General features: G+C 35.2%; 1 protein-coding gene and 1 long non-coding RNA gene across 3 annotated transcripts; one reads left to right on the top strand and one right to left on the bottom strand.

Moving 5' to 3' along the window:
- Window positions 1–33,778: 33,778 nt before the first annotated feature.
- Window positions 33,779–101,167, bottom strand: LOC149548380 (RNA polymerase II subunit B1 CTD phosphatase RPAP2-like protein). Of its 2 annotated transcripts, none has more exons than XM_089792460.1 (6): window positions 100,427–101,167; window positions 79,904–80,398; window positions 79,614–79,810; window positions 79,238–79,495; window positions 57,644–57,802; window positions 33,779–34,155 (listed from the first exon to the last, which is right to left on the bottom strand). In XM_089792460.1, exons 1-6 carry the CDS (start codon window positions 101,034–101,036, stop codon window positions 34,051–34,053), a joined length of 1,824 nt encoding a protein of 607 aa, XP_089648586.1. In that variant the 5' UTR covers window positions 101,037–101,167; the 3' UTR covers window positions 33,779–34,050. The 2 variants fall into 2 exon arrangements, with proteins under 2 accessions (XP_089648586.1, XP_089648587.1); XM_089792461.1 differs by having other exon boundaries at window positions 79,614–79,807.
- Window positions 72,078–73,204, top strand: LOC149548381 (uncharacterized). Its single transcript, XR_016354020.1, has 2 exons — window positions 72,078–72,615; window positions 72,841–73,204. It is a non-coding gene; the product is annotated as an uncharacterized LOC149548381 (long non-coding RNA).
- Window positions 101,168–144,179: the final 43,012 nt, after the last annotated feature.

The following is a 144,179-nucleotide window of genomic DNA, read 5'->3' as shown; positions in this document are numbered from 1 at the left end:
CTTTTCAAGATAAAAAAAGGTCTTAGTTCTTCTCAACTTATTCTTTGATACTCCCTTAAATAACTCAAACACTTTGATGCAATTCAAAACAATCACATAACCTATCAACATTTTCCATAATTCATACTCGCATTATTTCTTTGATTTTCTTGACTTAGTTGTTAATTTTGTCATTTGACTCTTTCAAGCTATTTTCATACGTTGTGATTGTTTTATTATCCTTGTGTACCTCTTGCACCATTTGTGACATGTCATTTTCACTTTTTTCCTTTATTTCCTTTGCTCTCTTCTGGTTGTTTTGATGTTGACCTCTCATTCTCTAATTCCTTATTTAATTTAATGATTGTATGTCCACTAGACTCCAACTTTTTGAAAATATATAGTGAAGATGCTCTTTCATTCTAAGGTTTTTTATTTCTTTCTTTCTATGTTTAACTGAGTTCTTTGAATTTTACATATGCATCCATATTAACATGACTATCACTAAGTTTTTGGTTTCTTTCTTCCAATTGTTCCTTCAACTTCTTGAGTTTTTCTTATTTCTCTATATTTACGTCACTTAAATTTTTGTTGCTTTCTTCCAATAGTTCCTTCAGAATTTTTATTTATGCCTCCGTATTTTCTAGTTGTGCACTTTCTTCTTGAGAGGAAGCATTTTTTGTCCTTTTCTCTATTTCTTTGCACCTTTAGTATGTTCCTTTCTCCTTTTCCTTTGCATTTTTCAGGTCTTCTTGTAACTTTTTAATTGTCTTCTCCAACCGTTTTTTCCTCTCTCTCTCTCCATTTTGAACAATGAACTATAGACCACGAAGTTGGTCTTTTTTGCCACGTTGACTTTATCCACATTTTTTACATAGGATAAACCCACTGATAGGGAGCTAACATGAAAATATGGTGGATTTATCTCACTCTCTAGTTGGTTATTATCTAGCTATAAGGGCAAAACAATCATTTCTTTATTTGTGTTATATGTTAGAAATATCCTAATCGATGCAAGTTCTTGAAAATGAGCCATGTCAAGTACATCCTTCTTAAATGCCTTTTTTTTCTATTCATTTTTTGGGTTTTTTTCAAAATTTGGGTTTGCTGACACAATACGATGTTTTAAAGGAGAAAGAGAACTTGCAACATTGTACTTGTCTCCACCAATGCTTGAAGTTGTAATAATTGAATTATGATGATTACCAATGACCTCACCCCTTCCTAATCCTTCCCCATTTCCACTAACAAGTGGAGTTTTTGGACTATTTTGAGGATTTTGTACTGAGGGAATTATGTCTAGCATTGTATCAACATGAGTATCCATAACCTTTTGATTATTTGAAATATTTTTTTGGATATGTATTCAACTATGGTATTTTCATTAAAGTGGTTTTGTGATGTCCTTTTTAGAACACTATAATTGCTCATGTCACCCCCATCAATGGCAGTTGGAATTAAAGCTCTAATGGGTTCATCTTTTTATGATGAACTTGATGGGTCATCTCTAATGATTAGTTTATGACCAAGCTTTGGTGGCTCTTCTATGGGAAGTGGGTACCAAGATCCTTGATTTGTTGGGCCTAGCCCACAATCACTTGAGTAACCCATTTTTTATAAAATCATTGCCCCTTTTCCATAAGTTTCTAGCACATGGATGGATGAAAAATTAGGGTCAGAGGCTCACCTAACTATCCAAACACCTTGCTGATTAAACACAATAGAATTAAATAATAGTGAAAAACAAAAAGGAGGGATAAAACAACAACATATTTAATGATTCATCAAATTATCAGTAAACATGCCCAACTATGAGGCCTTCTGGGTTGCGACCAATACAAGATGATTAAAAATGACAACTTCAAGTTCCATGTCGATCTCTACAAATTCTAACTCTAGACTCACTCTATGATCATTTGCACTTTCTTAAACACTCTAAGCACTTCTTAACCTAAGCCTAGAAAACTCTACTTATATTTGCCAAGATTACTTACAAAAGATTTTAGATCTTTACATAATAGAAGGTCGACCTCATAATGGTTTTTACACATCTCAATGCATGATCCTTACATTTTAATGACTCAAATTAAATAAACAAGTCAAGTCATACTAGGAACCAATCACAAACAAACTCATCCAAAGAAGGAATCAAGCATCAACAAACCAAAAAGCTCACTCGATACTTACAAGAACTCAACAAAAATAGAACTTGGAAAAAATAGGAACTTAATCAATACTGCACCTAACAATCACTACGCTTGACCAATACTAAAAATTGGCAACAATTACAACTTAGCAATAATTGATAGAATGTACAAAGATGAGAAGGATAACAAGGCAACCCAAGATGCTCCTACATCAAACAACTGAGGTTGAAAGAAATGATTCTCCTAAATCATGAAAGTATCACAACTCGAGATGAATGAAACTTGAAATGAAAAATCCATGTAGCATTTTCTACTGGTCTATTCTTTCACTTTACCAACTACTTATAGTAATATTTTCCTCTTGTGCTCTTACCAACTTTTTGATCCAATGTATTTTCAATCTCTTCCATCTGCTTCTTAGGATAATCATCTAGTTTAATAAATTTATATGAGATATATGAGATATATCCATGTCATTAGGTAGCTCAACTTCATAAGCATTACTATTGCAAAAATTCCTCAAGATCTTATAAGGACCAAGCTTCTTCATCTTTAACTTACTTTACATTCCAATAGGAAATCCACGTTTCTTCAAATGAACCATCACCTTTTCACCAACTTTATAAACACAATGTCTCCTAGACTTATATGCATTCTCCTTATACTTTTGACTATTTTGCTCCAACTTTAGCTTCACTTCCTCATGAAAATATCTCATAAAATCAAACACTTCTCCTTCAACACATCTCTTCTCTTCTCTTCACCACCAACATCCCTCAAACTTGACATACCTCTAGGCTTCATCCTAGTAAAAATTTGAAAAGGTGTTTTCCCAGTACTCATATCCACAAAATTATTATATGAAAACTTAGCTTCTACCAATGCAATATCTCAGTTACTCGATTTGTCTCCAACTAAATATCTCAAAAAATTACCCAGGCTCCTATTTAGAACCTCTATCTCTCCATTTGTCTATGGATGGAATGTAGAACTAAACTTTAACTCAATATCCATCTTCTTCCACAAAGTCCTCCAGAATTTTTTTAAAAGAAATTCTATCTTTGTCAGAGATAATACTTCTTGGTAATCCATGCAATCTAACAAACTCTTTGAAGAAAATATCTACAACATCCATTGCATTAGATGTCTTCCTACATGCTATGAAATGTACCATCTTATAAAATCTATCCACAACAACAAATATAGAATCATACCCTCTTGATGTCTTAGGTAGTCCAAGAACAAAATCCATACTAATGTCACTCCAAGATTTCTCAAGAATAGGAGTAGGTGTGTACAATCTAGTATTCTAACTTACTCCTTTTTAAACTTGAAAAATTCCACAACTTCTACCAAACTTCTAAACATCCTTATACATCTGTAGCCAATAATACTTATCCTTAATAAAAATCAATGTCTTATCAATTTCATCATGTATAGCCAACCCACCACAATACTTTTCTTTAATCAAATTAGCTCTCATAGAACTTTAGTATATACACAATTGAATTCATTTGAACAACATACCTTGTTGAATTAAATACTCATCATACTTACTCAGTTGATTTGATAGATTTGGTGCTCTACACTCTTTCCACTCCTTAGAAAAATCAAGGTCAGTATCATACAACTCCTTCATCTCATCAAAACCAAGATCTTCAACCTTCATGTCTGTCAAAAAAGAATGTCTTATGCTCAATGCATCAGCAACACGGTTAGTAATTCCATTCTTATGGTTAATCACAACTATGAAACTTTGTAAGTGCTCAACCTACTTCATATCTCTCTAATTCAACTTTTGTTGACTTCAAAAAATTGTAAAGCCTTATGATCATTTTACAAAACAAATTCCTTAAGAATAAAATAATGTCTTGGCTTCTTCAAGGCTTGAGAAATAGCATAGAACTCTTGATCATACACAAAATACTTCCTTTTAGTATCATTCAACTTCTCACTAAATAAAGCAACAAATTTACCTTCTTGACTCAACACATCTCCTATTGCACTACCACTTTCGTCACATTCAACTTGAAATACCTTATTGAAATCAGGAAAAGCTAATACAAATAACTCAACAACCTTTCATTTTAAAATCTTAAAAATCTTATTAGCTAAATTTTTCCACTTGAAATCCTTTTTATCTCGTCTCATATTCTTAGTCATAGCATGAGAATCAGAGCTAAAATTCCTTATTAACTTTTTGTAGAAACTAGCTGAACTATGAAATGTTCTTACTTCACCCATATTCTTAGGTGTAGACCATTCCAAAATTTCTTTAACCTTCTCAGGATCCATTTTCAAAAAATCATCCGAAATATCAAATCCCAAATACTCAATCTCCTCTTGCATGAAGGAACATTTATTCAAATTAATCAGCAACTTCTCCTCTTTTAGCCTCTGTAGTACTTGTCTAATAAGCTCAAGATGTTCTTCCTTAGTCCTATTAAATATCAGAATATCTTCCAAATAAATAATCAAAAATTTACCCAAGAATCTCTTTAGGACTTCATTCATAAGCCTCATGAAAGTACTTGGTGCATTAGTCAAACCAAAAGTCATAACCAATCACTCATACAAACTAGCTTTTGTCTTAAAAGCAGTCTTTCACTCATCACCTTCTTTGATTCTTTTCTGATGATAACCACTCTTCAAATCAATCTTAGTGAAATGTTTTCCTTCACTCAAATAATCTATTATATCATCCATCCTCATCATAGGAAACCTATATTTCATTGTAATCTTGTTAATAGATATGGAATCTGTACACATTCTTCATTCTCCATTTTTCTTAGGTAACAATACAGCAAGTACAATGCATGGACTCAAGCATTCTCTAGTCAAACCTTTTTGTAGTAACTCTTGTGCTTGTCTATTAAGTTCTTTATTCACAGTAGGTGTCAATCTAAATGGTGTTTTATTTGGGAAACTAGCTCCAGGAATCAGATCCATACAATGACTTATACTTCATACTGGTGATAAACCATCAAGGATATCTTCTACAACAATCTTCTTGTACTCATTCAGGTACTTTTTAACTTATGTTGGCACTCAACTAATACTATCATCTTTTTCTGTTACTCATGCTCTATTGTCTTATGTGGCTTAGTCATTATTGTTTTATGGCACTCAACCATTACTATTTTTTGTCAATCAGCCTTTACTATTACAAGTCGGCCCTCTAGGGACTATATTAAAGAAAAATTGGTTCTTCTTCATCTCCTTTTCAAATTATTTCCCACTAATCATACATATTCTAATAGTAGCATGATTTATCTCATTTGGAACTTCAATCAAGGGAAAAAATGTGTTCTTCGCTCCATTTACCCAAATAGTATATTGATTCAATCAACCATCATGTACAACATGTTTATCATATTACAAAGGTCTATGCAACAAAATGTGACAAAAATCCATAGGCATAATATCACATATTACTTCATCAAAGTAGTGTCCAATTTTGAATTTCACAACACATTTTCACTTACCACTAATGTATGCTCATCCTTGATCCATGAAACATGAAGGGTTTAGGATGCCTCAATCTTTCCAACTACAAATTTGTAACTAGCTCCTTAGATACCAAATTTGTTGAACTTCTACTGGTAATGATTACTTTACAACACTTCGCTACTCTCTTGCATCTGATCTTGAAAAGACTTCTCCTAGAGATAGGTTCTTCAACAACTTTCTCACTACACAAAGTTTTGCACACCATCAATTTTTCTCCAGTGTCAAGATCACTTGGAGGATTCATAGGCTCACCTTGGCCCACAACATTTATGTTATCACTTTTGCATTCACCAAAGTATTCACACTCAAAGGATATATGCTCTTCTTTACCACTTCTAAAATAATTACCATGAAAACCAATTCTAGGATAAGAATCACCTCTTCATCGATAAGAACTAGTACCTCCTTGGTAAGAATTGCCACCTTTCCACTCGGCTTTTCCTTTTTTCTCACTCTTCCATTCAAATTTACCCTCATCTTCCACATAATTTTCAAATCTACTACTTTCTCCATAGGATCTGCCTCTGCCTCTTTGGAATATACTGCCTCTATCTATCTGTCTTTGCTTGTGCTTCTTTGTCAAGATCTCCTCATCTTTCAAGGAATTTTGATATGCTTCTTCCACACTATCCAATTTCACAAACCTTATCTTGACTCCTAGATCTCAATCCATTCAAGTATCTTGCAAATTTTTCAACCTCATCATCCACATGTCTAGATTTGATGTCCAATCTATAGAATTTCTCAGTGTACTCCTTCATAGTCATGTCCTTTTGTCTTAGATTTTGCTTTTTATCAACAAACTAAATTGGTAATCAACACGAAGGAGATTTTTTTTTACCTTGTTCATCATTTTCAACCAAGTTCTAACCTTTTCTTTTCCTCTTCTTTGTCTATCAATTTGCAAATTCTCTTACCATAGGGAGGCATGGCCTTTCAGCCCAGTGACCGCAATCTTTACCTGCCTAGTATCAGGAGTGCTTTCAAACTCAAATAAATTCTCCATATTAGAGATCCAATCCAACACAGTGTTGGTATCCAAATTTCTATCATAAGAAACAACTTCCACTTCAGACTTTGAATGTGCCCTAGACAACACTCTCAAAAATATTTCCTCATATTGATCTTCTTGAGGCTCTAGATTAGGGTTTGGTGTCAGTGTTTTATCATCACTCATATTATCAAGATGTACTCCTCTCCTCTGGGTTTTATGTGCATCACCTAATATGGCTGCAATTTGTCTCAACATATCCAATATGGTATTATTAGCATTTTCTCTACCTCAAAACATTTTGATGAACAGGTTCTTGAAAGATCATAGCCCTCTGGAAGTTATCGGTCAAATCCATAGATCTTCCACCCTATAACTAAAACCAATCAAGGGTCTACATGATCCAATCTCCTAAAGGATGAACCTCAAGCTCTAATCTACCTAGCATGGGGATGGATGGAAAATTAGGGCTAGAGGAACACCTAACTCTTCAAAAACCTTTCTAATTAAATACAATGGAAGAAAATAATAGATAAAAACACTAGGGAGGGATAAAACATCAATATCTTTATTGATTCATCAAAATACCCACAAACATGCTTGACTATGAGGCCTTCTAGGTTGTGACCAATACAAGATTATTATAAATTACAACTTCAAGATCCACGATCTTTGCAAATTCTAACTCTAGACTCACTCCTCTATGATCATCTAAATTTTCCCAAACTCTCTAAGAACTACTTAACCTAAGCCTAGACACCTCTACTTATACTTGCCAAAACAACTTACTAAAGATACTAGATCTTTACATAAGAGAAGGTCAATCTCATAATAGTCTACATGCATCCCAATGCATAATCCTTACATTAAATTTATGACTCAAATTAAATAAACATGTCAACTCAAACTAGGGACCAATCATAGAAAAACTTGGCCAAAGAAGGAACTGAGCATCAACAAACTAGTGAGCTCACTCAAGACTTGTAGGAACTTGATAGCAACATAACTCGACCAAAGTAGGAACTCGATCATCTCAAGGAACTCAACCAATACTGCACTTGGCCAATACTAGAACTTGGCAATAACTAAAAAAATGCACCAAGATGAGAAAGATAGCAAGACAACCTAGGATGGTCTTGTATCAATTTCCCTTATCTTCTAATTGAGTACAACATATGGTCTAGGTGGAGGATCTAGAAATGTATTAGTAGTAGCAGTTTGGGAAGTTAATTCAATAGAACTAGTGTCAATGGTGTTGGATGTAGGATCCTTAGAAACCTCATACTAATTGTCTTCATCCTCAACATCATGTTGTGTAGTTGTTGCATCTTGTTGGTTAACAGTGTGTTCTCCTAGTTTGGTTTATATCTTGACTCTAAAAATGCCCAATGTGTGGAGAAACAAAAGGATGTTAACGATAGGATGGGTTAGTGTAGTTTAATATCACTCTTCCCTGAATTGAAAGGTACAAATCCCTTATATTTGCAAAGATTTTCATTTAGACTTGTCTTTAGTAGATCAGTTTTGGGGGGTATGCTCTCAACTAAAGAGCAATAGAGGCCAAAACCAAGATGCTTATAACCACAAAAAATCCAAGCATATTAATGATTTGGACAAACCCGCAATACCAATGGAATGGCTTATGCAAGCTATCTTTTGTTAGAAATATAAGAGGAGTAACTAAGAGGGGAGGGGTGAATCCATTACCACAAAAATAAATCTCAGATCCCTTAGATGTCAATACAAATCAAAATCAAACTCTATTGAAACTAAAATACTAATGTAACTTGGTTAGCACTGAATCACTTGGTTAACACTAAGAATTATTGTCACTTAGCAATCATTGAAATATTTACTTCTTAAGATGTTTAGTGTTATTAACCATAGTTAAATTAGTTTTAAAAACATTAAAAAAATAACATGAACACATATGACACCTGGATTTAACATGGAAACCCAATTTGGGAAAACCAATAATTGCAACTAGTTACTATTTTTCACTCTTCTGAAGTGAGCCCTGTTAAGAGCCAACCTTGTTAAAGCTTACAAAACACACTGTTAGGTGTGACCCTGTTAAAGGATTTAAATCACCCTATTAGGAGTGGCCTTGTTAGAGGTATGTAGATACTTCAATCTAGAAATGCCACCTTGTTAGCAGATTTTGAAAATAGTTGTTAACTCTCTTAAGAGATTTAGTTCACTGCTACAATTATTAGAGAGTAACAATGATATGACTCGATCATTGATTCAATTGTATTTCTGATTTTAGATCTCTATTCTATCTCAAATACTTGATCCTCCATGATCAGATAAAACTTTGTAGCTTGGTCAACTCAGGATACTCTGCTATCCTTCCAATTCGCTTCCTTGGTTTATCTTTTCAATCTCATTCCTCTCACATTCAATCCCACAACTTGACCTTATATTTATATCTCTTACCTTGTCAAGTTAGCTTGAATAAGCTTTCAAATATTCAATATTCATCCCTTAAGGTCATATAGACTTAAAAAATTAATTCATCAAATATGTTGATTTAAGAAAATCCTTCATTAGCTAACCCAGCTCAATCAACACTATCTCAAAAAAGATTTTCTTAAGACATCCTTTGGTAACTAAGTGAACTTGGTTAACACTGCATCCTAAATTGAATTCCCTTTGGTAACCAAGTGAGCTTAGTTAACACTAGTTCCACACCAACTTCTCTTTGGTGCCCAAGTGAACTCGGTAGACATTGTCTTCCTACGAACTTCCTTTGGTGCCCGAGTGAACTTGGTAGTTATTAACTTTGAACTTGATTGACATTGGAATCCTTAGTAGACACTGGAAATTGTCTTCATCACTCGAGTGAGATCAATAGAAATTGATTAGTAAATACTTGACATTTTGTGTAACATCAAAGACAATATACAATTGTTTTCAATAATCTTCAAGATTTTCTAACTCTAAGCCTACTCCTACTATTGCTTTGACCACTATTTCTACTTCTAATGAATGCAAAGATGCAATGGAACCAAGGAGAAGAAATACAAAATGCATATGAGGGATAGAAGGAATTGCTTCTAATGTCAATACATTACCAAAATGGAATCCAAAAAGTTACTAATAGGTTCACATACACATGTCTTTCAACTCCATGAAACCTTTTGTAACATGCAATTCAACCAAGAAAAAGAGCAGAAATACACATTAAAGGAAAATAGAATTTCTTTAACTGAGAACACTTATCTAAAATGGAATTTAGTAAGAAAGTAGCATCTTCACATGTATTTTTCCTAAATTTCAAGGAAAAAACTACTTAAATTCAAGTGAGCGACAAACAACTAGATAAACTATGCAAATGGAACTACAAAGCTCTTTCACCCAAAAGTTTGTCAATCCTTTATTCAATTTTGAAAATTACATATATAGGCCCTCTTAGATTTGGCCAATTACATTGCATGATTACATTTCAGAAGATTTGAATGGTAATAGCTCAAAATAGGATTGACTAGCAGTCATCCATTACAAAATGCATTTATGCAAGGAGAATTTCTATATTTACCTACAATAAACAAAGGAAGTAGAGAAAGAGAGAGAGAAAGATAGAAAAATTAGGGTTGGAAGGTCATCGTGAGAAGCACTACAATTCTTTAGTTCTTCTTTTCTGCAATGACCTTGTGTACCCTCAATGCATCTAGCATCATCCTTATTTCCTGAACACTTGGGATGTAGATATTGTCAGCTCTCACCACCCATTAGTCATGGTCCTTTGTCAGATTCTTCACCATGGTAACCTTAGACTAGAGCTTCTCTAATGCCCTTTTTAGTGTTCCATTAATAGAAACCAACTCCAAAATCTTAAAATCTTGAGATTTTGCATGGATGGTTGTCTCATCTATGAATTCAAGGAACTTTACTTTCATCCTTTCAATATCGAGCAACTGATTATTTGTACTAACATGTGACTCAATGTGAAAGTCTTTAAGAGACATGTATACCTTCTCAATTATCTTCTTCATAGCATCATAGACCCTTTTTAACTCTTGTTTTATTTTAACCAAGCTCTCATACTTTAACTCAATTGATTGCTTCCAATGAAGCAAAGGTTATTTTCCAATTCTGAGTATGCCAAGAGTGAAGGAAACATTAGCTTTCATGTCAATCACTTCTTGGATTAGTCTCAGTTCATCTTAAAGATTCTCAAACTCTGTCAGCATTGAGACTTGACTTAAAGAAACTGCCTCCCTTAATTTATGTGCATCCAAAATCGGGTTGCCCAAGTTCTCAATCAAATGGGGACCTTGTGACTTAATATCTTCAATCCAAGCTTCAGCAATTTGCCCAAATTGTCTCTCCTTCTGCAATTTCATCAACAAGTTCTTATTTTCCTCTACATTTGGATCAAACATGCTTGGCATAGCACTGTCCACTAGTACTATGGCCAAAGGTCCCAACATAACTTTGATATAAGAAACCAATTCCTTGTTGGAAGTCTTCAATGTTTCTTTTGCTACTTTCAATTCCTCCAATCTATCTTCAATCTTGTAAGTTGTAGATTTCCATATGTTGGCCATAGATTCATGGATTGGAAGACCTATATCAACCTATTTTATTTAGAAATCACTTGTAGCTAAGCTCCCAATTCTTCCTTCTTTCTGAGGTTCAACTACCTCTACCACCACATGCCTTGTACCTAAATATATATCCTAAGTAGAAAGAGTCTTTCGTTTCTTTCCTTTAGATGTTGTTTGTGATGGTTGTGTTGCTTGTGAAATCAATTCCATTGGTGGGGAACTCTCCTCCATTCTCATTTTCTTCCTCTCAATAATCTCTTCTAGCCAAGAATTATCTTAAAGGATATTGAATGTTGACTCAAAATTTAAAAGATCAAATAACTTTCTAGCTACGGGAGGAGTCTCCTTTTTCCTGCTAGAAAATGGAAAGGACATTATTTTAGTAGCAAAATTCCAAGAATATTACCTAGATCTATGTCACCTTTTTGTTGAGGAGTGTCTAGGGTTTGTTGGTCACCACCTTGTCCACATTTTGAAGGGTTGTCACTCGGCTGGTTGTCTTATCCATCTAAATTAATGATTGGCATGGCTGCCTGTTCCCCTTCTTTACCCTTTTCTTTTTCTTTCTCTACCTCATCTTTTTCAACTTTTCCTATGTCTGGTAGAGAGCCTCCTCAACAAGTTTAATGGTTTTGGATGTTCTTCTCACTTGGCTGATCTCCACCTCCTCCACCAACAGTTTGCAAAGGACCCATAGATGTAGAGGTAGAAGTAGTTGTGGTAGAGGTGGTAGCTAATGAGGACTGGGGAGGACCTGACGATGGTTCCATGGAAGAATCATTGGCTCCATTCTATTTCCTCCTTGCTCTAGTCCACCCTACCCATTTGTTAATTATTTTCACAATTCCCTCCATCAAGATCTCCAATCTATCAATGATTGGGCCCTCAGGCGGGATGGATATAATAGACTTGTCCTTTATCTCTTTGTCATAAGTTGTGGTTGTCATATTAGATTCATCGTCATCAAATGTCATCCACATTAATGTTCACATTATATGACTATTTTTTCTACAGTGAGCATCAAGAAATATCTTTCCCGAGTCTAATATTTAGTGTAACACTCAACCCAGTAATCCTCAAGGTTAGGAATATGCTTGAACCTTCCACCCAACTGGAGATCATTCTTCACAAAGCTCACAGGATCAAACTAAGGCCTAAGAACTTCATAATATTTGAAATTGAACTTGCTCTAAAATGCCTTAACGAGGTTCTTAAAATCAGATCTTGATGCACAAGAATGAGATCCTATCTCAATTGGAAATGGGATTCCAACCATTTTGTTAGCAACACAGAGAGTGTTTGCTTTGCTCACTTGTCTAAAAAACTTAGTTAGTATGACTCTATCATCAGGATACCTGGGTAGCCTACAGGGAAAACCATAAAAATCACCAATCTGGATGTAGGAGAAGGAAGGGAATTGTATAAAACAACAACCAAACTAAGTAACCACTGAAATGGCCTCTGGAGAGAATCTTCTTTTAGGGCACCCCTGAAGCCCCCTACACAATCTCATAGTGAAAGCATAATTTATCTTCACAAACTATTCATAGCTTCTTTCTAGTTGAAGATAAGGATAAAACTCATATACTTTGGTGGACTCATCAAAATATTTATTATAGGGAAAGCATGGTCGTAAGTGATGTGTTGCTAGGGCATAAATTACATAGGAAGACATGTAAAACTACTTAAAAGCCATAGATAAGTTCATCCAACTTGTCAATTTATCACACAATATATCTACCCAATCTAGATATTGTCCTTCAGTACATACAGTGTGGACTAAAAATAAGTGATGTTCAATGAAATTTAATGCCTCCTTGTGTCCCTTTAATCTTAACAACAATGCAAACATATCCATAATTTCTCTCTTTAGATTAGTTCCAAATAGAGTCTTAGGCAACTTACTTTTTGAACTCCTTGGTGGTTGAAACCAAGTGCTCAAAATATCAACACCTCAAAGTTATCTTTTCATTGTACATGGAGGCAGATGACCCAAAATCAATATCACAAAATTCATCTCTATCTGGCAAACCAAAAGCACTTTGCATCAAGCTTCTGTCAAAAGTCAGCAACACATAATCATTCGGCATCTTTATTTGTTTTGTTGTGTGGTCATACTGAGCAATGGACTCCTAAAGTAGCTTAGGGGCTTGAATGGCCATAGGGAATCCTACAGCTTCAACTAGACCACTCCACTTGAGTCTCTCTATGATTGGGTGAATCAGTTGGAAATTCAATCTTCTATGAAGGTCAGATAGATCGTAGAAATGGAAAGAAGTGTCCATTAAATCCTTTAATTTTCTCACAAGACCAAGCAACTTTTTTTGCATCTTAGTTCTTAAGGCTATGAATTAAATTAACTTAGAAAAACTCCACACATCGAAAGGAAATGTTTCATTGCAAGATATCATAGAAAAAGTGCCCATTAGATCTTTTAATTGATACAAATATAACCGTTAAATTTTGAATCTCTCGCATCACATGAGTGGGGCACGAAAAATGAGAAAATTAGGCCAATTCTAGGATGATAATGTTTATATTTTTCATTAATACGAATTCAGCTTTAAGAGCAATATGTACCACTTAACTTCATAAATTTACCTTTTAGGCTTGAGCATGACCCAAATGGCACTTTTCTAGGAACTAACTGGGATCTGGTTAATAAGCTTTGGAGGCACCGAGGAACAACTACCCCTTAATGGGTTGAATAAATGACCAGTGTCTCACCTATCGCAACTCTCCTCTTTAATGTTCCAAGTGCGTAGCTATTTGGAGATTTTTTGATATGTCCAAAACTTAGCTTAATTACCTTTCGGTTGAGTGCAGAGAACTCTTACTTCTTTTCCAAAATTGAATGCTTCCTTTTAAATATTCATTTTTATAATCCTTTCGAGCGTAGCACATTCCAAGCATATTCGATGAATATTCTATTTTCAAAATGACCTTTCACTTTGTTACCTTTGTATTTTGGAAACATGCCCTGTCATGGACTCACTCATTGAGTGTGTAATCAAAACCACACCTTCCTAATAGGGACTTTCTTTAACTGAAGTTGGTGATTCTGAATGTATGCAAGGCCCAAGGTTGACTAGAATAGCTTCACTGAATCCTCCAAATGGTAATTCAATTGTGATCTAAATGCTTCTAAGAATCACTAGAGTTTTATGATTTGTAATATATACTTTCATTATTAGCCATATCTCTATTTTCAGAAAAAATAACTTATGCTATACACGAGCGAAGCATTGGAGGTGATTCTCCACTCTGACTATTTTTCTCACCAAATCCACTTAGTTAAATGCTCTATAGTTACATGTGCTTTCCCTTAGTGCCTTTAGGATTTCAAAACTCCACATATATATATATATATATATATATATATATATATATATATATATATATATATATGGTAGAACTTCTCCAAACTCAATTTTGGAAAACAGGAGGTGTGGCTCCGAAATGAACATTGCACACAATCAAGGGGAAACTTCTAAAATGAGACTTTCGCCCCCATATTATTTTTCAAAAATGATCTAGCATGCATAAAATTGTCTAAATTGCTTCCCAGAGTGAAATTGATGCAAAATATAACAAGAACTAATCTGATTTCTACTATTTCGTAAAAGAGGTGTGCGGCTTCTTCATGAAGAACATAGTTTCAGAAGGTCCTTAGCTTTATCAATAAAACTCCATACTTTTCCCCAACATAGTTAGAATCTACCAAATAACTCCAAGAACATAAATTAGGCACAAAGAGCTAACCATCTGAACTAATTGGTGTGTTTCAGAAAACTATTTCTGTAGGTGCACTTCCTGAAGTCATGGAGCAACAAGGGTGCTTATCTTAAATGAAAATATTTTGATAAAATTAATTCATCTAATCAAATAATGACTACAAGCTCTGGGAAAATACTTTAGGGAGGCAATCTCCTCCAGCCTAGAGACCAAACCAACATGTTCAAATATGCTTTTGGCTAATTGGAAATGTGGCTCTGCAATGGCCTTAGCGCATTGAGAAAGATGGTTTCTAAAAGAGATGGTGGACAACAATTATGCTTATTCATGGGCAATCATGTGATCAATATCATTTCTCTACTAGTTTTGTGATCGAAAACACATCCTTTCAATGTTTTGGCAAATTTACAACTTCCACTACACCTGGCCTACAACTTTTAATAGTAGGACAATGAAAACTGATTGGAAATGGGGATAAAGAGCTCTGTTGTGGAGCTGAAACATAGATTTTTTGAAATCTCCTAGTTAGGTGAAGTTGGCCTTTGGTTCCCAAGAGCATGAATTTTATTTTTTCGAAAAGCATTATGGCACATGTCTCTTGGAACATGCATTTTGGTCAAATCTCCCACATATGGATTGACTTTGATGTCAATGGTTTAAGAAAACATACTGCTATAAATAGTATTCTTCATACCAAGAAAAATGCATGGCACTCCCCTTCCAAACCCGTAGTCACCTAGCGCAACTAATATGCACTACTTGCTTAATACCCAAATTGGTAGGCTTATAGATGAAGGAGAGAAAGAATGCTCCCTAAGGGATAACTTTAATTGGATATGAACTTAGTTGCCTTGAATTATGACCAAACTAAAGGCTTGAAAAAGGGAGACTAAAATTTTGCCAACACATCCGAATGCTCATTATCCCATAATTTGCTAAATGTTTCATCCTTAGGAAAGTCTTCAAAATATACAGTGATCTTACGGTTGCCAAAATTCTTCCTCATTTTGAAAAAAGCAATAATTTATCCTTGAGGCTAATGTACAGTTGCAGTCTTTATTTATAGTGTCTAGAATAGATTATTTACTTGGATGATCTTTTTTCTAGTAGAAATTGTAGGATGTCACAGGTTGCACTTTTTCTTTCTATTTGTACATTTATTAAATTTGTATTGACAATTTCTTTATTGAAATATTGTTTTCATTGTTGCATTTCTCCATCTCTTTTTTGAACACTTTCTAAGAGTCCATGGTTTATAAAAAAACAAAAAATGGCATACTTTCATGTTGACATTTTCTTGCGGAGTTCCCTTTTTGTACAAGCTTTGTACCAATTATGTTTAGTGGATCATACTACCAGTCCCGAGAAACATCAAATTTAAAAACTGTAAAATAATCATGTGCCACATTGAATGTTTTTCTCTCAAATGTGAACCCTCCGCATTCGAAAGGCAATGAAGGAAATATGGTTTAATTTTGCTAACCATGAAAGAGTGTGTTTGTGCTTTCCATCTATCGTACATATTTCAATGCAAATACCCTATATGTTACATGTATTGGATGTTTTTAGTGCCCTAACACTGAACCGTAAAACCTTAATACAATGTACTCTTGAATAAAGTACCAATCAACCAATTAATTTTACTTTCTAGTTGAATTCATTGTTTACAAGACATGGGAAATCTAGACATTGAGGTGCCTATAATATGACACAGGGGTGCCAAAAAGAAGTCTACAAAGTGGTTGTAGTCTCCTTGGTTATCACTCATCCTTATCATGGGTGTCCATTCAATTATTGGTTTACTAAAATCAAGCTCAAGCTTATTTGTTTCAAATATTTGATGATGATTTGATAACAGAAGATCTTATGTGAACCTCTTTTAATCATTAACCATTATTCTTGCATGCAATGAACATGAACAATGTGGTCAATATAATTATATCTTACTAATTTTTGTAGACAATGATTATTAAAAATCATTTCTAGAATGCTAGCAACTAGTCTCTCGTTACTTTCCAAACCCAAACACATGGATAGCAGGGATATACTATAGTGAACTCATTGTGAAAAATATCAAATTCATAAAGTAGTTTATGATCATGAGACAGATTGATTTTTTCTTCTAATCCTCTGATATATATGAATATTTTCTATCTAGTGGTAAGTTCTTGTGTGTTTTTGCCAATTTTCCTAGGTCAATGTGGGTTGGGTCTTTATACCCTAGGGCCAATAGACTAGGAAATTAACTTATTGTTATCCATAGAGTTACCTCCTATGCAATTTTATTGATGATTGCCTTTCTATTTTCATCATAGTTTTCGGCACAAACCATTACAAATTCTAGACAAGGGAATGCTAGAGGTAACCCCAAGTGGTCTGTTCGGACAATCCATATTGCAAATTTATTTACAAAGGACCCTATCATGTTTGTTTTAATATATTTTGACTCCTTTTGTGGATCATTCCACTTATTTTCAATTGCATATCTAATTTCCTTCATGCTTCTTCCATAGATAACAGTATCACAAATATTGTAGTATTCATCAGTAAAATATAGTGTTTTAACCAGTTTGTGTAAGTCAAAAAATGGTTTCTCGATCCCCTATATTTTATTTTGGGTTGCACTTCCACTAATAGTACCACTCCTCTTGTATGTTTCTATCATCGTTGAAAATTTATAGAACTATACACAGTCAATAATTATAATTGACAGGCGTGATTAACGTTTAAACCCTAACTTGTAATTCTATTATTGTACTTTGCAAGTTACCTAGCTGCTAGAATGTAAACAATTTAGGCTTACAATGCATGATTGATTCAAAATTAAACCCTAAATTATATTGCCAATACTACACTTTTAGTTTTAAAAATATGGTAAGAAAAATGTGTTTAAAATTTTACCCAGAAATTTGAAATTCAAAATAATAATTGTACTCTATCAGTTGTCTTAAAAGATTGGGACTATGTTGCAACTTGTTAATTGTAACCTCTTTTTGATCAGTGTTGTTCCAATTTTTTTACCGAATCCTAGTAGTTTGTGTAGAGATCTAAGATTGTACAATGAAAACAAAACCTTGTGGTCTACACAAAAGAAAATTTTACAAATTGTAGAATCAGGAGACTCGAGACTATGTTTGATATTAATTGTTATGTACATTGTACAATGCACAACTAGTATTATAATTTATTGTGAGAAGTATGACGTTACAATATAATTTGGGATTAACTTTACTAATTATTACTAATTTATGAAGAGTTGGAGACTTCTTTGTGAAGACTTCTTTTTCAGGGAAATTTTGAAGAAAAGATTATGGTAGCCAAAATTGGCCCGAAATACATCTCCAATCATTGATCTTTGATAATCTAACAATGGTTAGCACATCGACTGTCGCCTCTTTAGATGTCATGTCACTGCACCATGTCATAGTTATTTCTCACTTGATACGTGTATGTCGCATTCTTCTTTTGGGGAGAATTTGAAAAACAAGTCATTTTTTGTCAAAATCGGCTTGAAATACGTTTGGAGTTGTTGATCTTTGTTGATTAAATGATGGTTGACCTGTCCCCTTTTTGGTACAATGTAAATGATGTCGAAGTTGTGTCACTGGGTGTCACTATGATATATACAACATCTAAATGAATAGTGATTAGTCACACATGATACATGTATGCCATGTGTCTTCTCTCTGGAGTCTTTTGGGAAAACAAGTCGAGTGTTGTCGAAATTGACCTAAAATAAATTTCGAGCCATTAATCTTTATTCATCCAATGGTAGTCAGAGCATCCCCTTTATAATATTAACACTTGTGACATTATAATAATTATATTATTCATTATTATAATAATAATAACATGATTGTATTTCACTAAACTATAAATAATTGAAGTTTAATTAGACCATTTCAGTGATTAGGAGTTGGATTATGGATACTAAGTTATTGTTAGTAATAATTAGATAAATAAATGGACATCTATTGTTGTAGTTAGTTGGTTACAAGTAAAAGCATAATTGGAATTATTCATAAGATAAATAATATCATAGTCTATAGATTTTTTTTGGCAATTATCATATTTTAAATCAAATTAATTAAAACAAAATATTACATTATAAATATAAGCATTTAAATTTGTAAAGATTAAATGACAATAACATGTTATCTTCTTAATTCTATATATATATATATATATATATATATATATATATATATATATATATATATTTTTTTTTAAATTTTTTTTTAAATTTTTTTTTAATATAATATATTATTAATTTTTAAAATAAAATACTTTTATGATATTGTCTCATGTCAATATTTTGATATTCACAAGGATATGCTTAACAGGGGGGAAATGGACAATCTTAACCAATTTATTAAAGATATAAGTAGTGAAGATGGAGTGAATGTTGTTAACCATGTTCCTCATGATCATGCTACAAATGGACAAACGAGCTAGCCTTGTGTTTTGGTTGTTTCCATATGTTGGAAAGGATAGTTTAAGCTAGTTGTATATCTTTTTTGTATTAATTAATCTAATTATAGGTTATATCAGTAGACATATACCCTGAATTGTAAAAGATATTATCATCTCGAGTATTTGCTTAGGTTGTATATTTGTGACTTTCTCCTGAGCCTATTTTGAAGATTAAATGTAAGATGCTTGGCAATCTATACACCTCATGATGTAACCGAGATGCTTTCACTATGTTAATACCAAAAAAAAAATTAGAATGATACTTTTAACACAAAAAATGAATTTATAAAATTTTAATGAGGATTTCAATGATTCATTTTAAACTATCTAATGGAGAAATAAATTTTTATTGCTTGAAGTTGTGATTTATTCTTGAACATGTAATTATTAATACATATAATAAGAGAGGTAATACAAGAGAATCAAACAATCATGAATTCATACTTCACACTTATATGGTAGTAGTTATATACTTTCATGCAATAATCTTATACTTCATTGTTCCCAAAAAAATACATATCAAATTTAAATTGACTTAATATATTAATAGATTGTAAAATTCAATATCATTTCTAATACACATATCCTCTCCTTCAAATTATTATACTATGAATAATTTAATAATGAAACATCATTATTAGTTATTAGAGTTGACACGTGTCTTCTTTCCCGATGACATTTATAAAAATGGTCGAGTGTTCCTCAAATTTGCCCAAAAATCATCTTGAGTCGTTGATCCAAGTTGAAACGCTGCTACTATTAGCATAGTCATTTCACACGTATACGTGTTTACCAGATGTCTTCTTTCTAGAGGAATTTAGGAAAAACAAATTGATTATTACCAAAATCAACCCAAAATACATCTAGAGTCGTTGCTCTTTGTTCATTCAACAGTACTTGGGGCATCCCCTTTATAATATCAACATTACAGTTCTTAAATATATTAGAATATTTCTAATTTAAAATAATAATAAAATATTTTTCAATGCTACTTTCAGCACAAAAAATGAATGTATAGAACTTTGATATGCATTTCAATGATTCATTTTAAACCCAACTAATGGAGAAATAAATTTGATTGTCCAATATCATACATTTACACTTGAATTGGTTACACTAAAAGAAATCTAGTATTTACACATAATTTTCATTGAAATTTGAATATTATTATTATTAATTATTAATACACATAATAAGAGAGGTTCCAACTTACATAAGAGAAAATAATGAATTCATACTTGACACTTGTATGGTAGTAATTATATATTATCATTCACTAATGTTATACTTGATAGTTCCCAAAAAATACATATCAAATTTTAATTAATTAAAATTTTAATATAGTAATAGATTATAAAAGTAAATATCATTTATGTTACACATATTTTGTTCTAGTAAATTAAATGATTTATTACTTAATTTAAATGCTAATTAAATGTTAAATGTTAAACATCAATCTGTTAATTTTAATTCAATGTCAAATGATATATTATGTTTCTTAAAAATTTACAAAAAATATTTAAAAATGCCAAAACATTGCAGAATTCAACAGAACAATAAGACACAATTTTATATGGAGCTCCAAAATTTTCATTGGTATTCCTTGAAAATTACAATATATAGGGAGATGCATGTACAGCGATTGTAATTTGATAAAACAAAATAGAAACCAAACAAACAAGTCAACAAGGGAAAATCCTAGTACTATTGTACTAGTCCATGTAGAAAGTCAAGACTCGACTAAGTCTATGAATTCTTGAAGTCACTGGTTGTCCTCTGCCACTTCATCTAGATTATACAAATTTCAGAGAAAAATTGTGCCAATTTGTGCTCATTTCTTATGGCACTTCAACTGCCCAATAGTTAGGCCCAACAAAAATGGTTGTAGGGCCACATTCTGGTCAGGTTCCAAAGGCTTGTGGATTTCACCTGCCCAAGGGATCTCCACCCCTAATATTGCATTAGTAACAATGTCAATGTCATCACCCTGGTATTCTATTTTAAATGTCTTCTTTAGGAACATCAAAATGTCAACCCTTTTGAGGCCAATAAGAGAGGCTAGAAAATGGGACGTAGTGTTCATGTTGACATGGTACCTATTCTCATTCTCCAGCAACTCACGCCCCAGAACAATTTTCACAACATGAATGATGAAATCCACAATGGACACAATCTCATTTCAAATTGTTAGGAGGTTTTTATCAGTTACGTTGCCTCAACAGGCTTTCTGGCCTCTTCCAATTTGCATGTCAAGAAAATTGGAGTGTCCATCTTGATTTTACAATTTACATAAATAGGAGAATTCATAAAATAATTAGCTTCAGAACAATGACTACCACACCAATTAACTAATTTTTTGTAAATTATATTAGCTATAGGCTAAAAAGCAATGACTGCCAATCTACCACAACAAGTAAACCAAACAAGAATTTATCAAGCACTACCACTACCAGACTAGGGACTACCAAAAATTAGATAAGCAATTACGAAGGAAGAAGCTCGAGTGCCTAGAAATTTCTTTAATCTTAATCCTGGTACCTAACCATTTGTCATTCTAGCTTCCAATTCAATTTTTTTAAATGATTAAATCTTTGGAATCTTCCTCATAAATGCAAGTTAGTGTCAAAAAATATGTAATGCATGCAGATCCGATGGAAGAGGGTAGTCACTGACAGTGGCAAGGCATCTATTTTAATGTCCACTGCAAGTGGTATGGGATGGAAGGAGATGTGTCACCATTTTGAAGACATGAACAAGGTCGAAGTTTTATTCGATACATTTGACGCAAAATAAATCTTCAACCGTTGATATATAATCATCAGACAGTAGCTTGTAGATGGATCTTACGTGCATGTTGGAGATATGACACGTCATTTGAAACAAATCCCAAAAAGCCATCACTTCATACATCAATTCAAGCTTCCATATGTATTGTGTACCAACTAATAAATACTTACTAGAAAATTAAATTACGATTCATACAAGTTTGGAAAGTAATAATTAAACATGTCATCTGATTATTATAAAATAACTAGAGCCAAAAAGAAAACACCATGCCATTGAGTATCAACAAAAAAGGGGTTTATTATACTCTATGTATCTGTTTTACATTCCATCTTCACATATATATACCAAAAACGGTTGTGGTTTCCCTCAAAAAGGGAAGCGACGGGCTTCAAACTGTTACATTTCATAAACTTTTCAATAATATGTTTTACAAATTACACCCTAACTAAACCAATGATTCTTCGTGTAACACTTCCTTTATCCTTTAAAACATCCCAAAAGTGTTGAAGTTAAAGTTTTGTTGTTTCACAGCATTTGCAATTTGTTCTTCAAAATTAGCAAGGTCGAGACCCATTTCAATGAACATTGTTCGAAGGTCTACCTTTTCCAACTCTTTGATGGCATCCCCGAGATTAGCATAGAGAACTTATGAAGTTACAGTAATCCCAATAGTAAGATCACTTTTCTCCTCATCCTCCTCCAAAATCAAATATAGGTTGACAACAGGGTTTGATTTTCATTTGACAATCCCTTTACCACAAGTAATCTCATTTTTGGCAATCAACCACATTTCTAATAATGGCAAAGCACTAAGCAAGATATTTGCAATTTAAAGAATGTTTTTTCAACTAGTTTTTCTGTCATAAATGCAACAGGACATTCTACATATGTGTCATTCTTTAGATACCTCACTTTCTTATCAATCTTGATTAATAGTTATTGTAATATTTTGACAATCTTGCAACTGATTTGATAAACATACAATTAATTTTTAGTCATTGATTCATTGAGTAATCACATCATTTGCAGAAGATACAACCTGAGCTACTTTCTCAAAGTGCACATTCACCAACACATTTTTTTCATTAGATGGGAAAAATCGCTTAATCACACACACACACACACACATTTATTCCATAAACAGGAAAAATTGCCTAATACAATATATATATATATATATATATATATATATATATATATATATATATATATATTCCAATAAATAGGAAAATCACCTCATACAAATTTTTTTTTATCACAAGGGACAAAATCCCCTCTTAATTATATATTTTTCTATCGTAAGGGAAAAAATCACCTCAATTTTATGAAATTTTACAATGGTGAGAAAAAAACTTGAGTATAAAATTAAACTTTTCTCGACATCAAAAAAAATTGCCAATAGAAATTAATTTTTTCCCCCGAAACTAATGTTGGATTCACCGTGAATTTATATATTTTTCGAGGGGGTTTCTTAAAGTTATCCATGGTCATAAGGTTATAATTTTTTTTAATTAAATGGGGGGAAGCAATGGCTTCAATCCTTTCTCACTTATTGAGGTAAAAAAAAACACATATTTTGAAAGTACAAAAAATTATATAATATGTTTATAATTTATGATACTAAATATGTTGTTCAAATGCATGTGTTGATATCAATATGTATTTCTATTTGGAAATGTGGATAACAATATTAAAAAATATAAAAGGTGGAAATTGTCGCTCGCTGCCCTAGCCGCTCATTGCCCTTGCCATGGTTCTGTCGAGCCCTAGCTATGGCCGTTGGTCGGCTTCCACAACCTTGGCCGTGGCCTCTAGCCCATCTTTGCATGCTTCTCTTTGGTCGAAGATGATATGCTGACGCTGGTCTCTGGTCGTGCATGCTCTTTGGTCGGGTTTCAACTTCGTGCCTCTCTTTGCTGGTTGTAGGTAGTTGTAGTTGGTTGCAGGGTCAGAGTGTGGGAGTGTTATGCCTCCTACCGTTGTTGCTAGTTCTGGGTCAGCTTCTTCTATGCCTTCTGAGGGTAGATCTGCCTCTTATGCCAATGTGGTTGCATTTGAGGCTAATCTTCATGGTGCTCGAGCTATTCAATCTGGGCCTTCTCATCCCCAAGAAGTTTCCCCTGTATGTGTTTCAAACCCTAGAAGGGTACTCTTGGACTCTAAAACAATTGACAATATTTTAGGTACGGCAGATGAGCTCTCTTCTTTTGCTGCTATCTTTAGATTTTGGGGTTTTTGGCCCTCTCTTTCTAATCTTCATGCTTGGATTTCTAAGCATTGGGAGCCTATTTTAGATAGTGAGGTCCACATCTTTCTGGTGGCTAAAGGCTTTTTCATAGTAAAGTTTAATTCTGTTAAAGACAGGAAGACTATTTTGTGCAATAACAGTTTTTCATGGGAGGACAGATTTCCTCTTAAGGCCAAACCATAGCATATGGATTTTGATCCACTAACTGAATCCCTTAACAGGGTTCCTATCTGGGTCCGGATACTGAATCTCCTAATGCATCTCTGGCTAGATTAAGTTTATGAAGCTATTGGGGCTACCATTGGTGTTTTTTTATATGTGGACCCAAACACTTTGGATATCCTTCATTTGACATATGCTAGATTTCTTGTAGAGATGGATATTTCTAAGGGCCTTCCTGAGATGGTTTGTTTGGATTCTTTGAGGGTCTCTTGGACCCAAACATTGGATTATGAAGGTATCCCTTTTCGCTGTAGAAAATGTCATAAGACTAGTCACATTGCTGCCCATTGTGTTGCTGTGAAGTCTAAATCTAGGCGACCACCTTCCTAGTGGTCAAGGGCCTCTACTGAACACTATACGGTGGCTAAATCCAATGATACGCCTCTAGATTCAACAATTGTATCAGCGGATGTATCCTCAACTAATGATCCTTCAGTGCCGATGTTAGAGAAGGTTCCTATTCCTTCTCCTACACCAATACTAGATGTTCCTCTTGGTCCCCAACCCCTTTTCCCCCTCTTACCCCTGCCCCTATCCTTCCTCCTGGTTCTATGGGGGGCCAGTTGGCAATGGGCTCTTCTAGGAAGATTGTTGGTTGTTCGGATTCCCCTGGGCTTCATTGTTCATTTTCTTCTGGGGATTAGATTGTTGAGGCAGCTGAGGTGGAGGATGGTTGGACTGTGGTAAAAAGAAAGATCTCAAGACCATCAGCTCCTCCTTTAGAAATGAACCTCTGATCGTGCAAGGGTGGCTCTAAATCAAAGGGAAAATTGTGATATATCTAGCTCTGCCCCTTGTTGGATCTTTACTTTTAGTTGGTGATAGGCTTTTTGTCACCTTAGTTACCTTATATTTGGGGGGTGACCAATTTTGCTTTTGCTTGCAGTATCTTTGTATCTGAACTTATTGAAAATCTTTAGACTTGTACAGGCTTTCAAGCTCCCTTCAAAATCTGTTTATCTAATCAAAAACAATATTAAAAAATATTACAATGTCATATATCATGTGTCTTCCAAGTTTTCCTCCATTATTAAAATAAAAAACACATATATTGTTAGTACACTATATTAATATGTATTTCTATCTGAAAATGTGAATAGTATTATGATATACATATAACATTTTCATACATGTGCTCTGTGCTCTGCAACTTTTTCCGCTCTTTCCATGTTTTGAATTTTGAACTGCCATGGCCTTGGAGGGCCTAGGAATGCTGGAGGCCCCAGTGTGCCTAGACCTGCTTATGGTGTTGGATCTTCACAAGGAAGATTCTCTCACTTTTTTAGGTTTGGAGTTGGGTCTGTCTAGCACTTCTGAAACCCCTTTGTCGGGTTCTGATGCTGACTCTGTGCGTGAGGTTGGGTCCACTATTCCCCCCCCACCGGTCCGCCTACCCCCCCCCCTCCCCGGTTCCCCCCAAGGGTGGGTAGAAAGATGTTCTAGTTGGCCATTAGAGGGAAGCAACAAGCTTGAGGATCCCACCGTCACCCATGATACCACAGGACCGAAATTTTCTTTCCCTGACAGTGTTGTGGACAATGTTGTTGCCTCCCTCAAACACTATGTAGTGGGTCATTTCATCTCCTTCAAGCCATCAATTGAGATGACTAGGAAGTGGGTGGCACAAAAATCATCTGTGAAGGGAAGTGTTAGTGTCTCGGCCATGCCTAGTGGCCTCTTCTACTTTCGCTTCAAGGCCACTAAGGATTTGGCAGCTATCCTCTTAGGGACCTAGTACTATGGCAAACAATGCCTAGAAATAGTATCCTCTTAGACAATGTATCCTCTCAGAAAGGATTGATTGTATCCTCATTCGGGAAACTAAGATGATTGATCAAAACTTTTCTAAGTTGGCTAATAAGATATGGCTTAAGGCAGTTTTCTTCCATTGGGAAGCAGAAGGGGCCTCAGGTGGCCTAGCTACTATGTGGAACCCCAATGTCATGAAGGGTAGTGAGATCCATAAGAAAAGAACTACATGATTATTGAGTTCAACAACGACAGAATGTTGTGGAATCTAGTAAACATGTATGCCCCGAATACTAGGGTCGGTAGAAGGGAAATCTGGGAAAAGGTTGGAAGAAAGGTGCAGAACTCGAAGAACAAAAGCTTGATGTGTATGGGGGACTTCAACTCCCCACTTTACCCTTCGAAAAAACTTAGGGGAACCAATGACTTCTTTGAGAGTATGCAAGATCTTTTGGATTTCATTAATACTTGTAACCTTGTGGATATGGACCTGCAAGGCAACCCCTTTACTTGGTCCAACAACAGGAAAGGCAATGACTTGATCCAAATAAGGTTGGACCGACTCCTGGTTTCTAGAGACTAGCCCATATCATCCCCTCGTCCCTAGTCAACCTCTCAAGGACCGTTTTCGACAACTCCCTGATTTTGTTCATTTGGGAGGATGTGATTGTGAGTGGGCCTAAACCTTTTAGATATGAAATCATGTGGCACTCCCATCCTAATTTCAAGAATAAAGTGGAAGAATGGTGGAACATTAGAGTGGATGAGACTGCTACATTCCGACTGACTCAGAAACTGGATAATGTTAGAAGGAATGTTAAGGATTGGGCCAAAAGATCCTTTGGGGATGTTTTTAAAATAAAAAAGGAGCTTGAGGATGAGCTTAAAAGGCTACAATCAGCCATGGCAACTGGAGATGTCACTGAGGCTACCACTCTTGAGGAGGAGAATTGCAGAAAGAAGTGGAAGGACACTATTAGTAGGGAGGAGATCTTTTGGAAGCAAAGGTCCCGCATTTCCTGGCTAACTGAAGGTGACAGGAATACTTCTTCTATAGATCTGCATCGAATCATAGAAAAATGAACACCATTACCTCTTTGGAGGAGGAAAAAGGGAGGACCCTGAAAGAACAAGAAGATATGGTAAGACATGGTGGAATTCTTCACAAATGCTTATAAAAGGGAAGATGAGCTAAGCAACATTTTAATGAGGAGAAGTATGCTCTAACAATATCCCAACTGTCCTAGGGGGTGAAGAAAATGATAAGCTCAAGGAGAAAGTCTCAAAAGAGGAGGTTAAAAACGTTGTTTCTCCATGAAAGCATATAAGGCTCTGGGCCGGGATGGCTTCCCGCCTGCCTTCTTCCACCACTTCTAGGAAGTGATAAAAAATAAACTTATTTGGGCCACAAGTGATATGATCAGAACTAGGAGGATCAATAAAACCTTTATTGTCCTTGTGCCTAAAATCCAGACACCAAGAACCATAAGGGATTTTAGGCCAATCAGCCTCTATAATACCATCTATAAGGTCTTCTCTAAGGTGTTAGTTAATAGGATTAAACCTTTCCTAGACATGGTTATTGGGAGCCCTCAAAAGGGGTTCGCCCTGGGATGTCAAATCCTAGATGTTGTGATCACCACACATGAAATCATCCACTCTATGGACAAACGTGAAAGATTGGGTATGGCCCTCAAACTTGACATCTCTTAGGCCTACGATAGAGTCAATTGGTCTTTCCTTTATGATGTCTTGGAACAAGTAGGGTTCAATAAGAGCATAGTGAATATCATAAAAACTATGGTGGAAACCACCCGATTTGAGGTGTTGCTTAATGGGACTCCCTGGGGTAACTTTGAAGCTACAAGACGCCTGAGACAGGGCGATCCTCTTTCCCCTTACCTTTTCATTATGGTGGTTGAAGTGTTAGGTAGGTCGGTTACCAGGTTGGCTGGTTTGGCCAGCTTGAAAGGTATAAAGTCAGCTACTACCTGACACCTGAGGTTATCCAGTAATTTGTGGATGACACTTTTCTTTTCGGAGAGTCCTCTATCTAGGAAGCCAGTGCTTGTAGGACCCTCCTCACCAATTATGAGAATTGCTCAGGTCAACAAATTAATCTCATTAAAAGTAAGATTTATTTTTATAACACACCTGAGGTTTTGCAAGTGAAAGTTAAAAACATTCTCGGTTGCCAGTTGGACAACCTCCTAGATACCTACCTTGGCCTTCCTCTGACTACCAAGGAAGTTTTTACCACCTTTTGGAACTCTATTCTAGAGAGAATGCAAAAACAATTGGCTCGATGGAAAGGAAAACCATTAAGTAATGTCGGTAAACTTCAACTCCTGGTGGCAGCTCTTCAAGGAATACCAATATACTACCTCTCAATTTCAAGATAAACCAAAATATGGCGGATAAACTTGAAAAACTGCAAAGGAACTTCCTTTGGTTTGGGATGGAGAAAAGAAACAAATGGAGCCTCGTCAATTGGGAGATTGTGTGCAAACCTAAAGATAAGGGGAGGCTGGGAATTAGAAGAATTTATGATATGAATAAGGCTCTACTCACTAAGGTTTGGTGGAGAATGGTTGAAAATTAGACTGATTGAGGAAGGATGATGAGGGCTAAATACCTGGCCAACACTCTCTTTAGGTATAACCTATTTAATAATGACCTCCCTAAGGACTCGAAGATCTGGAACAACATCCTCAATAGCAGGCCCCTCCCACAGAAGGGTGTGAAATGGTTGGTTGGGAATGGTAAAAGTATAAGATTATGGGAGGACAATTAGATAGGGGGGAAACCACTCATCTACTACAAGTTCAATGGGCTACAAAAACCCTCAAAAAGTAATATGGGAACAAAGGTGGAAGATTATATTGATAATCAAAGGAAATGGAAGCAGTTTTCCACCTTGGATATCCCTAATAGAGAGGATCCCCTTCTTAAAAAGTTGGAGGAAATAATGTGCCACCATTCTCTCCCTATACATGCCCAATGGGATGAGGCGATTTGGGATAGGAGGACTAGTGGTCAGTTCTCAGTTGGCTCTGCTTACCAGCTTATTTTTTAGAATACTTAGACCTCGATTAGCTAGAGCAAGGTTTGGAATAGATAGTTACTGCCAAAAATCATTTTTTCCTGGTGGATAGTCATGTATGGGAAGATCCTCACTACTGAAAACCACCAAAAGAGAGTTATTCAAATAACAAACGGATGCTACCTCTACAAGGAGGACAAGAAGAGTATTGTTCACCTCTTTTTGGAGTGTCCCTATTCTTTAAAAGTTTGGTCCTACATCTGGAATAAATTCCTGATGGCTTGGATCACCAATAGAGGTTTGGAACAATTTTGTGAAGAACTGGGACTGCCCCTTCATTCACCCACGCCTCAAAGTCCTCTAGAACCTCCTCCCCCAACATGTTTTTTGGGGTATTTGGAAGAAGAGAAACAACACAGTTTTCAAGGAGGAAAGTGGTGAGGAAGTGGTGGGAGAAATTTTGAGTAAACTCATCACGAAAAATGTTATGGTGGCAAATTTTAAATTGCCACAGAAACCCCCGAGCAAAGGAGGTGGATATTGCTAGGAAGTGGAATATTCTCCCCAACTTCCAGAATTTCGACAATTCAAAATTGGTTGCTAGAAAAAATACCTGTTGGTTTCCCCCCACTAGGTCCACGGTCAAACTAAATTTTGATGGTGTTGCACGGGGGGCAAGCGGCAGCTGGAGGAGTACTGAGGAATGAAAAGGGTGATGTGTTGGTTGCCTACTCAGGACATTTGGGCCAGGGAACCAATAATGTGGCGGAGGCTATTGCCTTACTTTGGGGGCTAAAATTTGTTGTGGAATTAAAAGTAGAAAGACTAACCATAGAGGGGGACTCTAAACTCATCATTGACTCTGTTCAATGGGGTACTCAGCCTAGGTGGGCCCTACATCACATATTGGGTGACGTATGGCAGTACCTCACAACCTTGGAGCAATATGACTTACAACACACCTACATGGAAGGCAATGCGATGGCAAATGCCTTGGTTTGGGGTTTGATTTAGAGAACATAAAAAGCTGGAAGAGTATTGAATCGTTGCCTAACTATATAAATTCCCTAATTAATAGGGAAAAGACTCCTCTAAATCAAGTTAGATGACTTCCCATTTTTGGAGAAGGGGCCATTCTAGCAGAATTGCTATCATCATGATAGCTAAGATCGTCTTGAGCTTGACAAGATGTTTCGCAAGGTTTGATTTTGTGGATCAATTTATGGACACGGAGAAGCTGCAATTAATAATAGCAGCTTCAAAATTTGCACCATCATTTTTCGGCATTATGTCAAGATTATGAAAAAAATCACATTATAACTAAGACTAGATCTTTAAGGTATTTCGTGTGGATTTCTTACACTCCCTATAATGATACTTTAAACTGGTTAGTACATTCTAGAATTCGCAATCTCGTGAAGCATAAGAAAGATAGTTCTTTTACCACTGGTTACTACAAATGAGAATTACTAAGATTGGGGAGGGGGATATCACTGAGGATGTTGTTCGTATGGGTGGGGATCTGAACATGTTGGAGCCCATTAATTTGAAGAACTTCTCCAAAAGACGGGCCACTTGGATTTCGTTGAATGCATGAGGGTTTGTACCCTACATGCAAGCTATGGCGGGCTACGATGAGAACTGTTCACAACAATTTGTTGCTAGCTAAAAGGATAGGCATGTGACCATTAATGGCATTATGTTTCAGGTGAATGGAGAGTCTATTGTCATAGTGATGGGACTGGACATTACTTGGTGGAAATGGCAGAAAGTTATGAAGGTGGCGGATGAGGCAAGTATGACTAGTTTCTTCAGAGGCAATGAGGCCCTAGACCATTACCGCGGTGGTTTTAGGAGGGACAAACTACTGGAACCCTGGGATGATGTTTGTTTGACGATCATGAAATACCTGACACTGGAAGGAAGGCATGGTGTGTATTACTTTTATCACTTCCCGCTTCTTAACCATTTTCGTAACCGGGAGCTTGTTTGAATTCCTTCCTTTTTAATGCACGCACTTGAATAAACTATGATGGATGTTAGAGAAAAAAGGAAGAAAGGGGCCAACTTCACCATCCTTCACCAAGGGCTCATGTTTCGCCTTTTCCAGTTTCACTTAGCCCTTTGCCCACGCCGTTTGATTGCTCTTGACAATGTTCTCCCCTTGGGGGCTCCCCTACGCTTGGAATTTGCAGGTGGCAATTATGCCCCCAACCTTCAGCCTTCCCCTAGCCAAACCCCTGTTAAGGGTAGGAAGAACAAGTTGGCCCTAGAACAAACTGCTAATAAGAGAATTAAAATGGAAAAAAGGGTGGTGAAAATTGGGGATTATGATGAGGAAGTTGGTGGAGGTAGAGGAAGGTCAGGAAGAATTGTTAAAACCCGTGGAAGATTTAAGCAACTAGCATGTTGCTCTCAGGAGGACAAAGAAGATGACACTAACTTTGAGGAGAGTGACAAGAACTCGAGGCCCGGCCAGGAGAAAGGGAAAGATGAAACGGAGAAAGAGGCAGAGAAGTGGGATGTACCCTGGATGGAACTTGGGACTTTGAGGCAGACAATCCCGTCAAGGACCCCTCCCTTGAGCCCACCCATGTCTCTACCACCATCACCCAACCTCCTACTGACAACCAGGAGAACACCAAAACTATGATGGACTCCCCTGACACCATATCCTCCCCGGCCAAAAATGTGGTTTTGATTAACCTAAAGGCCCCCACTGGCAATATTGTGATGCAGGATAGCAATAGAACTCTGGTGAACAGCAAGGCATTCAAGTTGGGAGAAGTGGAGAAAGGGGAGGTTACCTAGAAGGATCTCCAGGAGCTCAAAGACAAGTGCAATGCGGTGGAGGGGAAGCTTATCCCTGTTCTCAAAGTTTACCCTTAAGGTGACTCACGCAGCTGCTACTACTCTGCAGCTACTAGCTGATGCGTCAAAAGAGGGCAGCCTAGGGAAGGAGGACTCGAAGCTTCTCTATGGCTTCCTTGTTGAAGGCTAGGCCAAGGTGCTCCTAGTTGAAAAAGGAAAGAAAAAAGCCATGTAATGGCCTTTTGTTTTATGTTGTGTTTAGTACTCTGTTGGTTCTCAATCTCCATCCTTAGCTAATGGTTTTGTTTTTTTGGTTAAACTTTGTTCTAGGCTATAGGTGGTACAATGTGATGACCATCTATAGGCTTTTTAAACTCTTAAACTCTATTGGTCATAAGGATTGGATCCCTAGCACTTCTAATTACCATTATTCTACTACTTTTGGTTTTGATGTACATCATTAAGGGTGTTGTGTGTGGTTGCCTACTGGTTGTTGGCTGGCTTTCTGCTGGTTGTCACCACTTTTGCAATGGACCAGCCCCCTAGTTTTGGCTACTTTTATATCAAAAACAATTGCATACATGTCTTCCATGTGTTATGGTTGCTACTAGCTTTTATAAATTTATTTTGATAATATATAAATTAAATACAGCCATAGATATCATGGTCAAAGCGCCTATCTTCAATCATATTGACCTTAATAGGTACCTCAAAGAATATATATATATATATTCCACAGAATTCAACACTCAGAATCAAGAATAAAGAGGCTTGGTGATCCCAAAAACATTAAAATAAGAAGTGTCATCTATAAGGTTTACAATGTGATGTCTTGTCAATTAATCAAATTATCAACCATATCCAAATGGGTTGGATCAACAAATAAGCTTTAAAATAAAACTAGCATGTTTAACGTTCTACCAAATGTTGCAATATCCATTTATCATATATAAACTTCTACTAGCCAAAATTTGATGGCAGATAAAGATACATTTTGGTTGGATAAGATGTTAGCAATTGGATATGTCCACCAGATGTAATATACAAAACAGAACCCGCTTCTCAAAAACGGTTGCCTGCTGACTTCACCATATTTTTGGATTAATTGTGACTTGACAGCAGGTTGGAAGGTCTCATCACTGGTATTTTTTCTGGATTTTATCCTTTCCAATTGACTTGCAAATTTAATCGAACATGCCAAATATTCTGAAACCACCGATTTATCCAACATAATTATTAACCTACACGGTACAGTGAATTGAAAGTACATGCATTCCCATTATTAACCAGTTTATTAAATTCTTCCCACCTGATGTTTTACCAGAACAACGAATGTGGGGATATCATAAAATTTCAATCATGTCTGTTTAGAAACAAATATCCAATACAGGTGAGCACCAAAAATCTAATTATGATCAAATGCACATGAAAATAAAATCTCTAAGGCAGATTTGAAAAAAACAAAGAATAAACAATATTATCAGGTTGTCATTAAAGTGTAACGAAACAATGAATGCTCAAAGGCTCATATTTACTAAAACGACTGTGAAAACATGATATTCAACAATTATGAAAAAGTGCAATCATCCCAAAACACATTATTTCAACATAATGTGAATTGTAACCAATGTACAGCTATTTACAATTTTGTGTAATTATATTCTCTGATCAGAATATTTTCAATAGCCCCAGCCCCTCATATTTACCTATTTTTTCCAGCTAAAACATTTAACCATATAATTCATATGATGACATCCATTTGCTCATGAAAATGTTAAAATTATTAAGCTCAATGGACGTATCTAGCCACCACTCTGTGACAAAAATTGCGGATTGCGACCAAGTGGAAGCAGAAGCTCTTTTATGGCCTCATATTCATCAAATGACATCTCAGCAGCATTAAGAACCTGAATATTTGCCATCAGGAGAATTTTCAGTTACTTTGCTTCGTCAATTTCAAAAATAAATAGAATTCAATTTACTAAAAAAAAAATATCACGTTTTGTATTTGAAGTATGCTAATTCAAAGTATGCAAGAACTACTCAACATGGCAAAGAAAGTTTATTTGATAACATAAAGAACATTGTATAGTGGGTGAAGTAATACCATGGTAAAGAGATGTTTTGCAATACTCAACCACAGGTATGGTATCAAACTGTTATTCCATGTTTTGTCTATGAGGATTATACAAGTCATCTGTACTTAAAAATATAGAAATAATATTGCAGAGTCCAATATGAAGGGGCACTTGTCCTTACTAATGTTGAACTATTAAATTCAATATCCATAATGAGGAATAAAGAGAGTTTTTTTCTAACTTGAGCTCATTGACCAAAACTTCAGCAATATATAGAGGGTAAAAGGCAACCATGTTTTATTAAAAAGCTCTTACAGAGATTTTTGAGCTTGAGAGATGCAAATCACATCAAAAACTTGTGCAACACTTATCAAAAATTGAATGATAGGCTTGGCCATCCACATATAGTTGAAATTCAACAAATTTCTCTACGCACAGGCTCATTTTGTGTACCTATACTATAACACAGTCAACAGGGCAGCAAGCCCATAAGAAATAAAGACATGTCTACTGCAGTACCTAATTTGATTTTGAGCCCAAAAAGCCCAAGCTTAGGGAAAGGCAAAGCAACAATCAGTCTATACATGGGATAGAACAAACTTGCTACTTCTATATTCCTGAATTCTTGAAAACCCTAATAACAATTATGCTAGTTTCTAACTAGCACCCAGAACCACAGAGAACCCAATAACTTTCATTAATTAACTTCTACGGTAATTTTTCTCTATAAAACTTCTACGTCAATATTTTTCATGACGATGATGACTTCATTCTGCGATAAGCAATCCAAATTGTTTTTGACTTCATTGTGCAATTGTATAATTGGAGATGTTCATGTAATGATTTGTTCCCCATACACGGTTCACAAACAATCTTTCTCTAGACATTTTGGCAATCAGATGGAATACATACGGTGATCTGGAGGCCAATACGATTGAGTTGAGATGGTGTACGGATGTCAATTGCAAACGTATGGACAATGGGGAGGCCCTACGGTATGGTGCGGAGCAGAAGATGTGTTGTACGGTGACAAAAGGAAAGGGTTGTATGGTCTCTGATGGAATGGAGAGAAAGTGACAGGCTGGCCGTACACAACTAGTTGAAAGTCATATGATCTTTGGGAGGAAGTATGGTGGACAAGTGTGGGATGGAAGAAAAGGTCGTATGATGGGCCAAGATGGTCATATGGTAGACAAATCCAGTTGTACAGTAGCACTGGGTATCCGTACAGTGAGCTATTGGAGGGAAATGACGGAATTGGAGATGTTTCGGAACGACAATAATGGACCGTAATTGATACCAATCCAATATATTAACCAAATATTTTATACCATAGTAGAATGAGAGACTTAATGCAACTCCAGATATAGATATATGCATCAACCGTAGAGATGGTGCTCCAACTTGCCAGATCTGAGCAAAGTGTTATAGACGACGGAATAGGGTGAGGGTTGAATCCCACCAAAACCAAACAAACCAAATAGGGAAGGTCTTTCACTTCCGAAACAGAGAACTCCAACAGGAATTCGCAGTACAGAAAAAATAATCCAAATTGCATACCTAATGACTACCTACAAGCCATGCTTAAATACCCATCCGGAAAACTTTCCGAGGGTGTACAAAGATAGCCGACCACAACACAAACTACGGAAACAAAACAAAAATGGGTCCAAGATATATTAAATCAATCGGCCCATTAACAAAAGTTTGATTAATGATTTATTTTATAACAAAAACATTACAATCTTCCTGTCACAAATTTTGCTTTTCCTCAAGCAAATGCAATGATGGATGTTGAAGAATGTGCTCACCCTCCCGAGTTGCGTCGTCCAATGGAAAATGTTTCCAATGTACCAAATATTCCTTCACTGTGCAGTTCCACAAGGTCTTCTCACGTACTTCAATGATCTCGGCTAGTTCCAATATGAGCTTTCCTTCTTCATTGAGCGGCGGAAGGTCTATGGCTACCGTGACGTTCTGTCCCATAGCTTTCTTCAAGCACGAAACATGAAAAACGCTATGAATGCGGCTCCTCCAGCTCGTAGGTGACTTCACCAATGTGGCAAACTGCACAATAGGGGCCATAAAATCGTGGCTTCAGTTTTTTTTTCCCTTTTCCTTCAATGAGGATTGTTGATATGGCTGGAGCCTGAGATAGACCAAATCTCCTACTTCAAAACTCCTCTCTTTCGGTGTCTGTCAACGTACATCTTCTATTGATTTTGTGCCCGTTGTAAGTTTTCCTTCAAGCATCTTAGGATGTCTTGTCCCTCCTGAAGCCAATCCCTTGCCCTTATGCGCAACTGTCACCCAAAACTATGTCGATGATGGAAAGGGGTTCATACCCGTATAGTGCTTTGAATGGTGCCATCCCGATGGACATGTGATACGAGGTATTGTAACGATATTCCCCTAGGTGTATCCATTTGACCCATGCCCGTTATGCTGAAACATAGTTCCGAAAGTAACCTTCAAGCCACTTATTCACAATCTCCATTTGTCCAGCAGTCTGAGGGTGGTAACTAGTACTTAGTGACAATTTGGTCCTTGCCAGGCGAAACAGTTCTGTCCAGAAGATACTAATAAAGCGTCCATCCCGATCACTTACAATGTTTTGGGGTAGCCCGTGTAGACAAAAAACGTCTCTAAAATAGATCGGCTACCTGTGCGCCCTAAAAGTCTGAGGGGATGGCAAAGAAATGTGTGTACTTAGTCAGTCTATCAACCACTACGAAAATACAATCCTTTCCATTCACCTTGGGAAGTCCAGTAATGAAATCCATTGAGATACTTTCTCACTTCTATTCTGGAATTAGCAGAGGTTGCAGTAACCTAGCGGGTAGAGTATGTTCAAACTTGTTCTGTTGGCAGACCGCACATTCTCTTACATACTACAATGTCTCCTTTAAGACCTTTCTATGAAAACCTCTCCCTGAGATGTCTGTAAGTTTTGAGGAAGCCCAGGTGTCCTACCAAGGGTGAGTCGTGCACCTCTTTCAAGATTTTCTATTTCAATTTGGATTCCAGCACTAAAAATATCCGATTCTTATAGTAAATGATGTCATCCATGACTTTGTACCGATCATCCTGGGTGTTGCCATCCATTAGCTCACAAGAAAATGTGTTTTTGGAATATTCTACCAACAAATGTGCTTTCCAATCAACTGAAATCTAGGTTAGTAAGCAGATGGTGAATTTCCTGGACAAAGCATCTACAACCACATTGTTCTTTCCTTTCACATATTCAATGTCAAAATCAAAACCCTAAACCTTGCTTACCCATTTTTGCTGCCTCTCATTTAAGTCTCATTGCTCTAGAAAATATCTCAAACTATTGTGATCCGTACAAACGATAAACATGGCACCCACCAGATATTGTTGGAACTTGGTTAGTGCATGTACGATGGCCAACATCTCTTTCTCATAAATGGAATATAAGTGTTCTATTTGTGTAAGCTTCCTTCATAGGCTATGGGGTGTCTATCTGGCATCAGTATCATGCCAATGCCTTCTCCAGATGTGTCGCACTCTACAATGAACGGTCAAGTGAAATCAAGTAATGCAAGTACGAGACAAGTGCTCATTGCCTCTTTCAGCTTATCAAAAGTGAGTTGTGCCTTATCATTCCACTGGAAAGAACCCTTCCTTGTCGAATCCGTTAAGGGTGCGCTGAGCTGAGAGAATCCTTTAACGAACCTTCGGTAATAATTGCACAATCCAAAAAATCCTCACAATTCTATGAGTGATTTTGGGGGAGGTCAATCAAGGATAGCTTGAATCTTCTCCTAATGAACTTGAACTCCATATTTACTGACAACATGCCCTAGGTACAATATTTATGTCATATCGAATTCACATTTGGATCGCATGGTAAACAAGGACTGATCCTTAGGACTTCATCTAGGTGCTTCAGGTGCTCTTCCCATGTCCTACTATAAATAAGAATATCATCAAAAAAAATACCAGTACGTACTTGCACAATTGTTTGTTGAAGATGTGATTCATGCATGATTGGAATGTAGCAAGTGCATTCGTTAATCTGAACGGCATGGCCAAGAACTCATAATGCCCATAGTGACAACGAAAAGTCATCTTTTCCACGTCTTCTTCCCTCATGCGGATCTGGTGGTATCCGAAACGAAGATTTATTTTCAAAAAATAGACTGTAACATGTAATTCATCCAACAACTCATCTTTCATTGGAATGGGATATCTATTTTTTATTGTTTTTTTGTTCAATGCATGATAGTCCACACATGTGCATTGTCACGTAATTCTTTTTGACCAATACCATTGATGACACGAAAGGGCTAGAATTGGGACGGATCCATCCTTTCTCTAATAGTTCCTGAATCGTCCTTTCTATCTCATCTTTGAATTTCTCAATATGGCGGAAGGGTGTGGTTATGACCGGCTTGGCTCCTGCTTCCAACTTGATAGTGTGTTCAAACCCTCGATGAGGTAGTATGCTAGGAGGAATGTCTATAAAAACTCAGTCATGATCACTCAAGATATTTTGGAGATCATCCTAGGGAGGTATCTATTGCCCTTTTATAGGTTCTGTCAAGACAAAACAATGTGCAACCCAAGCAACATCATCATGCCGAAAAATTGCCTCGATCCTGATGGAACCTTAATTTTTGCAAAAATTAAGCCCTATTTATAATGTTGGAAATGGATATATCATCATCAATGTCAAAATGTCAAAGTCAAAGATATAACCAAAATGCATACATATCAATGGTGGTTGATCTATGGAAAGGACTGGGGAACATACATTCAATTATGATAGGCCTATTGGCTATATTTAATGTTTTAAGAAGATTCAATGAAATCTCTGCAAATGACAGATAATATATCAATCTTTTCAAAGATGTGTTTATGCTGGGTGAATATTTGAAGAAAAATCATTGTTATAGAGTTACGGATAACAATGAATGAGCAATTTCAAAAACCTTAAGGATAGTTGCAATATTTTCAAATAAAATCATGAATGATGCATAGGAGACTGATAGACATCAAAGGGATATCACAGAAACAAGGTATCAATAACATCACTTCATAGAAGATCCTATGAATAGATCCATCAGTATTGTTCACTGAGTATTCAATGAAATAGCTTTATTATGTTACCGTGGGTACAGAAGGAGCTTTCAGTGATAGGAAAAACATCATACACAGCATATAACCGCAATAGAGGCAAGAGTGAGGACAACTAAGTATAAGCAATTAGTTTGAAGTCAACTTCCAAACATGGCAAAGAAAGAGTATGAATCCGACTTCAGCAGGAATGAATAGAAAGCAAGTATAAATCGAAGACATGAACGAATCTAATGAAGTCATGCATTTGGAAAGCACCCTCATTAAATTTCAGGACAACCATGTATGGAGGTGCGCAAGGGATCAGGTTTGTATAGATAATTAATGATCAAAGGTGTTTTTGTAGGCGATATTGTTTCACATGGAGATGTAGTTCAAAATCTATAGTGATGCACGGGTATCAATCGCTCCAGATAGATGTCAGTCCACATGCCTGGCATAGATGGATATTGTTAATAAGATTCATTGCAGGAATTGAAGATGAAGAAATGCCACCGTTTTAATTATCATGGCTAGTGAAACCTTCGATTGTGATATGTAAAAACATATATGTCTGTGCGGAAGCATCCCTAGGTGCCTGCAGAAGCAAAAGATAAGGTTGCAATGTCGACTGATCACTTTCAGCTCTTCGAATGGATGCCCTTGCAAACATAATTTGATTTTTAATGATCACGGCATATAAGTTTATAACTTATGTTTTGTGATAATGTTTATGAAATAGAATGATATAAGGGAAGGCCCGATAACAACATAAGCCAAAACAACAAAGGTAATACCTACCTTAATCAATTAGTGCGATTAATATGGAAGGGGTGTAATTTATTTTTATAAGTGACTTTTGAGTTTGGAAAGTCACATTTCTTTAATTTTTAAGATATAAAATGAGAGAAATGTAAAGCAACAAGACATATCCAATATTCGGAAAAACATTCATATTCAGGGGATTATTTTATATTACTTGTACGAAGGGATAAGAAGTTCATTATGATTTTGTAATATAAATTCTATTATTTTATTTTTATAATAAAATAAATGTTCTTTGTTTATTATTAAAAGGCGTGGAGATTTAAACTGCAGATGAGTTGTCCTTTCTAATTATTTTTGGAATTTTGTATACAATTTAAATGTCAGATAAGTGGACATGATCATCTAGCATTTAAATTCGATCATCATAGATAGTGTGAAATATTTAATTGTGTCCACATTTGTGTCCAGTTTATCTCCCTTCTAGAGGAGTTAAAGTTCAATCTAGACTAATTTAAGATTGCATAAATATCTATATTTGGAGTTGTGTAAGCACAACAGGTACTGCACAAGGACTCACACTTTCTCTAATCAGACTCTTCTTGCACTTGCCTTTTCAATTCAGCCTTTTCATCAGGTGTCAATCTATGTGGTGCTTTATTAGGCAAATTAACTCCAAGTAACAAATCCTTACAATGACTTATGCTTCTCACAGGTGGTAAACCATCAAGTACATTATCAAAATAATGTCTTGAAACTTCACTAACAAGAATTCAATCTCAGGTGCATGCTCTAACTCATCTTGTTTCTTAGTCTTTCTAGGAATCAAAGCAAAACAAACATTTTGTACCTTCATATCTCTAGCAAATTGATTACCTTTAACCAAACATACTTTGACTATGGTACAGTGATTCTCCTTAGGTTTCTCTACCAAGAGCGACAATATTTGTTTCTTTACATCTACCCAAATACTATACTAATTCAATCTACCATCATGCAAAGCTTGTCTATCATACTGCCAAGGTCTTCCCAAAAGAATATGACAACAATCCATAGGCATAATATCACATAAGACTTCATCATGATAATTCCCAAATTTGAATTTAACAAGGCATTGTTCACTTACAAGTACTTTATGCTCCTTCTAGATCCAAGCAACATGATAAGGCTTAGGATGTCTCAATCTTTGCAACTGCAATTTGTTAACCAGTTCCTTAGATGCCAAATTATCAGAACTTCCACTATCAATTATTATCTTGCAGCACTTTCCAGCTATCCTACACCTGGTTTTGAACAAATTTCATCTCAAGACATGCTCTCTATCAACTTCTTCATTCCACAAGATCCTTCTTAACATTAGGTTCTCACCATTTTCAAGGTCATTAGGAGTTTCAGCAACTTCCTCACAAGCCAAAGTGCTTCTGCTATTACCTCCAACCCTCTTTCCAGAATTAGTACATTCAAAAGCTCTATGTCCTTCTCCACATTTATAGCAAGTACCTTTAAACCAAGATCTTTCTTCTCTTTTTCCACCATTATTATCCCTAGTGTAACCAGTATAGCTACGTTTAGTGTAGATACCTCTTCTACCCGCAGGTTCTTCCTTTCATTCTAATTTTCCTTTATCTTGTATTGTGATGTCAAATCTGCTACCTTCTCCATATGTTTTTCCTTTGCTTCTTTGAAATCTGCCACCTTTTCCTCTCTGTCTCTAATCATGTTTTCACCAATCTTTCTTTAGCCTTCAAAGTGTACTGGTATGCTTCTTCTACACTGTCCATCTTAACATAGCTGATCTCATCTTGAATTGATGTCCTCAAACCATTCAAGTATCTTGCCACCTTCTCAACTTCATCATCTACATGTCCAGATCTATTATCCAATCTGTAGAATTCCTCTATATATTCCTTCACACTGATGTCCTTTTGTCTCAAATTTTGCATCGGTCTCAACAAATTAACTTGGTAATCAACAGGGAGAAATTTCTTCATCTTTCCAGTCATCTTTGCCCATGTCCTGATATTTTCTTTTCCTCTTTTTTGTCTCTCATTTTTTCAAAAGATCCCACCAAAGTGAAGCATGACCCTTCAACTTTGTAACTACTACCTTAACCTTCTTATTATGAGTACCTTCATACTCGAAGTATTTATCCATCTTAGAGATCCAATTCAATACAACATTAGTCTCAAGTCTTCCATCATAGCAAGCAACTTCAACAAGTCTAGCATTCACCCTAGACAAAACTCTTAGAAGCCTTTCCTCATCTTGTTCAACCCCAGGTTCGGGGTTAGGATTTGGTGCTGCCTCTTCATCATCACTAACATCTTCAAGATGTACACCTCTTCTCTGCGCTATCTCCAAAGCTTCAAGTCTCGCTGCAATCTGCCTCAACATGTCCATAATAACATTATCAGCATTTGCTCTACCACTAAACATTTTAACAATAGTTCCTACAAGATTGTAACCTTTTGCAAGTTATAGGTCAGATTCTCAGATCTACCACCCTACAACCAAATTCACCAAAGTTCTCCACGAGCCAAGCCTCAAGAAAGAACTCGCTTTGATACCACTTGACGCAAGGAGGTACAAGGATTCTTGAACAACATGTGGAATAAACTCAACTTAAAACATTCAACACTCCCTGCTCAGAGATGTACATGGAAGCTACACATAAATTAATGAAACCATAGAGAACACAAGGACAAATGCAGCATATTTGTAGGTGTAATTATTTCACTTCACATATAAAGAAATCATAACATGCCCAGCTGTGAGGCCTTCTGGGTTGCGGCTAGCTCACATCTACCACCATCTTTTCTCTAATAATGCTTCTTGATTATTGATTACTACTTCCCTACATCTAACCAAGCTTCTTTTATGGCTAGCTAAGCCACAAGTCGGCTAATCAAGCATTTAATTACAATGTAGGTCCATACTTGGAAGAGTAAATCAAGATCCATGCAAACAACAATATGAAACGATGCACACTTAAAGGTAGGTCTACACGTGTGTCAGGAATTGGCTCCTAACTGCGCAAGACACCACATGATCAACGAGAACCGCACCAATCGGAACAACACATTTCACAAGACGAAAACAACATGAAAACAGGACTGCAAAGAATGACATAGAACTCGAGAAATGTAGAACATAGATAAGATTAATGTCCAACAGAAGACCACAAAAGGACTATGGGACTGAGAATTTACAACAAGACAGCTAACAAGAGAAGGAACACAAAACTGTGTTCGAGAAAAGTAAACAAGAAACAAGAAGAGAAGAGAAGCAAAGAAGTGCCAAAGCAAAGACTGAGTCCTTCATTGGCAAAAAGAAATCAGTCACAGAAAGATATGACTGCGGGTGAACATTAACCTTGATCTATCTATGTGAGCTCCTAAAGGAGTGTCGCTGTCGGGAGAAACTGTTGCAGGGTCTGACAAACCTAGAGTGATCGGTGGTACTGGACAGCCTTTTCACACCCCGTGACGAAGATAAGGTTGAGAAAAAAGGCAGTAATGAGTTGATCAGAGGTATGCCGGCAAGAAAGTAGTGACTGTAAAGTACTATCGCAGAGCAGGGTGGCCTCCTGAAGATAAAGTGCGAGACACCACTGGCCAATGTAACTAAAGAAAGTTGAAAGAGAAAAACAGTCACAGAACAGACAATGAAATCTCCCTCTGATCTCATAAAAGATAGGGCAACGGAAAATAAAGTGTCTCTGTCTCGACCTTGGCTAAAGTACATAGCTGACAAATCTAGTCTTCGTTGTCCATATGATGGTTGGTCTGAACCCGAAAACGGTGAGAACCAACTCTGAAGGAGCCCAGAGAGATACACAGGGCATGACACCAAAGTCGAGATAGATATCTAGGATGAACAATAATCCCATCACAAATCTCCAAAAAGTGCTCAGCATAGAAGGCCATCCTCGGACGTAAACCTCCAGGAGGGTTACTCCAGGTAGTGATAATGTATTGTCTCTAGATGTCAAGTCTAACATGCTTAATTAACTCCTGACGTGAGGGGAGGAGATGAATAGGGGCATCCAACGAGAACTAATATGGAGGGAGGTGGTCAATATCAATCCCAATCGAGCTCAACACAAAGGATGTCAAAGCATACCAACAGCGAGCTCGAGAGCTAGTATCAGAACCCACAGTCGTAGCAGAACAGTAGTAGGCCAGGTAGGAGTATCTATATCGATCTCTAGTCGAATCCACAAAACCACGAAGGAGATGAAGGAACCAAATCAAGTCAAATATGGCCGCAAAGTCTGAAGGGATGAGCATCAAACTCAACTAAAATAATACTATGAGGAGTGAACTGGTGACATCTAATGATATGTCGTAGAAGCAATGTTTGCACCCGCTCGATCAAGGCCCAATTTGAGACAAGGAGAGAAGGCCCCCAAACCACTTAGCCATAAAGAACAGTTAGTCGAACTTGGACAAGGTATCCTGAAAATGATGTCTGAAGCACTATCTCTCAAGCATAGCAAGAGATCTCATACCCTTACTGACTTTGGATTGAATCGTCGATCTCATACTAAAGCGGGGTCCAAAGAACTTCACTCCAAGATACATATATGAAGAAGTAATCTCAATCTCCTGCCCCTGTAAGAAGTGAAGATGAGAGGTCTTTAAGCAATTAAAGACCATAACCCGAGTCTTCCCCAGGTTAACCACAAGCTATTGCTAGTCACAAAAGGAAGCCAAACCATCAAGAAGCCTTTGTAAACTCTCTGGAGAAGAAGCTAGAAGAACCACATCATCCGCAAAAAGAAGAATGGAGATCAAGACTTGATTCAAGTAGCATCCATCGAGGAGCCAAGAGTTCAAAAGGAAGTCCTCAAGCTCATCAATATACAAACCAAACAAAGTGGGGGACGAGAGGGCAGCCCTGTTTAACCCCAATGATGCTATGGATCGGAACTGAGAATCCCTCAGGAGTCCTAAATCTACCCAGCACAGTTGCGTACAATCTCATAATAGCAGTTAGTAGTATCTCAGAAATCCCAATCACATGAAGCCTCTGAAATAGAGCCATCGTAGGAACGAAATCAAAAGCCTTGTAAAAATCAACAAAGCAGCAATATACTTTCGTTGATCTATGTCTAGCCGCCTCAATAATAGTCCGTAAAGTGAAAAAAATGTGATCCATGGTCTCGCAGTCAGCACGAAAACCTGTCTGACCTCTAGCTCTACAACCTCTCCTGTCAAGCTCTCTAGATAACATAGCATTAAGGGTTGTAGCACACAATTTGGCAAATGTATGTCCGATCATAATGGTCTTGTAGTTATCGCGGTCAAAGACAGGACCGATCTTGTGAATCGGATAAATCAGATGCCTTGACCAAGAATTAGGGAAACCAGTACAAACCACTCTATTAAAGAGTATAGAGAGATAGGAGCCAAGGACTGCGACACCAAACTTGAAGAGTTCGGCCTAAAACCCCTCCTCATCAGCTGCTCTGCTACATCTCATGGATCTAATGGCGTCATAAATGTTGGAGGGGGTGAACAAGTGACAGTAGGGAGCCGAAATGGGATGGATAGATGGCTGCCCAATAATGTCATAAAGAGCACTGGTGTGAGAGGTTAGGGAGCGAAAGTCAAGGGTGGAGAGTAAAGGGGGACAATGGGGGAACAGGGTGGGCCAGAAAAGCTGGGGATTGCAGATAAGCATGGAGCATAGGGATTTACACTAAGAAGCGATAAAGGACCGTTTCTTACAGCAAAGAAAACGGAGGTAAGAAGAATGCAAGAGAGCATAGTCGGAGGAATGAGCCTCAAAAGCATAACGCACAAAGCGATGGAAGGATTTGCAGTCAGCATTGAACCATTAGTTCATAGAGCATGTATTACGGCGTTTTCTTCTAAGGGAGAGCGAAGAGAGGTGAGGGATGTAAAGTATAGCGGACTTCCAAATTCCTGCAGCTAGTACATCAAACATGGAGAAGGCCTCGCAAGAGTCACTAAAACAAGTAGGGTTAAGGAGCCTCTTAAGATGAGAAGAAAAGAGCTCTGTCACCATCAAGGAAACGAAAACTAGTAAGGGGATGTGTAGCAACAGGCAAGAGGTGAGGAGACTAGAGAGGAGGCAACGAGTGAGGAGAAATGCAAAGTGCAATATTGAGGAGAGCATGGTCCGCAAGAGGAAGGCATGAGATAGTGAAGCTATGAATGAAGGGGATGAAGGAGGGAGAGGTGAGGGCATAGTCCACAATGCTTGCACCCCCACAATCAGGCCAACAGGTAAAGAGCTCAGAACCCAGGAAGCATGAAAGACCGTTCAAGATCACAAGTCCAGAGGACTCACAAAGTTGTACTAGATGATGACCATAGCAGGAAATCAGCCCAAGAGAATCATCAAAAATACGTTGAAGTCCCAAACAAGTCAAATCAATCTCTGAGGTGCAAATTAAATCAGAGCATCGGTCATAAAGAGGAGTGTGGAGTTCTCTTGTCTGCGCATTGAAATCCCCAAGAATGATGATGTCTCGCAAATCGGCAAACTGAGAGACACTCATAAAGGTTAGCAAATGGATCTCTGTCCTCGGTACCATGAATAGCATAAGGAGAAGAAGCTAGTGGGAAGTAGCAAACAGCAATGAAGATATCTCTCTAGCGGTGACTCTTACAATCATACGGACCCACATGAATCTAGCATATGTGTCAAAGTGGATCTGTAATCAAACAACCAACACATACAGACCCATGGACCCCACTGGAAGCACAAACCTCCTCTCTACAAATAGATATTCACTAATAGCCTGTAAACCCCAGAAGAGGATGCATGGGACTCTCATGGGTCTCAGCAATGACCAGTATATCAATGGACCCCACCACATCGTGGAAGAGACCGAGTAATGACCATAAGGAACCATTAGCATTCCAGCAGTTAACAAGAAGAGAGCAAGTGGGAGTCTCCCTCTTGTCTGAATGCTGGCGAGACTGTCATTTGGCCTTGGGGGCCTATCTCGCTTCCCATCCATTGGGGGGGGGAATCACGAATGACTGCTTTAAGATTTCTCGACATGAGTAAAACTGTGCATAAGATGAAAACAAAAGAAGCAACGACTACTTCACAAATAGCAAATTGGTACAAAAGACAAGAAATATTTTTGGTTGATGCAAGATTGCTCAAAGACCCAAGATGCTCCTGCATCAACAGTGTTTTTTAGATTGGAGCTGCTAAAGGAAAGTTAGCAGATAAGTTTTACATTAGGCCTTGTTTGGCTAAGGTATATGATGTCATCAACTAAATGGTTTAGAAGATAAAAATTATAATAAATGCAAATGAACAAGATCGCAAGAAAAATTCTTCAAAGAACTAAATCAAATCATGGTACAGAGATGAAGCAAAATAGAAGTCATTTACATCTTCTTGCCTTTGCATATAGTCCTAAATATTATAACTCTTAGCTCCTTTTTGTTGACACAAGAATTCTCCCATATAGAGATTCTAAAGTTGTTCAAGGGTACAAGCCAGCACTTCAACTCTTTGGTGATCATGACATGTAAGATGCAGTGAGGGCTAAGTTCGTGGGTTTTGCAAGCACAAACAATTGTGGTATGAAGAACCATACCCTTGTGAACAACATCTTGTCATCAAAGTTTATCACATTGGTTTTTTTCTTTTTTCTTAAGTTTTTTTTATTTTTTGATTTTTTGATTTCATAACCCTAAACTGACTAATTTTGTCTTGATAGGTTGCTAGTTCATCTTCATCTAACAGGAACTTCACACACACTCCTCCATCCACTCAATAAAGCATGATAGACCACACAAATAAAGACAAGGGAGTCAGTGCTTTTGCGCTCAAACCTATAGTTCCTTACAGAAATACAAAAGAAGTGGGATATTGAGCAAGAGCATATTGTGTTAGATGCTTCTATTTCTCACCTTGCTGCACTTTAAGTTGATGATACCTATGAGCCACCTAATGAGCATGAAAGTGATAGTGTCAGTGCCATTTGTGGTTCTTTTAATTTACACAATATACATAACCTAATATGGAGGATATTTTTAATGACCCATATGATATTTGATCAGTGATGGCTGATTGTCGATACTTGACATCATTAATTTTGAACTTAAATATATATCATGACAATCAAGTTTGACTAATATTTAACTATAACACGGTGGTGTATTTTGCTACTTTATTTGACTATTTGTATGCTGGTGTATTTTGAACTTAGTAATTGCTGCAGATACGTATATACTGTTTATTTTGGTGAACCCAAAACAAAACCAACCCCAAAAATATTTGCCCATACCCACAAACTGAGCTCTTAAACCCAAACGCAAACCAATAACTTAGCTTTTACAGTGAATAAATATTCAGCTCCAAAGAAGGCAAAAAGAAAGTGGTCATCAATCATCAACAATTGTCAATTGAATGATAAAACTATGGCGATCCCCTATCTAGCTCCAAAACATGCATTGCAGAAGGTTGCTAATTCAATGCTTTTCTCATAATTTGACTTTAAATGTGGTCTAGATGATATACAAGCAAATGGGGAAAATCAACCAAAGACAGTTTTTAGTTATTCTTTTGGCCAGTATGAATGACCAATCAAGCCCTTTGGCCTACTGAGTGCTCCTGCTTATTTCTTGGGGCACATGGATAAAAATTTAAAGGGACTTCTGAATTTTTCTGTATTTATATTGATGGCATTCTTTTTTTGAGTTAAATTTTAGATGAGTATTATCTCCATCCTAAAACCTTCTATGATTTGGCCATTAAACCTAGTATTATATTGTCCATAAATAAAATTCAATGGTGTAGTGATAGGTGTGTGTTTTTAAGCAATAATGTGAACAATAGTATTCTTGACATTTAGCCTCAAATCAAAGTTCTTGGGTTTGAGCTTCAATCTTTTCTTGGGATGCTAAACTATGTCAATACTTTTTACCCTTTGTCAAGATATGAGACAGACTCTCCAACAATTGTTGAAAAAAGACTAGTTTAAATGGGTTGAGCAGCATACAGCAACAATAAACAAGATTAAACATAAGACAAGTAATCTCCCTATTTTACATGTACCATCCACCTCTCATTGATTCTTTATACTAATGAATCTATTTATACCTGGGGTGGTGCCTTATATTTTGTAAAAAGATAAATAAGGAATATGTCGCAAAATATATAAATGGTGTCTTTCCAGATTATGTCTAAAAATGTGTTTCTATTAATGAAATCTATGGCGTCAAAAAGCATGTAGAAAATTTAGTCTTGCAATTAATGCATCTGCTTTGTCATAAAAAACCAGAAGTTTCCTACATTCAAAGAAAAAAATCATGGTAGGAAAGTATGCAAATGGTAGGATTATTCCAAAAAGTTCAATTATATTAACAAACAGATTCCAAATAAAGATCATGTCATTGCTAACTAGTTCAGCTGAGATTTTCCATTAAACAACAAACAATTACTTAATTCTTTGAACCCTCCTCCTCTATTTAATTGTTTGTAATGTCTCCAACTCAAGCCATGAGGCTTAACTAGCATTGGTTGTCCTTTCCTTGGATTACCTAGAGGAAAAGGACTTAGACCATCATTGGGTAAAGTGTTTGTCTTTGGCTTGTTCACTATTATATTCTTCAATTGTGGGCACATTGTTTTATGCAACTTTAGTGATTCCTGCAATAAAGGGTCAACTTGTCCATCTTTTTGAATTTAATGACTTAAGTGACATATACTTTTAAGTGATGCAAATAAGCATGTGCCCATAGGTCAACAAACTGTGGAATTTCAAAAAGTCTATTGGCTCTTTTTTGGAGATTCAATTTGCAATATAGGAATGAGTTGGTAATAGATCAAGGGTTGAGGTTAAATCAGCCATTTGGTGGTTATTATATAACATTCTAGGGATCTTTTAGAGCCCATTATATTATCAATCTTTGCTCTACTGCTGCTGCAATCTTTCGCATAAGGTTTAGAATCTTTAAGTACCCTTGGTTTCGGAGAGACATATGGGCTTCCCCTACTTAGAAGGGTGTGCTCTGGTGGAAAGGCTTTGGCCTGTAATGTCCCAGGCTCCCAGCACCTCATTTTCAAAGCTACAATTCATTATAAGGTTTGAAGGCCATTATTTGAAGGTGAAATTCAAGCATCAATTCAAATCTAGGCTATCAACAATAAAGTGTATTCATGTTACTGAGCATCATTGAAGATAGCAAAAAGTACAAGTGGAAACAACTAGAACAGACCAAGCAATGGTTTTCTAGGTATTTTTGGCAAGGACGTATAGGATTTGAGGACGTTGCTGAGGTATATGTGTCTACATCTGCATACTTGAATGATTTAATCATCTTCATCTCAGAAAAATAAAAGAAAATCAATATACATTGTAAACCATTTTTGAAATTTCTGGGCAAAATTGGAGTGGTTTTCTATAATATTTGTCCTCTCAGAAATTTATATATATTAGCAATCAGATCACTAATCTAAATTTGAATCAAAGTTTGTTGTAGAATTTATTTGCAAATAAAGTATTTGAATTTTTTGTACCCTCTTTTTGGGGATATTGTGTTCTTCTATTATCCCTATTTGGGGATATTACATTTTTTTGAAATTATCGATGTCAACTTTTATTCCATTCAAAAACCCATGTGATCTCGAAACCTCAAAATAGGGATTATTTAAGTTATTGAGAATATTTTAAACAAGTTACACGCAATTTAAAATCTATTGGTTACACTTCTTGTCCCACTTATTTCAGTAGAGTCCGAGAAGAATGCAAAATCATAAGAATGATGACCGACTTTCATTGTTGACATGTATTGATCTAAATGGAGAGTCTATCTGGATGCTAAAATAACTAATCGAATATGTAAATTTGTACAGAATGTAAGTCTGCCCATGATTAATATGATTGTTAGTTTTTTAACAAATGGTTGTACTTGTTGCCACATGTAAAGAACCCCAATTGGTTCCAACTCCACAAACATCAAATTACTTCACTTTTGGATGTTTGACATTTTGTCAAACACTTTGCATGCATCCTCTATCTCACTATCCTTTATTTTCAAATTGATAATGACTGCTTGAAATGATGTCGAATGTGATTTAAGTACTTCCAAATGGTTACTAAGATGTCTGGCGAATAACTATAGTGCAATTGCAATTCTTCTAACCTTTGGAATGCATATAAATGTCACACACAAAGTAAATATGCACCTACAGCAGCTAGACATTAATGCAAATAGTTGGCATCAAAACTAAATATCAACAAGAAAGCTTTTAACATTCAACTCCTTGTGACTCCAATGATATTAGAATTAGATGCAGCTGATTACAAACTGAAATGTCAAGCAAAGTCAATGATTTGCGACTATGGTATTTGCACATTATTATAACAGCACTCAAATAAATTGCAACTATAATTAAAGAACCTGTTAGATATGGCGCAAATTGCTTGCAGCTGGTACAATCTTGAAGCCATACTATGTATATGCAAAACTAGAATAGGAGATGCCGCTTGCAGTCTGATCTAATCACCCAAATAAGTCTGGAAACACCTACAAATTTCCCAGCGTGCCCTTTTCTTGCTGCAGCCTTTACCAAGCCTCCTAATGACGCATTTAGGTGTTATCAGTCACCGCACAATGAGCAGGGTTTAATGGCGTCAAATGGCAGATATCCACAGTGTTAAATCTATCTCCACCTAGATCCCTGTAGAGACGTAACTTGCATCCATCCATAACAAGGAAAAATGGATATCCAATATCGCCCGCTAGATCAAAACTCCCTACATGCCGTACCAATCTGCCATGAGTATGAAGTCTATCTGTGCGAGAGGAACTAGTACTCCCAAAGCATCTATAACATAACCCCAATATCTATCCTCCACAAAATTGTCATGGATATGTTGACTCTACAAGTAGTTTGCTACTAACTTGCAACTACCAACCCCATCAACTGCACATGGTGCAAACCCATCCCCTAAAGGATGGTATGAACCTGGAGCCAACCCACACCTGTGTACAGGTTAAAAGAGAAATGATCAGCACTCCTCATTGTGTAATTGCAGTAAAATGCTCCAATATCTGTCAAAGGCTCATCAGTACTAAACTAGGGAATCAAAAAATGGCTCCAATCTCTGACTCTAAATAACTAGTCAGGCAGGATCCTAGGTAAGCCTCTTAGCAAACCCAACCACAAAATCCTTGTGGGGAAGCATTATAGCTAAGGTCTCTACAATCTTTTCCACCAAATACCGAATACCGCAAGAACCCTAGATGAGAGTACCCTTAGAAGCTCCGTATGGTCCCTCTTGCAAATCCGATCTCTCAAGCAAATACTCGATAAACAACCCGTGGAGTAGAAATTATATGAAGTAGCACCAACCTGCTTCCCTGCAATCCATAGTTGATCTCTCTAAAACTGTGGCACTACCAATTGTTTATCCCCATCAGCTATATGAGATGAAGTAACAGGATTGTTTTCAGAGGGAAACATCCCAACATGAGAATGAACCTCCCAACCAGATGATACTCGGCATGTGTCTAGTGAATACAAGCGAGAGGTGTCGTGAATTGTCACACAACTCGCAACTGAATCCTCCTCTACATCACAATGGCTATCAAAAATCTGCCTTGGATCACCTCTTAATGGACTAACCTTTGGAGAACCTCATGGGACAAGAAGTTCTCTACAATCCTCCACTGAAGCACTCATCTCATATGAAGTTATTGCACTCCTCTCAAGGATGGATGTAACTGCATCCTCATCGCATCCATCATCCCTATCCGTGGAAGTCAACTTGCCACCAACCACCACTACATTTAGTTGAACTAGATCTAGAGCTACTATAGACTCTACATGCTCCAACTCCACAGTTACCTCATCCAAATGTGATTGTGACTCCTAAAGGGCTAACTGAGTACAATGCAAAGAGTCCACAGTCACATCAAGCTCATGGGTGAACTCATCAACCTCCTTTCCCCTTGAGGCATCATAAAATACCCGATCTCTCTCGAGCAAGAAATCCCAATCTACTAACAATGGTAAATAATTATGTCTCATGATCCCAATAGCCTCTCTGAGAGCGTGAAACTCCTCAAGGGAAAGACTACCATCATAGTGCTCATCTATCACATGAGCGCCTCGACTATAGGCAACCAACATTTGATGAGCAGTATCAAAATGCTTTAACGATGTGGTAATCATGTTATTGCTAACATTCAGCTACCCAATTAAATGATTAGGAACTCGTAACTACTAACTCCTTTGCATGTCCTCTAACCCAAACTTGGCATTGTGATAGGAAATTGTATCTGCACTACTCACCACATGATCACTAACACCATGTTTGCTATCATCCTCGCACACATCAACAACCGAGGTACTACTAATGGGTACCTCTACCAATACCTCCTCTGAAGTAGTGTAAGCCATTGCTATATTGAACTCCTTACGTGTCTTTGCTTCCCCCACATCAGTAAGTCCCTATAAAACACGATCCTGGGACCCATAATCATCTAATAACCCCTCTAAGTCATCACTCAATGTCTAACATGATATACCAGACTCGTTGCAACAGAAATCATCATCATGTAAATATTAGAGGTCCCCACATCACTAGTATCAACACCATTCAATTGAGGTCCCTCTACTATCGCCTGTTGCTACATACATGACTCAACATCATCATGTAGATCAACTTCACTAAAGCATAAATATACATCACCTAACTCCTCCATAACACTCAAATCATGAGTGTCATAATTGGGTAGCTCCATGCCCTCATCTATCCCATTTGGGAAGACTATTGTCTCCTGCACTGACTCAACACTATGATAGTTGTCATAAAAATCAGAAATGTCAATGCTCATATCCTCCACTCAGTCTTCAAAAACAACACCATCATCAAGAGAGTTAAACTAACAGTGGTAACAACTACATCTTCTACACTCGCACCATCATCAACGTACTCACATAAGGGACTACTATCCTAAAAATCAGATGCTACATACCCATATCCACACTGCTACCAACTAATGTAAGAGTGCCATCAGAGGTAGTGAGCATGTCCTCAGCATTTTCTGAAGCACTAACCCTAGAATCCTCAAACTGTTGGAACTCAATGCTATTGTTCTCTAATGAAACAGACACATCCACATGTCCCCGTGTAGAATCTCCAACCTTGTAACTACAGATAGGACTAGTGGTTGTCCTAGTAAGCACACGATCATCTTCACCATGATTACCAGCTACTGAAAACTCAAGGTGAAGACTTTTGGATGTCTCACCTGTAAAAAAACTCTAGTTGATCTTCCTACATTCTCAGTGAAGACCTTTTTTAAAATGGAAACCATATACCTAGCTGCCCTATCAACTGTCATCGGATCTAAAAGTCTTGCTTCCATCCTTTTCTTATGCTGCCTAAGCTTTTCCATACTTTCTATCAGGGCATTTGTTTACTTCATGTTATTCAATCGGTTTCCACATTTATTAGATTTCATGTATTTGTCCATAAATGAAGTGAAAGAATTGTTGGTCACTCAAATATCAATAGTTGGACCAAAATAATTATTTTTCCCTACCGCACAGGATGGCAAGAAACTACTCTAATACCACTATAAAAAAACCTAACTGGTTCTAACTCCACAAACATCAAATTTCTTCATTTTTGGAAGTTTGACATTTTGTCAAACACTTTGCATGCATCCTCTATCTCACTGTCCTTTGTTCTCAAACTGATAATGATTGCTTGACATAATGCCAAATGTGATTTAAATGGTTACTAAGATGTCTAGACAAAGAACTATAGTGCGATTGAAATTCATTTGACCTTTCGAATGCATATAGATGTCACACAAAGTAAATGTGCACCTACAATGGCTAGACATTAATGAAAACAGTTGGCATGAAGACTAAATATCAATGAGACAGCTCTTGACATTCAACTCCTTCCGACTCCAATGATTTTAGAATTCAATGCAGTTGATTACAAACTGAAATTTCAAGCAAAGCCAATGATTTGCAATTATGGTATTTGCAAATTATTATAACAGCTCTCAAATAAATTGCAATTATAATTAAAGATACGGCATCAAATTGCTTGCAGCTGGTACAATCTTGAAGTCATACTATCTATATGCAAACTAGAATAGGAGACATTGCTTGCAGTCTGATCTAGTCACCCAAATAAGTCTAAAAACACCTACAAATTTCCTAGCATGTCCTTTTCATGTTCAAACACTATCTATTACAGGAAGTTGCAGTCTTTACCAAGCCTCCTAATAATGCCTTTATGCATTATCAGTCACCACACAATGAGCAAGGTTTAATGACGTCAGATGGAAGAGACTTATGATGCCAAATAATGGAAGCTAATGTCATACACAAACCCCAAATACCAGCCTAAGCTGAATAATATAGAAGGCCTCTGTGCACCAAGATTCTTAGACACATGAACTTCAAATAACCACAGTCTGAAACAAATTTTGAAGGCACATAAAACGCCCAGCTATCTTGATTTATTTGCAACCAATAAATACCAATTTTGGTATACAATGACACCAAAATTGTGATCAGAATAATTAGAATAATTTACCAGATGATTAGACCACACTTCACCATGTCTTTCACTGGCTCAAAGTTTGAATCAGAAGAGGAATCAGTCCTGAAGAAACCCTTGTTAAAAACCTTCAATAACTTCACAAATAATAATAAAATAGCGAAGAGAGAATGAATTATTTTTCCTCCACAAAGTCTCTTTTATAATGCAAAATGAAGTGAGGCTTCCCCAACATACTTTTCACTTAAGATGCTTCTTGCACACACTTTTAAATTATAAGACTTAAATGATAGTCATTTATTAAGAGTGACTCAATAAACAACTTATAACATAAACTCAATAAATTGACCCCATGATATGTTGATGAAGCCAAACACCAGGTGCCTGCATTGCACTGCTAAACTGGCTTACTACAAATAGAAAGTCTACCAACAGAGACCCTCAAGTCAATCTATCACCTCATGAGGGTTGCAATAATGAACTGACCAGCCTTGCTGTAGGAACCCGCAAAAATGGGGACATTATAGAACCCCGAATCACAAAAGTCCCAATAATGAACTTAATTATCCAACAACAGTTGAAACTGAGAATCTTTTTTTTCAATTGATTGCCAACTGAATGATGCTGCTGTAGACTGGAATTCATTGCACTATTTTCAAAACCGAACTACGTATGAAGCCATAAGTCATGACAGTTGATGAAGCTGAAATGAGCTGGCCCATTTCCTCAATAACAGATCCAAGCCTTTGTCTAACCATAGTATTGATACCATATCATTTAATAAATTAATTGCTTTATGATCAAGCAAGAAAGACCAACAACATTGGCCATTTGACTCGATGGTCCTTTTTGGTTAACCATTTTACTCCATAATATAGATTAGATGTCATTTTACTAGCTCCATTGGTACAATATTTTCTATAAATGTGGCTCTCGAGTTCTTTTGAACATCAAGAGTAATCGAGTATTCGAGAATCATCTTAAAGACTTTAGTCTCCAAGCAGTCATATGTTCTTTTTGTGCACTTAGTGTGATCTCAAGAATCAAATATTGCTTTGCATATTGTAAGAGAAGCCCTGTAAGGATTTTCTTTAAGTTATACTGAGAAGCCATAACCATTTGACTATCTGTGTCTGATGTTTTGCTTACTTCCACCTAGTTGTATGACTTCTTGATACAATATGCCAAGACAATCTTATACATGCTTGAAACGTCAATGACAAATATCCTTTTTTTTAAACTTAGAAGAACCGTGACATATAATTTACCATAAATATCTCAATATCAAAACATAAATCAAAGGCCCCAAGCCACGCTCTATACAAGCTTTTGAAAAATAAAAAAATGTGATTTCTATTTGACACAATTTTCATTCAGTGTTAGTTGTACATGCGAGATTTCTCAATTTGGATCCATAAGAAAACATAAGATAGAAAGAAGATTAAGTCACAGTAAATGAAGATGCGGTTACAGGTAATAATGTAAACTATAAAATTAACATTTCAAACGTAAAATTCAGAAGAAGAAAGAGTACATAGAAGTTTGATAGATGACCATGAGTGCTCAAGATATAACCATCTAGTAATAGTCTAAATATGACAATATTGGATTCTGTAAAATAGCTGTTAACGCAAAATAAAATCATGGTAAATAAGGAAGAAACTACTTATCAGTAATAATGTGAGCTATAAAATTAGTATTTCAAATGCAAAATCTAAGAAGATTCAGTACATAGAAACTTGATAGGAGACAATAAGAGCTCAAAATGAAGCCATGGGCATGCAAAGAAATTAATGTAAAAATTCCCGGATTGCTTTTTCACAGATGCAAAGCCAAATTTATCAGATTTGACACAAAAGGAATTCTAATGTTATAATTATTTTGTGAAAAGTTTGGTAGGCATTTGTCAAAAACTCTTCAACAAAAACAATAAAATTGCTTTACCTTTTCTATCAATGGTCGTTTATTCATCATTTGTCGCCCAAGAGAGGGAATGCGATGCACAGAGAGTGCATCTAAGAAAAGAGTGACAATAACGTGCCAATGCTTCAAGCGAAAAGCAGGTATTGCATCAACAAGAGTCATTGAATTCAAGAAACGTCCCTGTAGCAAGCACAAAAAATTAGTGTGCCACAAGCATCTTCATGCAAAAACTAACATGCTATTGCCATCATTGTCAGACATAATAAAAAATGACTGTTAAAATGACACTACTATTCTATAATTAAATTTGAAAAAAATCACTTCAATAAAACCATGTTTCAGCAAAATAAAACCAAAATTATTGTAGGTACACATGTCAGGTCCGATTCTGGAAAGTCAGCAGTTAGGTTACCACATGCAATGCCATAAATATGAAAATCCACTAATACTCAAACTGCAAACTAACTGCAAAATTTTGTAAATGGTTAAGCTCAGAATCGCATGTTGGCATGCCACAGCATGACTAGCTGACAATTTAGACTTTGACAAACTGATTTTCAACAATAGATTAATGCACCTAACAGAATGGGTCACAAGCATGCAAATATAAAAAATGTTAGTTACCCTGGTTCGTCGTTTTGGCCTCCAGACCTGGTCTGGGTTCGAACTAGTTCGTATTACGGGTCCAGTTTGGCAGAAATACGGGCAGGGTTCAAATTCTGGGGACCAGCAGCAACCGAGATCGAACCCGAGCAAATTCATGTTGCCCAGAACGAACTTCCATCAAACCCGAGCAAATTTTGCCTAGCAGATGACATTTTAGTGATTTTTTTGAACATATTTTATAATTTTTTGAGTTCCACAACCCTAAAAAGTGAATGTTAACGGCTTATGTTGTCTTCTAACACTCATTTGTGGTGTTCAAATTAGGTTATTTTCTCGTCCCACCACTTGTAGGCATTGGGTCTAAAACTTTTATTGCAAATTGTTTTAGAGGAGACTTTGGATCATAAGGACCCGAAACAAATAGTGTCAATATCTAAGAGGGACAATCGATAGAAGGGATTCCTAGTGCAACATAAGTAGATTGGACTTCTAGATCAGCTCCATGGTCACTTTCTTCATGCTCGGGCTCATACTTTGATAAACATGCACCCTCAGAATGCAATTCCATGTCTTCTCCACTAGTGGCCATTTAGACATTGCATTTCACAAAATGAGAAAATCTCAGCCTTATCAGTAATTTTGAAAAAAAAAAAAAAAAAATTGTTAAATAACTAATTTGAAGTTTCAGCCTAGTTTAGAGATTGAAATACGTTGAACCTAACTTAATATCAAAAATTTAAAATAACAACACGCTCAACGTTCAAAAAAGTTTAAAAAATTAAAATACTTTCAACAAGAATTTGATACAATGCATTCAACATTTATATTTAGAAAAAAATGGAAATCAAAAAATAAAACAAAGAAAATTCTAAAAGCCCAACCTTGTGCTTGATGAATCTTCTTCCCCTTAATCTTCTTGCCCCTCTTGATCTCGCAATCACTCTTACAACTCCTTTTCATTCTCTCCTCGTAGTTGTAGCAAAAATGTGATTGCCAAATGAAGTTTGTGGGGCTTATGAAGGCTTAGAGAGCCCTATATGGGACCCAAGTCATTTTAGGGTTCACTAAGATTCAATTAGAAAATTTTAAAAATAAAAATAATTAAAAAAACACTTTTATGCCCCATCATCGGCCACACCTCGTCACATCCCAAGACAGTCAAGGGAATTCTAGAAGTCTCCCTTCTAGTCCCCAACATCTCGAAGCTTTTGAGAACCCATCAAGTGCAGGAACGGGTGCGGTCGTGCTGCTAGGATACACGGAGTACCCATCCTAAGGATGTGTTGGCACCGGGTACTCTGGAGTTTGGGTCGGGTGTGCATTCCCAGGTTTCACTGATTTAGGATGATCCCTATGCTAGTTTAAGAAAAATATCTGCTACATGTAACTTAGAAGGACATAGAAATGGGCCCTAGCAATGAGGCCATACTAGGTGATGGAGTCCTGAAGCCTTTTTTCACCCTTTTGCACTATTGATCTTCTTACACTGTTAAGAATGTTATTAAGACGAAAAACTCCTGTTACATTTGATGCACAAATCACTATTCTGTATAGACCAGTTGTAATGATTTCATCTCTCAGTGTTTTAATAATTGAAATTATTTATTCTATATTGCTACGTTGCAGAGATTCATTATCCACACTGAAATAAGTTTGTTATGCTGCAATACCAAAGAGGGATGACAATCTCAAATGCAGCACCAATCATTATATTGTTATCTACAGGCAACAAACTTGTCCATGACAGCCACTCTAGATAAATCCTGAATGATAACTACTGGATTATACTTGCCCAGAACAAGAGAATATAAGGAAACTGCATATTAACTGGATTTTACATGATTAGCAGGGGTGGATACATATTCTTCTGCAGTCTAGAAGTCAAGTATACCATGACTTTCAAAACAGATCTCAGATGTAATTTATTCATATTAAAATTAATGATGCCTAAAATGAATAGACAACTCATGCTTAATGATGTGTGTGTATAAATTACATGGCAACAAGAGGCATGGAGAAATCAAATCTGAACTCGAAGCCTCCTTGCATTTTCCTGCTGGTCATCTTCCCGATTGAGTTTCATTCTATGGAACAAAATATGCAAAGAATGATTCTATTTAAAGGCAGAGATTTATACTTTGTGGTAATAGCAGTGACAAAGGGATCATAATAAACTAAGAGAGAGCTAATATCGACACATTTTCCAGTATTTGTTAGTGCAGGTAGCGAATGAATACATCATTAGAAACCTACAGCAATATGCAGAAACAGGGACATCTAAGAGTGGAGAACACATGCGGGCTGAGAATAATGGCAATCGTATTGCATGACTTCTTGACCAATAGATATTTGGTGAGGCCCAGAAATGAATTCTATAAAACAACAGGCACGATGGAAATTCCAATGGTTGACTATCATGCCCGACAATGCAGATATGAACATTCAGATATTCATTAAATATTCTCCTTATTTTGATACAAGTTGCAGAGTGGGGACGGAGTGAATGAACCCATGGAAAGTTCTACAGCTGGAAGATGTCTTCAATTAATGGAGAAGCCTGATACAATACGTTCAATAGTGGAGACTTTTGCACCCGTGTCTCACAAAGACATCTGAAGCAAGCATATCATTCTGAACATGTCTGTGTTTTCAATTCATTGTGGCTTCCATATTGCAGTGTGACCAAACTCTTCATGAAGGAATGATATATCAAGAACAAGCGTTTTTTCTTAACCCCAAGCCTGTATATTATGCAAGCAATTATCAGTTTCGTGAAAAACTATTCGCCATCTGTTACACAGAAGCGATATGCTATCAGTTGCAGGTGAATAGTTTCCAATGAAGTTTGGATGGAGACTCACCAAGGAAAAAAAAATATCGGACACCAATATACATATGCAAGAAGTAAAATCATTTGTTCGATTAAGTGATACTTATTGCTCCTTTGTGTTCAGTGCAGGTGCTCAGGCAGAGGATGAGATCTTCACCAAAATGATACAAGTATACAAGGATGTGCAGTGCTGACAGAAGGTTATAATTTATACAATACAGCAAAGTCTGGAAATATATGAGTAGCAGCATGGGCACTCTTTGGGCATAATCACTGATTGAATGGAATTTGCTAAAGTATCGTCATTAAGGAATTGTTGAATGCGAAGAACCTTGTTATGGAGAGAACGCCAGACAAATAAAATACAATATCTATATCCCAATTTCCCTCATCCAGTTCTTATTGATTTTGGTTGAGCAGGCAGAGTTGGTAATCACCAAAATATAGTTATATGCTTTACAAATAATGAACTCAATGTTATGTGACTAATGAAATGGGATTAGTTGCATTGTCCAAAAGGTGCGATGGTCAAGGATATACCTCTCCGTCCTTTATAAATAGGAGGTGTAATACACACATTAAACATTACAAAAAATATTCTACATACTAGAACTATATGCGCTCTCTTGATATATGATTTTTTCAAATGGCAAAGATTGAATGTTGAACTAAGCTCGTGGATATTGGATCATTAAGTAAATTTTTTGTAAACGATCTTGGAATCATATTGCAGTGAATCAATCATCAGTAATCACTGTCTAGTGTAACCAGTAAGAATATTTATTTATTTGCATAAAGCAATAGAGTCTGAAATATTATATAGTTTTATCATTTATGAACATTTTTTAATTGTAAATAATTTAGTATCAGATAAGTGGATTTGATCATCTATAGCATTTTTAACTCGTTATCATAGATATAGTGAAATATTTAACTGTTTCCATATTCGTGTTTGGTTTGTCTTCTTTGAAGGTAAAAGACAATCTAGACTAGTTTGAAATTGCATACATTTGATCATTTAATTGTTTATAGTTGAAGTGCGTTGAATTTTATAAAGTTGTACATCATAATCTTATAATACTGGCTCTATTGCCCTTCCAATTTTGGCATTGGTCTTTATATTAATCACGATTCATAATCTATACATTGGCAATTATTTCATGTTTTTACTTTGAAGAATTAATATGTTCATTTGTTGTAATAATTCATAATTATTTTTATTTTAAAACATTCATATAATCATTTATTTTGTTTTCAATTCAGAATCTACAAGTTTGAAGCATTTATATTCTAAAGTTCTTGTTGAAGTTGCGAAGTTGGCATTATTTCAGCAATTTTCTTTGTGCAAGTTGAAAGTTTTCTATAATTCGTGCCATCTAGGAAACTTTTGTTGCATTCATATTCAAATTTATCTGCTATACATAATCTTGGATTCAAGTGATTGGTTCAGGATCAGGTATACCCACCTTGGCCTTGCAGAGCCAAAAGTGCAGAGGACTTGGATTATATCGATCAATCCCATCACTATGGCCTTTATCCAATTGGATATCCAAGCATCAAGTTCCCGAGACTCGTAGGATTCCGATCTGTGGTTTTGAGAACCAAAAGACTGGCAACTCTACTAGGGAAGTCGCAAGATAAACCCTAAGAGTTTCTGATTTCAGACTAGTAAGAGTTGCAAGTCTATTTGGTTTGTTAAGAGTATTTCGATATATTTGAAATCTCGGTTAATGAGTTTTTTACATTCATTAAAGTGTGTTTGATTTCCTTGAAGATTTTGATCTCTCGTAATTTTTGTTTTGTAAATTCTAATTCGCTTTGTGGAGATTTGATCTTGTAGAAGCATTGTATATTTTTCTTTAAGCTTTTGCTGCAGATTTGATATTTGATGAGGTGTACTCTGTTGGAGAAAAGAACTAAAAATCCTCGGCAACAATTCATTTCCTCCATCAAGAGGTGGCGACTCTATTGTGTTTCGGTGAAATTTTCATTAGTACTTCAAGAAAAGGAAGTACCCATATCATCAGTGTCTCTGTTGAGGGAGAAGACTCGGAAGGAAATGACTTGATCATGTACTATAAAGAATATGTATTATGAACAGGAAGGTGATCTATGTTACACCATGGAGGAAGCACACATTCACCCTTTTGATGCATTTTTCAATTTGGAAAGATACGAAGGTGAATCTGCAGTACAATTCTTCATGAGGATGTTTAATGCCTATCAAGAAATACCTTCAGAATACAGATCTCCATCCTTTGATCTTTTCAATAGAATACAAGGACTGGGTCTCTTATATGATCATCAATTCCTTATCTTTCTCAAACTTATAATTTAATGAACTTATTGCAGAAGAGAGTGAATGCAAGACTGAAGATGCATATGAATTAAGTGATGTTGCAGATTCAAACATAGAAGAAATTTCAGATGCAATTGAAGAGGAATCCGATCATGATGAGACCAGTAAGCAATTAAACTGTAGGGAATATGGAAATGAGGAAGAGGATTCTCTTAGTGTGAATGAGATTTCAGCCTTTTTAGACATGGAATATGAAAACTATGTTGAGAAGAATGGCCCAATTTTTTCCACAAAGCAGAATAGTGGATCAACACATAATCAGGAGGTGTTTGATAAATCCCAAGAAGGTAAAATATTTGATGAACCTGTAATTGATCTTGAGAGTTTATCAGATTTATTCCCTAATATGCATGAAGAATTACTTTTCGGAAACAAATCACTTTGTGAAGTTAATCCATGTTGCGAAGACACAATGAAAGAAATATCAGACCCTACAGAGGATGATAAAACGCATCATGATGAGGATAACAAGCCTAATGATAAAACTCATGATAAGCATTCAGAAGGTGTGATATTTTTCAGCTCATCATACAAGCAGGAATCATATCATATATGTGAAGATGAGATGAGACCGGACAAGCACAATGAGGAGAGAGTGTTGAACTTGAAACATAGTTTTGAATTTTTTTCCTAGTGTCATATCCAATCAAAGGCTTGATCAAGGAAACCTGTATTTCCTGAAAGTGAGCTATTTTCAAAACCCTTTTGTGAAGAAAATCAGCATTTAGATATGGAGATTGAGCAAATTGTGTGCTGGAAGATATCCAAGCGAAAAAAATTTATGCTTGTGTGACTGATCAAAAGCATGACCATAGGGATCTTCCATTTGATAAAGATCACAGTGCACCTGATGATTTATCAAAGACTAAACAAAAGTCAGATGCCAAGGATTGCATTGATGAAGCAGAGCTAGTAAGTATTGCTCATAAGAGTGATGCATTTGATACAGGTATGAAGTATGAGCAGCAGATTAAGGTAAGTATCCCTGAAGACTTTATGATAATATTTGTTAATAATATGCTTAAGGAAATGCTTTAAAGTTTTCAATATAATTCTTTCGAGGATTTTTCTTCCATGTATACCGATCAAATGAGTGAAGCAAGAGATCAGATGTTTGGATTAAATGACAATGAAATTTATTTCTTTTCAAATGATCCTATTGGTAAGGAAAAGCTAAGTTCCAATCCTAAATAAGTGATGAAAGAAAGGCACATCTCATGTGATGATTGTTTTTTATTTGCTAACGGATCAGATTTTACTAAGGAACGATATGATATCATATTCAGGAGATCCAAAGTGTTACGTGATCAAAACTGTGTTTGATAGAGGGAAGAATTTGTGTTCATTTTGGGGGACCTGGGGCCACCCAATTTCACCTTGTATCATGTGAAGCATGGATGCTTGGTCTGCTCTTCCGGAGATAGCTGGAATCTCATTATGCACCAAGGGGCATATGTCCCCAATAAGAGCCACTGATGGAGTCCCAAAAAATTTTTAAATTTAGGGCTTCCATTTAGAAGCCTATTTTCACCTTTTTGCACTATTAATCTTCTTACATTGTTAAGAATGTTATTAAGATAAAACAACTCCTGTTACATTTTATGCACAAATCACTATTCTGTATAGACCAATTGTAATGATTTCATCTCTCAGTGTTTTAATAATTCGAATTATTTATTCTACATTACTATGTTGCAGAGATTCATTATCCATACTGAAATCAGTTTGTTACACTGCAATACCAAACAAAGATGACGATCTCAAATGCAGCACCAATCATTATATTGTTATCTACAGGCAACAAACTCGTCCATGATAACCACTCTAGATGATTCCTGAATGGTAACTACTGGATTATACTTGCCCAGAACAAGAGTATATAAGGAAACTGCATATTAACTGGATTTTACATGATTAGCAGGGGTGTATACATATTGTTCTGCAGTCTAGAAGTCAAGTATACCATGACTTTCAAAACAGATCTCAGATGTATTTTATTCATATTAAAATTAATGATGCCTAGAACGAATAGAGAACTCATGCTTAATGATGTTTGTGTATGAATTACATGGCAACAAGAGGCATGGAGAAATCAAATCTGAACTCGAAGCTTCCTTGCATTTTCCTGTTGGTCATCTTCCCGATTGATTTTCATTTTTAGGAACAAAATATGCAAAGAATGATTATATTAAGAAGCAGCAGTTTATACTCTGTGGTAATAGCAGTGACAAAGGGATCATAATAAACTAAGAGAGAGCAAATATCGACACATTTTCCAGTCTTTGTTTATGTAGGTAGCAAATGAATACATCATTAGAAACCTACAGCAATACGCAGAAACAGGGATATCTAAGAGTGGAGACCACATGCGGGCTCAGAATAATGGTAATCGTACTGCATGACTTCTTGACCGATAGAAATATGGTGAGGCTCTGAAATGAATTCGATAAAACAACAGGCACGATGGAAAATTCCGATGGCTGACTATCATGCCCGACAACGCAGATATGAACATTCAGATATTCATTAAATATTTTCCTTATTTTGATAAAAGTTGCAGAGTGGGGATGGAGTGAATGAACCCATGGCGAGTTCTACAGCCAGAAGATGTCTTCAATTAATGGAGGAGCCCGAAAAAATATGCTCAATAGTGGAGACTTTCGCACCTTGTGCCTCACAGAGACGTCTGAAGCAAGCATATCATCCTAAACGTGTCCGCGTTTTCAATTTATAATATTATTGTGGCTTCCATATTACAGTGTGACCAAACTCTTCATGAATGAATGATATATCAAGATTTAGCAATTTTTTCTTAACCCCCGAGCCTGTATATTATGCAAGCAATTATTGGGATCATGAAAAACTATTCGCCGTCTGTTACAGAGAAGCGATATGTTATCAGTTGTGGGTGAATGGTTTCCAATGAAGTTTGGATGGAGACTGACCATGGAAAAGAAAAATTGGACGTCAATATACATACGCAAGAAGTCAAATCATTTGTTCGATTAAGTGATACTTATTGCTCCTTTGTGTTCGTTACAGGTCCTCAGGCAGAGGAAGAGATCTTCACTGAAATGATTCGAGTATATCACAATGTGTAGTGCTGACAGAAGGTTACAAATTACCCAACACGGCAAAGTCTAGAAATATGAGTAGCGGCACAGGCACTCTTTGGACATAATCACTGATTGAATAGAACTTGCAAAAGTATGAAGGAATTGTTGAATGCGAAGAACCTTCTTATGGAGAGAACGCTAGACAAATAAAATACAATATCTATATCTCGCTTTCCCTCATCCAGTTCTTATTGGTTTTGGTTGAGCAGGCAGATTCGGTAATCAACAAAATATAGTTATATGCCTTACAAATTATGTTATACTCAATGTTATGTAACTAATGAAATGGGATTAGTTGCATTCTCCAAAAATGCGATGGTTGAGGACATAACTCTCTGTCCTTTATAAATAGGAGGTGTAATACACAATTAAAAATTCCAAAAAAAATTCTACATACTAGAACGACATACGCTCTCTTGATATATGATTTTTTCAAATGGCAAAGATTGAATGTTGAACTAAGGTCGTGGATATTGGATCATTGAGTAAATTTTTTATACGCGATCTTAGAATCGAATTGCAATGAATCGATCATCAGTAATTCATCAGTAATGAGTGTCTTCGTTGCATTTTCTTTTCTAGCGTAATCAGTAAGAATATTTATTTATTTGCATAAAGCAATAAAGTCTGATTTATTATATATTTTCATCCTTTATGTACATTTTTTAATTTTTTTCAATAATTTAATATTAGATAAGTGGATTGGATCATTTATAGCATTTTAAACTCAATTATCATAAGTATAGTGAAATATTTAATTATTTCCATATCTATGTCTGATTTGTCTCCTTTGGGGGTAAAACACAATCTAGACTAGTTTGAAATTGCATACATTTGATCCATCGCATTTTGATCATTAAATTGTTTATAGTCGATGTGCGTTGAATTTTATAAAGTTGTATGTTATAAACTTATAATATTAACCCTATTGCCCTTCTAATTTGGCTTATTTGAAGGGAGGTCAAATTGGTCAAATTGCAATAAAGGACCAAAAAAACAAGGGAGCTATCACATGGTGGTACTTCTATGGTTAACCATTTAAGCATCTACAACCTCTTGCAATTAAGGTTCTCTTGCATGTAAGATTTTTTGTTTTTTGTTTACTACTTCTGTTCTATAATTATTTAATGTGTTTTTCATTTTTTTTATTTACATTTAATTTTGTGAACATTGTCTAGGTTGCAAGTTCTTCAGTTGTTGAATGGAATTTGAGTAAGTACTCCTCTATCCACTCAATGAAGTGTAACTAGCCCGAAAAAAGATGAAGACTTGGTATAAATTCATACCAACTTGTGTCTTTTGTCACGTAAGGAGGATTACTACAAGGAAGGAGCAGCCAAGCATTGGGATGTAGATGCTGATAACCTCATGACACATTGTGCATCTAGCACAAGTGGAACCATTTTGGGTTCAAATGATCTTGAATTTGCAGCAATTGGAGATGACGAGGATTTTTTTGCAAATCCATATGATTCTTATTCGGATTAGTGAATCTTGAATCTTGAATCCATGATTGATGAACATTGAATCATGCACTACATTTTGATTTTGTAATTGTAGTGATCTTCTGATTTGCATTGGAATCATGAACATAGACATATATGATATGGCTTATTAGTTATTTCGATTTGAATGACTGTACACTAATAGATATCTTGATCAATGGTGAAGTATCATACTATCAAATGATTTACTTTTGTATGTTCTAGCATTTTTTTGCACACACACATATATATATCAATGAAGTATCATCTTATCAGATGATTTAATTTTGTATGTTTCTGGCCTTTCTTTGCATGCATATACATATGTATGTATATATATAAACACATCCAAAATCTCAAAAATAAATTTGTAGATCCATGCACTTGATTCTCGCATGCACATCCAAATCAGCAACTTAGTTCACAAGATGTCCTACAAATAATTGTTGGAAGCTCCCAATGCAGTTACTCAAAACTTTATACAACATTGCTCATTCCATAAGATGTCCTGATTGCAAAATTGTAGGTGGTGATGGAATCTCAATGCATGTCAAATGACTGGACTCCACATCCCAAAAACTACTCAATAGTGGTGTGACTATGAATGAATGTAGATAAGACGTCAAGAGGATCAATTGTTTCAGTTTCAACTACAGGTGTACTGAGGGAAAATGCCAATATTTTGGAGGTTTGAGATCTCCATACAGCTGTTTAAATATGATCGTGGCAATGATGACACAATCAGTGTGCTCTATGCAATGATGTCCTTCAAAATCTGAACAATAAAACATCCATGCAGAATATGTGAGACCAATCAAGCTGGACTCTATCAAACTTAGCCCACCAAAATTAGGAAATGAGCTTTAGGCTGCAAACAAAAATATATTGAAAAATGATCACGGCAAAATGCAAGATTGTTGGCTCTTGAACAAGGAAATGCACTAAAAAGAAATTATAAAAGGATTATTGAAAAAGTGCCCTAGGGTAAATATTTGGAGTGATGAACTACAAATGTGATGTCTCATTTTAAAGATGAATTAAACAATAAATAATAAAACTCAATGAAATTATAATGTGAAATGAATGAATGTATCAAAATATTATAAAAATAAATAGTAAATATTAAATTTAATTTTAAATAATAACACAAGTCAAATATAATATATATATAATGAAATCATAATATGAAATATATGAATGAATAAAAATATTATAAAAACACATATATATATAATATTAAAATATTAAATAATAATATAATATAGCCCCAACGGGTTAGGTGAGTTGGTCTAAGGTTGTGGGCAATCCCCATGGTTTTGGGTTCAACTTCTCTGCTCGTCATTATCCCGTTGCGAACACTTGGGGCAGGTGCTAGTTATCTCGTGGCCGAAGGGATTAGTCTCCCTCCAAGTTTGCCCCATAAAGGGAACCCACTGAGCTTGGATCACGAGGACACCCTCTGAGACCAATATATATATATGCTATGTAAAGTTGCTTCTGCAAAAAAAATATAAAATTCATGGCACTTTATATTTATCTATGTAAACAATATATTACAACACGATATCCAACTACTCATTTGTATAGAAGACAATGGACAATGTCTAACAATTTCTTACAATGTCGTCTCGCTTTTCCTCTAAACTATCGTACATGATCTCTGAAGTACTAGCACCAATTAATTAAAACTATTAATTGCAAAAAAAAGGTGCAATGGGTTGCCAATAGGAATATATATGTGCAAATAGACTAGGAGATGTAACATATGTAGATTGTTTGCACACAATTACAATTGATCACTTCAAACATATATGCATTTTTCATGTTCATTGTAGATAATCTTACCTAATATTCCACATTGAAATCATAACATCTAGTATAAATTGCATCATAATTATAATTTAAAATGTTATAAGAGTGAGAATAAATGCACTATATCAAGAATAATGTAGTAAAGTATTGGCTAAATATAAATTTAGCAAAGTGAAAAAAAAAATTACTATTATATATTTTTATATTATTATTGTAATATAACTCAAATTCTTACTTCAACTAAAACCTTATCCTTGTCCGAAACTAACCCTTATCTAAAGCATGCCCTAGAACTACCTTTAGTCTTGATTAGAATCTAATCTTGGTTGAGTCTAAACCTAAACTATTTATGATAAGTAACATTATTTTGTTTGGACAATAAACTTGTAACTTTCTTGATTAATAATTAATAGAAGAGATGCATTCTTTGTTAAAGTAGTGTGGAATTCATATTACGATATTAGGTCATTTCTATTTATTCTCTCTTCCATCTTTTTCTAATGGTCACTCTTTTTGTAATGTTTCCATAAACTCCTTATGTTTGTTATGGAAACTTTATTTCTCACCCTACAAGAATGTTTCTATTTCCTCTCTCTCGTGTTCGTTATAGAAACATTCTCCTGTATCTTGTATATATAGATCATTCATGATCTCTGTTTAATAACACATTCATTATTTTACCATAATATGGTATTAGAGCAAATTCTTGGCCTCTTCGAAAAAAATTAATTTCTTTTTTGAAATTATTAATTCAAAATTTTCAAAATATTTCCCAGTGTGTTCAAAATGTTTGAAATATTTACCTGAGTGTGTTCAAAATTTGCATCGTTTTTTCCCTCCAAACCCAACTAGGGATTTGGCATTCAATTTTTTTTGCAATTTTCTTTGTGCAAAATCTGCTTTTTTTTTCAAATCCACCCTTTGTTCACGAACTCTGCAATTTTTTCATGTTTTTTAATCCGACTAAGGTTTTTTTGAAAACCCTCTATTCCTGTGTCGGATCACCAAAAATTTTGCATATTCCTGGTGGGTTTTTCCAAATCTCAATTGGTTTAGTCTCACTTTTTTCTAGGTGCATCATTTTCTGTGCCTTTATTTTTCAGCTAGCGAATCAAAATTTGATTTCAAATTGTGTTTTTCGAGCTCTCTTTCGGGTCATTTTTTTGGGTCTTTTGTCAATCTGCCTCAAAGTTCATGCCATCTTAATATTTTCATTGAAAAACGTACAATTGCATCTCTCACCAATCTTATGCTAGAAAGCAGTCAACATTTCAATAGAAAGAACTACAACACCTAGAAGCAAAGAATGATGATGATCTTCGCGTACCGTCAACTTGAGGCGCTTGTTTTTGGTACCAAGACTCATCCTACCATAGACCCACATTGTAGAACATGCAGACCACTTTGATCAACCCGAGGCTGCCTTTTACGCTTTTTGAGGACATGCAAATTTGTGTTTTTTGAAGATAGATTGACCATTAAGGGAGGGTATTACGAAATTAGATAGTTTCTATTTATTCTCTCTTCTGTCTTTTCCTAATGGTCACTCTTTTTGTAATGTTTCCATAAAATCCCTTTGTTCGTTATGGAAACTTTCTTTTTCACTCTACAAGAATGTTTCTATTTCCTCTCTCTTGTACATTATAGAAACATTCTCTTGTATCTTGTATATATAGATCATTCATGGTCTTTGTTTAATAACACATTCATTATTTTACCATAATAATTCATTGTTTATTTAAAACTCTTGATTTAGTTAAGAAGTTTTACTTTTCAATCACTAAAACTTCATATTCCAAAGTTTGAAAGATTTAAAAGTCAACAAGAAATACTAACTTAATGATTTAAGTTAATAACTCATATTCTTTGATTTAATCTATTATTTTTTATTAATTTTAAAATATATTTATTCAAAAATAGTTTGTATTAAAGAATGAGTTATTACTTATTTATTTTTATTATTGAAAATGAAAAAAATGTGATACCAAAATATTAGTTTTTCAATAAAATTGTTAGATTCAATGTTTAAACTTTAATATGTCAACAAGGAATATACAATTATTATAATTTGAGGAGAAAATTCTTATTCTTTGATTTAATGCATTATTAAATTTATAATTTATTTAGATAAAAAATAGTTAATAATTTAATGATTTACATAATATAAATAATCTATGTTAAGTAAATTTTGAAATATATATATATATATATATATTTAAATTTACAATATCAATTAAATTACCATGGGGCAAGCCAGTGGTCATACTCCCTAAGAGTCTACCAAACTTTCACGTCTAGATGCAATGAGTGTTGTATTCTATTCATTCTCAGATTTCTGACTAATCGCGGAAAACAACAATGTGCGAAAAAGTAAATGAAATTTTTTGGATGACCTTCGAGCATGGCTTAGATGACCATATCAACTTTGAGTCAAGTGTGTTTTTCACAATAAATGCATAGATAATTCTGCCTTTCCAAGTTTCCTGCAACCTTAATTGCCGACTCTAAAACCTCCCAAAGTTTTATAAAATGCATGTCAATCTGTGTTTTCTGCAATAGATCCCGATAGTTGCAGAGCATGAAACTAAATTGGCTGTCGAGAAAGCAGTTGGAGGAGAGACAACGATGGAGCGAATGTGTACAAACCAGCATAACGACTTCTGGAGCTGAACCCTCACTGAAATGTTTTATATTTTTTTTGTTACTCGCCATTTGAAATCTCAGTCGAACTACATTTAATCTTGCCCTCCGCCATTAAGCCTCTGCTGCTCAATTTCTTTTTCTAGGTAGTTCCACTCCCTCTTCTTTAATTTTTCTAATTCTTTCTGCTTGTAAATTAGGTGTTTCCCAATTTCAGTTGGGGATTCTGCCATTTTTTGTTGTTTTGGTTTATTTAATGAGGAAGCTCTGAACTAATTTCAGTTGGGGAATCTGCCATTCTTTGTTGTTTTGGATTTTTTAATGAGGAAGCTCTGAATTTTATGTGGGAATGCTAGCAACAATGGCTGCAGGCTTTCAGAATAGATCTCGATGCTCAAATCATGAAACAATCGTCTTCCGACAAAATTGGGAGAATAACAAGTCGAAACTCCAGCAGAAGATGACTAAGCCACAACACCACCCAACGATGAAGCTGCAACACCACTGACTATATGCACAAGACATTACAATTCCCCAAGGGTGATTCCCACAATAAATAGCCTATCGGCTAATTAAAAGGGAGTAACCATTGACTATCAAGAAATGATTGTAGACAGCAATTACCAATGGTTATGAAAAAATGTGATTAATGCAGTGTAATTGTAAACAGTCGTCTATTTGAAGAGAGGTATCTCTAAATAAAGATATAAGAGGGAGACCAAACATTCTCAGTCAGGCATCGGGTCATAGATTATTAAATATATATATTGATTACCATCAGATGGAAAAGGAGAAAATTATAAATATATTTCATACTGTTCAAGGAAGAGTAAGGAAGTAAATATTTACAATGCTGGTAACCACTGTGTGACAGTAAATTATATTCATACATATATTTTGTATTTGGCAAGTGTCTGTAACAAGTGTGATTCTATTTTTGGGTTGATTTAGAATAAGAGAATTAACTCGAAGGAACTTGGAGATATTAACTTATTACTTCTACCAAGATAGCATTCATACTTTTTGGGGTTGTTGGATTCAAATTTACAAATTGAGATGATATCTTAGTTGTACTGTAGAAGCCACTTACACGGAAGGATCCATATAAAAATTGCCATTGCTTGAGGAAAAGCAATTTTGGAGAGGGAAGGCCTATCATGTCTCAGTTTCAAGATAGAATTTAATAACAAAATAATTAAATGAAATAAAATTATAATAAGAAATGAATGAATGAATTAAAATATTATAAAAATAAATAATAAATATAATATTAAAATATTAAATAATAATATAAATCAAGTATAATGTGCTATGTAAAGTTGCTTCTCCAGAAAATATATAAAATTCATGTCATTTAATATTTATCTATGTGAACAATATTTTTTAACATGATATCCAACTGCCCATTTGTATAGCAGACAATGTCTTAACAGTTTCTGACAATGTTATCTGGCTTTTCCTCTAAACTACCGTAAATAATCTCTGAAGTACTAGCACCAATTAATTAAAAAAGACCAGAAATAAATTAATTATCGATTATCAAGAAATTATTTCAGAAGCAATTTCCAATTGTTATGAAATAATATGATTAATTCAGTGTACTTGTAAACAGTCGTCCATTTGAAGAGAGGTATCTCTAAGTATATAAAGATATAAGAGGGTGACCAAACATTCTCAATCAGGCATAGGATCATAGATTATAAAATATTTATACTGATTGCCGATCAGATGGAAGAGGAGAAAATTATAAATATGTTTCGTACTCTTCAAAGAAGAATAAGGAAGTAAATATTTACACTGCTGGTAGCACAGTGTGACAGTACATTATCATATCTGTAAGTTAAATACTGATTTACATAATATTATTATTTATACTATTATGTATATATATGAGTTAAAAACTGGTTTACATAATACTATAATATTCAAACAAGAGAAGATATAAATTACATTTTGGCATGGATCATGAAAAAGGAATTAAGGAATTATATATCTACTGAATAGAATGGAATCAAATGATATAAACATATATCCAAATGATATATATATATATATGAATTTTATTAAAAATATATACATCTGAAGCTTATATCCAAATTATACATCTTAACTATACATTTGAAGTATATAATTAAATTTCATATCCCTCACGAATGGAACAGGGGTGGATTGTTTGGCGAAGTGGGCTTCAGAGAATGTGGTTAGTTGGGATATTAGTGGTAGGGATGAGTTACCTTCTAAGCATCGTGGGATTTTTGATCAGCTGTTATTGGAAGACAGGAATATGTAGTGCTGTTGTGGGCCTTTGGCCTTTGCTCTGTAATTTAGACTTGATTGAATAAATTTTTACCCCATTTCAAAAAAAAAAAGTTATATAATTAAATTATATGTCTGAAGGATCTATAACACATGACTAAATGATTTAATATAATTTGAATTGCAAGAATGATCCAACTATAGGAATATAAATAAGTACTCAGATATATAAAACCATATTCAGTATTATTACTATTTCTGCCTGAGAAGAAAAGGAACTGTAATGTTTTCAAGAAGAAGCTTGTGTAAATCCAATCAATGGTATTATTCCCAAGATAGGGTAGGGATCAGTGATCTTGAGCGCCTTGTGGGCATAGTCCCAAGATAGGATAAGGACTTGGGTCTGAAAACTTTGAAGGAACCTATTGTAATTGGTCTTTGAGCATCTTGGTTACACGCCTAATCCTTCATCAAATTGAAGAAGTAATAAAGTCGGCATGGATGTTAATAATGTATATCTTATTACAATGGGATAGATAAAGAGTTCTCTTTACTTGCAATGTCTCAAACTGAATCATAATTCCTTTACTCATTTAGTTTAGGATATTAAATTTAGGTTAAACTGATAATGACTAAGCCTAAGCCAAATAGGGGATGTTACAAAAAACTAAAAAGGATAACTAAAGATTCAACATCCATTTCCAAGGTGGTTAGAAAAGGGAATAGAGCAGGTCCCAGCTGTAGACCATTTAGCAATAGAAATAAGTGCTGTGAGGAGAAGAATCAGCTGCGCAATTGTGTTGATCTCAATGAAAGTTGCCACCTACAAGAATTGGAAGCTACTAATACTTTGAAAAAGTTGTATTATTCGTTTCTAGTATTTTTCTGTGTTTTCTGCTTTTTGTTGTCACTCAGTTGTAGTGTTGTTGATTGTCAGCTATCAATTTGCAGCTTGCTGACATTTTGCTTGTTATAAGAGGTGTCCAAGAACCCTTGAAACTTGCCCTCTTTTCGTCAAACCTACCTACATGTCACAAATCATAGAAAGTGTAACTTATATCACTTAATATTAGCACATTTGAATATGCTTCGATGCTTTTATTATCTCTAAACAAATACCGGCTCAAAATTGGTAAAGAAATGCTCTACCTTGTGAGTTTGGCAGTAAAAAGGAGATTTAGTAGTCCTGACCCCTGTCAATGAGGAGTATGCAACAACATTTGCATCAGAAAATGAGTTTTATCTAGCTCATTGGACCTGTAACACTAACTTTGCATTGCAAACTTGATATCATAAAATCATGTGTGTATCACTGTTCCATGGGAACAAAACCCCCAAAAAAGCCCTAATCTGTAGTATGCTGTCATGTTTTGCCTATTTTTGTTAGTTTTGTGTTTTGCAATGGTTTTGAAATGATACACAAAGTGCACATAATAAAGTAACTTCTGCAGATTTACAACTGAGAAAATTGACCAAACTCAGAAATAGATGAAGCTGAAAATTTCAGATTTAATGTCTGACCTGAAATCACACCTTTTTCCCAAATATAAGAGTAATCCAAATCATTAAAATAGCATAACATGTCTATTTCAAACATGTCCTGGATATGCAGCAATGAAATAGACTGAACTGGTACTGAAATCAGCTAAATGGCACTTGTAGTTTGGATGACAATCTTCAATAACTTCTCCAAAGATCTCAAAACAGATAGAAATGGTAGTGCAGAGTCCAGATCCTAAACACCTCAAACAGCAATAGAAACCTCTTCAAACCCAAGCACCACCTTAGTCTATGCTCACACCACTCCCTAGGTGGTACAACCAGCAATTAGAGGAAATTAACATGTAGATGATTCTTTCAATCTGCTCCTCATGACCGTAAACAACCCAAGGTTTCCGCAAAGAGAAATATACAAAATCACCAAATCAACATATCTCAAGTGAAAGCCAAAACACCAATATATAGTCTAAATGAGAAATTAGAGCAACTCAGACAATAAGATTATCACCTTCGTCCTTTTTAATATTTGATATATCCCTCCTCAAGTGGAAGTAAACCTTTTTGCTCAGAAAACATCACTTAAATCTTTATTTTCTTTTCACTTTAGGAGGCCACGTAAATGACAATAAAATTATATTTTACCATCGTAACTTTGTTGCCCACTTTATTTCACTTATGATAAAGTCACTTTATTGAAATATTTCAGTGAAATAACATAATATTTTTCCCAACCTTAGAAAATTGACCAAATCCCAAAACTAAAGACTCGGCACTCAAAGTTGAGAGAAGGCTGAGATTGAGTCTAATACGCAAAATAGTACTTCCTATAAATAGAAATAAGCTAAAAACAGCCAAACCCATCCAAACTATGAAACTGAAGATACTGCACTCTATAGCTGAGGAAAACTGAGTCAAAGACCAGTCAAATATTGCATTTACTGTAAATGGTTATATGCTAAAAATAGAAATGCTCCCCAAAGGTCTTGAGATTGAAGATGCAATTTTCAAGCTGAAAGGAGAATGAAGCTATGACTAATTGCCTAAAACAGGGGTTTCGCAGAATACAATTACTAAATAGTAAAAACACTAATTGCTAAATATAAGTTATCCAAAACTGCCAACTGACCAAACGATGTCCCAACTGACACTTTCCAAAAATAACAAGTCTCGGACATGCTGTCCAAAGTGACTCCAGAAAGAGTCATCTGTGTCCATTAATCCATCTGAGCACGCTGTCGACATCAATGTACTCCTCTGATCCTACAAATACCAGCAAAGAAAGCTAGCATGGCATGCCCCAGGACCCCACTGAGGGTACTGCCTCAAGAGCAGAATCTCAAGATTGAGTTTTGGCAGTACCAAAGATGGAGGCACCTGATGATTGCCCAAATGAGTTACATTCAGTGACGTGTATGGACCAAGAATCATCGGCAACAAATACTCTCCACAAAGGGTGGAAATCAACATATATCTCATGCTGTTGATTTTAGGAGGTGCCACAATATAATACCAACCAGTGACAAGTAATGTGAACAGTATTCACAGTTCTGTTGCTGTATAAGTTCAATATCACAGATTCACAAGTGCACCCATTTTCGTAGAAACCAAAATCGGGTGTAACTAGCTTTCATATGCAAACAGAATGCAGAAGTTTATATGTTGCCTTGTAAATATCAGCTCAGACAGATGAATCTGATGCACTATCTAATAATGTGCATGCTCAGCCATTCCCACTTAAAAGTAAGTGATTCATGTGAAAGGGAACATCATTTGCACTTAGATTATATAAACAATCAATAAAGTCACCATTTATTAATTTCCTTTCAATTTGCATATCAATGAGGGCTCTAGATTCAAAATATTCAGTGGCAATCGCTGGACATATCAGCATGGCAAGCTTTGTGATGGTTGCCAGTCAATACCCACTCTTAGGATTTTGTTGCGGAAGTTTATATGTTGCCGTGTAAATATCACCTCAGAGTCTCAGACTGATGAATCAGATACACCATCTAATAATGTTCATGCCCAGCCATTCCCACTTAAATGTAAGTGATTCATGTGAAAGGGGACATCGTTTGCACTAAGATTATATAAACAATCAATAACTCACCTTTTATTTATGCCCTTTCAATTTGCATATCAATGACGGCTTCTAGATTCAAAATATTCATTGGCAGTCACTGGAGATATAAGCATGGCAAGTTTTGTGATGGCTGCAATGCAATCCCCACCCTAAGGTATTGCTAAGATATTCTGAACTTTCTAGGTCTTAGAAAGTTGAATAAATATTCTAAACCCTCTAGGGCTTAGAAAGTTGCATAAATATTGTTAACAAGATCATGCACATGATTTTAGCTATGTATATTCTTAATCATGTTGCAACCCATCATTTGTGTGTGCTGATATAGAGGGGATTTCTTTATTAGTGCATCAACTTAGTAATAAAGAGATGAGATAAGAAAAATGTTTCACTTGCTAGAGCCTATTGTAGCCACAATTAATAACAGTTTCAAGTTCACATTGTCTCAAAATAGTATTTTTTGATGGTGTTGAATATCAACAGAGTTTCCTTTTCTTGGTATCCTCTCAACTCACATATCATTTGCCAACATAATAGCAAACAGTCATGCTCTTGTGAATTTGTATAAGGTCCAAGTTTAGTGGTCTAAGTGTAATGAAAGCAATAGTTATTGCAATGAACAATCAATTACTTAAACATCTAGTACACCATCCAAGATTGAGCATCCCAATCATTTATTTGGCATCTACTCTACCATCAAAGATTGACCATCCCACTAAAAAATCACACCAAATTCGACCTACTAGAGAGCACATCTAACTGGATTTCTAATTAATATTTTCTTCCCCAGCAATTCGAAATCTGAAATTGTTATCTGAAACAAAAACGCTAATTCATCCTAAAGATGGTGCCTTTGGTAATAAAGCATTCAGTGCTACTTTGATAGTAATCCTACTTCAAACTCCGTGTTAAGAATTTTTCAATGGTCATACCAGAGATTGCTCCAAAGTTGAAATTGAGGTCGACAATCTTAGAGACTGAACCATTCCTGCCAATGCACGTGAAATCCAGCTTGCTAACGTTCTCTCAATCTCAGCCGACAAACTAGAAATAATCTTGTGAGGATATTCTCTTCCATTAACTATTAAAGTGTCGTCTTCATCACTTTCATCTCTACCATAGAGATAAGCCACTGAAGAAGCTGTAATCCATCTGTCAAAAGCCATCCACATTGTTGCAAATGGAGAGAGCTGCAGATGGTAAACACAGAAAATGAATAGATTTGCATAGTCCATAAAACTACTATTAGGTAAATTTTGTGCGAAAGTGTAAATGCAACAGAAAAACCCAGTAGATAAGTCCACTCACCTCCAAATAAAAACCTTCTGGCGGAGAATCATACCAGCAGTTTTGTGCTTCATAACTTTCATCATCTGCACTAGAAAGTATCCTTGGCCAAATTTGGTGTTTTTCTGATGAATCAAACATTTCTACTTCATCGTCCAATTCTTCAGGATTTCTACAGTCAGTGCAAGGAAGTATGGAAATTCCTGCCTTGGCAGCTGCTATACAGGGGACAAATGCGTGTTAGTCTTTTACTGGTACATACAAAGATTCTATAATAAGTAATAAGTAATTATAGAAACAGCAAGCTTTACCTGCTTCATTAGCTACAATCTCCCCTGAAACAACTGCATCGGCTGCTTCTGTTAGTGCCTTTGCAATTGCCTCTGCTGATTCAAACCGGACAGCACTAGCATTTTCCCCACTGAACTCTGGCTTGACAGGTTCCATGCTCATGCCATCATTATCAAATGTATCAGACTGTTTTTTGCTGTCTAATCCAGGAGAAACAATAGTGAATGACTTTTCTGAATTATCCACACTGTCATTCTCAAGTGATCTGTCAAATTCTGTTTCATCAGCCCATGTAACATTTCGACTCAACTGTTTTATTGGTCCAGACTTCATAGCAGATTTCAACTTTGACATATCCTCATTCCTTTCTGAGTTTTGATCTCTTTGATCTGGAAGCTGGCCTGCAAAAGAATCTGAAACTACCTGACCACATGGTTCCCCACAAATTATGCTGCTGGTGAAATCAACCTCACTCTTTGGAACTACTTTTTGAGTGCTCTTAGTTTTCTTGGCCCCTGGAAGAAAATATCATATATTTCAAATAAACAAAAGGACTAACATGACAAATAATGTGCTCATATAGGAATTAATGCATTAATGTTCTATATAAGAAGAAATTGTTAAATTCCCTATACAAAAATAAAGATGTTTCATTTTAGTCAAATTGAACTAAAAATTGGTTCTAGCTACTTAGTTATTCAGTAGAAAATATTGAAAACAACTGAAGAATGAATAAATAAACCTTCCATTCCTAAATGACACAGAAAAGGACTTACTTTCATGTGAATTCTCTAGTGGACAATTGAAGTCATTCACAATTCTAAACTATGCATTTTCTTAAAATCATTGGCATACTTTCATGCTGCAGATTAAGTCCATCGGTAAAGCAGACATTTGAAGTATGTAAACCCAAAACCCATGAAAATTTTTAAAATACAGGAGAAGGAATTGTTGATGGATGTTTTATTACCACACCAACACAAAATAAGGTGCCAAAAACACTCTATCCTCTCTTGATCAAAATCACCACATATGCTAAGATTGCAAAGAATATCATAGAGACAACTCCAAGGTTAATACTGTGAACTTGCGACTTCAATATGGATGAGCTCATTTGGCTTGATGTATGTTGCTTATGCCAAGAGACTTACACCAATTCACTCTAGACTTCGTCAACTTATGAGAATGATATTGCAATAAAGTACTTGATCCTAACCTAACAAGACTTTCGAAACAAAATGCAAATAGATAAAGGTTTAGGAATGTTATTCAAAATCTACAAAGCAAGAGACCATGAACATGTTTGTGAACTGTACTACACTTAGTTTGTCATCAACTTCCACCAAGCTAGTGCAATCTTCAAAGGTGAGCAATAGATGTTCAAAACACTACTAACACCAACACCATTCATAGATGCATATCAATGTGTATTAAAATTAAAATGTACTATTTCTAATGATCTTAGTGAGTTTAGTTTTATTAGTAAGTTTCTATTTTCATATTCAATTAACGATTATTTTGTTAAAAAACATCATCTTGTACTTTTCTATTCTCCATTGTTTAGTATCAAACTATCAAGTTTTACAACATGGTATCAAATTGGGTCTGGGTCTAACTCCCTCACAGGAGGCTCAGGGTCATGTGGCTTGCATCTACTTGCATGTTGTTTGCATGCAAGTTGCATGATGTTTGCATGTATTGTTTTCCACGCAAAGTGTTTTCTTATTTTACTGCGTGATGAAGTTTGGGAGTTTTCTGAGGTGTTTTACCACACAAAGTCTGGTGTTTTGTGGCGCTAAGAATTCTATAAAAGGCTGTTTTGTTTGCCTCTGTTGTGACCTATTTAAAATTTTCTAAAATGTGAGGGTTTTGCATTATTTTATCCTAAAAAATTACTGATGGGTTTTAATAATTTTTTCCCTTAAAAAAATTTGATGGGTTTCAATAAAGTTTTACCTTAAAAATCCTAGGGGGGTTTTATAATTTTTGTCCATGATAAATAATTGTGGGTTTTGGGATTTTTTTGCCTCAAAAATCGTTTGTAAAAGGGGTTTACTTTTTCCCTAAAAAACCAAAAGTTTATGCCAAGGTTGCATGGGTACTTGTACCCACACCCCTGGTACTCATACCCACATACCCAAGTACCGGGTACGCGTATCCCAAGTAGCGGGTACTTGGTGGAGAGCATCATAGCTAAGGACCTTGATTGAGATTTCTGAAAAAAAAATTCAGTTTTTTGTTTGTGTATCAGCTCGTTGTTTATCAAGCTTAATTCAATACCTAATCAGTTCGAAACTTCGATTGCATATTGATTAACAATAAACTTTATCACTGTTCAAGCATAAGTTTATCATTTCCAATATGTCATCATCATATGATTTATGATCTTGTTCATGTTTAAAGTTTTCCTTTTCTATTATTAGTTTATCAAGCTTAATTCAATACCTAATCAGTTTGAAACTTTGATAGAAGATTGATCAACAATAAACGTTATCACTGTTAAAGCCAGAAATTTATCATTTGCAATATGTCCTTGTCATATGATTTATGATCTTCTTGTTCATGTTTAAGGTCTGCCTTCTATGTTATGCATCTAAACATTTATCATAAATTATTATTACAAACATATAACAAATCTGAAACTGAAAACAATACATTACATTTGCAAACTTTATCACTGTTCTTGATTTGAAAAATCATTGTCATGACTCATAAATTCAGGTTTTCTATAAATATAAAAGTATAATTAAAAATAAAGTTTGACATACCCAAGTACCCCCGTCCCCTATTATAAAAAATAGCTGTACCTGTACCCATACCCTAAGTACCCCAAGTACCCCTGTCCCCGTGTAACCTTGGTTTATGCTGATCCGTGTCTGGGATTTTTGTGTCAGCTACACTTATTGCTCACCTTCAAAGATTGCACTAGCTTGGCGGAAGTTGGTGACAAAACTGAGTCTAATACAGTTCACAAACATGTTCATGTTCTCTTGCTTTGTAGGATTAAAATAAGATTCCTAAACCTTTATCTTTTTGCTGCATTAAGAGTTCTATAAAAGGCCGTTTTGTTTGCCTCTGTTGTATTTATAATTTTCTACAGTGTGAGGATTTTGCATGATTTTATCCTTCAAAAATTACTATTGTGTTTTAATCATTTTTCCCTTAAAAAAACTTGATGTGTTCTAATCTAAGTTACAAGGGTTCACCCCTCGACCCTCCAGGCCAGCCCAGGTTTGAACTGGTCCATGGTTTGAGGCTGGTTCACTGGGTGGTCCAGGCAGGGTTCAATTTTTTCCCAGCTGCTTTGAACTTCTTGGAACACAGTTTGAACCCAGGCAGACAATGCTGAAAACCGACGAACAAAGTTCGAACCGCATGAATTCTGGGCCCGCAAACAGCAAAAGAGCGATTTTTTTGCAAAATTTAATAACTTTATGGTGTCCACAACCCTAAAAGATTGTTACGAAATGCTTTTGGTGGCCTCCCATTGTCACTTTTTGTTTCAAAACAGGTTTATGGTACTATGCAATGTGTTTATGCTACTACACTACATTCTAATTTTAACTCATGCTTCATATATGTGTGTGTGTGTGTGTGTGTGTGTGTTTATGCTACTACGTTACATTCTAATTTTAACTCATGCTTCATATGTGTGTATGTGTGTGTGTGTATATGTATTTATCACTTTTTGTTTCCAAACAGGTTTATGGTACTATGCAATGTATTTATGCTACTAAGCTACATTCTAATTTTAACTCATGCTTCATATATATATATATATATATATATATATATATATATATATATATATATATATATATATATATATATATATTTTACATGTTTTTGTACTAACGAACCCAAACCCCTTTCCAAAATTTTGACCAACTTGCAAACTGCTTCTCAACCTTCAAACTTGGAACCATACTCGAACTAACAACTTAGGTTTTTAATAAAGTTTTCCCTTACAAAATTTGGGAGGGTTTTATAATTTTGTCCATGAAAATTTATTGTGGGTTTTGTGTGATTTTTGCCTCGAAAATCATTTTGTACAAGGGTTTTACTTTTTTCCTAGAAAAACAAAAGTTTTGTTAGTTGATCCATGTCTAGTTTTTATCATTTTTTCTCCTCAAAATTGTGTTTAGTTTTTTGATGTTACGCTCAAAAAAAATTTCAAGGTTTTTTATTTTTCCCAAAAATAATCATGAATATTGTTGTTGGTCTCAAGATTTATTTTTTTCCTGAAAAAATCATTGAAGGGTTTTGGCAATTTTTCCCACAAAATCATGATTTTTTGTAGTTGTTTTGGATTGCACTTAGAGTTGCTAGGGCAATAGTCTAGTGTTTGCCAATTTGTCCTCAAAATCGTGGTTTTAGTTTAATCTCGGTGGCTTTGGCTATAAGGTATGCCAGGTTGGATGGTTTGTGGTTATCATGGTCATTTTCAAAAGTTTTGTAGATTCGGGAAGGATCTCAATGGAAAGTTCATGTTGCAAAGCATTGTAATGAGAAGGGGGTAGCCTTCTATGCATCCATTATCAAAAGGCCTACAAATTGTCTTATGTAGGATAGTTAGTACGATGACCATTAAGGGAGGGTATTAAAAGAATAATATAATGTTTCTAATGGTTATCTCTAGTGAGTTTAGTCTCGTTAATTTTTTTTTGTATTCAATTAACAATTGTTTGTTTCAAACATAAGGAAACATTTGAGTGGCATAAGATGTAAACATAGAAAATATCAAGATAATAATATTACTTAATGTTATAATAAACAAATTAAAATGATTTATGTGCTACAAATGAAAGAGTGGGAGGAGCATAGGCACTAGAGTTTTAAAGAACAGGGGAGTTGATGATGGCGGAAATTTTGGCTAGGGTGTTGTTGATGGCAATGGCTGGAGTATGGGGCTTCATGGCTTGTTCCTTTTGTGTGAGGGTCTAAGGGTTTCATTTTTCCATAGGCTTCAACGGTAAGAGTTTTTAATTCTATTTTCTAGATTCAGAGATTGTTGGGTTCGATTTAATTACTTATGAGTTTTTCTTTGTGCCTTCCTTAGGAGATGATTTGACTAGTTGCATCTAGGCTGTCTTCCTTGGAATAAGTCAATGTCTTTCCTAGTGTGACCCTTTAGTGGCTCTGCTTGCGAGTGAAAGTGTTTTAGTGGTGGTTCAAGGGCTTTAATGGCTATAGGGGGGGCTTTGGTGTGGGTTGTTGTGGTCTTTTGGGCCTATTCCTCCCTTCGTGTGGATTGAGACTATCCTTTCAAGGTTTCTACTCCTTGGTGTAGCAGTGTTTGGCTTTGCAGGCATGACCCTTTTTGGGGTTTGAGCTTTTTTACTGGAGTCCCTTTGACTCTCATTGTTAGTGGTTGTTCCTATTGGTTTCACATGGTTGTGCAGCCTTTTTGGTTTGATGTTCAAGAGTTTAGTGGCTAGGATGCTATAATGGGTCTTGTTGATTTTTGTTGAATCTTGAGGCAATTATATGTGGGCTCTGGTGTTTCTTTTGATGGTACTTCAACAATGCTTATTGTCACCTTGGCCTCCTTTTGGAGGTTTGTTCACAAAATCTTTGGTTTTAATGGTGCTTTGGTGGGAAGATGTCTGTTAGTTTTATACTCTTCTCCCCCCAATTTTTTATTTTTAATATTGACTTCCCTTAAGGATGATGATTTTTGTGGGAATTTGCCCATACACTCCTATTTAAGGATACTTTGTCTCCATTGTTTAATATTAAACTATCAAGTTTTATAGCAATGTGTAAGCAATAATTGAAGTTGGGCTTATTAATCTCCTAGATATGGATTAGATAAGTTGAGTTTTGAAAAGATTGATTCAGAATTTCTTTCATCCATCTAAATTACTTTAAACAAATTTTAACTAAATCGAGAGATAAAAGAACCACACAACACTTCACAATTTTCACTAAATCACCACACTTCAATCATTTGGTTCAATTATGGTAATATCTCAGTGACAATTCTCCATAAATACCTTTTACAAATGAGGAGTGGGGTTTATATAGGATCCCTAAATACAATGGATGACCAAAAACAATTTGAAACAAATGGCTCAAATTGACTCACCAAAAACCATAATTAGGGTTGCTACAAACATTTAATGCTCATCCAGTGACAATAAGGCACCACCTAGTGACCCATTGAGAAAATTCAATGCCATGAGAACCAATGAGAAAATTACACCGTGGCAATACTTTCAAAGCACTTCACATGTCAACTTTAAATATCAATTCTACTTTATTTGTAGGAATTTTTCATTGTTATTAGACTCATTCTCCTGGATGTCTAGACCTTGCGATAGTCGGGTTCTTTATGTTTGGCCCTTCACCGTTTGAGATTCCCTATCATCCTACCTTTGAACTTGATCCTTGAGATATTCTCAAAATTGTTCTTATCCTGATTGTTGTCCTTGATCCTCTTGGAGTGGTTTAAATTCCTTCGAATTTGATCTCCTTGAGCTAATCCTCCTTTGCTGCTTCAGATTCCTAGCTATCTTCATGTTCATGGTAATCCTTCCACATCCTTGAGATGAACCTGCTTAGAATTGATCATCTTGAGCTTCATTATGTCGAGCCCTTCTTGTTGATCCTTGTTCATCAATTTCTTCTTTGTCCATCACCCCACACTCTTCCTTCCCTTTCCTTGCACCAATCAATTCTTTGAAGGGACTTGTTTTCTTCATGGTCTTTGAATTTCCCTTGTCCTTGAAGTTGCCCATGAATTCATTTTTATCCTTAAACCCAAACATGTTCTAATATCCAACCTGATAACTTGATCTTCAAATAACTCTTGAATTCAAGCTTGATCTTTGAATCTTTCTTTGTCCAGGCTTCCTTTGTCTCCTCTGAGGTGTTATCCTTCTTTGTGATTAACCTCTCTATGTTAGTCCTCTTCACCCTTCTATCAGCCATTATCCTCTATGAAGCTTGAAGATAGTATTTTGCAAATAAATCTGATTAAGAAACTAACTTCAGACTTTACTATACATGATTTCACAATTAATTTGGAGGTTTCTGACATAGAAAATAAAAGTTTAAAAGTAGCAAACGAGGTTTATAATCTGAAAACAAACGTTTGAAAGTCTCAGGATAAGTTCTAAATATCAAATCCACAGACATGTCTTGTAAACTCAGAAAATCAGCCTTAAACCTTGTAAAATACAATACAAGTGCTGGCTCTAAGACCTGATCATGAAGACAATAATTAAAGACTGACTGGTCCTTGTATCGAATTTTGAAGAGAAGTCTGAGAACAAAAAACCAAACCTTTCACCACTAAATATGGGTCTGATTTCCTGAGACCAAGTTTGAAACAAGCTTTTCTGGATGCCTCTTCCTTGAACCAATCAATTTTCCTTGCAAGAAACGTTCCTCTTTGTGCCTTACGATGAATTTGAGTAAAGGCAAGCCTTTAAAATTTTTTGATTTTTCTACTAGAAATTGCAACCCTTAGGAATGTCCAGACTTGAGTCTAAAATTTGCCTTGGTCTTTCTGTATGAAAGGAACAGATCAGATGTTGCACTCCCTATGATCACTTTATTTCTTTCTTCCAACTTCTGATTTTTTCTTCCCATAATCACTGCCCCTGCCTTAGTAGGGTTTCAGACCATGGTCTGAAGAATGATATCTACAAATTGGTGAAGCTTCGATCCTAATCTCTGATTTTTCTTTCAAATCTGCAGCATTGTATGATGAAGATATAATTCTCAGTCTTCAACTTCAATTTGTATTCTTCAAATACCTGCTATTTTCTTCATTTCTGATTTTTCTTCACACAATTGATGCATCCTCTTGATTGCCCAGATAGAACTCCTCAACATAGTAATTTGCTAATGGCTCCTCTTAATAAATTAGTCCTGTTTGCCATCTTTTGACTTTCCAACTTAAGTCAACCTCCTGCACTGTACTTCCTTGCTGCTGTTTGATGTCCTTTTAGAGGGATTTTGACTTTGGTTTACATCTCCACAACTGTAGGATAAAAGATCTTTGTTTCTTAAAACCTCAGGACTCATGCAAATTAACTTTCAATTAATTTCCCCTTAATTTAGATTTAATTTCATTCTCAGAAATTTACCAAGTCTCTAAATGTCATGTCCCCTCTTTAGCTCTGTCTGGCAATGACATGAGAGTTAGCCTATTATGGAGTCTCGTAGGCTTGCAGTGGTGATCAGGGACTCAGTTAGGGTTTTCAATGTCCGGATTTGGTATTACAAGCAGTAGTAGATCAGTTGAGAGCAATTCCTTGATTTTAGGAGGCAGTTCCTTGATTGAAGGAGGAGATTCCTACCTTTTAGGAGGTGGTGACATTTCTAGAGTTGAGGTTCTATGAGATCACCCCCTAGTCTCAATTTCAAGAGATTTGGCTATGTTCCCTATTTTTAGGAGTATCCCTAGATTTGAGGGTGAGACTGCCAGTTGACCCAAGTTGTCCGGCATCAATTACAAGCAGGTAACTCAGTTTCATGTTTTAGAGGTGTTTGGGTTGTTCCTTGGCTACTTGGGAAACAGTTTAATATATTTAAATATTCTCTTAAGTTAGCATTTTGATAATTTAAAAAAGGCTAAGTGTTTAGCCATTTTGGAGTAATAAGGAGTTTCCTGGCTCCATTTGGATTGATTTGCCTATGTGTGTGAGCTCGTTGGAAAGAGATGAGTCTCTACTATTTGATTATCACTTGTCGGGACTTACTTGATGCTTAGAGCTATTTGTCATTAATAAAGTAATGATTTGCTTCTATTTGGACGCCTTTATTGGGAAATAATGTTATATTATAAAGTTCAAATGAAATCCACTTTATAGTTCTTTTAGAGTTCAATTTTCCTTAGAGAGGGGATATAAGGAGATGGTAACCTAAAGGTGAGTATCTTTCATCTTTTTGTCAACCTATTTGGATGGCATTGCTCTAAAAGAGCATTCCTCACTTAGGACACAAACCCTGGTGCTGAGAGCAAATTTGTTGGGGTGTAGCCCTCAACAAGATCACGTTCGAAAGTTCTTATACATACAGTTTGATCAAGGCAGAAGATCAATTTCTAGTATTGCAATCACACTTTGCAAGCAGTAGATTTTTAGAGAAGGCGGACACTTTGGTTCAGCCTGGCATTTCCTTATAGCAACTCACATGAGGAATTATGGGGTGTTTATTTGCAGCAGACTGGATTTGTTTTACTGCAACAGCTTGGGCTTTATCATTTGAACTTGTTTGGCTGTAGCTGGTTCCCATCTCCAGCTGGCGGCAACCTTATTTGAAGTACATCTGTATTGGTACTATTCTAAAATAAATCAGACTATACTGGTACGGTCTCATAATCATTTCCAGATTAGTATGTATTGTTGCATATGAATTCTATCACTTCTATTTTATCAGTTATTGTTTTTTATTCGTTGTAATACCTTTATTCTGAAAAATACAAAAAGAAACAATATTTTTCTGCAACTTCTGTCTAGCTCTATAAGATCAAAGAAAAATCTACAGGAAAATATAATTTATATAATCAAACATTATAGCAGCGGCAGAGCAAATATCCATTTGGGATATTTCACTAAAGGGAAAATCGGTGCATCCAAGGATAACCTTAGTCCTCTACATCCATCCCAATCTTAAATAAGTCTTCGTGGTTAGAAATTCTAAGTCCTTGAGGACTAATCCTTGTTGAATTTCACTTATCTCCTCTAGTGGAGATTCGACCCTCATTGGGACAAACAAATGCTTTTAAAATTTCCTCACATGTTCATTTATCCACCAAAGGGAAAATTGACCCTATAGGAACACTTTTAATCCCATCTCATCTTCAGTTCCATTGCTCATCGTAGTCCTCAAGGGGAAAATTGACCCTAATAAGGGCTAGTGGAAACCCTATGAATACAAGAACAAGTGGAAAATCTTTATCTAAAAGGAAAACTTAAGTCCTTTAGTCATCAAGTGGGAAATTTGGCTTCATAGGGACAAAGTGGAGAGTTAATGGTCATAGGGACTAGGGGAAGTTCCATGTCCATAAGGATTTTCTGTTAGAAAGGCCAAGGTCGCCATTGCACCAAAAGATTGACCTATCAATGCTCTATACAACCAATAGTCTTATAAAACCATAGGAGGCAGTTAAGCCATGTCATGAATCCTGAGAGGGACGGTGGCCCACTACCAACAATCCCCCTCCCAGCATCACTCACTGTGGCCTACGAGATTTGAACTTGTGACCAAGCTCTATTACAAATTGTTAGAAAGGCGAGGAATGTCGTTGCATCAAAAGATCGACTTGTTAATGCTCGATACAACCAATAGTCTTATAGAACCACAGGAGGTAGTTAAGCCATGTCGTGAATCCTACAAGGGATGCTGGCCCACTGTCAACACTTTCCACTTCCACTTTTGAATATTTGCTAAGTTGGAGATATTTTCTACAAGTCAAATTGTGATATTGCTATTAAGATTCAACTGTGTAACTTTTTTGAATCAAACTCTTTGACTCGTGTTTCATGAGTAGTGGTTTACATGAACCCATCTCTCATGACAATGAATGAACTTAGCACTCATTGCATCTAGGTGATGCTCATAGAGGAAGCATCGGTACTTCTCAAAAGGTCACCCATCCCAGTACTACTCCAACTCGAGCACGCTTAACTACAGAGTTTCCTTTTCCTCTATGGTTAAACCCGCCCTACTTGCAACCACATTTGCAAAACCTTCAACAAGTTTTGTGCCTTATGAACCATTCATCTGAAAGCCCCTTAAGCTCATCAATTGATAAGTAGGAGATAGTTTCCACAGCAAGTCAAATTGTGATATTGCTATCAAGATTCAACTATGTAATTTTTTTGGGTGAAACTCTTTTCAAATGAATGGTTCATAAGGCATAACACTTGTTGAAGGTTTTGCAAATAGGGTTGCAAGCAGAGTGGGTTTAACAATGGAGTAAACTTCATAGTTAAGCGTGCTCAAGTTGGAGTAATACTAGGATGGGTGACCTGCCAAGAAGTCTTGATTCTTCTCCTCTGTGAGCATCACCTAGATGTAATGACTGCTAAGTTTCTCATTCATTGCCTTGAGAGATGGGTGCGTGTGAACTACTCATGAAATATGAGTCAAAGGGTTTAACTTAAAAAAACTACACAGTTGTATCCTAATAGCGATATCACAATTTTCTAAGTATCAACCCAGTGGAGAAACAACCATCATAGGTACTATTCGTAAGGTTTTTCCACTCCAATTTTCTCCCAATCTTTTTAAAGTGTCTAGCTAGTGGGATGACCCCTGTAGGGACTTTTCCATCTTCACTTTGTTCCTCATGTCCTGGAATGGAAACTCGACCTCCATAGGGCCAAATAGGATTTTCAACATGGTCTTAACTTGCTGATGTCTCCCAATAGTGGAAATTTTCTTTATACAGACTTCTAGCCATGACTACCAAATTTTACTTGTTTTTGTCCTCAAGGAGTGGATAATCAACACTTATAAGGGCTTTTTACTAGGACTTTGTGGAAAACCAATCTTCATAGGGGCTTTTGGTCCAAATGTGGTAGAAAAATGACTCCCATAAGGACTTCGCACTTCTTTGGCATGATTTCATCATTTTAGTCCATATTAACAAGTAAAATATGGCATTAAAATGTCTTGAAGACCATCTAACTAGCCATAACATCCTGACATTTATAATTTTCCCACAAAACTTGACCAACTTTAGATCTTGACCCTAGTGACCACAAAACTTTATGGCTTGTCCATATTTGCAACTTGATGACTTGAAAATTGCTCACGTCTCAACCTTCTAAGCTCAAAACTGACACTCCTACTACCAAAAGCCCTAAAAATTGAAAACCGACAAGCAAAAAGAGAGGGTCCCCATTTGCAATGGGGTCAAGGTGTGAAAAGGTCATAATAGGATTATCAACATTTCTTCCAAGAAATAATTTTGAATATAAGAAAAGATTCCACAATAATGTGTTGATCAAAGTTTGCAAACTCTCCAAGTACTCTCAAAGTTGCCGAGTATTCTCAACTTGTTTTCTGGACGAGTACTCTCAAGTTCAACTCTTGCATATTTATAGATGTAAAAAAACGTAGGTGAAAATATTGATGCAGGGAAAACATTGGATTAGATACATTTTTCACATCATTTTAGTGCCATAAAATTACATATTTTCTCTATCGAAATCTCAATTACTAATTTAATACATTCTGTAATTGTATTCTACAAAAAAAAAATTGTTGCTTTAAGTGATTTCTAATTTTAATAATTTATGAGTTGCCGAGTTTTTGTCGAGTATATGCCAAGTTTTTCCTGAGTTGAAAATTTTGGGCTTCTTGAGTACTCTCTGAGTCCGAGTCTACAAACTATGGTGTTGATAATGAAGTGAAGATATTGGGTAAATATGGCAACCATAAAATGAAGAAACTGGATGAACAATTTGCATCATGAAGTGTTGAAATTGAAAAAATGGCATTCACAAAGAAGTGACTGAGATTATTTAAATTAAGTCCAGATACAGATTTGAAGTAGATGAAGATAAGTATTCAAGGTCAAAGACTAAAGTCTATGTTATAGGACTGACATAGTGATAACATAACACTGAAAATCTTCAAAAGACAATCATGGCTAGACGAAATTTGAACAAGATCAAGAAATAATTTAAACCTGATTGTTCAATTCTAGGTCACAGGATTCAGGAAAAGATAAGACAAGAGGCTGTTGTTGTTTCAAAACCTTGCCATACAAGAAAAACTTCAACAAGATTGAAGTGCAATAACCAGGACATTCTTTGTAATGAGTTAACATTCGATAATTGGTGACTGATGTTCAAAATAAGAAGTTCAGGTTTCCTGTCATTGAAGAAGAAGCAAAGGCTGCAACTTCGGTTCAAGTGTCAAAGGCAATCAGACAGCTGGCCAACCAGTGATTTTAGAGCTGACTACTTCCATCCATACCAGGATACATAAAGATGAAATCAGTCAGTCTATTGAAGTCAGGATAAGCATGTCTTCAAGAGCAATGTTCAACCTTCCTGATCCTAGTTCCAAATGAGAACAGAGCCTTATCTTTCGAAACTTTTGGGCCCACCTCTTTCTACAATAGTACAAATAGGGCCCTTAAGAAATGCATGGCTTACAGGCATAAAGTTAACTTGCCTTTCTTAAATTTATAATGAGCAGAATAAATTCATTGAAAGAAGAATATTTTTAGGTGGCATCATACTCATTACAAACTTAAACATTTGACAGCCAAGAACAAGAGGAAAGGAATGACTATAAAGTTTGATATGACAAAGACCTGTGATCAAGTCAACTGAAATTTCCTAAGAATTATTTTAGGGTTCAGAAACAAATGGTGCAAACAAGTGCTGAGTTGTGTTATCATCCTTGATTTTCAGTTTTTAGTATATAGCAATTAGCATAACAACTGGCTTCTTCCCAGCAGAGAAACTATCATTCTATAAAGTTTAACAAATAGAAAATCTGAAAAAGAATAGGCTTTAGAGTAAAGTTTTGAGGCATTAAATATCTCGACTTTCATTCAAATTTAGAACCAAATGAACAGCCTTGTGTTAATTTGTCCATTCTGCAAAGGAATTAATAACAGATCACTTCTAAAGTGTTTGCCACTTTATATTTTTTTTAAAAGCTCCTCTTTGTAAAATGATTTTTAGTTGGCTACATAGCCATGGCGTATCAGCTACAATGGAATATTAGAATTGCAAAATGATATGATTCTGAGGCAATACCTTTTTGAATAAGGGAGATTCATTCAGTAAACATCTGAGGCCTTTGTCAGTATCTGATAGAGAGATAATAGTCCTGGGCCAAGGATATGTGAAGAAGGGTAGAGGTTGAATGCTAGATTAAATCCCAACTACAAGATAATTTTCTGTCTTGCGGAATAGCAAGCATTTCTAAGAGTAGAAACTGTAGTGAAAAGGTGAAGGTTTAGGGCAGTACGAGATCAGGGAATTACAGCATTATAAATAGCTGCAAGTTAAAAGTACATAAAGATAACTCCAAAACTACACCCCAATTCTGAATGAATATATGGATGGCTGACTCCATTGTCCTTAAGTTTGTTTGGCATACTACACGCTCTGTAAGAAAAGTGGAGGAAAATATCAACCAACATCCACCTATAAACTCACTTCATCCGTATGGCAAAATCTTACTAAGAGAGTTAATCAATCCCTGTCACCACTTACTCTCTTATAGCCTATCACCATATTTATCACTTTAAGGCTCAAAAGGATGATTTGCATACTTTGTAGATTGGTAAATTTATTTCACCTCGAGTCATATAGAATTGATGCAGAAGCATCCTGGTCTTGCTTGCAATGTTGGAGGTATTTTGGCTAAAAGTTGTGGACTCAGTCACCAAAAAGTGGTGCTCGGTCGCTAAAGGGTCTAATTGTGACCAAGGAGCTCAGTCATTGAAGGGGGCTCTATCATAATTAGAGCTCAGCACTCTCTGTGGTGCTCGACTTGTATGGGTTGCTCAGCATTCACTGCAGTGCTCAGCATATGTTGGTTGCTCGGCATGCACTGGGAGCTCGGCGATGCTGGTGTTTTGGTTGATGCTCGGCTTGCTTTCTCTAACGCTCGGTCTAGTCTTGGTTCCTATAGGTGTCGAATTGTCTGTGAGCCGACTTTGGGTATTTAATTCATGTTGTAGCCAACTTTGGGTATTTAATTTGTGTTGTAGCCGACTTGTGGATCAACATATATTTAATGCAAAGGTTTTAATTTAATTTGTAATGAACTGGGCCAACTTGTGGTTTAGTTGGGTATAAGTAGGGGGTCTTGTGGAGTCTTTAAGGCATTAAGAGGTGATCCATCTTGGAGAAGAGGATGCAAACTTTGAAGGGCTAGTAGTTGCGGCTTGAGAACCAAAGGATTGCTTGGTGGACCTGAGAGTACAAGTGTAAATTCTTCTTGGTGTTCTTATCCAATTGCAGATCTGGACTAGCTGGGATTGGAATTGTAAATTGGATCTTGTGGGATCTCGCAGAACTATTATTGTAATTATTGTTGTATTTGGCCCTAACCCACAAGGCCTTACAGCTGGGCATATTGCATGTAATCAGTTATCTATAAATAGGGAGTTGTGATATGGTATCAGATCTTGCATTGTTGTTGCTTTGTTCTTGTGTTTTCGTTATGTGGTTATTTGTAGGGATCCACTTTACCTCCAATAGGGGTACCCTCAAATTCTCACTGCATCAAGTGGTATCAAAGCGAAGGTTTCCTGAGTGTGTAGACAGATCGCCAAAGTTGAGGCAGGTTGCACCAGGACTTGGGTGAAGCCTAAAAGAGAAGGTTGATCTAGTGGAGTTGACCGATCTTCTGGATTTGTGGATCTATTGCTTAGGGTTTGTGAAAATTTTGGAAGATGCCTCCAAGAAGATTAGACCCTAGGGCAATTGATGATCTTAGGGCCCTTTTGGTTGCAAGCATAGGAATGGAGAATAGGGATGTAATATTGGGAATAGGAATGGCTATTCAAATAAAAGTTATTTTTTGGAATGGGTATAAGCTCATTTAGAGGCAAAATGGGAATATGTATTCTTATTCCCTATTCCAAGTGACGAACCAAATGAAAAATAAAAAACATATTCCAATTCTTCTATTCCTATTCCATCAATCAAACGAGTCCTTAGTGATGCTGTGAAGAAAGGATCTCAGAAAAGATTAAAGCAGAATTCAAATCTGAGATTGCATCGATGAAGAGTGACATGATTATTGAAATTGTGAGTGCTCTAGGTGGTGTACCTAGGCATGTAGGTAATGAAGATGGTTATGAGGAAGCTGCTGAAGACTTTGAAGTTACTGGATCCAGTGGTGAGGATAGAACTGATCGTGTGGAGAGACCTATTGGAACTAGGGCCGATTAGTTTGCTAGACGTGGATCTCAGTTGAAGTTGAAGCATAAGATGGAGGTTTCTAATTTCTCAGGTACTTTGACTCCTGAAGACCCGATTAATTGGATTGGTGAATTGGAAGACTACTTTGAGCTTGAAGATATTGAAGATCCGCTCAGAGTGAGGTTGGCACAAACTAAGTTGAAAGGACATGCTGCTCTTTGGTGGAAAGAACTACAAAGAGACAGAGAGGAGGAAGGTGAAATTAAGATCACTAGGTGGAGATTGATGGTGGCTAAGTTGAAGGCTAAGTTCATTCTTGTTGATTATGAACTTGGGTCGTTTAAGAGGTTGCAAAATCTGAAACAAAAGGATATGTCTATGAAAAGATTATACCAAGGAGTTCTACAAGTTGACTATTCGGTCTAGGCATAGAGAATTGTCAAAGGAGAAAGTAGCTCAATACATTAATGGTTTGAGATTCAATATTCAAGATGAAGTTGGCATGCTGAATATTTCTTCAGTTGAGGATGCTTATCAATATACTTTGAAGGCAAAAGATAAGTTGAAAAGAAAAAGTCAAGGTAATGCTAGAGGGAAGAAGTAGGATAGCTCGGCAAAAGCTAAACTGAGTGCAAAAGGTAAACCAAAACCTATTGATCAGAAGAGAAGGACAGGTGAAGGTGAGTTCAGAGGTAATTGTTTCAGATGTGGTGAAGAAGGGCATAGATCATTTGAATGTCCTCATTGTAGGAAAGTTGTTGTTGTGAATGAGGTTGTAGTCCAAGACAATTAACCTGAGCAAGGAGAGAGTTTACTAGTTCAGTGAGTGTTGATTGGTCAAAGGACAATGGAATCTTGTCAAAGGACTAGTTTGTTTAGGACTTGTTGTAAGTCTGGTGGTAAAGTCTACAATGTGATTATAGATGGTGGTAGTACTAATAACCTTGTCGCTAAGGAGATGGTTCAGAAACTTGGTTTGAATAGAGTGAGGCACCCTTATCCTTATAAGATTGGTTGGTTGCAAGGTGAGCACGTTTTGAAGGTGAGGGAGTAATACCTTGTTGATTTCCAGATTGGGCAGTATAAGAATCAAGTGTTGTGTGATAGTGTGGACATAAATAGTTGTCATGTGTTGCTTGGTAGACCTTAGCAATATGATTACAGGGTTGTGCATGATTGTGTCAAGAATGTGTTTACTATAGTGAAAGATAGCAAGAAGCATTTCCTGATTCCTTTGCACGATGAAGAGCTTGGTAGAAGGAACTTGAGTATTGGCAACCAACTTGAGTTGGCAGATTCTGAGAAGGTTGGAGATCAACATGGAAAGCAGGCCTGTAGCACACCTAGGATGGATGCAAAGAAGCAGAAGAAGAGCAAGGAAGAGAGTGTGCAAGTTGAGGACTTGGAGGATGTGTATGTAAAGAACCAATTTTGGATTTATGTGTTGAATCTCAGAAGATGTTCTTCCAGCTATTGAGAACATCTTTTCGAACTTAGGGTGTCTGTTGTAGAAGCATCCTGGGCTTGCTTGCAATCCTACATGTTGGAGGTATTTTGGCTAAGAGTTGTGGACTCAGTCACCAAACAATGGTGCCCGAACACTGAAGGGTCTAGTTGGGGCTGAGGAGCTCCATCATTGAAGGGGGCTTGGTCGTCATTAGAGCTCGGCACTCTCTGTGGTGCTTGGCTTGTATGGGTTGCTCGGCATTCATTGCAGTGCTCAACATGCACTGGGAACTCGGCAATGCTGGTGTTTTGGCTGATGCTCAGCTTGCTTTCTTTGACGCTCGGTCTTGTCTTGGTTCCTAAAGGTGCCGAGTTGTCTGTGAGCCGACTTTGGGTATTTAATTCGTGTTGAAGCCAACTTGTGGCTCAACATATATTTAAAGAAAGGGTGTTAATTTAATTTGTAATGAACTAGGCCGACTTGTGGTTTAGTTGGGTATAAGTAGGGGGTCTTGTGGAGTCTCTTAGGCATTAAAAGGTGATCCATCTTGGAGAAGAGGATGCGAACTTTGAAGGTCTAGTAGCTGCAGCTTGAGAACCAAAGGATTGCTTGGTGGACTTGAGGGTACAAGTGTAGATTCTACTTGGTGTTCTTATCCAATTGTGGATCTGGACTAGCTGGGATTGGGATTGTAAGTTGAATCTTGCAAAACTGTTATTGTAATTGTTGTTGTATTTGGCCCTAACCCGGAAGACCTTACAGCCGGCCATATTGCATGTAATCAGTTATCTATGAATAAAGAGTTGTGGTTTGGTATCAGATCTTGCATTGTTGTTGCTTTGTTGTTGTATTTCCGCTGTGTGGTTATTTGCAGGGATCCAGTTTACCTCCAATAGGGGTACCCTCGGATTCTCGCTGCATCAAGAATGAAAGGAAACCAGAAATGTTTAGAGAAATCAAGGACATGAGGAATTATAGAACATATATAATCGTACCAGTATAGAAAGATTAAGAGAAGATCTAGATGATGAGAGAAATAGAGGTGTCGCAGGTCAGAGCTAATGAAGCTTGAGCCAACCTGAAAGAAGAAACCCCTCATCATGAAGCACTCAAGTTAATTGTTGATGGTGCAGCCATAAGGGATCTGGGTCCAGAAGGATCAGAGCGCAACAATACAGTTTTAGGAAGACTATTTTTCTAAAATACTCTGACGGGGACGGCTACTAATAGCATTGGCAGTGATGGGGTTACTCTGTGGTTCTAAATTGCCAAAAGAGATAGGTTTCGGAAGGCTGCAAGTTGAGCTGATTCAAATATCATTGTAGACTGATGCAGACGCATTCTGAGGATAGAGCAACACTTTATTTCTCAAAAAGAATTTTAGTTTGCCAAGTACAAATAGGGGGAATAAAGTGAGTTTCTTTATTCAAAGATCATTTAGGGCAAAATAAAGCTTTTGAGTATGACCTAACATGGAAGCTAATGTGGACCCAAGCAATGGCAGACCGTGTAAAGGAAGTTATTGATGAGAAATCTTTAACAGTCTTATTGTTGCTGCAAAATTTGCTCCACAGCAGCTTGAAGTGCTACAAAAACTATTCAATAGTAACAACACTATTGCAGCCAAACGCGTTCCATGGCAAAAAGAATGCAAAGAAATATTGGATTTAATACTCACTCATATCAAGAATATACATAAATGTCAGAGTATGTGGGTAGAATGGATGATTCAGTGTTACAAAGGAAAATATCCCCAAGGATTTTGGTGACTCGGGGACTTGGAGGGGACATTGCCTATTTTAAAAACCAGACAGCCTGGATTGTCTGTTGCGTAAGATTCAAAAGATCAATTTTGAAGGGAAAAATGTTTAAAACCCTAAATGCTCAGCGAGGAAGGATAGTCATTGCAAATTCAAAATTAATAACTTTTAAAAATTTATCTGTTTTAGCTTGTTTATGTTATTTTAATAGCAATCTTCTCAGTGTCCCTAAAATTTGGTGACAATTTTGAGAATCCCTGAAACTATGTCCCTACAATCTCTTTGTTCCCCCATCCTGGAAACTCAGTGAAGAATTCAAGTGACCATGAGGAGATAGAAAAATAAGTAAGCTCGGGTGCACTGAATTGCATAAGTAGAACACTTCAGGCACAAGCAGGTAGGCTGATAGCATGCATAGCCCAAACCAAAATATGAGACTGTTGAAACTAGTACATTATATTCTTCAAGGAGCAGTGGTGTATCTGTCAAACATTGCAAATGCCAATACTTAATGAGATAATAAATATGTAAGCGTATATATGTTGTTTATAATTTTGTTTGGGTGCTATTCTAAGGCAACTGTTTCTGCTACTCCAAACACAGAATACCAAGATGTATCAGAATCCATACAGAACGCCATACAGTGGGGATTGTAGAACAAATCTGCTTTATGTCTATAGGCTATATGTGGTGTACCACGTAGCCACCTGGCAGTTTGGTACAAACTCTGTTCTCTTGCTGTTTAAGTGAAGATTATGTCAAAGAGTTTGATACTATGTATGAATGTTCTAAAGTCTAAAACCTCTCCTCACTCTTCTTAGTGGCATGTATGAAACTTAGACATATTGCCTATTATGTATTCATGAAGAATCTTTTGTATCAGCAATGGGAGCCAAACTGAGCTGTTATTTAAAATAATTTGCGTTATTTGTTTTGTCGGCAAGTGGTACGAGTGTGGATCCTTGTTAAATCAAAATAGAGTTCATCTCAGAGAATGGGTTGAGAAGACTACTGATAGGATGAGTTAGAAACAGTTAGCACAACCTTTACAGAATGAAGTTGTATTGAGTTGTCACTGGACACAACGTGTCATTGAGGTCATTTGATTTTCACAGTCCATGGTCATGCATGAAATTATTCTTGGAGTAAGCTGTGTAAATATTCTTAACATAAATGTTTCCATCACACTTTGATCAACCTGCGATGGAACACAGAGTATAATCCTATATGTCCATGTTAAAAACACTTACACTGTTTACACCTCACAAAAGATTAAAAAAATCATGCATCATTTAGCGTGCGTTTGTTAATTGTTTAATTGTAAGTTACTCAATTAGGTTACGCAGTTTTTCTCTGTTTTAAGGATCCCTTGTATCCCTATCAAAAGTAGTACTGGCACTGGATAAAATGTAAATCTTCATACGATGCCCAACGTTACAAGGGAAATTAACGAAATCAAAAAAGCCAGATCAGACATGCCTTTTTTCTCAGAAAAGCGCAGTTGCTCTTGTTGTCTTTCTTTTCGAGGTACGTAACCTTCAATGGCATCCGAAGGCTCCCTCGCATAGTCGAAAACTGCAATTTTTTCACCCCCGCCATCTTCTTGCTCGTGTATTAACAGCTGCGAAGAAAACTTCTCCTGCTTGGCGGTTAAGATTGAAATCTGATTTCCTTCTTCTGAAACATTCTCCTGCTTTTTACTCTCATCAATGGACAGACAAGCGAACTCGTTGAGAACCTTGGCAATCTTATCCTGCTCAAAGACGAGTTCTTTTTCTGGTTGGAGGGCATCAGAAAAAGCGCGGCTATTAATGAGGCATTGCGAGCAACAGAAGAGCCAAGTCTCCTGTAAATCGTAGACTTTGTGGTCTTTAAGCGAGATTTTGTAGCGGCCCTTTCTCTGACGGGGCGCTAATTGGTTATTGCACAAAGGGTACCCGCACAGATTTTCAATACTTCTTTCTGTTACCACAGCTTCGTAGTCCGATTGGCAGAGAAGATATGCAGCCGCCTGCAGCTGGGCCTCTGATTTTATGCCTTCCACCAGCCGGCTTTGCACTTTGAATACGCTCTCCCTCCATAATTCCATCTTTCTGGACTCCAACAAATAGATGAAACACAGCCCAAGACCCCTAGCACTTCAATTTCAACAAAGAAACAATTCAATTTCAACAACTATTTTTCCGTTGTTCAATCTTAACGAGTAACGACCCTGTGAATGTATCCATCTTGACTGTTGAAAGCTTTGTAATCGATTGCGGTCGGTGACTCCTCGGGGATTTTCCAGTTGCGCGAAGTAATTTTAATACTGGCTGACTAAACTAGGAATGTAATTTTAATATTGGGTGACTAAAATAGGAATGAATTTTTCTACACTTGATGAAGATGACCTTTTTTTTATTAGTCCGTGCCTTTCAAAAGGTAGAGACTATTGTTTTCAAACGATTAATTCTCCTTCCAAACTTCGAAAAGAATAATATATTGTATGATTGACGGTATTTAATATTTTCAATTTTTACGTTAATATGAATTTCTCTATTTTCCTATTGGTGTGTTCTATTTTGCTAGTGCTTTAATCAATTTTCTGAAGAAAAAAATAGAAATGAAATGTGGCAACATTTCGCAAAAAAAGACACCTATAAAGCTTTTCTTGATGTGTGAGAGGACAATTGCTGGTCTCACGCTTCAATATTTACTCTATCCGTTATTAGTATTGATTGCCGCATTGAAACCTACAATTGATTATTGTTACTGTTATAATTAAAAAGCATGGTTGTTGATAAAGAACGCATGCCCGTTGCCAAAATCCATCTCCGGAATGTGCATCCATTCAAGCGGGCATCATATATGATAATCTATGCAACCTCCATTTTCTTGCAAAGGGTTAATCAGCTACATTTTGTAAGGGTTTAACTTTAACTCAGAGAATTTCTGTCACATGCATAGTGTTTCTATAAGGGTCCGGGTCCATTTGCTTTTCCAGGTGCATTCATAAGTTTCTTATTTCAGTAAAAATAGGGAAGCTAGGGTTATTTTGTTCTTTCTTTTGTTTCAGTAATGATTTTATTATTGTAAAGAGAATTTATGAGACGTTCATTACTTTGTCTCCCTCATTCTTATAAGGCAAATGTCTGATTTGATGTATTTTTTCTGAGAATGAGAGATCCTTTATAGAATGTAATGCTTTGATCTAAACACTTCTAGATACAGAGTGGCTCTCTGGACCCTTTGAATTGTGGGGGCGGTACTAGCTAACAAAATCAAGGATCTAGAGTCTACTTTAAATGGAAAAATGTACCTTATGCCTGCCAATGATTGGAGTAATACACGAAAGATCATAATCTCTTTCAACAAATGCATATTTGATTACACAAAATTGAATAGCAAAATCTTATGGCTGTCTGCAATTGATTTGGTCTGGAATATTATTCCCCTTCCAGTTGCAGAGTTTGATGGCTATCTCTCATTAAGGTTCTTTCTAGAATTGTTCCCCTCTCAGTTTTTTTTTAATTCTCTTCAATTGGTCAATTTATTTTCATCATAAAAATATCTGATAATTTATCTTGAACTCAGTGGAAATCAACTTAATGGAAGCGTGCCATATTGTCTAAGAAATCTTTCTTCTCTAACCTATCTATACCTGGAAGGGAAAAAATTATGTGGAAGCATACCATCTTCTATAGGTAGAAAAGAAACTTTTAGTGACATATATCCAACATTAATCTGCTACTAGATGTGGTAGGGCAGGCATTCAGTCTTGTTCACCTATATCCCTGGGTAGGGGCAACTTTCCTTTTTTGTTTGACTCCTTTCTCTTTTTCGTCTTTCCTTTGAAGAATGTCCATTACATTTCCTACTTGATTTCTCTTTTATGCTCTAAGACTCTAAGAGTCTAGACTCTTTTTTAAAACCCTCAGGTCTTTCTAAATGTTTGAATACTACTTGTGGTTTGTTGCAAAGCTCCAATTACAGGATAGGTATTTTTGGTAAAGCTCATGTATTTGGTCTTTATAAATGTTTTGTAATGTTTACTTATATTCTGACAAAATTGTTAATTGTTTTCTTTGCACTTGTTGTTGAGAAGTTGTGGTTTGTCCTCCCCATGTATCAATGGGGATTAAAAGGTGCGTTGGACAAGGATGGGTACTTCGGTACTTCGGCAAAAACTTAAATAGAAAAGAGTATTCAAATTATGTTAGCCTTATTTGTCATTTTTTTTCATTAATTTTGTTGTTTTTATTAGCCACAGATGCATTGCTTGCGTGGCTTTATACTGTACCTAAATCAATGGTCTTGGGTCTGAGAAAATAACTTTATTCTTTACAATTTAGTTTATTCTACCAGATAGTGACTCATAATGTAAAGCACATTTGAACTGTACTTAAATCAATGGTCTTGGATCTAAGCAAATAACTTAAACCTTTTCACTTTCAACTGTCCTAGCAGGCAGTGTCTCAGAATGTAAAACTAGGGATCCCTATTGTCTCTTGTTAAATCATTTGGTCATGTTGTGTTCTTTTTTGTGTTTCTTCCTAGTAGCATTGGCTTCTTTGATTAAAATATCTCATCATATTTATGATTAACTTTCCCTCTACACTCTCATTGAGATTCTCTTCTATTCAATTTACTCATGATTTTCAATTCTTCTAAGTTTTTTGACAGTTACCTTGTTTTGCCTGCTTCCTTTGCACGTGTATGGTCTATATTTGACAGTTTGTTTGGTGCTTCAAAATTTGCATACAATCCAAATTCCATTTAATTTGAAAATTGGTGAGAAGACTCAGTAAATTACTAAATTGTCTTCTAAGTTCTAATGATTTTCTATCTTTGGTTTCAATCATGGTTCCAAGTATTGATCAAAGTGGATTCTTAAATAGGGTGCAGTGTCTATGTCATAGTGATACACTCTAATTGTATGATGAAATACAAAGTATAGTGACTGCTCCAACACTTATTTGTTGCATATATTGTGTTTGTTAAATCAAAATTGAGGGTGTTTATTATGTTATCATTCACCACAGTATCCTCACAAATGTTTATATGCTTCTCAAAGAAGACCTCCTCCTCAGACAAAATCTACAGGTGGTAAATTCTAGAAAGGATTAGGTGGTAAATTCTAAAAAGGATGGTGAGTTTTCAGCATTGTTCTCTTTGCCTAAATGGCTTATCTTTTTAATATCAAACTTTCAATTCAAAACCTTAAGAAAATCAATCTCATTCTTTCAATTGGCTACTTTCAATCCATCTTCGTCTGAACATTTCACAGATTTTCTTTTGCTTGTTTTCTAACTATGTTCACTATTTCATACTTATTTTTTCGCCATATGGAAATTTAACAATAATATTTCCTAATTTAACTTCTACTAAACTATTAGTTAACTTGACAAAGATGAAACATGTACTCATTTTTCTTTGTTCTATTTTTGTTAATCGTTATTGTTATTTGTTTAATTTCTCCATTACTAGAAGATGTTTAACAGTCGCCTCATCACTCATTGCTCGCATTTAACGTTGCTAACAACAAAGGGAAATAAAAAAGCTATAGATATAGATCACTGAAGCTTATCCTCCAGCTGGGTATCCTCGATAATATTTATATGCTCCTCAGAGAAGATCTCCTCCTCATATAAAATCTATAGGCAACAAATTCTAAAAACAATGGTGAGTTTTCAGCTTTGTTCTCTTCAACTAAATGGCTTATCTTTTTTATATCTAACTTTCGATTCAAAACTTAAAGAAATTAAATCTTATTATTTTAAGTGATTGGGAAATGCACTGTTCTTTTTCTATTTCATCTACATCTAACAAATCATTTTCTCTATTCTCTTTTAATGTAGTTGTCCTGCCCTCTGCTGTTGTTGTCTGTTGGAAGAATGTTGTTTTTCAGTTGGAACATAAATATGGCAAGATGAAATCATTATTAATGTTTAAGCTTGGATCACTCAGCCAAAATACATTCTTTTCACAGATTTCCTTTTCCATCTTTTCTAACTATGTTCATTTTACTGTATTGAACTTGCTTCACTTGGTCTCTAACTCTCTACTGGACTATGAATGTAATATATATTTTTAAGAATGAAAGTCAAAGAACCATTTATTATCTCCAACATTGCTCTCCACTTCAGACTTCATCATCTCCTTTATCAAATTGTCAACTATACTGGAACATATCATTTTATATTTACAAAGATGCATAAGATTGAAGTCATTTTTGTGTCCACTCACTCTCAAGAACCCATTAAATTGTCATTCGGTTAAAATGTATTATAATTGAAATCTTCATTCTTCAATTGATATCACCCTTCTTAATAACAACTAAAAAACAAATTCATCTTGACTTCTTTGCAGCCTATATAAACAATACTAATACCATGGTTTATCAATAAATTAAATTAAAATCTGATTCTTGACCCGTTCTCTATTAACATTAATTGATAACAAGTTTCACGAAACAAACCATGAAATATTGTTTGCTTTGTCTTTAATGTTAATGTTTATTGCTATGGCTAGTTGTAGAACTTATCTTTTTTAAAGTTCTTCTGTCATTGACAAACTCCATTTTTTAAAGATGAATATCATAATTTATGTCTCTGCCAAATGTTTTGTTAAATTACATTACAAGGCCTACTATCAATCTTGTTAAAGCATGTCACTAACTTCAAAAAGGTAATAGGATGCTATTTTGTTATTTTCTTTCTGCATCAAAAGATACATTTCAGATTCATTTTAGGTTTATTGATTCTTCTTTCATTTTCCAATGCTTATGTGATAGTTACTTTTTCAGCATATGGACACTTAACAGTAATACTTACTAATTTGATTGAATATCTGTTATCAGTTCCCTTTACATTAATTGCTAAAACATTAATTGGTGAAATATAAGATAAGATTGTTAAAGGGGTTACACACTCCTCTAAAATAAATGCTATTATAGGTAATGAAAATTACAAACACACTCCTGTCTGAAGTAGACCCAACATTTCATCCTTTGCTCAAACTACGACAAGTTTCAATGCAAAAACATTTTCACACCATTTCCTCTATTTTTAATATTCTAAGATGTAAAAATGCCAAGGAACAATCTGCAATCACTATGTTTCTTTTTAATAAATTAGGTTTTCATTTGGGTTTTTTAATAGGGCCAATATTCACTTATGCACAAATTTACATATAGTTGCAATACATTACAAGAATTAAATACAAATTAATTGGAATTTTATTATTAATTAACATCTTAACAATTACTAATTCTTTCAATGGGTTTAATTATATAATTTTGTTCTCGTTAATTGCTTTACTTTTCCTTTACTTTTAAATTTATTTTACTTATATAATTATTTATATAAACTTTTAACTTTATGAAAGATTAACATTATAAAAATTTAAAAAAATATAATTTGTAATTTATATTTAAAAGTATGTTAAATCTTTAAAAAAATATAATGCAAACGTATTTACTTTATTTTCGTACATTTTAAAATCATTATAAGATTATTTGTCTATAATTTCAACTTCATGCTTTATATGTTCACCATTTCATATTTCTTAACATTTTTTCAACATGAACCACTTCCATCTTAAAAGAAACATTTATTTCTTCATGAACAATTTGATTATCAGACCATTTGATTATCAAACCAAGAGGCAGGGACTATAGCTCCAACAAAGCCCGTGTTATTATTTCGATTGTGGTTATTTTGGTGTATTTATTGATGACTACAGGAGAGGAGTCATAATGTGTTTACCCTAAGTTTGAGAGTCTACATGATTTCCATGTGAACCTTGAGGTCAAATCATATAACTTGTTATCAAGAATGTAGAGTTGGTAACTTATAATAATAAAATTGGCACATGCCTCACCCATTTACCACATCATCATGTTATATTTGTTTAATGTGCAGATTTTTACCCCTTTCAAACTATCAGTAGAGTCGTGCATATGTTCACTGCCAAAACATGTGCATTCTAACATCCTTTTTGGAGAGCATGGCCACATGTCATTTGAGCACATGGCCACTTAATTCACTAACATCATCACCATTGTTTCTCATCGACACCTTACACTTGAATGGGCAATCACATTTACTATGTGCCACCTCTCTTTACTTTCACCTATCGAGTTACTTATTTTGATGTCTATTGAACTCAATGCCTAAATCCTTGTAACTTGAACCATCTTTCCTTCCATTTTATGTTGCTCAATTATTATTGGTTTTGGGACAGAAAGGTGTTCAATCGTGGCCCCTACAACAACACCATGCAACCCATACATATCCTTAGATATGCCATGAACTCCAAGGTGAATGTAGGGATTGACATGGACTTAGGTTTATTTGCATTGTCACCATTTTTATTCTACTTGATGCATGTTCTCAAATATTGTTGTAGGTGGTGTAGGGTTTGCATGCAAAGATGTGAATGTCGACATGTTATACCACTTCATTTTCAACACATGTGAGGAGTTCCTTCCTCACTAAGGTCATCCAATCATATTGCAATATTTTCAAACTATTTTTATTAAAGTTGTTTATGTTTTTTTTGCAAGGTAAATGGTGTTGTTGTTGTTGCATTCATTTGTGAGGTAATGGCTTTCAAGTGTTTGTGTTCATGAACACGACTTATAATTTCATATACACTTTCATCCAAAAAAGTGAGTCTTACTTCTTTGTTGAAGCATCACTTCAATATTCTTCCATTGTTTTCTCTTTTTTTCTATCTTGTCTACAGTTTAGGGGATTGAATGAAATATGTGTTATTTGGTGCCTTGGTTCTAAATATGTTTTGATTTTCGTTATTTTTCTTTTTTGTTGGTAAACTTGGTTGAGAATTTAAGTGTTGTAATTAATGTTGTATGGAGCGTGGGAATTTCACATTTCTACACAATTAGATTCTTGAAGGAATCAAATACCAATTTTTTCAATCGGTTGATGGACATGTTTGATGTTCTAGACAACTTCATAAGCTATGAAAGTTTCATAGGGTTTAAGGTAGTTAATGATAGTTGTTACTAAATTAATAAGTAGAAGAATTCTAAATATTCTTAATAAGTTTATACAGAACAACTCTCTAAATGATCGACAACTTTATAACATATTTTGAGATATATTTACAATTATTGTGGTAATGAACTAATCATAATCACAATAACAACTATACTAGTTCATTATTGCATTTTTTAGTATTAGTTCATTATATTAGCTCAACAACATCTATAACAAACCGTAAAAAAGATGAGTGCTATGAAAAAAAATTAGTACTACTTGTTTCCTTTGATAACATATTCTAGATTTTGGTTGTCGTATGCATGTATGTATGCATGCATGCATGTATATATGTATGCATGTATGCATTATGTGTATATGTATATATGTATGTGTGTGTGTGTGTGTGTGTGTGTGTATTCTTAATATACTTAATGTAACATACAGATTTTACTAACTAATTTCAAACTAAAATATTCGTAACTGTAGAATTAATTTTAAAGGAAAGATCTTCAACTTGATAAGCATTAACTAACATACAGAGGTTAAAGAACATACAGTTTATCTTGTGAAGTTTTCTTTAATGGTTGTCCAAGCTCTGGCTTTGGTGAGAGGAGAAGCATTGACATAGGCTTAACCTCCCAGATGTGGACCATTACTTATCCCCATAGGTTCTAATTTAATAGAATGGTCCTCCCTACCTCAAGGTTGGGCTTGGGAGGTTCATTAATCCAGCCATCCAAGTATCCAAGTGGGTCAAGGTCCCAATAGTTATTCGACAAAATAACTGAAGCATATGAACAACAACAAGATCAATTGTTCTAATAGGGCTACCTAATTCCACCCTGGCCAAGGATTTCAAAATGTGGGTTTACAACCCGATCTCCACCACTCAGCTTGACAACTTATTTCACATGTGGAACTTGCATGAGCTAATGCATTAATTAATTTATTATTTATTTGATTATGATATCATTCTTGTTTTTATAGGTTCCTCTACACCTCCTCACCATAATCAGGCCATCAAGCCGATGATTCCTCGGTGTCTTCAAATTAACCCTACTAATATGTTTCGCACCTTCTTTGCCATTTTTTGGTTTTTAGCCTGGTGAACTCCTTGGTGTTTTGTTTTATTATCTTATCTCAGTTATCAAACATTATATCAAATTGCATAATAAATGTTATTAGAAAAGATAGAATTTCAAGGCAAATTCAGAAAGTTTCTTATTCGGATATTATAACGAATAACAGACTTAAATAAGATCATTACTATGGCAATTGACTAATTCTTTAGAAGGTTATAATGAACTTGAAAGGATTACAGTCGACTTCAATCATTGTCTTACATCACTATTAATAAAAAGGCAGACTGAAAATGGAAAACATTTGGCTTCATTCATAGCTCGTAATCTCTAACACATGAAGGAAAATGACATACTTGCAAATGACAATAACAATGATTATATATGTATTGGTTTAGTTCCTATAGCTGACTCGGCATTCATATTGGTAATGGAAAGTAATACAAGTAAATCCTTACATGACTCTCTATCACTATAGTCTAAGAAGGGGTCGATGCTTGACTAACTCCATCTTTCTTGCTCTGAGATCCATGATGAATGATAATGGTTTGAGTCGATTCAAATGGAAATTTAGAACAGGGTTTTGTTGGCACAATAATACTGTTTATAGAATTTGAAACTCAAGGAAATGAAAATCTGACCAGGAGTGCATGAAAGAAATGTCGAAGGCAAGGGTCAATGCCAAAATACGTTTAAAGGTTCATATTATAAACTTGAACCTGACCTTACGGATACCAACAATTACAAAGATCATATTTGAAATATTTATTAAAATCAGCTAGAAGAAAAAGAGAAAGGAGGGAAAGTTGAGAAGGAAAGAAGATGAAAAGTTTTAAATAATTAATATTATTTATATTTGTTTTATTTCCTTGATTATGTTTATATGTACTTAATGGTAAGATGGCATCGTTGGATCAGTGTTTTTAATGTAATGGTGTCACTTTATTATTATTTACCTATGATCATAGTTGAGAGGATAAAATAATATTTAAATAATGTTATTATTTGATAATTTCTTAAAGGTAAGAACTTATGTTTATTTTGCATTGTTTTATTATAACATTTTTACTTTTAGCTCATGTGGTTCCACCATGAAATATGTTGCCAAGTCCTAATAACCTTGCCAGGATGGTTTTAGGTCAAACTTGTCGCTTCTGATGACTGAACCATATGACCATCCCCTTCAGATGACCTTGTTTCGCAATGCATCCCCTCTCTCTCTGGTCTTCATCTTGTAATCATTCAAACAACATTCTCACCAAGACATCAATTGAAGATTTATAAATTGTTAATTAAAATCATCAAGTGATCATTAGGAATTTCATCAATATCATAATAACTAACTTGTTCATCATATATATACATATATATACAATGGCTACAATCAATTGTCTCTATTTCACATGATCATGAATAAATTGATACAATGGATAGAATTAACTAACTTAATTTCATATGATAATTAAATCGATACAACGACTATAATTATCTAATTCAATTTTGCATGAACATGAAGAAATAATTTGGTTCAATGGCTATAATCAGTTTAAAATTTTAAGGCAAAAATTGGGATGTAACATACCCACCCCCTTAGGTTTTTCATCGTCCACGATGAAAATGATATCAAATTGTGCTTAAATAGTTAAAAATAAAGGAAATGAAATATTCAGTTTTCAACTTCTGTGAAGAGATAGGGATATTTCTGAATAATATCATGGTAATCTTCCCAGTGGCATTATCTTTTGTATACTAGTCCCATTGGACCTTGTATTGAGTTACCTCTCGATTTTGTAAGCGTAGCTTACGCACCTAGAGTATTCTGAGCAGCTTTACCTCTACCACTCTTGGCTCTTGCACCTGCAACAATTTCTAATCAATCATGTGCTCATGGTGAGTAACAAACTTTTTAACATAAGACACATGGAAGATGTTATGCATCCTAACAAGGGCTGGTGGTAAAGCAATCTTGTAAGCCACTGGGTTAACAACCTCCAAAACCTCGAAAGGTCCCACATAGTTGGGGGCTAATTTAGCATTCTTGTCAAACTTGATAGTACTCTTCTAAGGCTTAACTCTTAGTAACACCTTGTCCCCTCCTGTGAATTCTCTGGGTGTTCTTTTAGTGTCAACATAATTTTTTTGCCTGTCATTTGCTTCCTTCAACCTCTAGCGGATCTAAAGTACTTGTTCTTCCATCTCCTGAAGCATTTATTTTAGGCCTAAAAATGACCCTGTCTTCTAATTGATTCCAACTTATTGTGGTTCTGCATTTATGGCCATACAAAGCCTCAAAAGGAGCCATTTTAATTGAAGACTGATATGAGTTATTATATGCAAATTTGACCAAAGGTAAGTACATTTCCCATTGATACTGTTGATCCATGTAATAAACCCTTAGGAGGTCCTCTAATACTTGATTTACACGCTCAATCTGACCATTTGTCTCTGAATGGTAGGTTGAACTTATTTTCAATTTAGTGCCCAAAGTAGTAAACAATGTTTGCCAAAATCTGGAAGTTATCCCGGCATCCCTATTAGAAATAATTTTCTCTGGAACCCCGTGTAACCTAAAAATTTCTTTAATGAACTTATGAGCTATCTCAGGTGCTCCATTAGATAAATTCCCTAGTATAAAATGTGCAACCTTAGTTAATCTGTCAACTACGACCAAAATAGTGTTGTGTCAATTCTGGGTCATAGGTAACCCTTGTACAAAGTCCATGGATATTACCCGCCACTTCCATTCGTATACCTCATTTGGGTGCAATAATCTTGCTGGGTACCGATGTTCTGCCTTCACTCTCTAACACTCTAAACAACCCACTACAAACTCAATTATTTCTCTTTTCATTCCTTTCCAAAAGTAAAAGGTTTTTATGTTAGATAACATTTTCATTACTCTCAGGTGTCCTGAATATGGGGCTGAGTGATATTCACCTAAAATTAATCTTCGTAGTTCTGGGTGATTGGGCACATAGATTCTGTGGCGATATCTCAACAATCCATCTTCTTCCAAGTTAAATTTTGAACACTTGGGGTCCTGCGGATCTCTAATAAGTGCCATGTTGATTTCTATATAGAACTCATCAATCTCTAAATGCTGTAAAATTTGGTCTCTCAATCTAAAATTTACCATAGTCATTGATGAGATTTGTCTCCTTTGGCTTAGGGCATCAACCACCTTGTTTTCCTTACCTTTAATATAGCTTATGTCGAAATCATAATCTACTAAAAATTCTAACCATCTCCTTTGTCTAGCATTCATATTTTGTTGAGTGAAAATATATTTTAAACTTTGATGGTCGGATCGGAGCTCAAAAGGTTTTCCAATTAAATAATGCCTCCACATTTGTAAAGCATGTATTATGGCTGCTAGTTCAAGGTCATGAGGTGCATAATTTTGTTCGTAATTTTTTAGTTTCCTAGACTCATTAGCAATGACTTGTTCTTCCTGCATTAACACACCCCCTAAACCTTCACTTGAAGCATTAGTGATTACCACAAATAGTTTATGTGGATCAGGTACCCTTAAGATAGGTGCAATAATAGCCAATTTTTCTTTCAGAAATTCAAAAGTTGATTGACATTTTTCTATCCAAACAAATTTATTTCCTTTCCTCTAAAGTGAAGTGATTGGATAGGCTATCCTTGAAAATTTCCTGACAAATTTTTTGTAAAATCCAGCTAGTCCAATGAAGCTCCTGACTTCAGATACATTTCTAGGTATGGGTCATTCTTTAACTACTTTAATCTTAGATGGATCTACTGCTATACGATGTGCTAAGATAATATGCCCTAGGTATTGAATTTCTTTCTAGTAAAAAGCACACTTTGATAATTTCAGTATAACTTGTGTTCTCTAAGTCTTTGTAGAACTATCTCTAAGTGTCTCTAATGTTCTTCTTCATTCCTGGAATATATTAGAATATCATCTATAAAGACCAATATGAATTCATCCAAACAATCTTGAAATATTCATTAAATTCATGAAAGTTGCAAGGGCATTAGTTAATCCAAACGGCAGTATCGTAAACTCATAATGTCCATATCTAGTTTTGAAAGCAATTTTATGTATGTCCTCATCCTTAATTCGTAGTTGATGGTATCCTAATCTTAGATCAATTTTTGAAAACATAGTCGCACCCTTCATTTGGTCAAAGAGATCATCTATCCTAGGCAATGGGTATCAATTTTTTATGGTGACTCTATTGAGCATCCTATAATCTATGCATAGCCTCATGGTTCCATCCTTCTTTTTTATAAATAATACAAGGGCTCCCCATGGTGAGACACTGGGTCATATCATCTTCTTATCTAGTATATCCTGCAGTTGAATCTGTAACTCCATTAACTCTGTGGTGGTCGTTTTGTATGGGGCTCTGGATATGGGTTTAGCTCCTGGTAACAAGTCTATGGTGAAATCAAATTTTTGGGAAGGGGGTAATTCAGGAAGTTCCTTAAGAAACACATCTTGATAGTTTTTCAAATAGGGATATTTTTCTTCGAGTGATTCTTTTAATTTTTTCTTGATTTCTCCATCTTCATAAATATAATCATCCCCATATGTGATTTCCCTTGTAACTTCAACTCTCACTACAAATATTTCACAGCCTTTCCTTCCATATCTCTTAAGTTGCATTGTGGAAATCTGTTGTGCTCTATTTCATGTTTAACCCATGAAATGCTTGTGAGTCTACCTCTATCATCCACACAATTGATAGTTTTGGAAAGGCAATCTACCTTAGCCTTATGTTCACTAAGCCAATTAATTCCAATAATAATGTCATAAGACCCTAGCGGAGCTACATATAAATTTAGTTCTGTGAAGAAATTCGAGAAATCAACTTGAGCTTCAAATAGGCATTGCTCTACCTTGGCCCTTGACTGGTTTGCATCCTCAACTATCCATATTTTTTCCATGAAACTAGATCATTTTGGAAATCTACTTAATAGCCTAGGTGATGTAAAACATTCAGTTGCTCCAGTATCAATGAGTATGGATATAGGGTTTCCGTAGATCTTACCCAATGTTTCAATGGGACCTATCTGCTACTCTGCTTGCCTGTTATCCAAGGTTGCATGAATTCTCTACTAAAAAACATGTTGTTGTTGTGGCAAGGGTGGGTGTTGTGTCTGGTTTTAGTTAGGGCACTGCTTCTTATAATGGTTTCCTCCGCAGATAAAACAACCTCCCGGTGGTCCTCTCTTCTCATTATTTCTGTCATTTTTGTTCGTATGAAAGCTTCCTTTGATGTCTCTTGTTCCACTGCCTTTATTCTTAGGTTTTTTATTCTTATAATCCCTAAATTATTTTCTTGGTGGTTCAAATATATTAATGTAAATAGTTAATTGTATTTTAGAAGAAGTTAACTTAGTAAACATAGAATCTAAAATATTTAACTTTTAAGATATAGAGCTAACATAGTCAAACATTAGGTAGAGCTAAACTAAAATAATTTAACTACTCAAACTTAGAACTAAAAGTTAAACAATTTCAAAAGATATATAATGTAAAATCTAGAGGACCAACTTAGTTGTTCAAATATATATAGCCTATAGTTAAATTCCATCTAGATATCAAACCTAGAAAACTTGTTCAAACCTATAGTTAACTTAGTTATTCAAATTTAGTAAATAATTTTTATCTATACACTTAGTTTCAAATTTACTGAACTAGAGTTTTTTATCGTGCACATGTACATATTTTTTGTTCAAATAGATGAACTATACAATGGTGATATATATACATGTTTTAAAATGATCTATACTTTTCAATTGTTCAACTTAGATTTGATTAAAGAGAGCATATACATAATGTTGTACATCTATGTTTTAAATAAAAACTTAATTATTATTTTTACATTGTATGTATATCTGCATATATGCATGTGTAGTTCTATCTTTGTCATTCTTGCATCTTAGCTCAATTTAAAGACATACACATCTTTGTATATCATACATAATGACATATGGTACTTGGGGTGCACCTACATCCTTAGGGGAGGGTAGTGTTCAAGGAGGGGGTGGTAGTGTTAAGTTTGGTACAACACATAGAGCAACATCATCTTCTAAGGATAGAGAGTAATTATTTAGAGATATCATTGCTAGGCTATCTTGTGCTATCGAGGTCCTCAATTCTACATGTAATGCCCCACCCAGAGATCCTTGGAACAAGGATAAATAAAATCTAATACATTTTTTAATAAGGGTTAAAGCATGGTTACATACAACATCAATATGTGATGTAGAAGCATCTTGCGTTGCCTTCTAATCCTACACTTTTTTTCATTCTACCTGTTGTTGTCGAGCGCCAGTTTTTTTTTCCAGTTGTTTCCAAGTTCTTAGTTTCTGTCAAGTGATTCCTTTGGTTGTTGAGTGATCCTTTGATTTTCAAGTGATCCTTTGGTTTCCGAGTGACCCTTTGGTTGTTAAGTGATTTCCTTTAGTTGCCTAGCATTGGAGGATGTCGAGTTTGTAGTAGTTGCCGAGTGATTCCTTTGGACACCAAGTTCGTGCAGATGACGAGTGCTAGTTTTGAAAAGCTTTCGTTTGCTAAGTTATTTGTGTCTAGTTCCTATTTGGGCCAACCTTGCTTTTATTTAATTAATAATTGTTGTGAGCCAACTTGGGGCTTTTCTATGTTCTAGAATCTTTTGTAAGCCGTTTTGGCAAGTATTTAAGAAAGTCTAGGATTGAGTTTAAAAAGTAGTAGAACTTAGAGGATTAAAAAGGGATATGAGTTTGGAATGCAAACTTGAAGTTGGATCATGAATCTATAAGTTATATATATTGCAATTGGTTGTAACCCACAAGGCCTTAAACCTAGGCATGTATTTTGATTATTTGATGAATATATAAGCATCATGTTCTCTCTCTCCTTGGTGTTGTTCTTGTGTTGTGTTTTCCGCCATGTTGACTCTTGCAGGGTGGTTTGGATAGCTAGGTGTGCCTTTAGCCCTAGTTATTTCTTTTCTCCCTTGCATCAACATGCAAGTAATCACAAGGATCATAGTGGAAGAATTAACCAAACAGTCCAATCAACCAACGATCTCCATGCATCACTGCCTACCAACATATTCATTAACCAATTATGTGAGTTATACATACAATGTCCATTTCCAAATATAACGAACATACAAGGAATCCTGACTAGCCATCCTCAAAGTTGACTAAGCCTCAAATTCTTAAAAACTATCTAAGTCTAAAATCTTGAAACCTGCTAGGATCTAGAATCTTTATCTTAACTCTTAGAGGTTTGGAACCTAGCTCAAATGAGTCATCATATATATAAGATGTATCTTAAGTATAAGTGGCATTCCCTTCTAAGAAGAAGGAAGAAGGGAATGCCACTTAAACGATATATTTTTCTATCTAAATTGTTAAGATCTAGGAAGGTGTACGACCCATTAGGGTATCCAAAACTCCAAATCTCATTTTCCAAAAGCACAAAAAAATGCTCTATGTTTACCACATAAATAAACACAAAATATCAAGCTCGCGCTGGTGAATGCATACTCGTGCGACCAAGAATCAAGCTATGTGCGAGAGAATGGTCCATCGTGCGAGAAAATACAATAAGCGTGAGTTGACATCAACTCACATGAGTAAATGCAAGTTGCACTAGAGTATGTACTCTCATGCGAGTATCTACTATGCCTTGTGCAATAGATTTCTTTCCTTGTGTGAGGAAATGAATCTATAATGCAAGATCAACTGACAACAAATAAGACATATAACAGGAAGTAAGGTATGAATAAATCATCCACACCAAGTAGTACTGAAAACACAAATGTCGAGGCTCAAACGCTGAAGAGTATGGAATATATATGACATGTTGATAAAGGAGAATCAAACATCTAACCATCAATCCATAACACCTAACATAATCATGGAGAAAGCAACATCCCAGTGAACATGCATGTGCATAAATCAACTATCTCAATAAATTGAAATAACATAAATTACAAGGGAAACAAACTCCAAAAAGGCATAGAGAACCATGTGAACATCCAACTCTAAAACTAAACTAGAGGAAGTCCAATTATGTATGTCAGTCCCCAGCGGTAGTATAGGTAGCTACGACTCCCAACCGCGTGGAACCCGTAGGCCCACTTCCATCATGTTGATGAAGATAGTGATCTGACCACAAACACATACGATACAATAATTCATGGCTAACACTCATTCCATACAATATAAAGGAATGAAACCAAAATCATGAGATAATGCAATACAATAGGTCTTGGTCAAACGCTCTATGGGTTTACTATGTTGGTCAGACACTCTATTGGTCTATGCATCAAATAATAAAATTCCCTTAGACATCAAATCACAATATTCCTTAGTAATTTTTGCAATAAATATGGACATCTAAATGCATAGATAGAATGTTGGTCTAGTAAAAAATACAATGAATCATGATTTATTAAATCATCAAAGGGTTTAATTAAATAAATATGTCACCCATACATGGAAACATTGGCTAGGTATGAACAATCGAATAACTAACTCCATGTGCTACTGTTGGGGATATCAATCTTGCACATTAAACAACACAATCAACTGCAATTGCATATAATAATATAGTTGAAGGGATAAATGTATTAAATCGTGTAATTATTTATTTATTTAATTACAATAAAAAACCTATTTAAATTATTCATTGCATCATAAAACATCTCAAAGCAAGAATGAAGTAAATATCCATAACATCAATTCATAGTATCCAAAATTCAATAAGTCTATCATATAATCATAAATAGAGTATATGCCTGAATACAAAATAACTAGATATCATCATCAAGCATCATGTCACATCAATAAGCATCATTGTGCAAATATGATCAAGCTGAACAACATAGCATATATCATCCATGATACTAGCAATCAAAATATAATATCTGAACATTAGGTCATCTTGAATGTCATCCAACATGAGTATAAAAATATCTCTTGAATCAAACTATACCAAGGTACAGAACGTAAACACCGAAGGCACTATACTACACTCTTAACTTCTACCATCATAACGCCTACCACTAGTTGACTTTTTATGTTGGATTGCTAAATTCTTTTAGGCCAGCTTTATGATCATGTTTTATGATTAGCAGTACTTGATTACCAGATTCGATTAGATGTTATTTCATATTCAGTTTATATATTTGATGAGCTACTTAATACTTAGTTATTTCATGTGTTCAGGATTATTTCGATGATGATACATGTATGTTCATATAGTGATTTAAGTTATTTTCATGATGATAGTTAGATGTGTGATTTATATGTAGTTCTATGGTTACTTACCCATACTTGCATGTGTTTGGTGTACTTGTATGTTTTACTTTATGTTTGATGTTCCTTATGTGGTTGAAAGAGGGAGTCATAGTCACCTGCTAGTCAAGATCTACATGATGCACCACTTCCTACCATTGCTTATTTAGTTTAGATTATATGTGTATGTACATGCTCGAATTTTATGCGAATTATAGGTACCAAGCATCGACTTCACTGAATTGCCAGGATGAGTGTGCCCTATTATAGTATCTCAATGGTGAAAGAGGGGAGATAATTCTTGAGTCCAAATCCTAACCTTAAGCCAATTGTCCTAGAAAGTAGGACAAGTATCTAAATTTTATCCTTCCAAATTCGTCCAGTGATGTGAATTCATGATTTTGACCCTTGAGTTTGATTTAGTACTCTGGTCTTTAAATTAGGTTTTTGTATTTAGTCTTGTGGGTCTATGGTGATTTTCAGTTATAATTAAATCAAATTAAAAGATAATTTAATGAAAAGTTTATAAAGAAAAATCAATATTTAATTATATTTAATTAATTGAGTAATTAATTAAATAAAATAATTAAATTTAAAAGATTTAATTAAAGTTCTAATTTTGACGTATTTATATTTATTTAATTTAATAATAATTTATTTAGGAGTTTCTTTTTTTTAAAAATAAACTCTAAATAATATTATTAGTTGAATTAATAAATATATTATTAAAAATGTCATGATTTCATAAGAGAGAGAAAGGAATTGATTTAATAAAGATTATTTTAATTAAAATGAAAAAGCTTGTGCATGAAATTAAAATATAAAAAATAACAAAGGAAAAGGTTTCACGTGATTGCAAAATCGAAGCCCTCATTGGAGAAAGCTCTTTATTAGGAAATCAGAGCTCATTTCTCCACACACAGGTTTAGAGGAGCCAATTTCCAAGAAGATTGTTTTGAAAGAAAAGGAGATTTCTTGTGAGTTTTGTGCATTCAGTTGTTTAGCATTAGATCTAGGTAGGATATTGTGGGTTTTGCACAATATTTTCTTCTCTTGAATTCTCTGTCTTCTCTGTGTTTGTTGAAGATCTATATTCAGAATTTTGATTGGATTGAAACCATTGTTTATGTATTTATTATTTTTCATTTTGAAAACGTGTGTAAACAAATTTAAGATTGGAAACCCTTGTTTGGTAAATTGGGTAATTCCTAATGGATTTGATTTTGATTGTGATGGGGCTTTTGGAAAAGAGAAAAGACCAAATTTACTTTATAAGTTTTGATTGTTTACTCTGGGTTTCTATATTAGATATATATTTGAGAATCATATATATATATATATATATAATTATGAAACTACAAAGTTTATTTGTGAGGTCATTGTTTTAGTTTAGTTTATTATAACATGAAATCTAAAATAAAATAAAATAAAAATATTAAAATTTGCATATTCATATTAGAGGGGCTCTATGTTTATATATATATAAATCGAGAGGCGGGTCACCACTTCCCACCTCCTCTACTCCTTTCTCATGTTAGTAGCATGTGGTTGTTGTAGTAGACTGTGGCTGCCTAAGGCAGATCACAACTGTCTAAGTAGCGTGGCTACATGTAGCAGTGCGCGAGGTAAGATGGGTAAGTTGGTCTTAGTTTCTTTTAATATTTTTTATTATGTTAATTTTTATATATAATAGATAATAAATATTATTAAAATATGGTTAACATTAAATATTAAATATTATTATTATTATTTTTGATCGGTAAATGGCCGTAGCCATGATTAATTTTTATTAATGAAAATTAAAAGTACAAGTAGTCCACCATTCTGACGAGCATTGGTAGGAAAGAACGAGGAAAGAAAACCTCCAATCTTGCCTGGGACTGAAGTCCTATATTATACATCAATAAAAGGGGCATACCCCAGTTTATTACATCAATATGAAGTCAATAGACAAAATCTTATTCTTCCAGGAGAAGCTCGAAGATATAAAATGGTTAACAAGTCTCTGGATACATGTCATCACAAACAACCAGCAAAATGTTAATGGTTATTGGATAATGAAAATCTATCAAAACCTTATCACATGACTGAGAGGAGTCCATATCATATCATATCTGACAATAAAGAGGTTTTAATGAATTATACAATTAATGTAGAGATGAATTTAATTATTCTTATTACTAAAATTGTTATATTGAGATTTTAGATACATTGTAATCTAAACGATTGTGAAATAATTTTAATCAATTAAAATATTTATTGATAAGGTTTAAGACTCTTTTTTTTTAAAAAATGTTTAAGACAAATAATAGCAATTTAAATGATAAATGTTAGTAATATGATAAATAGAACAATGAATAAAAGAGATGATAGGAATCCGAGGAGAGCAAACTGAAATGAAGCTGAAATTAATGGGAGATAGGACCAACGTCTAGTAACAAAAGAGGTAAAATGAATTGTAGTGTAGGAAACATTTTTCGTAATCACTATTTTAAGTGACTACTCTAAAATTAATGCATGAATCACGAGTAATCAGAAAAAAATGTAGTGAGCCATAATCATAATTTTTAAAGCTTAACAGATAACACCAAAATGAAATGAAACTAGAGACTATAATAAAGACCATATATTTGAGGCTTAATTATAGCTAAAAACAATTACCATTTATATAAGGGTCGATATATACAATAACATAAGACATTGTTTATCCTCGAAGGAGACACGATTCAAAATGCGTCCTACATGCTACTACTTAATTGAAAATATAAGGCGGATGAGCTATCTACGGATAAGTACCCACATCTATAATAGAATGCTAAGTGCCAAAATACTGGGTCTAAATATCATAAAAAATGACCCAAAATACAAATATTCATTAGGTTCTCTTAAAAACCATGATAATTTCAGAGGCTTCATGCAGAGTGGTGGCCTTTGAGCCAGGGGGAAACTCATATGTCGACCTTCCCCTGCTAGTTTTGTCATAGTTAGGTAAGTAGAATTCCATGTCCTCCAGGTTGGAAAGATCTGCATCCGGGTGAATGTAGGCATCATAAGCCCTCAGATAGTTGATGAGCCAGTCTATGCCCGGGTCTTCAATGATTCCCCTCAATCTTAACAGGAAGTTGATGCAATACTCCATTCTTGGCCATTCTCTGAAGAACTGAACATTATCCCTAATTACCAAGCACGGGCACCTCAGACTTCTATCAATTTCCAGACTGTTCACCTCATACTCCATGTAAGCCTCAGGGAGAGGGATTCATATCCTAGCATCTATATTAGCAACTGCAATTTCCAGCCCTACCAACTAGTAGGGATGGAAAATATTATGGGTTAGCCTGATGATATCCCATTTTTCCACTCCTGCCCTAGCTAAGCAACCTACCCAGAGCCCTACTATGTCACTGTTGGTCCTCCAAGTATATTCATAACTAAAAATCTCTTCTCCTAATGTCTGACTTACTGCAACTCAACTCATGTCGTCAGTTGGCCGAAGGAGCTGGTTCCATCTTTCTTGTTTTATTGGCTCACAAAAAGCCATTGTTCAATTTTCAAAAGCATGGAAAAGGCAGATGTTAGAATCCATGAAAACCTAAACTAGATCACTTCCTAAAGCTCAGATGATACCAATCACTAGCTAAGATAAAATGAAATTAGCCCCAAATTTTGCTCATAAATAGGAGGAGAAGAGTCTAGATGCGAAATAATGGCAATGTTGATCACATGAGTATTAAGTTTCCACTTGAAAGCATCATACAAAAGATCATATCACTTAAAAATAGATTCACCTCAAAGTTGGGTACTCTGCCCAATTCATATAAAATCAATTCACACGTAGGAAAATTAAGTGACAATGATTATTCTGAAAGCGAGAACGGATTTGAGATATGATTAAAAGTTAAGGTAATAAAACCATCAATTCCCAAATCGGCTAATTTATTGGCCTCCTTGTTGCCTTCTCTATAAATATGTGCAAATATTACTTCTTCGAATTCTGAAAGTGTTTTAATGATAGTTTCTAGTTTAGAATTTAAAACCCAATTTGGGGTTGCTCCTTTTCTGAGAGCATTAATTATAATTTGGGAGTCTCCGTTGATCATAATTTTTTTAATTTTTAGTTTAATACAAAGTTTGATTCCTTCTTCTACTACTTTGAGTTCTGCAATATTATTCGATGCCTTATCTAGAGATTTGGAACTCTTTACTATCCAATTAATTGATTCATCTCTTATGATACATCTAATTTCGTCCTTACCTGGGTTCTCTCTTGATGCTCCATTGAAATTCAATTTCTTCCATCCCAGTGGTGGGGGTTCCCATTTACAGGTTTGTTTGGTTAGATCATTTTTCTTTTTGTAGTAGAGGGGAGGGTTGATTAATAGTGGCCATCATTTTTTGATTTCTACATCCCATTCTGAGAAGGCTCCTTCTTCTCTTGGTCTCTTCCTGAGGTCACTATTCATAACTTCTGCTATAGCTACTTCTATTTTTGCATAAAAAGCTTGCTCAGATAGACTTTGATTGAGGAAAATTAGACGATTTCATTCTTTCCAAATTTCCCATACTATAATTGTTGGGGAGATATTCCATAGTTTACCATAAATTTTCTTAGAGGCTTCTTTAGGCCAACTTAATAAGTGATCTATCCATTTTCCTACTAATGGGGAGATCCAATTTAATTTGCATTGGAGCCACCTCCAATAGTCCTGTGAAAATTTACATGCATATAAGATATGTTCTGCATTTTCCTCTTGTTCTTTACATAAGATACATCTTGAAGGTCCTTCAAATCCCATTTTCCTAATTCTATCTACTGTTAATATTCTCATTTGCTTGGCTACCCAGAGGAACATTCCTACTTTGGGAAGACCTGTTGGATCCCAGAATAGATTCATTGAAAGGGTGTTAGCTTCTCATTTCTACAAAGTTGTAATCATTCTATATCCTTCTTTAACTTTATACATCCCATATTTTGATGCTGCCCAAATTAACTTGTCCTTCCTGTCTTTAATTGTAATAGTTTGATTCTTTAGAATGTTTTCCAATCTCTCCTTGTCTGATTCATTAATTCCACATTCAAATAAAGATTTCCATTTCCATATTTTACCCATATCTAAGTCAATTTCCTCTATATAGTCTATTACCTTTGATCCCCGTATGGTTTTGAGGAGAGATATAGCTTTCAAAGATAAGTCTAAGCTAATTAGAGGGGGATATCTATTCCAAGAGTCTTCCCAAAACAAAGCTTCATCTCCTTTCCCTATGTCCCATGTAAGGTACTTGGAGATCAGGTCTCGACAATTGATTAGGAAATTCTAGTTTATTGAGCCTTTGGGAGGTTTTTAATTCTAAATAATGAAGTTTTATCCAAAGGGTTAAGATATTTATTGAATAAAATTTTGGCCCATTTCCTATCCCTTTCTTGATATAGTCTCCATACTTGTTTAGCTCTTAGAGCTTCATTTTGCCATTCTAGATTTTTGATTTCTAATCCCCCAAATTCTTTTGGTTTGTAGATTTTACTCCAGCTAATTAGGGCTGCTTTTTTTGTATCCTCCAATCCATTCCAGAAGAAATTGTGCAGTTTATTTTCCAATTTAGAGTTAATATTTTTGGGTAGATGTGAATAAGAAAGTTGGTAAGTTGGGATAACCAATAGGACAACTTTTGTTTTTGTCATTCTCCCTGCCTTTGTTAACCATCTTCCTTTCCAAGATTCTATATGGCTATCAATTTTCCTAAGAATATGTTCCCAGCTCAGATTGGTATGATTACTCTTGTCGAGATATATCCCTAAGTATTTGAGTGGTAACTTACTTTTTTTGAATCCTAGTCTAGTACAGATTTGATCTTCAACTTCTTTGGCAGTATTTAAAAAGAAGATTTTTGATTTCTCGGCATTAATCATTTGACCTAACGCTTTTGTGTATATATCTATAATATTTTTCATATGATCTACCTCTTATAGGGTGTCGATTTTGGCAAGTATGGTGTCATCAAAAAATTGTTGGTGGGCGGTGTTTTCTACTCCATTCATGACTTTCACCCCTTTAATTTTTCATTCTACTTGCGCTGCTTTAATTGCTCTTCCAAATGCCTTTGCCATTATGATGAACAAAAATGGAGAGATCAAGTCTCCTTGTCTTATGCCCCTAGTGATATTAAAGAAACCTTCCGGGCTGCCATTGATGAGGATCAAGATTTTGGGAGTTGAGATGCATTGAAAAATAATATTGATCCATTGTTTAGAAAAGCCAAAGGCATCTAAGGTTTTGTAGAGGCACCTCCAATCTACCTTGTCGTATGCTTTTTGAATATCTAGTTTAAGCAACATACATGCTTTTTAATTTGTTTATTGTCGAATGAATAGTTTCCTATATAATAGAGATGCCATCTAATATAGATCTACCAAGGACGAACCCAATTTGTTCTTTCAAAATAAGTTTTGGGAGGAAAATTTTAAGATGATTAGCTAGAATTTTTGAAAACACCTTGTAAATGGTATTATAGAGAGCAATAGGCCTAAAGTCCCTAGGCACTACACTTTCACTCTTTTTCGGAATTAGTGTAAGAAAGGTGTGGTTGATTTCAGTTAATATTGAACCTCCATTACATGTAGCTTCTAAGGCTTTCCATAACTCTTCTCCTAGAATGTCCTAGCATTGTTGGAAGAAGAAGGCTTGAAAGCCATCTGGGCCCAATGATTTATCTGGGTTGATATTAAAAAGTGTTGTTTTAACCTCTTGGAGGGTAAAGGGTTTATTAAGGAATTTTTTGGCCTCCTCTTAGATCAGCTTAGGGATGTGTTTAAGCATCTCATCTTGGGCTATTCTATTTGATGAATCAAAATTATTAAGTGTGTCGCTAAAGTACTTGATGGAAATATTAGCTATTTCTGCTGGGTTTTCAATTTGCTCCTCCTTTGAATTCTTGATTTTTGGAATGTTAATATAATTTATATTATAAATAGTGATATTGTGGATAAATTTGGTATTGCGATCCCCTTCTAGGAGCCATTTTTCTTTGGATTTTTGTCTCCAGAATATTTCTTCTTTAGCTAGTATTTCTTCATATTTTTGAAGGTATTCTTTTTCTAGATGGAAACTTTCATTATTCATTCCTTTCATAATGATTTCTTTATTTAATTTACTTGTTTTTTTCTCCAATTTCTATTTTTTTTTAAAAAATATTTTTAAAATGTAGGTTGTTCCATTTTAAAATCTTTTTTTTTACACTTTTCAGTTTGGAGACAAGGGAAAACATTTTTGAACCCTTGAATTGTTCCTCCTGCCACCATTCTCTAATCAGGTCCATAAAAGCTTTATCCATAAACCACATTTTCTCACATTTGAAGGGATTCCTGATAGGTTTGATTTGCTCTTTGATTTCTAGTTTCACTAGGAAGTGATCTGATCCAGCCATTGGCAATATTTTTGCATTAACCAGTTTGTCCATATTGAGTTCTCCTCTTAGAAGAAATCTGTCTAGTCATTCTATTATATAACAAAAACCTTTCCTTTGATTATTCCAAGTGTATATACCATTCTTTGTTTTGATATCCATTAGAGAGTCTTTTTGAATCCACTTTTTAAAATCTTCCATAGCTCTACATATTTGATTACTCCCTCCATGTTTTTCTTCCTTGCTTGAAACTGCATTAAAATCTCCTCCTATAATGATTGTTTCTTCAGGCATTGAGTTAATAAAAGAGTTGATTTCCCTCCAGACTGCTAGCTTATCTACTATTGGTGAAGGCCCATAAACATTTATTATAACTATCTGTAGATTTGATTTTATACTAACAACTCTTACTCCCATCCAATTTGTTTGGGAAGAGAGTACTTCAATATTGATTTGCCAGGGATTCCATATTATTCCTAGTCCTCCTGAAGCTTCCTGTGACTGCTGAAATTCAGATTTCCATTTTCCCAATTTCTGACTGAACTTTAATCCCTCTTCTTTATTTTGTTTAGTTTCTTGTAGTAATGCAATATCAGAATCAAATAAGGTGAGGTTACACTTTAACAAGCATTTTTTTCTAGGGGCATTCAGGCCCCTAGCATTCGAAGTTGTTATTTTCATTGCTCTTTGGGAAGGATCTTCCCCTTCCCACTATGTAGAATATCGAGAATCTTAGTTTGATCCTTGACCTATCTTGCTACCTCTCTAAGTTCTCTTAGTGATTTCCTGCCACATTTCTGCTTTGATTTTCCACATATTAGAGCCTTCATTCCCTCTTGGTTCACTGCTATGCCTATTTTCTCAAGATTTTTCTCTTCTAATACCTTTTCTGCAATGACTGAGCCCTCACCTTCCTAGTTTTCTTCTGAAATGATTTCTTTGATCAATAATTTGCTAATTTTCTATCCTTGTCATTAATGGATTGGATAGGCCTTGAGTCTTCGGCTTCTTTGCTGCAATCTTTTTCGTTAGGGCTACTTAGAGTTACATTCCACCAGTTTTGTTCAATGTTTGAGGAGTGGGGTGGCTCTCTTAGAGCTAATCCAGTATTCTTTGTTTCTAATGCAAACATATCCTTACCACCACTAGGAGTTTGCCAGAACTTGGAGCTTTTCTTCTTCCCTTTTTCCCTGATAGTTATATTGCTCCACTAAGCGGAGTTTACAGGTGGAATGGTAACCTCTTGCTTTGGGAATTCTTTTTGAGTAGCTACTTCTTGCAAGATTTCTGTAGTTTGCTCATCACTTTTTTTTATCTTTGTTCCTTTTGCCTTATTTATGTTTGTTTGATGTGATCATTTTCTTTCTCTTGCCTCTAGTCCTTAATTTGATTTTTGCAATTTCCTGATGTCTCCCCTATTCCTGTGACTTTAATCCTTTTCCCTTTATGTTGCTTATGCATTTCTTCTGCTAGTAGACTTTGATCTATTAGATCATTTTGAATCAAGAGGGTTTCATGTAGAAGCTTGTTTAATTTAATAATTTTCAAATCCATTTCTTCAATGGCCTCTTTTTCTAACTGGCAGTCTTGACACTTCTTGAATTTATTTAGTGAGTGTTGATAGCTAATGTTATCCTTCCATTCTATTCCCATTGATCTATCCATATCCTTTCCATTATCTAATGATTCTTCCCTGCTCTCTACTATTCTTTTTTCTAGAATGTTTGTTGCTTTTTCTTCATTCAGACTTTCTCTGGAGATTTTTGGTTCTATGATAGCCTCTTCCTCCCTTACTGATCTTTTGCATGTGCTCCTTTTTAGGGTTATATAGTCTTTGATGTTATTTTTGATATGTGATTTTGTTAGGTTTGAATCTATAATTTTTTAATTTCTCCTAAAAATTCCTTGAAAGTTAAATTATAGATAGATCTATTTGTAATGATCTTCCTACTGACTGGATGGTTTTGATCTATTTTAACCAAAACCTTGATTTTATTTATTTTTCTTAAATTATCCTCAAAACCTAGTATTGTTCCTAAAGAGTTACCAATTTTTGTTAATGGTGGTCTCCTCCATTAATTCTAATGGAATTTCTATGCTTTCCATCCATTTGATAGTTTCGGTATTTTTAATATAATTTTTGTTAAATTTTGGTTGCTAGGCTAGGAATTTAATATGATGACCTTTGTAGAATAAATGATCTGATATCAGGATTTCCTCTTTATCCTTTACATTACAGCATAGAATAAACCAAAAAAATTCTGCAAAGAGTTGAAATTACTTACCTTGTTGCCCCAAATCTTAGAGATAATGCGTACTAGCTTGGATCTTTTCCTTGACAGACCATTCCAATACATTTAGATGCCCTTATCTTCATAGTTCTTCCATCTTCCTTCTCTATGCACATTGCTAATAATTATTTCTTCATAGTATGTGTTCTTGCCAGAGAAACTTCACTTTGGATTTCCTGCCATTTTTTGCTTAGACACTATTTGATTGATCTTCCTATGTGGCAGGATGTAGACTGTTCTTCCCTTGTTTGGGGATTTAATCTGCAGGTTGTGATCATAATTTTGCTTCGGAGGAACCCACATGCTTTGGGGTTTAGATATATTTTCTTGAGTCTACCCTAGAGGGATAGAATTAGCCTTTGAAATCAATTGTGGCTTTTTCGGCTGCTTCTTCTGATAGGAATTTTTGCTCAATTTGGGGCTAGGGTTAACCTTGGGTTCCAACGCATATTTGGTTTTAATGTAAAAAGCTTTTTGTTTTTGGATTTTTTCTTCCATTCCATCTTGTTCATACTGGATTTGGGATCGCTTTTTCCTTTTATGCACAGTCTGCCATCCATCTTCTTTTTTGTGAGCCTGTTTATCATGAATTTCCTTGTTTCATCTGGAATGTTGCCTAACAAATAATTCAAAATTATTTTTGCTTGCATCATGGGTATCACCTTGATCAAAATTTCTTTGTGAAAGGGCTTCGAATTTTTTACTGGTCATTAGGGGAGGCAGCGAATTTGTCTTTTGCTGGTATACAATGGGTCTCAAGTTGGGGTGGTTAAATTTCAATTCAAACTTTGCTTTTTTCACCATATTCGCAGACCAGAGAGTTTTACTTGATGACAAGCATCCTTTATCTTAGGTCGGTATCATTTTTTCTATATTAAATATTATTAATAATAATATTAATTATTAATTATTAATAGATTAGTAATTATTTTATTAATAATTTAATATAAATTATTGTATTAATAAATAGATAATTATTATCCCTAATAATTTAATGATTATTTATTGTATTTTAATAATATTTAATTAAATTTTTTAAAATATTATTAAAATGTATTTATACAGTAAAGCGATAATTGTAAATTGGGAAAAATTGATTATTTTTTAGAAACTCGAGTTTTACTTGACGGTTTAATTTTATATGAAAATAATTTCTATTATTAGGGGAAATTTATTACATCTTTTGATAATTTGAAAACCTTAGTAACTTTGACACTTTGGAAATGAAAATTGAAAGCTTGTTTGTTTATCAAATCTTTGTGCTTTAAAAACCTCATGAACTATGAAAATAATTGTTAAAATTCTAATGAGATGTATGTTGTATTTCATGTTGGGGTTCGGGTTTTTGACTTAGTGTGTTGACCAAATAGGATGTTTTACCAGAGGCTTGGGGAGTTTTGTTCTATGATGATGTTATGTATATGATCTTTTATACCTGACCATGGTGATGTGTCACGTATTTTCTATAATGAGTTTGTTCACAAGGTTGTGGTGCTTTCCAGTTTCTTGTGTAGAACTGAGGTGAATGGTGTGACTTTTTCTGGTGTAACCTTTCAGTCTTTGATCAGTTATCTTTTGATGCTTTCTAGTTACTTGTATAGGAAAAAGGTGACTATTGTGTTTTAGCTTTTGGTGCTTTCTAGTTGCTTGTATAGGACTGAGGTGATATTTAGATTGGTCTTTAGGTGCTTTCTAGTTGCTTGTAAAGGAATGAGGTGAATATTATGTTTTATCTATATGTGCTTTCTAGTTGCTTGTAGAGGACTGAGGTGAATATTATGATTTTATGAGTTGTACTTTTTATGAGCCTAGGCTAGGTAATCTATGTGTACATTGGGAAGTGGCTTGCAATGGAGGTCAGAGCCTTAAGTGGCTGCCAGGGTAACCCATTATAAGTTTTTTTTAATAAGTGATAACATTTTATTCAGTGGGAATAAAATGAATTAATAAGAGTCAGTGTTTTCCCTTCCCCATGCCTCAAGTGCTAGTGCAGGCTATGATGGGAGTAGAGAGGATGCTTGGTTGCGACCTTGCTTTTTTAGTATGCATTACCTATACGAAAGGATACTGGTGCCGCATAAAGACACTAGGGGATTGAAATCCAAAGAGGCTTCCAAGGTAACCTTAGAGTTGGCTCATGCGATGACACTTGCCCACTTATATAGCAAATTTCCTATGCGTCTTTGTTGCTTCTGGGATTAGAAGTTACTTGTGTCTCGATACCATTTGAGATAGATTGGTATTATGATTTCCTTGACTCGGATGTTGGTTATGACTTGTGGATTGATTTTTGTATGGGACTTGAGATCATCTTCTCAATACGGTGGAAGTGGGCCATTTAGGTTCCACGAGGTCGAGTGGCAGTGCATTTTACTTATACCTTTGAGATCTGACAATTGGATGTTGTTGTTGGATGTATCTGTGTAATTGTTCCTTTCTTTCTGATCTTGTATTTCTATTGGATAGTTATATTATGCTATATTGTACTTGGTTTTCTAGAGATCTTACGAGATAATGTATTTTATTGATAATGTATTTTCTTTGAGCTTTTCATACCCTATGACTTGTAAAATGGATGATTATACATTCTAGTTATGCCAAGTGGCATCTTATGTAATTGTGTATTATTTAATTGAATTCATACTTGTGGTTATTCCATGATGTGGATTTTGGTTATATGTTACATTTAATATTAATAAACTTATACATGTGATTCAACGTCATGGAACCCTTAAGAGATGTAATATGTTTATGATGGTTATATGTATGTGGGTTATTACTTCTGCTATATTGTATGTTGTTGTTTATTATCTTTAAAAAAATGTTTGGCAAACTTAGTGAAACTTTAGGTTAATTTATTTTGGGTTCCCTGGCAGGGCATTACAACCACCCTCCCTAATAGGAAGAAGGTTACAACTATGAGAGATGAGTTGTATTGTATGATTCTGATAATTGAATCATACAAACCATATGACGATATTAGTATTGAGCCTTTTTATTCTTCTCTTTCTCGCAATGTCACTGGCACTATAAAGTATAGGTAGGTTGATATAGATGTATCCACCACTATGGTGAAGACCATATTTCTTTTTTATATAGACATGAATAGGGTTATAGGCTACTTAGATACGAAGTGCGTAATTGAGCTTGTTGCACCATTTATATATCTTTTTAAAATAGTTGTAGGTCATAGATGGCCACAAAAGGATGAGTTTCCCCTCTATTTCTACAAATAATTGTTTGCAAAATTTCAATTATAGTATGATGTAGATTATTCTAATTTTCTAGGTCATTTTGGGTTGGGCCTAGGTATATTATTAGAGAGGTTTAAACCTGCAAACACCCATGTGCCTATTAATAAACATACAATGGTCGGTCGAAACATTTTAGTTATGCCACGAGGTCCAAAGATGACTTCTACAAGTTTGAGTGTGCTAGTGATACACTTAGGAGTTGTATATATTCTAGCATTGCTATAATGTATACACAGTTGCAGGAGATGTCATTTGATTGATGTGGGAGATACATGTTATGATCTCATGGTACCATTTCGACAGTCGCATCCTCTAGCACAAGACTTGATGATGCATATGGGATAGAAAACATGCCTTTTTCACTTCACAATTTCTTGTATAGATCCAACTCAACTTAGTATTTTCTTCTAATTGCAAGAAACCAACTACTGGCTTGATCACATACACCATCAATTATCAACACACTTGCAACTGCAATACTTTGTCATATAAATACACTTTTCAACCTCTAAGGAAGTCACCACCTTTTACAAAATGTTTAACACTCATATTACACTTTAGATCTACCAAAACATATTACCAAACCCTAATATGTCCTTTACTAGATCCACACAATCGCCAAATTGAACCATACATTGATTCAACAAAGAACATTTGGCCTTTTTCACTCTTTCCAATAAACATGCATGACTCCAAGGAATTTGATCATCACAACTAATGTATACCCAATTCATCATAACCTATTTATTTCACATCATTACCACATCATCACTTAACTTTACATCGTGAAATATCTACTGGAGTCAGCCCAAACACTATTAATTGAGGATCAAACATAAATTGTTCTAAGTGTTCTTGCACTTTCTCATGAATGTACTTCAATTCATCCAAAATATGTCTTCATTTAAACCAAAAAATGTGTGACTATAAAATTAATCACATAACTAAGTATAGATCATAAATATTGAATTACAACATCTGGATCATCACATATTTGATAGATCAATCAAATCATTCATTGTTTGCCACTAATTGTTCAACTGGGTTGCTCTATCACACTTTAGTCTATTATAACTTTCTCCATACTTGTGTGTAGAACATGAAATCATACATACACCATCATGAGACATATGTAAGTCTTCCATAGTAATAGTTTACTCCAACTCAACACTTGAATGAATCGTACACTAAATTTCTGCTTTGCAAAAACTAGAATAATGCTCTTGGTAAACTGTCATCCAACAATCTTCAAGTTGACATCAATGACAACATAATAACTGATCAATTGACCATTGAACATGCATGAAACATCTCCAAAACATGATTTGCAATAGTTATGCCAACATGCTTATTTATATACATGTATATGTGTATATGTATGTGTGTATATATACAAAAATATGTATAGGTATATATGTGTGTGTAGAGAGAGAGATGTCTATATCTATATATACATCTATATATGTATGTATATCTGTATGCATGTATACTTACCTGTGTGTGTGTGTGTGTGTAGGAAAATTAAGTCAAAGAATTAATTTCCATGCTTTGTATAGTATAGATATTTTGGGTCCACTTATAGTTGTAATCACCCAAAAATGGTCATCTAGAACATGAGCCCCATTTCTATGACCACACCTTATGCTTAATTGATCTGCATATTTATTAAATCTCTAATTTTTGTTCAAATCATCATCTTATCATTTATTCAATCACAACCTATGGTTTGACCACCTTATTCCAAGTCTTTATTTAATTATAAGACCTTGCTCCCTTTTAATTAAATAAAACCCTTTTATCCTATTTGTGCACATGAAAAAGAAATTTACTAATTTAAAAATAAAATAAAATTTATTTTTGTCTACACTTGAAAGCACACTTTCCAAGGTAATGGAATCTCTCTTTTGCCTCTTATTCTCATCCACACATCTTTTGATCTTACCTCTTAAGATTCTAGTACACTAAAGTCAATATGAGACTTAGTCTCCATCATAGATTTTGCCTCTTAATCTCTATCATCCATTTTTCTTTATGAGAAGGCTCTCTCCTTATTCTCTCATGTTAGATAATATTTTAAGTTTGTGGTATTGTTATGTTGTAGGTTTTTCTCTAGAACATTTGAAGCACTCACCACACTCTTAGCATTCTTGCATTGTTGAAGCACTTTTGCACTCACTTTAGCTTAGTGTTTATTATAGCTTAGTTCTTGCATCATAGCTTAGTATTTTACTTTTATTGTTCTTAGAATAGATTTCATTTATTGTACTTGCATATCATTTATATTATTTTGTATTTCATTATAGCTTGCATCTTCATTTGAATCTCTTGTTCTATGGTGCACCTTGCAAGGGTCTCCTAACTAGGTTCATTTGAGAGCCACCATAACATCTCTTTGATTCTTTCACATCATGGATAGAGATCTATAAGCATCCATTCAAGATTCCATTTCCATTGAATATATTGGATAGAAGGGTTTATATAAGTGTGCTACATTTTTTTGGCACCCATCATGGGGCTAGATCATAGGGTTTATCTTCATTCTCATTTTTATTGCATTCTATTTTTGTGGGTTTGTCTCATATTTTTCTCTATAATAATATTGTACAATACTTTGTTATACTGTTGTGTGATATTTCTCATAACTAACACACAATCCTTACTAGTTTCAAGACCATTACCTAGGTTTAGTGAGAAATATCACTTGGATTTTGGTAGAATATCACCTTGATTCAGCACACTCTGTCCCTTGGGCTTGAAATATCACTTGCCTTAGTAGGCTGTATCATATGATACTTTGTCAATGTACAAAATGTTACACAGTTGTGCTAAACTGCACAATCCAAGTTTGATAGTTTAGTTTGCATTCTCTTTCTTTCATTTCAAGTTTTCTAGTTAGCTAACATCCTCTAATAAGTGATCTTATAGGGATTAGATTTCATTTTTCACATATTTAATGCCCTAACCCATGGTTTTGTAGGTTTTCTTGCTTGAAGGAGATTGCACCTTAAAAATGGCTGCTAATAAGTGTGTTGCAGGGTTTCCCTAAGAAAAAGCAAAAAGCAAAATATTTATCTTGTGCCATTCATTATTGTACTTGTATGTAATTAGACTTTCATTTTGTAGGCACATAATACTCATTAGTAAGGGTCATATTAGTGGAATCAAAAATCTTGACCCACTAGTGTGATTAAGAAAGTGAGAGAATAGATCACTCTTTAGTGGTCTTAATTAACCTTTGTTTGGCATGTTTGGGAGAAGTACTTGGAGTAGGAGAGTATTCTCTTCACCTTGTTTAGGTGAATCATAAATCTTGACCTCCATTTGGTATACATTTTTTTGTTTAATCTCCTTGATAAATTCTTACCTTTAGAGGCCTTGCTTTTTTTCTCAGGGGGGGGATCTCAATAGGAAAAACCCAAGTGGGAACAAGAAAACTCGACTAATCATACCCACTATAATCACAAAACCTTGAAAAAAGGTGAAAACCTCGGGGGACATATTGCCTTTTCACTCTAGTGAGGACACTCATGGGACTACGACCATGAGTAAATTGTTGGTTTGAGATTCTCTTGTAGTTGTAAGGCCTTTGTTATTATATGCAAGAGGGGTGTTATGAACATAATCCTTACTAAGAGCCTAGGATTATAAGTCATGTTTCTTTAGCAACTCAATATCTTGGTAGAAGGATTGATCCAAGTGGACTACTTGGATTATCTCAAGATTTGACTTACCATATGTATCCATTTGGTTGTGCTAATGCACTCCATGATAAAGCCAATAGCTATTATGGGAAACCACTTTCCATGAGGTGAGGGTACATCAAGTTATTGGCATTGGTATTGAGCAATGAGTCTTATCCTTTATGTAGAATGTGTCTTTGAAATGTGCTAGACCAGTACAAATCTATTGAACATACACGTGTGATAGTTTCTTTGGGCTATTCCCCCTTTAGACTTCACATGTGTTTGTATCTGAATGGTTGCTTTGTCCCTTATTTGATTTTTTGAAGACTATTTTTGGTACCACATTTTCTTGTCAAAAAATGAGAAAACTTGTTGTCAAAATAACCTACATTGTACAAATTGCCAAAATGATCTTCAAATTGAGCTTTTGAGTTAAAATTAGGTCATTTGTGTCTTAATGTCACCTACAACGCTAAGAAATATCATACAACATCCTAAAGTGTAGTCTGGAAGTTACAACGTCTATCATCTAGCAATACTATGAAATATTGTCTACCTATACTCCTGAGTATCACCTGCTACTAAAGTTTCATTTGACTTCTTTGTGAAATGTAGTATGTCTATATGTCTATCGTCTGGCTTATCATGAAGCATTGTACAATTACCATTTAAATATATACTACTTGAACTTGCTTTAAATGGCTCTTTGGTCTTACCACTATTGATATTTTCCACCTTTTTGGTCTATGCCTACATAGTAGGACATTATTTTTTGCTGAAATGTTAGCTTGGGCTACTTGACTACACTCTTGGTTAGTGAATTGATCACTTGTTGATCTTTCCTAGTTATCTCTCTCTTGGATACTTTTGTCTTATCTTTTCTTTCTCACAAGTGTCATACATATGGAATTCTAACCCATGCCTTGGGCATCTTGTGACAAGTCATCTTTACTCTCTTTTTATGCTTTTTCATTATGGACAAGTTGACACTTTGCTTGCCTTTCTTGGAAATCAAGAACACTCTAGCTTTCTTATTAGATTTTTATATTCTCCTTTAGTCTTGACTTTCTATCTACCACTACGGGCTTCAAATATTTTTCTCAACCACATCTAGATGATCCTTATTTGCTTGATCTTGCTAGGGAATCACAATACCTATACGATGCATAAAAAAGGTTAGAAGAGACAAATGATCATACTTACCTTTGTCTCACTAAGGATATAATAAAAGCATGTTGTAAATTGGAAAAAATGATAGAGGAAAGAATGACATCATCACAAAAATTTTCTTCAAGTTCTCTATATCCATATGATTCATCTTCTTCAAGATTACAATTATATTCTTGTTCAAGGTCTACATATTTTATTTCTCCAAGATATCATCCATCTCTTTCGGTTGGATTCAAAGGCCTTCATAGAGAGAAAAATACTTATCCAACCTTTGATCAAGAGCCTATTCCAAAACTTTATGATGGACCTATCTTTGACCATGATAATGATGAAAAAAAACAAGATCCTAGGCATACCCTTGATAGGACTATTTCTCCTTTGGGAGATCCTTATGATGTCATTTTGAAAACACTTCTTGATAATAAGCTCATCACATTGTTGAAAATTGCCTCCAATGAAAAGTGATTTTTGGAAACCTATTGTACATTTCATTAATATAATGATAATAATACTTCAGATTGTATGGAGTTGAAACATAAAATCCAAGAGCATATTGATGACAAGGTAGTTGGCATTGAAAATTCTATAGACTCATGTGATGAAAACACTTCTCTTGAGCAAGATCATATTGATGAACTTATGTCTAGTAGTGGCTTCCTTGTAACCTCCACTTATTCCAACACTCATGAACCTCCCAAAATATAAATATTTACAACATGCCTCCATCAAATAAACAATCTAATGCTTTTTGTATTGATTATGCATACCCTTAAGGGATACCTTTAAAAGAAACCCAAGCTAATTTGCATTTGGTTGTAAACCTTTTCAATGCTACTATGACTATAAATCCCAAACCTTCACACAGTGCTACGACTATCATACCTACTCCAAGGAATACTTCATTAAATCTTCATGAAGCTACCATGCAAACCCACAATACTCCCCTACCCTTAGAAAGAAGTGGCTCCAAGTCAAGAGGACTATCAAAAATATGAAGAAAATAGTATAAAGAAAGATCAAGATCAAGATCCTCACATCACCTTACATGTGTCTCAATGTTTTATCCATCCATCTAAAGAAAACAATATCCCTCCAAGTCCTATGTCTTGTCCATCTCCCAAGCAAAATAAAGATATCACTTCTATTGAGCTTAATGAAAATCATGAGAAAAGTTCTTTTCCTATGTTATCCAGAAATATCTATCAAGATAAAAGTATTCCATCATCCCTTTGTACCACTTCTTTATATCCATCTCACACATCCCCCAATCTTCCTAATAATTCCCATAAGAATAAATACCTTTAAGCTTCAGTTGATCCTATCAAAGAAATTGCTCCTATCAAATCTACTCATAAGTCTATTAGTAGCCTTGGTCACATTTCTCACTCTAAAGATGTTGATATCCCTGTCCATTATCCCTTTGCATCTTCTAAATCCATCCTTGGTCATTATCCATGAAATCTAAAGGCTTCAAACCTTCTCTCTATATTGTGTCCTTATATTCCTCCATATCCTATACCTTTCTCTCTCAGCTCATCATCCACTTCTCCCATCATTCCTAAATCCTCAAGATCAACAAAGCTATCCTTCCTTGAACCCTTCACATCAATCTATTCATAATAACCATCCATATTAGCCTTATCCATCCATAAATCCCAAGTCTTTTGGAAGCAATTTAGATGTACAACATAAGAATAAACACAAGAATCCATTAACAAATGAAGATTACTATGTCCTATATAATCAATATGTAAATAAAAATAAAGAAAAATTATTCAAGAGACTAGAAAGGTCCTCTAACAAAAGGGATAAATAAAATAAAATATGGGTTCCTAAATCCATTATTAAAAAAATGCATTCTAAAGCATCCAAAGGAAAATAGAAAGAAAAAAAAAAGTGGGTTCCCAAGTCTCTTTTGAAAGTCAAAATTGACATTCAAGCTTCCAAAGGCTTCCTCTCCATCTACTTCCAAACATCTTCCTTAAAAGGTTCTACTCCATCTTCTCCCAAAAGTATCCTACCATCTCATCTATCAAAACCTCAAGCTATTCCATCCATGATTCCTCCATTATTTCACAACCTATCATGGTGTGTGTCAATGTTGATCTTTCCCACTTTCTCACCTACCCTTATACAATATTTTCAAGCCTATGCTTACCTATTATCCATCCTCCTTCTAGCCTGCCAATGCATACAACCTTATCCTCCATATACCTTAATTTTTTTCTACCATCTTCTTTCCAGCACCCTATCAACATCTTTGAACATGCCTATTTATCTTGACTTATCCTTCCAATAGGAGCACTATCCAAATTGAAAAGATTCAATTATTTCTAAAAGTCCAAATAGAAAAATAGAAGGAAAAAAAAGTGCCTTGGTGAAAACCTGGTAAATAGACACCTTAGTAGAAAAAGTAAAGATAAATAAATTTATCATGTGGTGAAAACCACTTCTTGTGGCCATGTGGATAAATACCATGATGAAACCCTAGCAAACAAGAATTATGTGTAGTTCTTTTGTAATCCATCCATTTCATCTTTCCTCTTTGATCTTGACAATGTTGAGTTATCCATGAGCATAGGCTATCTTATCCATTAGCTACCTTATCATAATCTTGCTTACACTAAATCATTCCTTCATAACCTCCATATTCAGCTTCATCCTCATTATTCTACCCAATCACTATCCTATCCAATTTATCCCCTTGGTCTTGATCAAAAGAAATTAAAAGAACAAAAAAAGAAAAACACATTTCTCATAAGTCTATTGATATGTCTACTCTTTTTTACTATATGCTCTCATGACATCAAGTCATTATAGTATATGTTATCTCACCCATCGACATCTATTGCTTATCCAAAACATGCTTTTTATTGTTAATTTTCCCATTCCCCAACTTGGGAAATCTTGAGGAGTTAGTCCTTGAGCATCACCATTATCTTGCTTCATGCATATTGCTAATTCATCTTATCCACTAGCTTGTTCTTCCATCATGCCCTACACCTTGTGAGACACTAGGACAAAATACTGCGATCTTTCTTGAGAATGAGTAATCTCTAAATCATTCTAAAAAATCCAAAAAATTATTCAAATATGGTCTTAAAAAAATCCTTAAAAGTATCAAATATCCTAAAAAAATGATCATCTAAGTGAAAACCTACAAATGGGTACTTTGATGTATCACCAAAAAATCAAATATCTCAAAAATACAAAAAAAGACCCATTAAAAGTCCTAAGAAAGAAAAAAAAATGTTCCAAGTGGTGAAGCCTGGAAATAGGCACTACTTGAGACCTATACACCTCTATTTATTATCTCGTGGCTTTGACACTCTAATATCCCACTCCATCTTGCCTACTTATCTCTTGGTTTGGATTTAGTCGCTTATCTAGGTCTAGTGGCATGGACTGTGTTATCTCTTGGGTCTATAGGATGCATTAGTATTTAACAACTTTACCATGCAAATAGTGTTTCTCAACACTTTCCTTAACACTTAGTGTCTTTGAGCTTACACCTTCTTTTTAGTCATGGGTCACAATAGTTATCACTTGCAGACAATAATCCTAGAGAAACAATACTTTATTTTTCACATTGCACTTAAATTAAAACTAATTGAGATGTGCTTGAATTTTCTTTCTTTGTTGCTTGTGCTGATTTTTGATGAGTGTTCTCTCCTTAATCTCTCAAGGATGTCATTAAACTAGAGGATTAAGGGCATGGGGCATGTTTTATTTGATTTTCGCTTGTGGGTGTAACTTTTATTATCCTACATATCTCTTGCTTTGATCCTTTCAAAAATTAGGGCATTTGGGGTATCATCCTTGACTATTTATTGTGTTTTCTCACAAGATCACACTCAAGAATTATCTTGGCATTTATGCCTTGATATAGGTGTAATCTTGCAAGATAAAACTTAGGGAATCTATTAGTGAGTCATCTTGACCTTTATGTCTTTAATGCTTATGCTAGGTTCCCACATTTGGTCTTGATGATAAAAATAAGAACCTATCTAGTTGACCCTTGCAATTGAAATTTGCACTTTCATAGTAGTTTTCATTTTAAAGTTTCATCTTAGTTAGGACAATGTCTCCTTCACACTTTTGGGCGCACCGTCAACTATGCTTGATTACCTTTTCTTCTATCTTTCGATAAATGTCTTCATTGCCTTTCTTGGTCTTTTTCCCTCATCACTCTTCTATGTTGTCATCACAAGGGCTTCATTATATCATCTTATCTAATCTATCCAAAGTGTTTAGTTTCATATCATACGTGCATATCATACATATCAGAGCTAGTATGTCAACATCTATGAGAGTGTCACACATCACGATATAAAGGAAAGAATCAACATCACATGAGAAAGTAAAGCAATGAAAGTAAAAGTACATACATGATAAGAACATAAAACAAATGAGATAAGTACACAGTAAATGCTCAAAATTGAAATCTAGTATCTCATATATATCATGATGAATCAATACAAGTACAATGCGAGATCAAAATCTAGAACAAGTATCTCAAAATCTCGAGTGTCAAATCTAGGAGCCCTAACACAATCTATCTCCTTCCCTCTTATGTAGGTGGTGGAGGTGGAGGATCCTGGGTCCTATCAGGCAGTTGGGTCACACCCTCTAATATGCCTTCCTATGTGAAAATAATGAGGCACCTGCTACTCTAGAGGCACCACCTCTATGTATGCACCAAAGTAATAAGCTTCTTAGGCCCTATGTCTCTTTGTATCATGTCATTCTCTAGCTAGGTCCTCTCGTAGTGTCCACTCCCTAGATTGAGACTCGATTTCAACATCTATAAAATTCTAGTCCTACACTGCTATAGTGATCCTAGCCTATTGTATCTCTCCCTACTCTATGCTCGTCTTTGTTTGTGTGGCCTATAGCTATGCCTCTAGCTATATAATCATGTCCTCTCTCCATGGCCTATGCTTTAGCTACCTGTACTCTGGCTATCTCTAGCCCCTATCCCTATCCATTCATGATTTCCACACCAACCTATCTCCCTCCTCCTCCTCATCCTCCTTTATCTCCATTGATATCCCTCTAGCTCTAGAACATGTGGTTGGCCTACTACTAGAAGGTGCATCGCCCCTAGTCCCACTATTGTTGCCACTACTCTATCTCCTCTCATGTCTCCTATTTCTTTCCCCTATCTTGGCCATCATCACCATCACTGTCATCATCCTCCTCCTCATCCTCTCCTCCATATCCCCTTGATAGCTATGTTGGATTCACGAAGTTTGGGAACAAGTGCTCCATCTCCATCTTTGGTACTCTAAACACCTCCCTACACCTCTCACTATAGCAAGTAGTTTACATGTCACTAGTTGTAGTTGTATTTTCTCATGGAGACAGTATGTATATCTTAGCAAAAACCCCCATCTTGTCCCCTCCTCTACTGGATACCTAGCATATGCCATTACCTCTATACTAACCCCTTGTAATTGTCCAAACTACCTCCATACTCGGTTGATCACAAAAAAAATCTGCATGTCTCCCCACTAGTGGCCAACTATAGAACATGTAAGATAACTTTGGTCTCCACACTATAGAGGTTAGATCATCCAACCTCTACCTCTAGTAAGTTGTATCTCCTACTCAATGATTTTGCACAAAAATTGAGTACTTGTATATGTAGGTCCTACCTCTAACCTGTAACTATACCCTAGGGGAGATCACAACGTCATGCTCTCATTCCCATTTCTATGCTAACAATGACCTGTAGGACCAACTCTTCCCCTTGTTGTAGACTATATCATATAGCTCATTATACATATTTGCTAGGAGAGAGGGCCCCCATGCCATGCATCAAGGGTATCATAGTAAATCCATGACCAATCTTCCCCACACACACTAGAAGCCTCTCTAACTCATGTTGGTGCCTAGAAGATGATCGATCAATGAACACACAATGTAGATCACAAGATAATCCTCATTGTACCTCTCCTTCAGGACCTCCCACATAACCATTCAATCTAGGATGGTGTGATTGACAAATACCCTTTACATAACTGTGATACCCTCTCAAGACGACTGATCAAAGTAAATTTTCATTACATAGTTTTCAAATGTCAATGTTGGATCACATGGGTATACATCAAGTAAAGAGAAAAATTATCAACAATACTCACTAGATCACCATGGAAAGGGACACACAATATCCAATACACATCCTGCAATGTGATAGTAATCTCACCCATTGGTAAAGAAATGTGTTATGCTTCGAGTGAGATCACTTTGCTAGAGGCATGAGCAAACCATGGTTTTCCCTGATCGAGGGCATTTGCAGGAGCTTTCCAAATCCCATACTCATGATTATATCTCTATCCTCTGATGGTAACCATGGCACTAATCTCAAACCCATAAGATAGGGAGCTCTAATGGCTAAATCAAGAAACCATCTCTACATCACAAACACAAGTCATAAAAACATGTTAGAATGCATTAAAGGTATGTCAAAAAGTAACTAAAGACATCATGAAATTATGTAAGACACCCTAAAACACAACTTGAAAAACCTTGGGGTAGTTTTAAAACTGATCCTAACTAGGTGACATTTCATTGGCTGACCTACATTTGTACAACACTTCATGACATAGGGGGATGAGACTTTGGATCTAGGTGATACTTCACCTAGCATCGTACAATATTTGGGTTAAAACTTTGTGTGATATACCTTATAAACTAGATGACACTTTAGCCTATAACAAAACTATCACACAAAATTTTCTATAACTAGCAGGTGACATTTTTTTGCATTGTACAACATTTGACCTATTCAACTAAAAAACATGTAGAAATTAACAAAAGATGCTCAAAATGGGTTAAAGTTTCTTACCACCTAAGGGTATTGACAATGCTCATTGTGCTCTTGGGTGTGCTCAAAAAAATTCTCATTGATGACAACTCATTGCTCTTCCATGAATCTCTCTCTAGCTCTAAATTGCTAAAGGATAAATACACAAATGAATTGAAATTGACCTTTGGACCCCTTATATAGCCTTTTTGATCTATATTTTCAATGTCTCTGATTTTCACAAAAACTACACCCTTACCTAATTCTGATGTCCTAGATTCATTTTTGGGGTCAAAATTAAAATCTAGATTCATCTTGATTATCAAAATTGCATTTTAAATTTCATTTCTTTTATGCATTGTTGATCGACCATTCTGAAGCTAATCTTTTGATCTTTTTAAGGTAGTCATCATTTATATTTTCTTGATCTCTCTTCTTACTCATTCCATTCCATTTTATTTCACCTTTCTTCTTATTTTTACCTAATCCTCATGGTTTATCTTTCTGGTCAAACAAGTCAAATTGGGGCATATTATTGAGACCTAGTGGTCAATCCTTGTTTTTTATCTCTTATCAATCATCATGGACTTTATATTATCTTGATTTGATCATATTTTTCTTATTTTTGCATCTCCTATATATTATTTTGATTTCAATCTAGAGGGGGTAGGAATACAATATCTATCTATCAGTAAATTTATCCTATATGCTTTCTACTTTGCCTAGGGAAAACCCTTGATCTTAACTATATAGTTAAATGTATCAGTGCTCATCTTATCATTGAGGGTCTTGATTCATCTCTATCTATCTATCTATCTATCTTGTACATATTAGGGTTTATCTTATTGTTATGGGTTTTTATCTTGTTCAGACATATCAATTCTCATCTTATAGTAATGGGTTTTGATTTGTTCTATCTATCTCTTTGTGCTTCGTTCGATCAAGTTTAGAGTCATATTTTCTATCAGCTTGACATCATCGTTATTTGGAAAAATGTGTTCCTAGATTTCTCCCACATTAGTCAAAAAGGGACAAATTTAATCACAGAAAAATGGTCATCTAGAACATGAGTCCCATTTCTATGATCACACCTTATGCATAATCAATCTTGCATATTTATTTCGTCTCTAATCTTTGATAAAATCATCATTTTATCATTTATTTGATTATAACCTATGGTTTGACCACCTTATCCTAAGTCTTTATTTAATTAGAAGAAATTGCTCTCTTTTAATTAAATAGAACCGTGTGCACATGAAAAAGGAAAGGATTCCTAATTTAAAAACAAAAGA

Source organism: Cupressus sempervirens, chromosome 7, assembly GCF_028749045.1.
Source record: "Cupressus sempervirens isolate cs-2001-9-10 chromosome 7, ASM2874904v1, whole genome shotgun sequence".
Taxonomy (NCBI): domain Eukaryota; kingdom Viridiplantae; phylum Streptophyta; class Pinopsida; order Cupressales; family Cupressaceae; genus Cupressus; species Cupressus sempervirens.
Note: the sequence above shows the minus strand (reverse complement) of the source record. Positions and strands in the feature narration are given on the sequence as shown.

Bases quoted from the DNA above. Each gene is read 5' to 3' on its own strand.
- LOC149548380 (XM_089792460.1), bottom strand. From the start codon at position 101,036: ATGGAATTATGGAGGGAGAGCGTATTCAAAGTGCAAAGCCGGCTGGTG. The intron at 79,496-79,613 runs GTGAGTGGACTT...TACCATCTGCAG, and splicing joins CAGAAGGTTTTTATTTGGAG to CTCTCTCCATTTGCAACAAT. The intron at 57,803-79,237 runs GTATGACCATTG...TGCTTGCTACAG, and splicing joins CAACTTTGGAGCAATCTCTG to GGACGTTTCTTGAATTCAAT.